Raw genomic sequence first — 144,179 nt, forward strand, 5'->3', positions numbered from 1 at the left:
TCGAGACAGGGTTTCTCTGTGACTTTGGAGGCTGTCCTGGAACTCGCTTGGTAGTCCAGGCTGGTCTTGAACTCACAGAGATTCGCATGCCTCTGCCTTCCGAGTGCTGGGATTAAAGGCGTGCGCCACCAACGCCCGGCTCCACCCTCTTCTTTCTTCTCAGTTTCCTTGTAAGGGCACACCACGATCATATGGCCACCAGCAGCAGTCTGGCCCCAGTTTCCATCCCATGACCACACAGCTAAGGCTCACGGGCTATGATCTTTATCATGTAGTCTTGGCCTTAGGCATTGTTACCCCTTTCCCCATACACTCTACCCCTTCTTGTTCACCTCCAGTTTCCGTAACTACTCTTTCTGGCATGAGCCCTTTCTTCACTTCTATTTCCAGGGATCAGTGTCACTAATGCCTTGCTTCAGCTACTCCATCTCTGCACTCCTGCATCCCAAATTGTGTTCAGATTTCCATTCCTATATTCCTACCACTGGCTTTCAGGGGCATGTGAGCAGCAGGGTGGTAGAGGACTCCACCCAACACAGGTCAATCCCTTGGGATCTAAAGCTATTTGGCTATCAGGTTAAGTTTCATAAAGACGTTATCTTTGAGTTTTGAATTGGTGTTCTGTCCATTGGTATACTGGACCTGAGCATAACAAAATACCACAGTCTGGATAACTTTAATAACAGAAATGTATCTCCTCACAGAGACTGGAAGTTTCCTCAGAGGGCCACAGACTTGTTCCAGATCTCTCCTTTTGACTTGCAGATGACTACTCTCTTCTTGTCAGAGGGTCACCCTTCTACACTCATAAGCACCCACTGTTTCTCTGTGTATTAATGTGTTCTTCCCATAAGAACACTGGTCGTACAGATCAAGACTTACCCAACATGACCTCATTTAACTTAATAGCATCTTTAGAGGCCCATTTACAAATACTTCAAAGTAACTAGGGATCAGGACATATGACTCGGGGCATACATAACCTAGCAGTTAGTGAAGTCAGATGGAGGCTCAGTGTCTCAGCAGACTGTGGTCCTACATCCCGCTCCCTTTCTATGACATGATTTTGGCCATCAGCTCCATAACTCTATACCTGCTGTGGTGATAGTTTGTTTATGATCTAATAAAGCTTGCCCAAAGATCAGAATGCAAAGCTAGCCACAGCCATAGAGGCCAGGCACTGGCGGTGCACGCCTTTAATCCCAGCACTAGAGAGGAATATAAGACAGGAGCTCAGGGTATTCGCTGGGTATTCAGACTTCAGTCACTCTGAGGACAGGATCCCCCAGCCTTGGTAGAAGTAAGAACTCTCTGGTGGTTGGCTGCTTTGCTTTTCTGATCTTCAGCTTGAACTCCAACATCTGTCTCTAGGTTTTTATTATTTGTGCTACAGCCTGCCAGCCTCCACCCTTGACTGATGAGGTATTGGAGGGTCCGACCATTCTTGTCCAGGAGTGGCAGGCAGTACAGCTTCATGTTTGGAGGCATCTGGCAGGGCTGAGTCTTGTGCTCTTCCAAAATCTAGGATTTCTGAATGAAAAAAAAAATAAAAAGGATAGTGAAAGACCTCGGCATCAAAGCGCCGGGCACTGAACCGAACCCTCTGCCCAAGAACTGGGGCCAGACCACTGGCTGCAAATGCAAGAGGTGATTTATTGAGTACACAGGCGCCTGCGGATGCTGCTGCAACTCGGGTGCAGAGCATACCGGGCTTGCAGGGAGCACAATATTTATACAGTTTTAATGGTTACATAAGTAACAGGCATTTCATTGGCTCATCTTGGGGGCAGGGGTAGTTCCCACGGACTAAGTTTCCTGGTATTACTTTATGAAAGACCCCGGCACGCTTCAGCAATTATTATCCGGGTCCCATGACTCCTATGGTGATCATAGACACAACTGGGGGCAGGGGTAGTTGCCAAGGACTATGTGTCCTGGTATTGCCACATAAAAGACCCTGGCACGCTTCAGCAATTATTATCTGGGTCCCATGACTGCTCTGGTGACCACAGATCCTGTTTGACATCCTGCCAGCTGGGCGAGGCACCTGGTCTGGGTTTTTTCATTAGGCAACGGCCTGGTCTTGCTTTTCTTTTCCTAGGGGGTCCTGGGTAGGGGTCTTTCAATAGGAAAGGTCATGACCGCTCCTAAGTATGGTAGAGGAGAAAGTTCATTGTAGATAAAAGGGAGAACATAGTCAGAGGCAGGGACCTCTGGGAGAGTCCAGAGTGGACATGACCAAACTGAGCTGAGCCATGTGGGGGTAGGAGAGAGGGGAAGGGGGAGAGCAGGAAGGAGAGAGGGGAGCCAGGTGCAGCAGCCAGGAGGCCAATGGTCCAAAAGAGGGTAGGTAACCAAAATGTCTGGGTTATATAGGGAAGAGCCTCTGGGGGAGGGGTGGCCCAGCCCCTGGGCTGGAGAGTTCAGGGTATGCCAGTCATACCCTATAACAGGTAGGGACTGAGGGATATATTAGGTAGGCACCTCAGTCACTTTTTCTTTTTTGGTTTTTTTTTTTTTTTTTTTTTTTTTGGTTTTTTACGAGACAGGGTTTCTCTGTATTGTTTTGGAGGCTATCGGTCCAGCCCAGCCTTGAACTCACAGAGATCCACTTGCCTCTGCCTCCTGAGTGCTGGGATTAAAGGTGTGTGCCACCACCGCCCGGCCTTCTCCTGGGTTTTAAACTTAGACAGTGTCCTGTATATTCTGACTGATGGTGCAGTTCTTTGGTCCACAGATCAGAGAGAGGAAGCTGATGTCCCTTTTTGAAAATTTGATTAAAACCATGAAACTTCTCCTCTGAGAAGATGAAATGCACACTGTGGTTGTCTGAATAAAAATGGCCACCATAGGTCCATAGGGAGTGACACTCTTAGAAGGTGTGGCCTTGTTACAGTAGGTGAGACTTTGTTGGAGGAAGTGTGTCACTGGGGGCAGGTTTTGAGGTCTCCGATGATCAAGTCAGGATCAGTGTGGCAATTCTTTTCCTGCTGGCTGCCAATCCAGATGTAGAGCTACGTCTCCAGAACCATGTCTGCCCGCACGCCACCATGCTTCCTGCCATGATGATAATGGACTGAACCTCTGGACTGTAAGCCAGTTCCAATGAAATGTTTTCCTCTGTAAGAGTTGCCATGGTCATGTGTCTCTACACAACAATAGAACACGGACTAGGAAAGAGTATAACAACTTTTCATACACGTTCAAGGATAACATAGTCCCTGAAAGTATTTCCTAGACCTTTGTGATCTGGTGCAGCTAGCCTGGCCAGGCTCATCTGCTATTTATCTCAAGAGCCCCACATCCCCTGCCCACTACCCCCGTCTCCCACCCCCACCCCATCCCCAGTAATCAAAGCCAAGCTCCCAGTTTATCTCACTCATCCAGCCTTTGTGGTTTTACGTTTGCTCCTCCTCTGACTTCTGTGTAATTTCCTTCAGTGTCACGGCAGTAGACTTCTATAATTCTTATGATTCTGTCTTCTTTACTGTCAGCTCCCCTTTCTAAGAACTGTGGGGGAAACAAAGTGTTCCTTTCGGCTGTCTCTCCATGAGCCTCTTTTGTGAAGTTCACAATACTGGGTTTTGATTACTTCCTTGCTCATCTTTCTCTTTTATTAGATTTTTGAGGGTAAGATCTATGCATTAATCATTGCAATTTTCCCAGCAGCTGTTACAGGACTGAGGCAAATAATTGTAAATATCTGTAGAAAGAACAAACGAATGAATGATTGAAGGAGAGGAAGTATGAGTTCCTGGTGAAGGTAATTTCTACATTTTGAGTGTGAATCCCAGCTGTGCTACTGACTAGAATCCTGAGCTTAGGAAAATGACTCTCAAGTCTTAGTTTTCTGATCTCGGAATGGGACAAACAGAATTTACCTCAGGACAAACTGATGTCAGTGCTTATTGATGGACAACATCTATAGATATATGTAACTATGTCTTGTCACTAGTCATTTTTGAAGTGAAATTACAAACTAAAAAGACAAGTGAATCTGCACCCTTTTATTACCTGTAACAAAAATACACCTCTTAAATGCCCACTGGATGCAAAATGTGATCTTGTAGAGAAATATGGAACAGGCCTCTGGGAGGGGTTAGGGTAAGCCTGCTGATCTCTAGAGTAGAAAGGGAGAAGTGCTATAAGAGAGGTCTCAACTTTTAGGTTAAGAGGCCATTGATCGTTCTGGGAAGATGGCTCTCGCTAAAGTTCTTGCTGTGCAGGCCTGAGGACCTGAGTTTGGATCCAGCAGCGTGTGTCTGTAATTCTGCCCCTACAGTAAGACAGTACACCATGCCAGCCCCTGGACCAGTGAACAGTGAAAGATCCTGTCTTCAACAACGTAGAAGGTAAGGACAGATGCCTGAGGCTGTCCCTTCACTTCCACATAGTCACTGTGCCATGCGTGAAACTGCAACCACACAGGCACCGGCACACACCTGTGCTTCTCCTGCATGGATGAGGCTCTCCAGGAGAAGAGGTGCTCGGGAGGGATCTATAGGGAAGGCAGAAAGATGTTAGTAACTCGGGAGGAAAGAAGGGGCCACCAGGGACAGGTGCGGATACCTGAGAGGACACGTGAGCTTCATTACCCTCCTGATACCGTTGCTCTCTGGGAGCCTACAGTTTTGGCTTCTGAAGCTGATGGTTGGCCATCTGCCTTTGTTCCCAAGCACAGTGTTCCTTGACTGTCCATCCTGTGAACCCCTAGGTAAAAGCCTACAGTTTTGGCTTCTGAAGCTGATGGTTGGCCATCTGCCTTTGTTCCCAAGCACAGTGTTCCTTGACTGTCCATCCTGTGAACCCCTAGGTAAAAGCCTACAGTTTTGGCTTCTGAAGCTGATGGTTGGCCATCTGCCTTTGTTCCCAAGCACAGTGTTCCTTGATTGTCCATCATGTGAACCCCTAGGTAAAAGAGCTTCTGCTGTCCACAGCTAAGGTGGATATTGGCCTGTTTGGTAGTTGGCACTCAACGGTGGCAGTTCTGCTGCTGCTCTTTGCAGTGTCACCAGGCCCTGACAGTGACAGAGGTACCACTGTATGGGTGATGGATCACATCCCCACAAACTGAACTCTACAAAAAGAATGAGTCGATCTACAGTCTTGGGAACCAGTGACAATTCTCACCATAGATATTAAATTGTATCGTTAGAATCAAGCTGCTTGCCAATGCTATAAAAATGGTTTTCAAAATATTTCATTTTACGTGTGATAATGAAACTATTTTTAAATCCATGAATCAGATGTCATTTCCAGGAATCATTTTCTGGAACCATCATGTTGACTTAGACCATTGCCAGAGAGCCAAGACGGCACAGACTGTCCAGGAACTTGCTCTGCAGACCAGGCTGGTTGGGATTAAAGGTGTGTGCTACCACCACCCAGTTTACTTTCTTATCTGTAAAACCGGCGTGGCCATGCAATCTTTCTCATGTGGCACTTGGGATTGGCAAAAAAAAGTATATGCTAAAGGACGTGTTAGAGCCTGGATCATAGTCAGTGTTCTTTCCCCAGATACAAGCCTGGCTGCTCTCTCATGTCCTTGTGTTACCCAATAAGGCCAGTTCTGACCCCATCCCCCACCCCACTCCCATTGTCTTTTTTTCTGCTTTGTATTTTTGTTCACAACACTTTATTCACATACCTTGAGTTGTATTTACTGGTAACATTTACTGCCCGTCTCTTTACTAGACAGATGCTCTACAAAGCTGGTGTTTGGCACCCAATACAGATTGGATTAACAAATACAAATGCATGCAGAAGAGAGTCACGACTGCTAACTTGAGCCTGCTCTCGGCCCACTGGTAGCTCTCCAGGATCAGTCTGGAGGATGTTTGATGCCCTTCGGCATCTCTACCCTTAGGTTGGGGGAAGACACTCAAACACCAAGATAGTAACTTAAGCAGTGCCTTATGGAGGGCTCTAGCCTCGCTGAACTTGAACCCAGGGCTGAGAATAACTGGCCGCTTGTTCAAGCAGGCCCATTTCCTCTTGTTCAGTTCAGGAGAGCCTGGTACCCAAACTTGATCTGAGATACTCACCACACAGCCAGAGAGGGCCAAGTATCCCTGGCTATCGCTTTTTCCCTCTTTCCTTTGCTCAATGCAGGTTTTTACCCACACTCACGAAATCCTCTGGTGCCCTGGGGCGCTGGGGAGGTGTCTCAAGAGCTCAGCCCCAGCCTCTGTGCCCAAAGCTGCCTTCACCACTAGGTCGCGAGCTTGTGTCTCCTCCACAAAGCGGCACAGGGAGCGACTCGCACAGCTGTGGCCAGCTAAGGTGGTGAGGCTTGGGCATTGAAGGAGTCGGACACTGCAGAGTCTGCGGTAACCCGGGGCAGGACAGGGTACGGGGCTAGCCTGGGATCTGGGTGCCTTTCAGTCTGCCCCCGGATTGGAGTGGGTAAAGATGGGGAACGGAGTGGGTGAAGATGGGGAGGACTGGGAAGAGCCATCCGGGTTTGGAGGGTTCCGAGAGCAGCTTGAGGGCATCTTGAAGGGCTCCCAAGTTCAAAGCCAGTCAGGCTGCTGAGGTCAGCATTTCCGGACCGAGGGGGTCAGGAAACTCTAGCTACAGCTCCTAGTGCTGTGAGCGCACTGGGCACCACGACCCGGCCACACCCTCTCCGGCAGGTGAGAAACTTTCCCTCCGCCAGAGCCTCAGCAGCGCGCCTCCAGACCAAGGGCGTGGTCCCCAGATGCGTACCCCTTGCAGTGTGAATCCGTTTTTCAGGACTAACCCTGCTGTTAACAGGTTTGGTCAGATTGGAGAACGGGTCTTGTGTCACCTTACTGGTGAAGTCGCAATCGCAACTCCCTCCTGTATTCTCCTCTGTCCTGTTCTGGGTAGCGAAGTGAGGAAGGCCTTCTGAGAGCAAGTGCGACAAGAGACTGTTCAGAAGCTTCGGTTTCCAGGGCACTTTAGATGACACGGAGCACCGGATATTGTACTCGGCTTAATCCGGCGACGATGAAGCAATCGGGAATGTTTTGAGAGCAAGCGGCTTGGAAGAAAGTGCTCCTGTAGCTCCAGGGAAGACGAAGGGACTGCCACACACAAATTAATCCTTACGAACTGCCTCCTCCCCCGGGTAAGTAGCAATATTTCCACCTCGCGGGCGAAAATGAAATGAGAGAGCAAAGTCGGTTTCCCAACATGACTCTACCGGTTAACAGTGGGCCAGAGGGAGCTCTGGAAACTAAAGCTGTGATTCCTGGCTAGGAGTACAGCAGCAAAAACAGGCACAAGAGAACCGCCTGGGCTGCAAGGATCCAGGGAAGGTCCACTGCTCTTGGTGCAGTGTTTATAGCAGGGAGGTGATATCGACCAGGTAGGGGTTGGGCCCCAAGCTGCTTGGGGAGATCTTGAAGTCGAAAGGGACTCATTGTTTGCAGCTTAGCTGCCTGGTGCCCCAGAGCCGTGAAAGCATTTTGGAGTCACCTTTGTACAGGTGCGAGGCAGGAGAGCTGGAGACTTTTCAGTAGACAGAAACATCGCCTCCCAAAGCAAGTTCTTGTAAAAGACAGCTCAAGACCACCCAGGAAAGCATTCCCAGAGGCAATTTATTGCAAACTGGGCTGTGGGTGGGGGTGTGCCTTCTCCGCGATTTTACAAATGTGAGTTGTGACTCATTAGGGTAATGATGCTAGCCTAGTAGGTAGCTACCAGCCTTTTGAAAACATTAAACTCCTCTGGAGATCCACCATGGAGGGCCTCACCCTCCCCGGGGATCAGAGTGGAGATTGGGTGGGGGGCTGGGAGGCCTGGTGGGGAGGGATGGGGAGGAGGGGAGGAAGAGGGAGCTGGGATTGACATGTGAAACAAGCTTGTTTCTAACTTAAATTAAAAAAGGAAGAAAAAAATAAAACAAATTTTTAAAAAAGGAAACATGAAACTCAATAGAAGGGAGGAGAAAACATCAGCACTTATTGTGAGAGTGAGCGTTGATGTGCATACATTTATATCCTGCTGTTGCTACCTCCTTAGCCAGGGCTGCTCCTAGCCTGCCCCTGGGCAGCTGCCTGTGCTTACTTGGGGTTGTCTTTTGCTTTGCAAATGACATCATCTTCACATTCTCCTGGTTTCTATTGGCTGGCAGATGCTGGGACATCTCACCACTCTGAATCCACTTTTGAATTCTCTGGTTTGTTTGTTTGTTTTTGGATTTGTAAGGTCTGCAGGTGACAATCTCTTGCTGAGGTGCTTGCTTCTTCATGTGGTTCCTTTAGTCCTTAGGCTATGGTGACTATCATCATCATTATTATTATTATTGGTTTTACGAGACAGGGTTTCTCTGTATTGTTTTGGAGGCTGTCGGTCCAGCCTGGCCTCGAACTCACAGAGATCCGCCTGGCTCTGCCTCCCAAGTGCTGGGATTAAAGGCGTGCGCCACCACCACCACCTGGCTATGGTGACTATTATTTCCGTTTTATATCAGAGAACCTACAGATACATTGGAGTCACTGACTCTTACATGTGCATGCACACACACACACACAACACACACACACATACACACAGACGATATAAAGTGTACCTGGCTTTGCAGAGGCAGGGAAGGCAATCTCCTGCTACATCAAAGGATGGGACATAGACAGTATTTAAAATGAGTAGAGCTTTATCTGTGTGCCTTCTCCTTGGTGTAACTTACTGGGACAGGGAGGTATGGTGGTGGGAGGCACTGACTAAAGTTGCAATAATTACAGATCTGAGGAGAAATGTGTCTGAAAAGGTACTAATCCTAGAATTTTGAGTTCACGGTCAGGTTGAAGCTGTAGCTCTGCACTGAAGGTCAGAGACAATTTTAAAATAGAGGAAAGGGAACTGGAGAGAAGGCTCCGTGTTGGGGGGGGGGCGCTGGCTGCTCTTCCAGAGGGCCTGGGTTCAATTCCTGATGATCACAATGTCTATAACGCCGGATCCAATGCATCTCCTGGCCTCCCTGGGCATTGCACACAGGTGGTTAGTAGACTACTTGGCAGATAAGGCATGGGAACTGAATTTGGATCCCCAGCACCCACATTTTAACAAAGGTCCTGTGTAGTCGTGATGTTACAGGGGTGGAGACAGGAGGGTCCCTGGGGCTTGTTGACCAGCTAGTCTTTCTGAATTAATGAGCTTCTTTCTGACTTGAGAAAGATCCCGTGTCAAAAAGCAAGCTGGAGAGAAATGGAGGGCAATGCTTGACACCAGTTTCTTGCTTTTCCACAAGCATGCACATACATACATGTATGGGTGCCCCCCTCCCTGTCCCATGGGCAGTCAGAGTAGTTTCACAAGACTGTAAACTCTGCTGCATGGGAAACTGAAGTAAGAGGATATGTTTGAGGTCAGCCAGTGAGACCTGTCTCAAAGAGGTGTGTGTGTGTGTGTGTGTGTGTGTGTGTGTGTGTGTGTGTGTGTGTGTGTGTGCGTGCAGGGGGAGGGGGCAGAAAGAGAGGACAAGAGATGAGATAGCAGGATTGTGCCTCTGTGCTGAGCTACATTCCTGTGAAAGACATCCCAGGGTTTCTGTCGTGTAGCTCAGCGAGGTCTAGAGAAGAGACTGAATTTCCTTGGTAAGGGCATGCTGTTCCTCACACCCATTTGTGTGGGGCACATTATATGTCAGGATAATAGGCCTGTTAATCTTTCACTGCACCATCTGTAACAAACCCAGGAGGTGGGAAGATAATTGTCCTTGTGCCCATTTAACAAGTGAGACAGAAGCACACAGGGGTGAGGTACTTGTCCATCGACCAATAGCTAATAGACAGGGGAGCTGAGATTAGAGGCAGGTACATAATCATCGTAACCTGTTCCCTCCAAGTGACACTAGGATCAGAGGAGCCCAGCGTCCATGGCATTCCATCTTCAATTCTGAATGACGCCTATTTAGAGAGTAGGGGCCATTTCAGAGAATCTGCTGAAAGGTGACTGGACACAAGGACCTGGAGACCAGGTCATGAGAGGAACAGACTACATTAAGCTGGCAGAGAAGAGGATGGCCAGCATTTGAGCAGCCCTGAGATAGTTGACCAGCAGCAGCATGTGACCTCAGAAGAGGGGTTTTCCACAGGATTAGAGGATGCTGCATTTTGTTGACCAAAGCTCACATTCAATTCTGTTAGAAAAGAAGAGGAAAAGGAATCAGAAGTTGGCACTCAATCACAAAAATGTGCATGTAGGTGAAGTAAGTGCACCAGGGTAAACTTTCTGAGAACTTCCAAGTAGAAAGTTCAAGGTCGCTATCTGAAGACATTTCAGTAAATTCCGTACCTACCAGCCACCCTAAGAATGTGAGGATTGCATTGGGGAGATGATTCAGTTGCCAAGGTGCCTGCCTGGCAAACATGAGAACCCAGAAACCAGGGAAAAGGCTAGACACAGTGGTGCATGCCTATACCCTAGTTCTCTGGGTCAGGGTAGAGGCAGAGTCAGGAGGGTCCCTGAAGTTCATTGATTAGCCAGGCCAGCTCAATCGGAGGGTTTGGGGTTCAACAGAAGACCCTCTCTCAAAAAGAATAAAGGGGGCCGGGCAGTGGTGGCACACACCTTTAATCTCAGTACTCTGGAGGCAGAGACAGACAGATCTCTGTGAGTATGAGGCCGTCATGATCTATGGATCAAGTTCCAGGACGGGCTCCAAAGCTACAGAGGAATCCTGTCTCAAAAAACCAATAAAATAAAATAAAGGTGGAGAGAAATAGACACACATGACATTACATTGACCTCTGGTCTCCACACATGTAGGCATGCATACATACATACATACATATGCAGAAACAGAAACACCTGCCGAATATGTGCACATGCAAAAGTGCACCCCCCACACAGACAGACAGACAGACAGACAGACAGACAGAGAGACAGAGACAGAGAGAGAGAGAGAGAGAGAGAGAGAGAGAGAGAGAGAGAGAGAGTCAATGGATGCAAATGCTGGATAGATGGTGCAGCTCAGGAGAACTTGCCTATCATAAGTGGGACGCTGTGTTACGTCCCAGCACCCCAGGTACAAAAGATTAATAATAATAACAATAACAATAGTAATATGAGGTCTGAGAGAAGAAGATCTTGAAGAGATGTCTTCAGAACTATCAGTCGTACTTCTATGCTAAGCCTAGGACTGGGCCTTCACATGAACACAAATTGAGGTGCTCATGCGCTTCCTGTATATGCAGTTTATGAGGTATCCTGGGGAACTGAATCAACTTACTTTGTTCAAATCTGGTGAGGAAAAGGGTGTTGGGATATTTCCTGGAACCGAGAGGGACCACCTGGGAGGGATAACCAGCTGGAGAGTGAGGGCACAGGGGTGAGGAGGAGATGAAGAAGCCCCTGGAAAGAAGACGAGACCACTGCGCATGAACAGAGAAAAGGACAGTGCAGTCCTATCTCCTTGCTTTGAACCTGGATGGGTGAGAAACTGGCCAGCAACTCGGCAGACAATGGAGAAAGAGAAAAGAACTTCCCCTGATCCAGTCAGGAGCGTGAAGAGAGGTCAGAGTTGCATTTGTGTCCAAGGGCTGGACATTCCAGTTCTTTTGGGTCTTTGAAGTGACTATGTGAGTAGAAGAGTCATGAACTCTACAGTGCTAAGGCAGGGAAGATGAATGCATTTCAAGGGGTGTTGGAAAGAGAAAAAAGAAAGAAAATACTTGGGCAGGTCCCACAAGTTGTGGCTGTTCAGAGTGTGGGCAATTTTATGCGTAGATTAAAATAGGAAAGGGTAGCAAGCTGTCTGCTTGATTCTACATTTGCTTCTGATGGAAAAAGAGTTAGATGTGGGAGCTCTTGGACAAGAAAATGCCTACTTAGCCAGCATTCCAGAGACTCCCACTTGGAAAGAGAGGCTCATCTGAATGAGAGAGAGAGCATCACAATAAACACTCGAAGAGAAGTACCCTGCAAAATTACTGGCTATAACAACTATGCATTTGTCTGTCTGTGGCTGAAAATGACTTTCGCATGCATTTCATTTTCCTAAATTTTTGACTTTTCCTCAGACATCAGCATAGCAAACGACTGGAGTTGGGCAGGTGGGGAAATGCATTTTCCTTAGGAGGTGGAACACAGTTAAGGTTTCATTGTTTGGGGAGAGACCAGGGTCCATCTAAGATGATGCTAATACAGTCCAGGCAAATTCTGCCAGGCAAATTCTGAAGCATAGCAGGTAGCAGCAAGAGAAAGCTCACATACCCAAGTGAGAATCCTCAGTTGAAGGAAGACATTTATTGGGGGTGAGGACACATACTTGCTACAAACACACCAAGAAAAACCCTCTGCAAAGTAGAGGCAGGGAAGCCAAAATTCCATTCTCTTCCCAGGGATGGGGGCTTTAAAGTCTCAAAAGGATCAGTCCCCTACTTTTGGGTTTGTCAGCCTGAAGACAGATAGGATAGTTGATAGTCACCAGTTGTTGTGTGACAGGTCCTGATCTGGCCTTAACTTATTGAGCCAGTCCATCAGTAGGGGGCCTGTTGGCTGGAGACAAAACCTTCCATGCTTTTGTCTCCAGTCAGGAGGTTGAGGGAATTCACCACCTAGCATGCTCCCTATCTATCTGCCTAAGGGAGGGGGGGAGTGTCAGGCTAACTCCTAGGCTCTGGGTGCTGTTGTTTTGAGCTTATGCCAAGGTACGGGAGTATGGAAAGTATTTATTCCTATTAGAAACATGCTGGTTCAGCCCATGGTAGTGTTGCTTAGATGAGGAGTAATAAAAGCAGAGGTTGAGAATCTCTTCAAGGGATGCTAAGACTGTAGAAGGTGAAATGTGGGTTTAATTGTTGCTTCTGCTACTAAGATCTATATAATTACTTGCCTGACTAGGGAACACCACTAAAATGCCACAGCCCTTCAAGTGAAAATGATTTGCAAGCTTCAAACAAGCATCCCCTCAAAAGATGCATTTCCTTTCCCCACACACATCCTTGCAGCAGCCAAGACAGCCCTCATGGGGAGGCAGGGCTGGCTGAGGTGCCACTTCCCACAGGTGGTCTCACAGCTGCCCAGGGATCAAGAAAGAGACATTAGGAGATAAGTGAGAAGATGGGAATGTACACCTCTCCCATCTTCCCTACCCCCATCCATGTTAACACAATTCCACAGAAGAAGCAGGCATTTAAGATGAGGCTCTGGCAGCATTATACAAGCCTGTGTCCCATTCATGGCAGTATTTGGAAATTTCTACACAACCTAATGACACAGGGAGAGTCAACCAGTATTTCTGGGAATCTGAGGCTAAGCTCAGAGTGCCAGAAGCAAGATTTTGGCTACCATGGACATCTACTTCGTGTTTAGAGTTACTTGTACTATCTGCAGTTGCTTATTTACCATAGAAGGCAGCCGGCCACCAAGGGAAGGTGAGCTAGATACGTTTGCAGACTTGAGGACCCCCAGGCAAGGGGCAGACTCTGCTTTCCACCCCTCCTTTTTCAAGGCCCCTCCTTGTTTTCTGTTCTCATCAGGCCCTTTCTGTAAGGTGAAGCTGTAGGCTGCTGGAAGCCATCATGCCCTTGCTCTCATCTGCAGTTCTGCTAAGGTGGCTGAGGGCTAGACAAATAGAGAAAGCAAACAATCCTGGCCCCTTAGGTCACAACTCCAGGCAAAAATATGATGCTTGTGTTTGAGCTTTCTGATGCACAGTCTCAACCTCCTACAGTTACAAGATCAGATTGACCCCTTCCCCTTGTACTTGCCTGTCAACAGAATGATTTACCTCAGGGCTGGAGGAGTGGTGTGTGCTGCTTGGGGATGGGTACCACTGGAGGGAAATAAGCTGTTTTGACAAATCACCTCCCAAGTGATTTAAGACACAGCCTATTCCACTAACTGCTGTCTGTGCCAAATGTTTCAAAAACTCTGATAATTAATACTGACAGAGTGGTTCCCCAGGGTCACGCAAATGCCCTAAGTTAAAGTTTTATTTCACCTGGCTCCAATGTTGTAGAACTACAGCTCTATAAATGAGCATGAGCACTTTGTGAGTGACAAGCTGATCTCTTAGGAGATGGACTCATGCTTTTTGTATTAGCTACTTTTATGTTGCTATAATAAAATACTATGACCAAAAGCAACTTAAGAAGGGAGTTTATTTAGGCTTACAGTTCCAGAGGGATGAGTCCATCGTGGCAGGCAGATGTGACAGCAAGTGGCAGGAGTTCCATCTTTCACAGCGGACACTAAGTAGAGAGAACAAGCTGGAAGGTGAGTGAGATAGCATAACCCAGTGACATACTCTGTCCAACAAGTTCACACTCCCCGATCGATTCTCCCCAACAGGACAATGAACTGAAGACCAAGTGTTCAAATACCTGACTCTAGGGTGGACATTCCTCATTCGAACCACAACACTCTCTTGTTAGTAAGAAATCATAATTCATGTCATGGAATTTGAGAGAAGAAAAGAGACCTCATGTACTAAAGTAGTTGGACAATGTCCATGGTGGAATAGAGGTAGAGCTGAATCCCTCATGTGTGTCAGAACTCATTCTGAGGATTTGCAACACATACTTCTACTCACCATTGTAGGAAATCCGCTTGGTGAGCCAACGAGTTTTATTAGGGTTACTTACAGGATGTGGATGTGGGTGAGGGGTTACTCACAGGAGCAGAAATGATTCAAAGACAGCTGCATCATCAAGGCCTACCACAACATGAGTGATAGTTTACAAAAGCTAGGAAATCTGGAATATACTGCACAGCCTGCAGGCAGCCCAAGAGGTTGGAAAGTATCCTTTCCATGTGACTGGTCTAAACTTTTTCCAGACAGCTCAGGGGTGTTTTCTGCTTCTTCTAGGCAGCTGGTCTGTTCTCAGAGTTTTTCTAGCTTGGCTCTCTGTGGTCCAAGGGTGACTCCCAGCTTTTATTGTTTACTCCGGCAGGGAGAGGACTAGTGAATCTGGTCAGTTTCAGGGACTTCCTGGAGCTATTTTGTGTTGTTTACCTTCCTGTTTAAGGAGCTTCTCTGCAGTATGGAATGTTTCAATCAGAGGAGGAAACTGTTTCATGACACCCCACCCTCAAGGGAAGGAAGGGTGGGAGTCTGGATAGAGGAAGATCCAAGTCAATCTTGGAAGGAAGAAGATGGGTAGAAGCTTTCAGGACTACTTTTGTTTGCACCAAGCCTGGGTTCCTGTACTAAACAGTTTTTTTTCTTTTGTTTTTTCCCCCCTTTGGTTTTTCCAATATAGGGTTTCTCTGTATTGTTTTGGAGGCTGTCCTGGAACTTGCTCTGTGGACTAGGCTGGCCTCGAACTCACAGAGATCCGCCTGCCTCTGCCTCCTGAGTGCTGGGATTAAAGGCATGCGCCACCAACGCCCGGATGAGATGTTTTTCTTAAAGATGCTTGTGTATCTGTTGTCTGTGTCATCATGCTGTAGTGATGCCCTTTACCCTGAGGGGGTGGGGGAGAGAGAGAGAGAGAGAGTGAGAGAGAGAGAGAGAGAGAGAGAGTTTGTTTGATTTGAACTTTCTCCTCCTAATTTATTTTAACTTGTTTATCGAAATCACTCCTTCTCCTTACAGAGCATTCTTGTAGGAACTTTCTGTACCTGTTGAAGGTGGCACAGAAGAGGGTGGATTAATCAGTTTGGAAATAGCTTTCTTTTCAAAGGTAAATTTATTGTTCTATTACTGTAAGAATGATTAGGATAAAATAAGCCAGATGTAATGGCCTTTCAAATTCAGATTAAAGTTAAATGACAGTTTCATTTCTAACAACAGTTTAATTCATCAAAGAGAACAGTGTTTTCCTCAAATTTATTCAGCACTTACGTAAGTTTGCTTGAACGACAAGATACTCCAGGCAGAGAAGCTTAAACCACAGACATGAGTGGCCTTCCGCTGAGGACCATGAGGAAAGGCTCTGTCACTGGCCCCCATCTTTGGCTCACTGATGGTTGCCCTTTGTGGCCTGTTCACATGTAGTCCCTCCATGTGTTCCCATCTCTCTCTGGATATCCATCAGATGCTGTTTCCAAATAAAGTTACATTCTGTAGTGTCAGGGGATAGGGTTTCCACATAAAAATTGTAAGGTGGTCAAAATTCTGTAAGTGTCATATCTGTTTATAGTGTGTCTTTCATCTGTCTATTGATCTTCAGCCATCTGTCAACCATCATAGTCTATTGATTTGCTATTTATCTCCTATTTATCACTATCATCTATCTGTTATGTATCTACTGTCTATTTAGATATATACAATCATGTGTACATGCTGACATACATACCCATAACTTATGATAATAGGTACACACATGGAGTTACTGACATAAGTAAAAAGAAAGTTAGTATTTCATTGCAGAATATTCCTAGAAGGAATTTCACCAAATAAATCCCTTTACATTTGGAGAGGAGTACCTAAGTCATAGGAGGCTTTCACACAAATGCAGTGGAAGCCTAAAAACCAGGACTTTAAGACTACATGTGTTTCTAGAACTGGTACGTCCCAGCTGTCTAAGACTCCCAGATGGAGAAAGAGGATCCCATAAGAGACTCTGGAACCCCACGCTCTGGAAAGAAGCAAGGCTGTGTGCTTGTGGCTGGGAGGATATGCAAGGTACCTGGTTGGCTCAGCCTTGTCCACCATTCCCTGGGCTTGGCTTGCTTTGGAGAGCTCTCAACCCCCCTCCCCCAGAGCATTGATTGAGAAGCACTTCATATTTACTGTTCAGGGTAGAAAGGAGCAAAGATTGCCTTTGTAATGCATTAACATCAAGAGCGTCCACAACACATAGAGCATATCTGCTATGATCTTTGCCTGTGCACTATCTTAGTCTGTTTTTTAAATAAAACTTTATTATTATTGTGTGAGCACATTGTGTGTGGGCTGTGTGTGTGTGAGAGAGAGAGAGAGACAGAGACAGAGACAGAGACAGAGACAGAGAGAGACAGAGAGAGAGGGGGAAAGAAAGAGATGTCAGAGGAAAACTTGGTAGAGTTGGTTCTCTCCTTTCACCTTCTCCTTAGATTCTGGGAATCGAACTTGGGTCATCAGCTTGTGCAACAAGTGCTTTACCCACTGAGCTGTCTCAGCTACATGCTCTTAGTCTCTTCTTGACGTTAGGACAAAATACCTTAGGTTTATAAACAATAGACGTTTATTGCTCACAGTTCTAGAGCATGGGAAGTCCAATGTGAAGGTACCAGCACACCAGGTGGCTGGCAGGGGCTCGGAGCCTTGTAGATGGTGCTTTGTTGCTGTGTGTTCATATGATGCAGACAGGCAGTACACTGGGGCTGCTTCTCTTAGGCCACTAATCCCATTCATGAGGATTGAGCCCATGTGACTAGGGGAATTAATATTCGAGCATGACTAGCAGGGGGCTGGCAGTCTAGCAGCAATTAAAGTATAAAAGACCCTTGTCTTATGGTTTACAGAAGGAGCCAGAGGGAGCCAGAAGGCCCCGGGCAAGACTGATCAGCTTAGTGACATGATAACCTTTCCTGTGGTATCTGGAACGGTCACCCACCATCTACAAAGGGCAAGGACAGTTGTCATGTCCCAGCACCTAGAGTTTAGTTGAGGACTCAACTAGGAACTACAGAGTCAGGAAACACTAACTCAAACCATTACTATCTGACCTGTTTACTACTATTAAGGTGCACCAAGCCTAATTGGTGGAGGGAATTCTCTTTGAGGCACCAGGTGTTAGAGAGAGGATGCCCATGTGTTAATTGATTAAGTCTACTTAATGTTGTGGCTTAGTACCTATCTGGGTACAATTTTAAGCTCTGTTATTTGCAAGTTATGGTATTGGCCCTAATGTTGATTTTTAAGGGGGACACCATCAGTCTTGGGGCATGCCTTTTATTCTGTGGTGTGCTCTGAAACAAGTCACAGCTGTACCCTGGGCAAATAGGGACAGAGTTGAAGATACATCCTCAAATTCTGTTAGCTGTCAATCACATCACAGAGTATTCCTGTGAAACAGCAAGAGATGGTGTAAAGCTTGATGGTGTAGGTAAATGTGTGTGTGTGGGGGGTCCTCTTGAGGAAGGAGAATGAATGCAGTGTGTACACAGGTATGTACAGATATGTAATATCACTAATGTGACTTTAAAAGTGAGAGACTTGCACATGTCAAAGCCAAAGACCTTGCAGTCTCTGAAGCATGACCGAGAATGGGAGAAAAACTCACACATTGAAAGAAATGGATTCACAGAAATGGATTTTGCCGCAGAAGGAGGAAGTGGCCAAATAAGGGAATACATCTTGGTTGGTAGCTTCAGGAATGTAATCTAAAGGTTTTTAACAAGGCAGAGGGAATGGGGGAGAAGGGCAAGGCCTGCCAGACCCACATGCTCGGTGGGCTGGTGTCCCTTCAAGGGGAGCTGGCTTAGAGGATGGACGAATCGTGTTGGAATGTGGGAAGGAGAAGCGATGGCCAGTTTTCATCACAGCAAAGATGTCTGGAGCCTGCTAATCACACTTTCCCACCATGGGTTCTTCTGAAACTACCTATGCACACCTGAAAAGGGTAACCCCCTGCCAGCATAGTTTTAAGGTGGAGTCCTAATGTTTGTTACTGCATTTGTAGGCAACAGCACTCGTAGTTGCTCAAAAGAATAATTTCTCTCTCTGTCACTCTGGGAAACTTGTTTAGCATGTGTTTCCTGTCAGTGAGGTTATTTTAAATGACTCTAATGGTATGGGACAATCTGACCTTCATTGGATACTTAGAGTAGCAGGGCCCTGTTGGGGAGCACCCCCTGTTCCCTGTCTATATATTCAGAGAGCCCCTGCCAGCTTTTAGCCCCCTGGTGTGAGTCCTGGTGGCAGGGTGTCACTTCCTACAAGCCAGCCAGCATCACAGACAGTCCCTAGGGTGGGCTTCCTAGACAGACAGGATGACAATTTCCAAACAGCCAGCAGGGCCAGCCTCCCTTTCAGCCAATATCAGAGACAGCACTGGGCGTCTGTAATATGGAGTAAAACATTGCTTTCCACGACCTTCTGCTTGTTTGTCCTTGTGCATCCAAGGGCCCAAGCATCTACCCAGGGACTTGGATGGAACAGCATTGCCTACTAGATCTTTCCGAGGGTAAAGGAAGGACCACAGGTTGTGTCCTCAAGCTTACCTTTGGGAGTCAAGAGCAAAGATGAGCTGGACAGTGAGAACAAGACCCTCATTTTTTTCCCTGAAGGCTACGGAAACTGCAGCTGGCTGGATGGGGGGAAGGGGGGTGTGGATGCATCTGGCTTTTTTGTTTTTTTGTTTTTTGTTTTTTGCCTCACTGCAGGACCTCGGGGCTAGCTCTAGTATCATTCACCTCCACGTTTGTCAGGTCTCTGCTCTGGATTCCCCTATCCTGGCTCTCCTATCATGAATTCTTTCTTTGGGGACCATGGCACTAATAGGGCAGAGCTAGAGAGCTAGGGTGTGGGAGAGAAGCAGCGTTCGTACACATGCGCTGTCTCCAGCGGGCTTCCTGACAGCAGACTAGCTGCAGCCTGGAGCCCTGTGAGCACGCCAGACAGCCGCTTCCAACCGTGGTGGTCCCTGCTGCGCACTGCCGTGGAGCTATGGAGAGAGCAGCTGTGTGCTTGTGCTGTGCAGCTTAGAGAGGAGAAACAACATTGCCCACTTTTGTTTTCTTTGTTTTCCTGTGCTTATTGTTATCTCCCTCTGCTCTTTGGCTGCTGGTGTCAATTTGCAATGATCAAAGGAGACCTCATCTTAGTTTCCTGAAAAAGAAACTATTATTGTTGTATTTCTAAGTGGCTAAGTCAGCCGAGTAGCAGGAACCTTGAGACATAAATGCTGATAATTACAGCTTTTAAACATCCAAATGGCTATTATTTGAGTTGTTTTTATTATGAATAATTTCTCTCTGTCTCTTTTTCTCTCTTTCCTTTTTTGTAGTTCCGGGAATTAAGTGCAGAGCTACCACACATGACAGACAAGCACTGAACAGCATCTGATATATGTTAATTTTAATTTTCTTCATTTGCCTAGACTACATAGATCCATTAACCACAGGGTTGGTTTGATAAGAACTAGCTGGCTAAGGAGTTGGAAGTGTATGAAGGATAAACACATGATTTTCTGTCCCAGAATAGTTCTTAGCTAATAGTAACAGTGTAGGCCGCTATTTCTTAATCTTGCCTTGATTCACTATTCATCTTTGTGTGTTTATGTATGTGTATGTTTGTGCCTGTGGAGACTAGGGGTTGACATCAGTGTCCTATTCAGTTGCTCTCCACCTTAACGTAAGACAAGATCTCAAAACCTGGCTCTCACCAGTTCAGCTAGACTACCTGTTCAGCAAGCGGTGATGACAGGAGCAGTGGGTATGAGAGAGAGAGAGAGCTGCTTCAACAGACACATTCTGAGCTGAATTTCTGAGAAAACAGAGGGTTTTCATTCACTTGTGACTCTAGGAAGGCACCCAGTCCCTACAGTGAGCCATCAGGAAGGTCCACACCTTTGGGAACAAAGAGGGTAACTCACTTTTGTAACATTTCGCAGGGGAATGCATGACTTAAAGGCATCAGGAACCTGACCTAACTCAAGGCCAAGGACTCCAGAGATGGGGAGAGATGATTGTTTACGCTGCCCTGTCATTGCTACAGTCTGTTAGGGACCAGGGCTTCAGGGGAGGTACGGCCTCCTCCTCAGGTTTGCTTTCTGCAGGTGACACCTGTCTGCGTCAGTGCTCCCATATTAGCCACTATGATTGAGCCCAAATCTTTTGATTTTGTCCTTTGTATTTAAAGTAACACTTTGGTGTGTGGCTTTGTGAAATTAAAATCATTAAAACATAGTGTGATTTAACCCCCAGAAACAGCTGACCAGACAAAGGTTAACTCTTGAATCCCAGGCATCAGCCTGGGAATCCAGCATGGGACTGATTAAGACCCCCTGAATCTGGGTGTCAGTGAGGAGGCCTAGGGAATCTATTGAGACTTGGGCAGCAGATCAGTACCCATCCCAAGTATACACACGGACTTTGGACTCCCATAGAACAATGTGAGGTGCACTCTCACCCTGAACTCTTGGGGAAGGGTCCAGGCCCTGCCCTATATGAAATGACAGACTATGGACACCCCCATGGAGGGCCTCACCCTCCCTGGGGGAATGAGGGGATAACGGGGGGGGGGAGGGGTTGGGGGGAGGGCACGGGAGGAGGGGAGGGAATGGGAGAGGGACCTGGAACTGACTTGTGAAGCAACCTCGTTTCTTATCTAAATTTAAACTGGAAAATAAAATATATATAAAAAAAACATAGTGTGATTTAAAGAAGCAAAGGTGGTGGATGGAGGAAAAGGGTGCTTGGAGTTTAAAGAGTGTGGTTGAGTCAGTGACTATCTAGCTCATGGTTCTACCCAATAGGAAGCCATAGAAAATATATGTTATAAATATTAGGATGAGAAGGCCAATATTTATAAAAATCAATTAACTATTTGACATTTAGAGATACAGCGTAGGCAGAAAGCCCAAACAGTTTTAAACAGTCTCTGAGTTTCCCAAGTAGTCATTTTGATTGAATACAACCCCTTAAGTCAGTGTTGGAAAATATTGTTACCATGAGCAAATCATAATTACAGCCCATCATTGAACACATATCTGCCCTGTTTCATCTTTCACATACCTCACGTGACTTGCTCAGATCTTCAGAGCAAATGGGAAGTTTGAAATGTCTGTTTGTAAGCATACATCATTGGCTTGGTGACTGGGAACTGTGGGTCTGGCTGGCTGGAGCCTGGGCCAGTCAAGGCTCTCTAGTTTTGTCTCAGGACATCTTAGCTTAGGAAAAATTCCTAATTCATAGAAGCCTTTTAAAGAACATCTTGTTGCATCCTTGGAACATTGTTTGTTACTATTTTTTTCAATTTATTTTGTTTGTTAATATCAAAAGACTTAGTAGCAGTAGCAACTTAATCGGTCAACCTATGAAAAAAGACCCTCCCGGCCAAATTAAGTTTGTAGCGAGAGCTGTAAGAGTGATGCTAACCAGCCCTGAGTCACAGATAGATACTTTGTTACGAAGAAAGACAGAAAAGCGGGTTGGCCATATTTCCTGAAAACTACTTTTTTTTAAATTAAAAAAAATGCTGCATTAAATCAAAACTCAGGATGCCAGTTGTGAGGCACAAAAATACATAAAGTATGTTATAAGAAATAGTTTGTTACGGGAGGCAATTTGGGATGTTAGAAGCATCTGTAAGCATACATGGTGACTGGGAACTATGGGGCTGGCTATCTGGAGTTGGATCAGTCAGGGCGGCACACAGTTCCTGATGCAGGAAACACTGGGAAAGGGTAATTTTCCATCAGAAAGACCTTTGGGGTCAGTCAGCTGAAAGGCAGCTGGTATCTGCCAAAGCCATAATGGGCAGACTGGGAGGTAGAAGCAACCAGAGAATGTAGTGAGGCAGGCTCCACCCTGCAGTACCAGCTTCTGGCATCAGTTACTTTTCTTGGTGTTGTGACAAAACAAGGTAAGGACAGAAAGGGGACAGACACAGTGGCAGGAACAAGGAGCAGTTGTTCACATTGTTCCCACCATCAGGGAGCAGAGGTAGATCAAAGCTGGGATTTGTCTCTGTCTCCTTTCTATTCAGTCTGGAACCTCCACCTATAGCCTGGCATGCCCTACATTGTGGATTTGTCTCCCCTTCTCAGTTAAGCCTGCCTGAAAGCATCGCCATAGATATACCCTGAGTTTCGTTTCCATGGTGATACTAAATCCAGTTAAGTTGGTAAGATTAACCAGCACATGTAATGGTTTTACATTATTTTGAACTGACATGCAATGGGTAAATGAACACTTATCTTAGGTAAAATTCAACTTTCCTTTTAGTACACGGAACCTTCTTCCCCATGTAAGAGCTGACAGCTCTGTTTCTGCCTGTCCACCCTGACGGGAGTGACTTAATTCCTAACACTGGCAGGCATCTCTGGGTCCCAGCACCTTATGCTTTGGACATTGTGACATTGGATACTCTGTGGGTCTCAGGTCTAGGCACAGGGAGGAAGACGTATGAAAGGAGAAATGCATGCCTTGGGGCAGAATGGTGGTGATGATTTTGCTTGGCTATTGCTGTGACTCTACCCTAAAGTTGGCTGTGGGTGGCTCTGAGCTCCTGGCAGGGAGAAAAAGGCAAGTTTGAGAAAGCCCTTTTATAGACAGAAATGCAATGGTAGAGATTGCTCAGGGAATCTTGATGTGGATTGGTATTTTATCCACCCCCCAATGGCTTCTGTTCATCCATTTGTTGCATTAGACACTTCATGTTAGACACTCACCATCCTCATAGACACTCACCATCCTCATAGATACACATTCTACCATCTCCCAAAGAAGATATTTAAAATAATCCCAACAGACAAACAAAAAAGGTGTTAGGGAAATCCTGGAATTATGACTTCCTTTAGGACTAAGCAAAGGTGATGTGTGAGCCTCTACTGAGGTTTCCCCCACTGTGTAGTTGCTGTTGTCCAATCCCCATCGTACATCTGCATCGATGTATGTCTGCACTGCTACACAGTCGATGCTGGAGACAGACATGCTGGCAGTTCAGTTCTGACACTGATGTTTACTTAGTCCACACAGGTCTAGGTGATGAAGCTGATGCAAATCTCAGAGGTGTTGCCACAGTCTCTTCTTCCCCTCTCAGCTTCCATCTCCCAGAAGTTCCCAATGATTGCACGCCAAGCATCCGGTACAGTTCATATGCCAAGCATCCGGTACAGTTTGCGTGCACACACACGAAGGCAGAGTGTCTGCTCTCACATATGCTCGAATAGTGAATGAAAGGAAATAATGGTTGTGTGGTGTGAGGTCTAGGCATCTGGGGACCCGGTGGTTAAGAACTAGGATTTTTGACCCTGAACTCTTGAATGCATCCACGATCATTGGAGAAACTGTTTATCTGTGAATGGACTGATGAGTTCTGTACTTCCTTTCTTCATGTGTGCAGGGTGGAGATGTCTGCCCAGAGGTTGACTTCTAACAGAACATCCCTGCAGTCAGCATCTAATTCTGATTACACCTGGGAATATGAGTACTATGAGATTGGACCAGTTTCCTTTGAAGGACTGAAGGCTCATAAATGTAAGTCTTGTGCTGCTCCTTGGGGTAACTGTCCTATGTCTGTATTAACCTGTGAAATCCCTGTGACTGCTTTTTCCTAATATCCTATCTTCTTATAGAATGGTCTTGTATCTCTAAATACCCAGTGCTCCTTCATGTAGGCTCATTGCTCCGGGGTGGTATGATACAGGGGCATTGGTAATTCTGACTTTCAAAGCACTTAAACAACAGCCCCCTCATGGAAGAGTGTGGATTAGTGTTTTAGCCTTACAAAGAGCTTTTTGTTAAAGGCACTAACTATTCTAGCTCCCTCAAAGCCTCAGTATTTGAGTAACAACAAAAATGTGTATAGAAACAGGGTCTAGGGCAATTGCATGAAGACTCTTCTTTTGTAATAGCCAGTAGTATAATTTCTAAACCCAGTGGAAGGATGAAGAGTTGGCTCAGCAGTGTAGAGCACTGGCTGCTCTTCCAGAGGACCCAGGTTTTATTCCCATCACCCACAGGACTGCTCACAACCATCTGTAACTCCAGTTCGAAGGGATACAATGCCCTCTTCTTACCTTCGTGGGCACTGTGCACAGATGGTACACATAAACATGCAGGCTATACATACAATACACATACAATAAAATAAATAAATATAAGAGCAGTATCCACAGACCCTGGTGAGAACAGCCTCCTATCATAAACCATTGGAGGTGTAGGCATCAGTTGCAGTTCAGGAAATTGGGCTGTCACAAAGCAATGCAGTTCTGTAAACAGTTATTGTTGCACTCTTCTCAGACTCAATGCTGTCTGACTTACAGGAAGCAACCTTAATTTGGAAGGCAAAATTGATATAGGCAAGCATTACCAACTACTCAGGATAATGTGCAACTGTCCCTGTGACGTCTAGTTGTTTAAAAATGTATACATAAATACTGCAAACATGTTAGACTCATTGTTAAGATTTATTGATTTTATTTATTTATGTATCTATTTATTTATTTATTTAGTGTGTGTGTGTGTGTGTGTGTGTGTGTGTTTATGTAGTTCCTTAAGAGATCAAAAGAGAAGGTCAGTTCTTGAGGCTGGAGTTACAGGTGGTTGTGAGCTACCGGATCTGGGTGCTGGGATATGAACTTGGGTCTGATGCTAGCACAGTGAGTGCTCTTAACTGCTGAGCCATTTCGCCAGCCTCCATTGTAGGCTCTTAACTGGTCCAGACCAAGTGGTACATTGGGAAATGTGAGAGATCAGAATTGCAGGCACAAATGTAACACAGGCATGCTTTCTCCTCCCCTCCCTCTCTCTTCCCTCCCTCCTCCCTCCACTTTTGGCCATAGAGATACTTGTCCCCACTAGGAGTGCCCATTCACCCCTTCACTGCCAGGAGGGAGCTCTGCTTCTCTTCCTTAAGCAAAGCCACCAACTAAAACATGTCCTTCACACTTAAAGTAATAACGAACCGCTTTTCTTGTTCCTTTGTTGACATCTGCTCAGTATTTGTGGGGGTGACAAGAAAGTGCAGGAATCTTTTAGGACGTGCTGCCATTACTTATCTGTATAAGGGTCTTGGGGTCTGAGTATGAAATCACCTACACCCACTAAGTTCTTTAATCCGTGGTTTGCAATGGGATAACCTCTAGGAAAGGACTCTTGTCTGCTATGAATTTTGGTGGAAAATGGAGAGACTGGCAGAGTGCCATGTTCCCTGTCACAGGAGCCTTTCCATCAGAGCTATGCCTGTCTGGTCCTGTCCCTTCTCCTTGGTCTAAGGGCTCCACAGACTGCCCCGCTGCTGTAATTTTCATTGGCACATTTCCAGAGACAACCAAGGCAGCTCTCTTTTGAGAATTTTTTTGTTATAGAAATAATTATTGTTTGAAAACGAATTTCCTTCAGAAACTGAGGCGGAGCTTTGGTACATTGCATGCAACTAATGAGAATGCTTTTGTTTCAACACTAATGTCATGAAAATACAAAAATGTCCAGGCACTTGCTGCTCAGTGTAAGAGATCTGACTGAAGTACAGGGGCTCTCGGCGTAGGAACCTGACAATATATGAGAGGAGACTGGAATGTAAACAGATATGACTGCTCTTGATATTTCCTGAGCGCTTATTATGAATGGAATCATGTGAAGCCCTGGAGAGACAGCAGTGAGCCGAAAATCCAAAAGTACTTCTCACAGCTTGGATTTGTAGCACACACTGTGGAAGGCCTTGCTGAAAGGGAGACATCTGAGGGAAAGATCTGAAGGAATTGTGAGATCGTGCCACGCTGGAGGGAAGAACATGCCAGAAAGTGCTCCATGACTGGAATGACCTGGAGCACCCGTGCCAGGGGCTCGAACACCACACAGAGCAGCGGAAGCCAAGTGTAGAGCTGACAAGGAGAGCAGGACAGGGGGAGGGGCATAGAGATCGGACTAAGACTTTTCTCTGAAATGTCAGCTAAGGGTTTGAAACAGAGGAACAGCCTCTGCTTTAGGTTCTACTGGTATTGCTGTACCTGCGATCGAAGTGAGTGAGATTTGAAGCAAAGACAAGTGAGGTACTCCTCGCCATAGCCATTGATGTGCCAAGATGCAAGATAAAGCAAATAGCATGCATTTCAGATGTTCATAAATGTGGGCTCCTCCAGATTGGTCAGTGGCTTGACATGGGCTCAAGAGAACAGGCAAGGTTGCTCTGATGTCTTGTGACTGGAGTGACTGGTGGAGTAGAGGACCAGAGTAACTGGGGGAATGGAATTGACATTAACCTTTGTTTAATGAGGAAAGGGATGAATGTTTTACTGGGGAAATTTCTCAGCCCCAGCTGAGAAATAAGCTGTGATTGAGGCTGGCTTCCAGTGGTGGTGCACACCTTTAATCTCAGCATTCAGGGGGCACAAGCAGGCAGATCTCTGTGAGTTTGAGGCCAGCGTGGTCTACAGAGGGAGTGCCAGGACAGCCTCCAAAGCTACAGAGAGAAACCCTGTCTTGAAGAACAAAACACAAAACAAACAAATCTTCTGGGAAGTGTTTCCTCAGGGTCAACCCAAAGATGCTGTGGTCCAGAGGGCCCAAGGGGGTTCCAAGTTGGCAGCTGAACTTGATAATGTGTGAGTCTCCCACATGGTACTGGTTTTAAAGGCATCAAAGGATCAAGGAAAAGGGCCGAGGTGTCATTGTGGGGCAGGGTTGGAGTTGTCCCAAAGAGAGCCCAGGAGAGGCCACTGGTGAAGGTGTGGCCTCAGAAGCAGTGGTGACCCTAGGGTTTTAGAGATTTGAGTACCCGAGGAGTGCCACAGAAGGCAGTGGCAATTTCCCTTCTTTCCCAGCATCCCTTCCTTCTCTTCTGTCCACTCCCTACTTAGAAAAGTGGAAGCGAGCTATGGACCAGTCCAGTGATCCCTATGGACGCTGCAGTTGTGGGTTCTGAACGAAGAAACTGGGTACCAAGGCTTCCCTGGGAAAGCAGCTTTTAATTACGATGGCAATCTTGGTCACACTCTTGTTCAAACAAAAGCCCAGAGCAACCAATACAGTAAAATGGGGCCTTTTATATGACTTTGGTTTTCTGTCTCTCACATTTGTAAACTGAGAATTTTATTGACCATTTTAAGTCCTTAAGGTGGGAGTCTAAAGATGGCCTGAATGTAGAAGAGAGGGCTGCTCCAAGACCAGTATCTCACATAAGCATTTTTAGTAGGGTAAAAACCTCAGGGCAGCTGCTCTGTTCTTCCTCTAAGGTCTTTAGGAAGACTTATTAAGGGGTTACAGGAGAGAGATAGTCAAGTTTTTGTATAGTTAAGGACATTGGTCAGCCCACAAGACTATTTTCTTTCCTTTTCTGGCTTTCAGGGACCCTTACCACACTGTCCTTAGGAGAGACCTTCTCAGTAAACAGATTTGGAAATGTCACTCATCACAGTGGGACTGCATTCTAATTCTGGGACTGAAACATGACACAGGCATATTGTTTTAGGGTTTGTTGTGGAATATTACTTTAATTAGGCAAAGATGTGTTCCATTTGTTTATGTTGTGGAATATTACTTTAACTATGTAGCATTTGTTTCATTATGTAGAGATGTGTTGCTGTTTCACCTTGCCTGCCTAAGTAACCTGATTGGTCTAGTGAAAAGCTGACTGGCCAATAGCTAGGCAGTTGAGGGATAGGTGGAACTGGCAGGCAGAGAGACTAAGTGGGAGGAGAAATCTAGGCTGGAGGAATGAGAGAGAAGAGAGAACAAGGGGGAAAGAGAGGGACACACATGGGCTAGAAGCCAGGCAGCTGCTAACCAGTCAGATGCTGAGGAAACAGGAAATTAACATATACAGAATGAAAGGTAGAAAGCCCTAAGGCAAAACATAGATGAAAAGAAACAGATTAAAACAAGAGCTAAGATAAGACCAAATATTCATAGCAACAAGTCTCTGTGATTTAGGAGCTGGTTGGTAGCTCAAAAGAAAGCCTTAACAGTTTTTTAGGGTTGTCTCTTTCTATGAAGCAGTTGCTAAAGTACAATGTGCAGAATTGAAGATAACCATACACCATTTTGTCACAGCACATGACCAGATAATTGAGATTTATAATTTCAAGTCAGCTGTGCTTGAATACAAATGTTTTTGGTGATTTGCTTTACATCTTTTCTTTATTACTGTATGTGTTTGTGTGTATGGTGTGTGGGTGGGTATATACACATGCCTTGGTATTCATGTAGAGGACAACTTTGTGGAGTTTCTTCTCTCCGTCCAGCTTTCATGGGTCCTGGAACAGGGCAGACTCTGACTAGTTCCAAAATGGTGAGAAATTCTGTTAAGTGTTGCTGTGAGCAAGATGTAGCCAGGAGCTAAAGCAAACACAGGACACAATGTTCCTTAGTCCAAATGGGATTTAAAGTAGGAGTGTAGGAGTAAATTAGGAGACTAGGATGGCAATTGTAATGATAAAAGCCAGCCCTGTGGGATACCTTCTCAGCTACTGGCACAGAGTAAAGCACTCTAAGAGGCACTTTTTTAAATGTAAATTTTATTTAAATTAGAAACAGTCTTATTTTACATATCAATCCCAGTTCCCTCTCCCTCCCACCCTCCCATGACCCCTACCGACACCCCCCCCATCCCATCTCCCATCCACTCTCCAGGGAGGGTGAGGCCTTCCATGGGGGGGGGGGATCATCAAAATCTGTTAAGTCATTTGGGGCAGGGCCTAGGCCCTCTCCCATGTATCTAGCCTGAGAGAGTATCCCTCAGTGGGCAATGGGCTCCCGAAGTCCATTTGTGCACTAGGGATACATACTGGGCCCCACTGCCAGAGGCCCCATAGACTGTCCAGTCCTCCTAACTGACACCTATGTTCAGGGGATCTGTTTTGGTCCTATGTTGGTTCTCCAGCTGTCAGACTGGAGTTCCCACTTGCTCAGGCCAGCTGTTTTTGTGTGTTTTCCAAGAATGGTCTTGATGTGTCACTCCTCCCTCTCTACAACTAGATTTCAGGAGTTTGGCTCATTGTTTAGTTGTGGGTATCTGTTTCTGCTTCCATCAGCTACTGGATGAAGGCTCTAGCATGGCATTTAAGGTAGTCATCATTCTAGTTATAAGAGACGGGCATGTAAGGCAGCCTCTCTACAATTGCTTAGATTCCTAATTGGGGTATTTGTTGATCTCTGAACTTATCCCCAGTGCCAGACTTCTCTTTAAACCTATACTGACTCCCTCTATTAAGGTATCTCTCTTCTTGCACTCCTCCATTCCTCCCCTGACTCAGTCTTCCTGATCCCTCTTGTTCTCCTCCCCTGCCTCCTCTTCCCTTCTCTTTCTCCTCCCTCCCTCCCACTCCCCCCATGCTCCCAATTTGTTCAGGGGCTCTTGTCCCTTTCCCTTTCACCAGGGGACCATGCATATCTCTCTGAGGGTTCTCCTTGTTTCCTAGCTTCTCTGGAGGTGTAGATTGCAAGCTGGTAAACCTTTGCTCTATGTCTAATATTAGTATATGAGTGAGTACATATCATGTTTGCCTTTCTGTGACTGGGTTATCTCACTTAGGATGGTTTCTTCTAGTTCCATCCATTTGCCTGCGAAATTCAAGATTCTATTGTTTTTTTTCCCCCATGAGTAGTATTCCATTGTGTAAATGTACCACATTTTCTGTATCCATTCTTTGGTTGAGGGGCATCTAGGTTGCTTCCAGGTTCTTGCTATTACAAATAATGCTACTGTGAACATAATTGAACAGTTGTCCTTGTTGTGTGAATGTGCATCCTTTGGGTATATACCTAAGAGTGGAATTGCTGGATCTTGAGGTAAACTGATTCCCATTTTCCTGAGAAACTGCCATACTGATTTCCAAAGTGGCTGTACAAGTTTGTACTCCCACCAGCAGTGGAGGAGCAGTCCCCTTTCTCCACATCCTCTCCAGCATAAACTCCCATTGGTGTTTTTGATTTTAGCCATTCTGAATGGTATAAAATGGTATCACAGAGTTGTTTTGATTTATATTTCCCTCATGGCTAAGGATGTTGAGCAGTTTCTTAAGTGTCTTTCAGCCATTTTGGATTCCTCTATTGAGAATTCTCTGTTTAGTTCTGTACCCCACTTTTTAATTGAATTATTTGGTGTTTTGGTGACTAGCTTCTTTCATTCTTTGTATATTTTTGAAATCAGGAGTTGGTGAAGATCTTTTCCCTTTCTGTGGGCTGCTGTTTTGTCTTGTTGACTGTGTCTTTTGCCTTACAGAAGCTTCTTAGTTTCAGGAGGTTCCATTTATTAATTGTTGATCTCAGTGTCTGTACTACTGGCGTTATGTTCAGGAAGTGGTCTCCTGTGCCAATTCATTCAAGGGTACCTCCCATTTTCTCTAAGAGGTTCAGTGTGGCTGGATTTATGTTGAGGTCTTTGATCCATTTGGGCTTAAGTTTTGTACATGGTAATAGATAATGAATCTATCTGCAAAGTCTTGCTAGATCAATAAGACAACAAAAGGAGATCAAAGGAATACAAATTGGAAAGGAAGAAGTAAAACTTTCACTATTTGCAGCTGATATGATAGTTTACATAAGTGACCCGAAGAACTCTACCAGGGAACTCCAAAGCTGATAAATACCTTCAGCAAAGTGTCAGGATACAAGATTAATAAAGGACCTGAGAAAGAAATCAGAGAAGCATTACCCTTTACAATAGCCACAAACAACATAAAATATCTTGGGTTAACTCTAACCAACAGGTGAGAGACCTGTATGATAAGAACTTTTGAGTTGTTAAAGAAAGAAATTAAAGAATATGCCAGAAAATGGAAAATCTCCCATGCTCTTGGATAGGTAGGATCAACATAGTAAAAATGACAGTCTTACCAAAAGCAATCTACAGATTCAATGCAATCCCCATCAAAATTCCAGCACAATTTTTCACAGACCTTGAAAGGACAGTACTTAACTTTATATGGAAAAACAAAAAAAACCCAGGACAGTCAAAACAACCCTGTACAATAAAGGAACTTCTGGAGGCATCACCATCCCTGACTTCAAGCTCTACTATAAAGCTATAGTAATGAATACAGCTTGGTATTGGCGCAAAAACAGACAGGTAGACCAATGAAATCGAATTGAAGACTCTGATATTAACCCACACATGTACGAACACCTGATTTTTGACAAAGAAGCTAAAGTCATACAATGGAAAAAAGAAAGCATCTTCAACAAATGGTGCTGGCATATCTGAGAGGCACTTTCAACCTGCCAGTGTAGGCCAGCCTCAGCCTCAGCCAGGATAAAGTTGCCCATGCATAAAAGGAGCCAGGCAGGGAATGCAGATGGTATTCATTCATTTGTGGTGCTCAGATGCCAGCTATATGTCCTTTCCAAAAGTGACCAAGACCTGAATTGCATCAACATGAACATGAATAAGATGGAGTAGAGTCAAGTCATTTTAAATATCTCTGAAAAAAACAATCTAACCCAGGGCAGAAGATTTGAAGGTTGAAGCTTGGGATTATTAGTATTTAGGCATTTGTACTGGCCTGCCTTTGGGGTTCTGACAGGATACACCCTCAGCTGCTGCCACTAAGAGCACCACCTGTGCCTGTTCACTATGTTCCCTTTTAAAGGAGCCCTGCCCACCTCCTGTCCCTCTTTCTTTCTTTCCCTCTGTCTGTTAGTCCCCTCTCTCTGCCTCTCTTTCCTTTCTCCTGCTGCTCCTGTCTCCAGAGGTGGTCTCCCTCCTCCCCTTTCCCTTTTTAATGGTCCTTTTCCCCTACTAAAATCCCCCTCCACTTGAAATCTGTTGTATGGTGCCTTTCTTTCTGGAGCTGCCTTTTAAAATTACAACAGGGATAACCTGTGACCTGTCTTCACACCCCTATTGTGATGGTTGACTGGCTTCTTGTTATATTCTGTGCACCCTGGAATCTCCAGAAAGCTCTGAGTCCTGAAATGTCTATATCCTAATTTAAATCCTGAAAATATTAATTTCACTTTGCCTGTCTTGCAGATTCCATTGTGATTGGATTCTGGGTTGGTCTTGCGGTCTTTGTGATTTTCATGTTTTTTGTGCTGACTTTGCTGACGAAGACAGGTGCCCCACACCAAGAGTAAGTCTGGACTTGCTGTGTGTTTCACATAGAACTAGACTGGGAACCAGGGATGGGGAGGTGGGAGGGGCACGGATTGCTACCCAGATCTAGGTGCTGTCTAGGTCAGATCATACTTTCTCCCTTCTGCCTCTTGCAGCCCTTAGAAAATCAGACTTCTTGGTCCTGCCCTTCCATCTTCAGCTCATCCCAGATTTGACTTTTATATTGAAGTTAAGATGTATTTTCTCCCTTTTCCGGAAAGGATATCTATGGAAGAAATTGGCTGCAAACGCTGGTGTGTTTACAGAAGTTAACCCAGCAGCAGCATTCCCCTGCCTGGGTCTCACTGTTTGGTCTCTCCTGCCTGTTGTGGGTTCTCACTTCTATACTTCAACTATAACAAAGATTCCCAGAGAAAGGGAACTGTGCGGCCCAGAACTCAGTTCGCTTGAGACTTCAGGAACTAGAGAAATCCTTTAAATACAAAAGGGCAAATGCTGTTATTTTAAAATATAAGCTGACATATGCAGGAAAATTCTTTTAAAAGCCACTAGAAATATTCTCATTTTCCTTCTCTTCCTCCTTACCCTCTCCATTTTCTTCATGCTCTTTCCTCTCAAAAACAAAACAAAACAAAACAAAAAAACGCACACACAATTGCTTTTCATAGCATTGTTCTAGGAAATCCAAACATATGGTGTGTTTGTAATAGGAAGAAAAGACACAGTTAAAACAAACAAACAAACCAAACAACAACAATGCAGAGATGGATGAGTAGTTATGATCTTTGACTGCTCTTCCAGAAGACTCTGGTTTTATTGCCAGCACCCACGTGGCAGCTCATAACTATCTGTAACTCTAGTTCCAGGGAATCTGATGCTTTCTTCTGGCTTCATTTGGCACCAGGCATGCAGGTGGTATTACATACAAGCAGGCAAGCCATTGTACATAAACCTACCTAGGCCACGATAGCTAACTATTTGGGCAAACACTACTCTAGGTGTTTCTGTCCACATATTTTTATAGATGAAGTTAATACTGGAATCATTCACTCAGCTGAGCGCCTCTCTAGAATAACACTGACATCCAAAACAAGAATTCTTCCCTGAGTCTACAGCCTTTGGAGCTTACAGAATATGACAGAGCCAATTCTGGAATGAAATTTCTCTACACACACACACACACACACACACACACACACACACACCACACACACGGAGTAGAAGACAAGGGGAGAGACTGGGAAGAAAGAAGGAAAGAGAAGAGGGTGAGACGGAGGAGGGAAGGGAGAGGGCCAGAGGGAGAAGGGGCAGGTTTCTCTGGCAAACCCTGTCTAGTCTACTTTCTAAAGAAGTCATTCTGAACTGTGCTCAGAGACCAGGCTTCACTGGGACCCTACACGCCTCTAACAAAGTGAAGGGGACTGTCCTTCACTCTCCGGAAATAGTGAAGCAACCCAGAGTTACCGTTTAAGCACTTCTTCACAAAGTCTGGGGCCATGTTAAGACGCGGCACTGGACGGACTCATTGGGCTAACCTGGGTTATGGGACGTCAGAGCCGCTGGGATGTCAGTCAAGGGAGGATGACTCTTCCTCAAGTGACATGACAGGTTGACAAAGGACAGACAGAGGCTTCTCCATTATAGCAGCGGGTCACAACCCCCTTTTACAGATAATTTCCCCCATGGAGTATTTATATCAGGAATCATAACAGTAGTAAAATGACAGTTATGAAGTAGTGCTAAAATAATTTTGTGGTTGAGAAGGTCGCTCCAACATGAGGAACTGTAGTTAAGGGTCTCAGCGTTAGGAAGGTTGAGAACCTCTGCTTGAGAGCATTGCAGTCCCCACCCCCTCCTCGTTGTTGTGACGACATACAGGGGACTCTGACCTTTCTGTCCTCTAGCTAGGAAGCAATGCCCATCCTTTCCTCCTGCCACTCATTGGTCAGAGCCAGCTGTGCCCACCTGCTGCCTTGGCAGGGAATGGTGCTGAGCTTCCTGTCTAGAAGAGGAGAGCCAGGTACCTGTGGGCATGAGGAAAGAAAGGCTTGGAGGGAGAGATCCCAGTATAAAGCTGATATCCTCTTTTGTAAAAGCTTTTAGGCCCTAGAAGTAGCTTTGATGGTGATAATTTCCCCCATGGGGTATTTTTCATGTTAGCAGGGAGGCTCTTACTTGGATGTTGTCGAGACAGTGAAAAGTCATTTTGTCCTACTTGTCAGCTGGGAGCCTGAGTGGTATCTTGGAGCATTATAGCCCATTATCACACGGCTGTCAGAGGGTTAGGGTTAGAGAGGTCTTAGATTCATTTTTATGTGGGATATTTTGGACTTCTTGAAAAAAAAAATCCAAGCCTCAGACATCCACCATAAACGGCCTCCTTTTGTAGCCGTTGCTAAATGGCCCATATCCTGGTAGAGGTAGCTTTTATTTAAGGGTGAATACAGGCTTGTTCATGATCTTATGAAACTGGCAATGACATTTTCTCTCAAACTGTAATTTAGCAGAATATGGCTAAATCACTACAGAATGGGGTGTGTAACAAGAACAGACAGCATGAAAATGTCAGCGCTGGGAGTCACTGGTGCTGACCGCAGTCCAGACTAGCTGGCCGTGTGCAGACACAGTGAGTGGTTGCTAAGGAACCCCAGGATCTCAAGATACCAATGACTGCTGTCAGCAGGTAGGAAACCTGTGTTGGGTCCAACCTAGACACCCTTACTGAGTTGCCTTTGTTTTACCATCAATTAGGAGGTTTTACTAAGTGGGTAGTTACTGCTTGCCCAGGGCCATGCTCAGAGGAATTCTAAAGGTAGACTTTCCCCTGCACACACAGCCTGACATCTCCCTGCTACTCAGCAAAAGGTGTTCATAGAAGGGCTTCCACAGGAGTGTGTGCTTGGCACCCCATCAGGCTGATTTACACCGTGTTTAAATTCTGGGTGCAGGCTGTGTCTGCATGAGTGGTGATGGTTATTTTCTCACAGCATTTCATTCTCAGGAGGATGTTTCTCAGCTTGTAACAGGCTTGTAAAAGCCCCAGGGAAGTGACTGCTGGAAATTGCAGGTGTCACCATTCCGTTCAGCCCACCTCCTCCTTCCCTGAGGAGATGAGGAGGGTAATTGATGTGTGGTGGGTCAGGTCAGTTGCAAGCATTTCATTTGTAAGAAATTGTTAGGGCTAACTCAGGGCATTACCTGTGTTGTTCTCTGCAGCTAGAGCGGTGTATGTGGGATCCATCTTCCTGACTTTATTTGGGTTTCTGTCACAAAAAGACAAATCTGGAGATGGCCGTGTGTCTCATAGCAGTCAGGGTTTCAGACAAGCCTGTAGATACAGTGTTGTGTTCAGTGTTTCATACAGCATCCATTGAGGCTATGTCTTGCAAAGTCCTCTGAAGGACACAAACATTTAGCAATGTGTAAAAACAAAAACAAAAACAAAAACAAAAAAAACAAAACCAGAGGCAAATGGCTCCACAGAAGACAGGAAAACAACCTGTGGGAGACCAAAAAAAAGATGGCAGGAGAGGGGCTTGTAGACAGATGACTTCCTGTTGAGTCTTGGCATAGAGGCAAAGACCACATCGGCACAGAGGCCTGCTGGACATTACAAACAGAGGCATAAAGAGGGTAATCAGGTCCACCGTAGCTATACTGTAGAGTGAGTGAGAGATTGGTGAGAGAGAGGACATGGGAAGGGATGAGGGAGTGAGAAGGGTTAGGAAGATCAGGCAGAGGGTGGTGAGGAGTTGAAAGTGTGTGAGCAGCATGGGGGGAGGCATGATGAGTAAGGGCAGTCGCCGCATGGGTTAGAGAACTGTACAGGACCTCCTGGGAGGAGCTGTCTATACCGGTGCTGATAATCCCATAGGCCTGGAGAATATAATGAGAAAAGCCAAGGCTCAGAACAGTAGGCTCTAGCCAGGGAAACGGGATGTTGGAGATGATTATTGAACTCCAAATTAAAAATAATGAATACACATTCCATCTGGGTGGGGGTGGTGAACACCTTTAATCCCAGCACTCAGGAGGTAGAGGCAGGCGGATTTCTGTGAGTTCGAGGCCAGTCTAGTCTACAGAGTGAGTGCCAGGACAGCCAAGGCTACACAGAGAAACCCTGTCTTGAAAAACCAAAAAGGAAAGGAAAGGAAGGAAGGGAGGGAGGGAGGGAGGGAGGGAGGGAGGGAGGGAGAAAAAGAAAGGAAAGAACGCAGACTCTCAAAACAGTGAGAAAATGGGTCCAGGTTTCTAGCAAAATAGTCTTTATTTCTCATACCTTAGGATGCTTTGGGAAGACTTTTAACACTCCAGCCAGATCTTGGTTTCAGAACAACAGTGCAGTCTGGGTATGAACTGCCACAAATGAGGAACTGGGATTCCTGGGGATAATATTTTCTGGAAGTGTTCTTTGAATGCTCTCTTTTCACAGTGGTACGGCTATCAGTCCACACTTTCAAGGTTCCATTTCTGAGCCTTGTAATTTTCTATTTTCACAGGTATAGCTAGAGCTGTGGAAGAGTTGGCTGGTTTTAAACTTCTTTTTAACTGCTACTATAGATGTTGTGAGCTTTAGTTTTCCCTAGGACCTCCCAAGTTTAAGAGGTTAAAGTTGCAGCTAGGTCATGAGAAAGTATAACCTATGGAGTGGTACCCAGGCCATCATAGGCACACATTTTATGACTCTAGTGTGTATTTTGTTCCTGAACACTGAAGGCAGGGTGCAGCTGCAAGCTCCCCATTGCCTATTAGAGGGAATCTTTTGATAGTCACTGCATTGATTATGTAAGAGTATTCACAGGTATGACTCAACAATGACCAAGCTACTTTTAAGATTAGTACCTTCTAGCATGCCAGTGTCAATTGTGACCTGTAGGTTGTATGTTGCTGAGGATAGCTATGTGTGTGGCCCACAAGATCATAAACTTACTTAAAACATGTTTTTTGTAACTTGAGGTTTGTAATTAAAATTTATTTGTATGTATGTGTGTATCTGTATGCCCTATATGTACAGGTGCCCACAGAGGCCAGAAGAGGGTGCCAGACCCTTGGATCTGGAGTAACAGGTAGTCCTAAGCACCCAGGCTCTCGGGAAGAACAGTCAGTGCTTGCTCTTGGCTGCTGAGCATGCCCTTATTTCCAGCCTGTAGGATCTGGGGAAGAGGCATCTTGCCAAGCCAAGATTTGCTTTAATTTCAGATCTCTTCCTAACTGATGTGTTCATTCATTCACTCAGCCAACAAAAACATGCTGAGCAACTAGTATACACCTACTGCTGTTTTTGGAACTGGGGGTGTGGTGGGCAAGAAGCATCCAATGCCTGCCCTGGAGAGCTTACAACCTAAAGGAGGTGACAGAGAGGTAGAAACAGGCATAACACAGAGGAAGATGAGTGAGGAGAAGCTCAGTGTCTCTGTAGAGCAACTACCCCAGGTCATAAGAATCGGAAAAGGTTTCCTGCAGAGATGGATCCTAGATGATTCAGGAGGGGCTGAGAGGAAGGAGGCAACTTGACAGTTACTGATAGGGCAGGAAGTGCTAGAGGCCTGTGATTTTGAACATCACTATAGTAATGATCGTTGGGGATTCTATGAAAATGCAGATTACGACTATCTCCAGAGATCCTAAAGGTTTGCAAGACAGGACTTTGTTTATCAGAAGCACCTAAACTGACTTTGATGTAAGGCTTGGAGACAGCCTAGTTGCTCAAGTGATAGCCACACAAGTTTGAGGACCTGATTTTTGATCCCTAGAACCCACATAAAAACTGTGTGTGACTGTAATCCCAGCACTGGGAAGGTGGAGGCAGGAGGATGCCTTGGTTCTTGATGGCTAGCCACTCTAAACTGACTCAGTCAGCTGCAGATTCAGTGAGAGCCCCTGCCTCATAAAAGTCTGAAACAAAACAGAGAACAAAACTAAGGTGTAGAGACAATCAAAGACACTGAATATCAACTTCAGTTCTCCACATGTACCTGTACACACATTCATACACAAACACACACATAACTACCACATATACATAAGCACAAAATAAAGATTAAAACTTGACTTAAGGAGAGCTAAGAATCCCTGGAGATCCCTGGAGTGCTTACAGCATGCTGGGGAGTCCTGCACCTTCTCTATCCTTGGGAAAATCCAGGGGTTTTCATCCCAAGGTTTCTGCCTTGGAGTCCTGTGTTTAGAAGCGATGCATCTCACTGCTGGTGCTGGTCTGCACATCCTTAAGGGACACCCAGTAGTTGCTTCATGGGACTCTCCTGGCCTGCCCTCCATGCAGGGCACCATGAACCTGTAGGCAGGCAGACTGAAGATCTGTATGTGTCCTCTGCTCTTGTCTTTACAGCAATGTGGAGTCATCGGAGAAGCGGTTCCGGATGAACAGCTTCGTGTCAGACTGTGGGAAACCACTGGAGTCAGATAAGGTGTTTTCTCGTCAGGGCCATGAGGAGGCTAGGTCCCTCTTCCACTGTTACATCAATGAAGTGGAACACTTGGACAGGGTCAAAGTCTGCCACCAAACAACAGCCATCGACAGTGATGTCCAGCTCCAGGAAGCCATCAGAAGCAGTGGGAGGTCTGAGGAGGAGCTGAGCAGGTTTATGAAGTTTGACATCCCCAACTTTGTGAACACAGACCAGAACTCCTTTGGGGAGGATGATCTTCTGATTTCGGAACCAGCCGTTCTTCTAGAAAATAAGCCGGTTTCCCAGACCTCACGTATAGACCTGGACTGAGAAACGCTTGTGGGCGCTTTCCTGAGGATATGTTCTGTCTCTGGATAGCTAGATACACGCGCCCCCCCAACCCCACACAGGCATGCTCGTGTGTGTGTGTGTGTGTGTGTGTGTGTGTGTGTGTGTGTGTGTGTGTGTGTGTGTGTGGAGGGGAGGGGAGGGAGAGAGGACAATGTTTAAAGTTGAAGACCTAGACTAGGGCTAGCACTTAGTGATAAAGGTATAAAGGTATAGAGTTTGGAGATGGAAGGCACCACTTTTTTTTCTTTTGCGGGGTGGGGTGGTAGTGATTTTTTTCTTTTTGGATTAAGAACCACACTTACAGTATTAAAGCTTCTTTATTGAAAAACAATTGGCTACATATGCAATTGAGCTCCCCTGGGGTGAGGCTTAGGTCACTGCATCCTGATCTAGCCCTTGCCACCATTCTCTGCCTGTGACAAGCTGCTTTACCTGTCTGGACTGCCATGGCTTTAAAGGTAAGGTGGCATGTCTGGAATGACTGACCCATCCCAGCTCTAGTATTCTGTGACTTTCAAACTTAGCATCCAAGACAAGCTAACGTGTACATGAACAGTAGAAGATAGAACATGGCGTCCTGGCTCTGATCGCAGGCTCTCCAGGCCTTGCTACCCTCCCCCCACTGAGTCCTTCACTAAGTCATATTTAGTTAGGGGGACCTTTACCAGGATAACCAGGAGACTCTCACACTGGAACAGTGTTTCTGCTGAGTCATGCTGAGGAGTTCCTCAGGGAACTCCATCCATCTGTGCTCTAACCCTGGGACAGCTCTGACCCCAGTGAGTACCAGGCTGAAGTATTTCACAAGCACTTGAGCTCTCAAAAAATGGTAGGGCAGATTGTCATCTGGCTGATGTGGTCCCTTCTGGGTTTCTCTGTTTGCATCCCCGTGGTCATGCTGCTGAACTATTGGGCTTCAGAATAAGATACTATTTGCCATGCTGTCAGTGTGCTTGGCCGGTGAGTAGGCGTTGACTGCCTGGCTTGGAGCTGAGATGGCCGGTGGGTTGTTTGTACCACACAACATGTTGAGAATGTTAATGTGAGCAACATGATGTTCATTTCGCAAAGGAGTCAACCTTACTCTGCTGATGTTGGAAACAACTCAGTTTTGCACACAGTGAGTTGTATGCATGGCCAGCTGCTAATCCCTGGGTAACCTCATCTTTATGAGTTTGTCCTCCATTTGTCTTGTTTAAGTTGCAAAATAAATGCATTTATTGCACGGGAACTTTCTCTGGTTTGATTTTTACACAGGCAAGTTTTCATTTCTCTAAAACGCTATCCCATGTTTTCAGTGTCTCTTGGTTTCTGAGAGTGTGTGCTGGCAATGTCGTCTTAGGGGTCCTAGACTCAGACATACAGAAGCTTGGTTTGGGAATGATTCCACCCAAGTAAATTCCTTTTCCAAAATGTCTTTGAAGGGAAGTTCAGTTCTTTAAGAGACCAACACCAAGTAGAACAAATCAAGGGCTGTTTAGTATAATATAATTAAAGTCACTTTAAAGAAACCTTACAGATACATGCTACCTTCATGTATATTTTTATGCAATACAATGAGATTGATCTTATTAACTTAACTTGCAAGAGTAGTAACAATTTATTCAATTAAATCTTCAATTTGTTCAATTAATTAAATCATGGGCTACTACTTTTTTTTCCAGACAGGGTTTCTCTGTAGCTTTGGAGGTTGTCCTGGAACTCATTCAGTAAAGCAGGCTGGCCTCAAACTCACAGAGATCTGCCGCCTGTCTCTGCCCTCCTGTGTGCTGAAACTAAAGGTGTGCACCACCACCACCTGACAGGCTACTTCTTAATAATGATTAAAAGGTATCTGAGATCATATTGTGAAGCTTTTTAGCCAGATGAGGACTTGGAGTACTAAACAGTTGAAGGAATGTAATTGATAGCATCACAATTTTAAGTACTAAATGTTAAGAACCATGAAAAGCCCAAGACTTTACAACTTCTTACAAGTTAGTTGCAACCTCATGGATGCTTCCTGAAGATACAAGATTTCTGAGCAAGACCAAGAACTTCATTTCAACCCAGCAAACTACAGGAGAATCACAAAGATGTTGATTTGTGAGTTAATTTTTCACTGCTGTTATAATAAATCAGGGTGGACATTGGCTTAAGGCAACACAAACTTATTTTCTTTCCATCATAGCATACAAATCTAAAATCAGCCCCAGACAGCTAAAAACAAAGTATTAACAGTGCCGTGTTTCACCTAGAAAAGTTGTGGTTTGGACTTGGAATGTCCTCCAAGGTCTTATGCACAGCACAGCAATGACCAGAGGTGGGATTCTTGGAGGTGACTGGATCATGAGAGCTATGAGCTCATTAATAGATTAATGGGTTCCTAGTTTAATGACCTGATGGAGGTGATGGAAACTTAGGAGGTAGAGAACCTAGTTGTTAGTAGACTTTGGAAACCTGGGTCTTGTTGCTGGCCTTTCTGTTCCATGGCCACCATGAGGTGAGTAGCCTCCTCTACCATACACTCTTGCTGTCATGATGTACCCAGAAAGGATGGAAGCGGACCTATGGATTGAGGCCTCTGAAACCATGAGTCAAAATATACTTTCAATTTCTTTCAGGTATTTTGCACAGCAAGGGAAAGTGGCTAACATAGGAGGCTTGGGGAAGAATCCATTATTTTGCCTTCATCAATTTCTACAGGTAGCTTAATCTTTGGCTCATGATCTCTTGTTACTATGACATCTTTCACCATCTCTGTCTCTGACTGCCCTGTTTTCCTCTGACAAGGGATCTGGTTTACTTCCATTGGATTACCAAGGATAACCAATTCCAAGTCTCCCCTTCTTGATCTAGCTTGCTGAAGTCGCTTTTGCTATGAAGAATAACACAGGACCAGTTTCCTGAGATGAGGATGTGGATGTGTTGAGAGCCAGTAGCATTTCCTGCCTTCTTTGACAGTTCACCTTCATGTAAAACATAGTTCTCACAATGGTAGAGTTTCAATCCCTAACAGTATCTACTCCAAGATGCATATTTTCATTATTTTAACCATCTCAGCCCCTGTCAGTCCTGGGTAAACCAGAAAATATTTTTTGGTCCCTTGGTGTGAAAATAAAATTTCTGTTCATGGATCACAGGTCCCAATAAATTTCAAAACTCAGGGGAGACAATTCCACTAAGATTCAATGTAGTTTGACTATATATTCTCTCATCTAAGAAGCTCAGCCTGATGTTAAACTTCCAAGATCAGACTAGATGGGGGCACACTCATCAATAGACTGTAACATATTCTGAGCCTAAAACTCTACGTTTGGAATGGTTCTTGTCCTTTGATCAGAGAATACGGCATTAGCAGAGTATTTACCAGCCTGTTTCTTTGTGAATAATTTTACCTTGTTCTCTCTTTTCCACTTTAGCTTATCCAGGCAGTCAATTTCCTGCATAATGTTAGGGCATTTAACATATTTGAAATTGTTTAGCTCATTGCTCAAGGACAGAGAAGGATCACAATGCTACTTCTTAAAATTTAAGATACCATATAGAAGGAAGGTGGAGGCAACGAGGGCTTTGCTGAGGCCCATTAGAAGGTTCTTCCCTCCTGGCAAAGCATCACTGGTCTGACACATTCATACCTATTTTTCTTGCTAACATTGCTTTTGGTCAGAAGAACGGGATCTGAATTGTTTCTCAGGCCCTGAATGGAGACATGATTTTATGAACCACCATGGAGATTATAAGAATACTATTGGACAAGAGGTTTTCTGGTAAAGAGCAAAGATGTTCATTGTCCCTTCCTTTGGATTCACTCCAAAAGAGGCCATCAGTCATCAGGATGGAAAAAAATGTCCCACAAGAAGCTGTCTGTTACAAAAACTTAAAAGAAATAGTAGACAGCCTACCTAAATATGAAGGCTGGCAGTGGTCTCCTGGACCCTTGCAGCGTATTAATCCTTAAGTGACAATGACATGGTAACATGCTATCCCTAAACCTCTTCAATTTGCTACCAGCCGTTTTTGATCCATGTTTCAGCCAAACTAACTATTAGGAGCCCTTTCTAATTCCTTGAAATATAGTAGCTCATCTAATCCAGTGCTGGGATTAGAACCCAGGTCTTTGTGCATACTAGATAAGCACTCTTGACACAGCTACACCCCCAGTCTGATGGGTTCTTTATTCAGATCTTTGCTTTTGTGGATGTGTATTAGTATTAGTATGCTTGGTCTGATTCAACTTAATGTTCCTTCATATGCGTTTTTACATCAATCCCATGGATTCTACTTGTATAAACGGGAAACCTATACCTCTTTGTGGGTTACAGTTCATATCTCACCTTTGGGAGCTTGTTGGAACTCAGGTACACATACAGATATAGAAGCAACCAGGGTTGGTGGCTCTCCGCCTCAAGGTAAACCAGCATTGTCTTGCTTCCCACCTGTCATAGGATAGGCCATTAATTTCAGTCGATGAGGGGTAACCCTCTCTGGTGGTGAAAAGCTGCTACTGCTGCTTCTGAACAGAGCTCACCAAGCTGGGCATGTATGTAGTTAGTTCAGTTAAGCGAGTGCTTGACAGCATGCTCACAGGGTTCAAATCCCAGCACTGGACTAGATGAGATCCTATCTCAAAACTAAACCACCACCAGCAGCAGCACAGTTGGAAACAAAAAGCACTCACTGGAAACCCACTTAGGGGATACACACTTGCCACCTAGCCGTGAGGAGACTGAGGCAGGAGGATCTCAAGTTTGAGTTAAACCTGGCCCACAAAACAAAAAGCAGCACTTAACTGGTATATATGGTGCTCTGGATTGGATTCCCTCACTGGAATTCAGCATCTCCACATCCCCAGCTCATCAGAGCCTTCGCCCATGCCATCCCAAATCATAGGGTCACATTCTTTCCCAAGCAGAGCCTCCATCCTGTTATTAAAAAATTGCGTTCTATGCTCTTCACTGCTCGCTCACTCTCTTAAGCCATCTTAGCCTCTAAACGCAGCTGTACCAATGAAGGCAGGAGGCCTCCACCTTTGTTTCCGAGACGAAGCTCAGCAAGAGAACTAGACTGTTAGGGCGCACACAGTAGTGAGTAGAGCAGGGCATCCGTGGACAGACAGAGATGATGCGTTTGAACTTGGCTTACTCGTCAACACTGACCTTTTCCGAACGTTTCCCTTGAGTTTTAAAACCAGCTTTGTACTTTGAATGGCTCATATGTAGAATCAGTCAAAAGGACAGGGGTTGGGGTGGGAAGCTATGTATTCAAAGGCATGATACCAATAAACACAAAACACCTTAATAATAAAATAAATTATCTGTATTATAATTCTGAAATATCATACAAGAAAAAAATTTTTAAAAATGCAGTTTTTACTCCCCTCTCAGAAAGAAAACACATTACAAAATATTGGCCTTAAGACAATAATTACACTTCCATATTTAACAGGTACTATATACACTTCACATCCTTAGATCACAAGATCACTGGGCTCGTTTGCCTACCTCTTACGAAACATTCTATTTTGTAAGTATTACCCCAGAATTGTATTTACTGGCATATCCAGCTGGAATGTAGGCCAAACCTAAATGTGCTATTGATGTAAATTGTGTTCTAATGACTTAGTTCACAGCTTTATTTTTTTTTTTTACATTTTAAAGTGACTAAAAATTAAAATTTACTGTGCAGCTCCTATGCTGTCCTTGATGGCTGGGAGCAACCAGCGCAGACACCAAGTGTGCTGTGTCTCCATGGACAGCATGCTCTCCAGCAAGGGGCTGTAAGGCAGATGGGTGGAGACACGAAGAAAACTGGCCACATCTTTGATTTACCGCTGGGTCACACGTTCCTGATCTGCTTTTAAAAAGAGATTGTTAAATAAGCTAGAGCTATTTTTATCATATTTTTATTTTTTCTAATGGACATAATATTTCTTTTTCAATAGAAAAGGTAAAACTTCTGTTATCGTTTATAACTTTAGAGCTGCCAAAAATTAGGACTGTCAGTTACTAGATCTGACCTACAGTAATGGATACACCAAACTGTACCATTAGTTGTCACTTTCCATCAGGTCCAAAAAGCCCGTGAGAACAGAGGTCACCACTGTCATCTAAGTTACTGAAGAGGCTCTGCAGCTCAGCTGACAGCTGGTGAGACTGTCCCCAGCACAGAGGCTCACGTTCCTTTCCCCTGTTCATGAGAAAGCTGATTTTCTGTCATAGGGAAAATGAAAAGCTCATCTATAAGACATGGCTTCCCCTCCACTGCAGGTCGGGAGCGAGCCCTACTGCAGAAAGCCTTGCTAGTCTTGTCTTCTGACATTACAGAGCCTGCTCACAAGTCATCTCCAATATGATTAGGTTAGGGTTTTCAGTAAAACACACCATGACGTATGTTCTTGTCCTTGTTGGTCCGGGGCAGTTTATTCTGATGTTACACTGGTGCTGCTCACCCATGTCTGTGTGGTAGAACTTTATCTTTCAGAGGCTGTCCCGACAGTGGCACATTTCCATCTGCTTTCCAATGAGGTTCCCACTAAAACTCTGCAGTATTCACTTCATCTGCAATAGCAACTGGCACAACCACCCCCTGCCGGTGCAGCTCCCGCAGAACATCCAGGATGGAGTCCAGTTCTGTGCGGAACTTGTCCAGCTCCCGGTTCTTCAACTGCGCGAGCCTCTTCCACTTCTCAACTTCCTTGTTTTGCTCACTTTCTACCACTTGGCGTGTTTGCTGTATTATCTGGAAATATGAAGAACATTTAACAGTTTTAAAGAGCAGGACAATACTGAGTAGGTATACCCAGGGCTTCTTGTGGGAAAGTCAGATCAACCAGAAAGCTCAATGCCTCTGTGTGTGTGTGTTCAAAAGTTTATGTAAATTTCTCACTATCTGTTATGAACTGAATGTCCCAATCACCCCCCAAAACCACATGCTGTAGCTCCAACCCTTGGTGTGGCTATATTTGGAGGAAATAGGGTTGTATTGATGGGGCCCTGAGCTGATAGATTAGTGTCCTCATAAGAAGAGACACACATCAGAAAGTTTTCTTGCCTCAAGAACGCAGCTTGCATGCTAGGAGGGCAGCCTCATTAGAAACCAGATCAGCCAGCATTCTGGCTTCACCATAGTATAATCTAGGAGACCCTTGTCGTGACAGTGAGCTGACTGCCTGCTCTAGAGGAAACAGTCCTAAAACATCACATCCTCTCCCTTCAAATGCAGTAAACCTGCTCCAGTGCTAGGTATGTAATACATCAGTGACCATCTTACTAATATACATTTTATAAATATGTGAAATGATTTGAATATGGAATATTGTTCCCAGGGGAATAAACATAAAACTTATTAGGCACCCTCAGTGCTTAAGGACATGATATAAGTTTTGTTTTAAAATATAAGGAAAATCAATATTAAAGTATTTGAGATTTTAAGTCTTTTCCTTCAAAACTAATTTTAAGGAATTAAAGTCAATGGTAGTGGGGGTAGTGGTTGCTGGAGAGCTGACTCCGGTTAAGAGCACAGGCTGCTCTTCCAGAGGTCCTGGGTTCAATTCCCAGCATCCACACGGCGGCTCACAATGGTCTAAAACTGTAGTCCCATGGGATCCGATGCCTTTTCTGGAGTGCAGACATACATGTAGACAACATATCCATACACATAAACTACAGAAAGAAAAGTGCATGGGAACATGGGTAGGAGGCTTGGTAGGTAAAAGTGACAGCAGCAGTAGGTGTTTAGAGGAAAGCGCTGCAGAGCAGCCGGGCATAGAGGAAAGCGCTGCAGAGCAGCTGGGCATAGAGGAAAGTGCTGCAGAGCAGCCGTGCATAGAGGAAAGCGCTGCAGAGCAGCCGGGCATAGAGGAAAGCGCTGCAGAGCAGCTGTGCTTAGAGTAAGCACTGCAGCAGCGCACACCCTACTCCTTATTTAATTATGCACCTGCTGGAGCTCCTGCTCTCTCTGCTTGTGTCTCATTTCCATCTGCTCGATCTTCCTTTCTAAGCCCATGAAATGTTTCATCTCTGGTGTGTGGTTTTCTTTGGCTTCTTTCAATTCTTCCAAGAGCTTTGTAATCTATAGTTGAAGTAGGAATGGAAAAACCACAATCACAAGGAAACAATTATTTGCAAATAGATAATCTTGAAAAATCAAGAATATTTGTATACATTTCTCAAGTGGTACCCTGGATTCATCTAGAAATTCATAGCTTCCACTCTCGTGTCCAAGAGGTGAAGAGTCACTCTAGCTGAGCTGACCTCACAGTCTGATTGGCTCCAGATGTCTGGACCACGTCCTTCCAGGACTGTATGGGTTCAAGTGAGGTGGGCTCTTTTCTCGGTTTCAAGGTATTAGTAACTGTGTTCAGGATTAAAAGTACAGCTCAGCCATGCAGTGTTCAATGCACGGGAAGAACGCAGACATTTATCTGTAATTCTCTCATGACCCTATTTGACTTTGTAATTTTAGTACTTTGCTCTCCAGATACGGAATGGAGCAGAGGCAGGTGGAGAGGCGTCTTTCTTGGTTGACTACTCTTTTGGGACCCCAGGGTGCACAGAGTGAATGGCACCCTCATGGGCTTAATCACTGCAGCCCCTCCGTTTTCTTACCACAATGAAAATGGAGCTATTGTTACAGCACTAGGAATAACATGGAGGAGCTTTGAGAGGCTTCTTTCTATATGAGGGCTAGTGAAGCAATTAACTGCATTTTTCCATCATATAGTAAATTCTATCAGAGATCTGAGTCCACTAATTGCTATATTAAAGGCAATAGTAAGAAAATGAAGATGGATACATTAACACATTCAATCATGTTTTGTATAAAATACCCACTATCTAATAATAACAATACTACTCTTCAACCTTACCTAAATTAGTATGAAAAAAGGCGAATACAAAAGTATATTAAACCAGAGGCAACCAAACTGTTTTAAATGAGAAATATTCTGATGATATCACAGCCACCACAGAAACATGTGGTCTTGAGCTGGGGTGGTTTGCGGAGAACTTAGGGAATGCCTAACTACTGGGTATGAAGGTAGTATACACTATACAATGATTACTAAAAGTTATTTGGAAAAAAACCCAGGCATGATGATTGAACAGAAAGCTGTTGGCGTTACAATCACATACAGAATAGTCGAACATTTCAATTTCTGTAGACTTATTTTTGGGAGTGAGTCCTGAGGAATGAAATCAGGTTTGCATGGATACTGGTATATGCTGTACCTCTGAGCTACATCAGCAGCTCTGCATAAACTTTTCATGGGTGGAAAATGATTCTGTCATTCTAAGTCATTGCTGACTTCTGCAACACCTGTAGAGCATTCCTGGTCTTTTGAAGCCAACAAGTATATGAGAATTCTAACATGGCCAAGTGTCTGTAGGGTGGGAAGAAAACTCCTAAGAGGTGGGTGGCGGGATTCCGAAGGCAGATGCCACTGGCTTGAGTCTTAAAGAAGTCTTAATGGACAAACCACTGTGAATTAGTGCTAAGAACTTTCTAGATACCAGCCTCAGCTTATTACATTTATATTTGTTTACTGTGATTCCACAAAATGTAAAGGGACACAAGAGCAGGACTTTCCCAACTACTTTGTTCTCAGTATTTCTAGAACCTAGGTTTTTTTTCTGCTACTGATGGGTCCAACGCTAGCATTTCTTTCTGTGTGCTGGCTGGGAACAATGGTAAAGTTATTTCATTTTCTTGATAAAAACTTTACTTTCATAATGGAAAAAGCAGTAACTACTCCTTGGTTATGATTAGAATCAAATAATTTAATCCATGTCCTTAGCATAGTCCATTCAGACTAAACAATACATACTTGTGTCTAGAATTGTCAATCTTGTTAAATGGTGTAAGAAACAGCTAATGGAACTATATATTGGCAGAAAAAAATCTATTTAAATATACTCTTAGGAAGCTACACACGACGAGGATGGGTGGAAGCAACCCCTTAACTAAAGAATGGATAGAGAAAATGCAGTACATTTACACAATGGAGTACTACTCAGCAGAAAAAAAGCAACAGAATCTTGGAATTCGCAGGCAAATGTATGCAACTAGAAAAACCATCCTGTGTGGGGTAATCCAGTCACAAAAAGACAAAAATGGTATGTACTCACTCATATATGGATTTTAGACACAGAGCAAAGGAGTACTAGCCTACAATCTACACTGCCAGAGAAGCTGGGAAACAAGGAGGACCCTAAAAGAGACAGATATACATGGTCCCCTGGAGAAGGGGAAAGGGACAAGAGCCCTTGAGCTAATTGGGGGCATAGGGGAAGGGGAGAGGGAATTAGAAGAAAGAGAAGGGGAAAAGAGGAGGGGAGAGGAGGACAGGAGAGAGAAGGAAGATCGAGTCGGGGAAGAATAGAGGAGAGCAAGAAAAGAGATACCTTAATAGAGGGAGTCATTAAAGGTTTAAAGAGAAATCTGGCACTAGGGAAATGTCCAGAGATCTACAAGGTTGACCCCCAACTAACAATCTAAGCAATAGTCAAGAGGCTACCTTAAATGCCCTTCTCCTATAATGAGATTGATGACTACCTTAGATGCCATCCTAGAGCCTTCATCCTATGGCTGATGGAAGCAGAAGCAGACACCCACATCTAAACACTGAGCTGAACTCCTGGAACCCAGTTGCAGAAAGAGAGAAGTGATGAGCAAAGGTGTCAAGACCAGGCTGGTGAAACCCACAGAAACAGTTGACCTGAACAAGGGGGAGCTCATGGACCCCAGACTGATAGCTGGGAAACCAGCACAGGACTGTTCCAGACCCCCTGAACGAGGATGTCAGTTTGGAGGTCTGTTTAATCTATGGGTCCTCTGGCAGAGGATCAGTATTTATTCCTATATATGAATGAACTTTGGGAGCCCAATCCATATAGAGGGATACTCTCTCAGCTTAGACACACGGGGGAGGGCCTAGGCCCTGCTCCAAATGATGTGACAGACTTGGAAGATCCCCCATGGAAGGCCTCACCCTCCCTGGGGAGCAGAAAGGGGATGAGATAGAGGGTTGGTGTGGGACAGGGGAGGAGGGGAGGGAGAGGGAGCTGGGACTGACATGTAAAAGAAGCTTGTTTCTAATTTAAATTAAAAAGGGAAAACACAAATATACTATTAGGTAAAAAAGACTTAAACTTTTAAAAATCATATGCACCCACACAAAAATGACTGTACCTCTATACTGTTTGCACCCCTGCCTGTGTGAATATGAGAAGCTGGAGCAAAATACATTGTGGGGCTACAGCTGATTTTATAGCTTCTAATTTCTACCATCTAATATTAGTACTAAATCCATGTTCAGTAGGTATTAAATAGTATCAACAGAGCCTTATTTATCTTAATAGTTATTTCAATACCACAAGAGGATGTTGCACCCAGATCCTGTCAGTGGGAGTGGAGTTACAATTAATTAATTATGAGCCACCATGTGGGTGCTGGGATTTGAACTCAGGTCTGCAGGAACAGCCAGTGCTCTTAACTGCAGATCCATCCTTCTAGTCCTTGTACACTGATCTTTTTTTCCTTTGGTTTTTCAAGACAGGGTTTCTCTGTGGCTTTGGCTTTGGAGCCTGTTCTGGAACTAGCTCTTGTAGACCAGGCTGGCCTCGAACTCACAGAGATCTGCCTGCTTCTGCCTCCCAAGTGCTGGGATTAAAAGCATGCGCCACCACCACCACCACCCGCTGTATGCTGATTTTTGTGTCCTGAAATTTTTCTAATTTCCTTTAAATCACTTAGTAGTTTCTTTTTTAAATGGAGACTAGGCTTTTCAACATATGTCACACTATTTGCAAATATAGATCACTGCCTTTTTCATCTGAATGCCTTTGGTTTCTTTTGCCAAGATTATATTACTAAATAAGACAGTGACAGTGGCTATCTTTTGTTGTTGCAGACTTTAAAGGACATACTTTCATTCTACATGGGGTGTTTTATCATGTTTACTGTTTTGTATCAATCCTAACCATTCTTGAGTCTCTGGTAGGAGTTTCAGTTGATCACAGGGAATGAGCACTGTGATGTGCTCTTGAATTCAGTTTGCTAGCATTTTTGTTGAAAATTTCTGAATTTACATTCAGTACAGATACAGGTCTGCAGTTTTCATGTTTTGTCTTTGGTTTCCTGTCATGGTAATGGTAGCCTCATAACAAGTTTATCAGAGTTCTTTTCATTTCAGTTTCTTGGATTATTTAAAAAAAATAACTGGGATAATTTTTGTAATAAACTTTCTGTAGAAATCTGGGTCACTGGGTTCTAGACTTTAGACAGCAGACTGAATTACTTCTCCAATTGTATTACTATTTGTTGTTCTGCTGTATTTCCTACTTCTTGATTGAATTTTGGTATACTTGCATGTGGGATGTTATCTATTTCTTCTGGGCTTACCAGTTTTCCATGTAATTGTGCATAGCCATTTCTTATGATCCCTTGTAACTGATTCAGATCAGTAAAAATGTCTCCCTTTTTGTCTTTGATATTACTTTTCTTGGCTAGCCTAGGTAAAAGTTTTGTCTTGGTTTTGCATGTTTTCCTTCGGATGTATACATTTGCTGTACAAGCTCTCAGTGCTCTCCTGTGGTTGCAGACTCTCATGTTGTGTGTTCACTTTCACATTCCAATGTGCCATTTGGGAGAAAGTTGTTCATTTTCCACATTTTGCATATTTTCCATTGTTCTTTTTGTTTTAAAGCGTATCTTTGCTTAGTATATTTGATTATTTTTGTTCTTTCAGCAATCATGCTGTTCTCTTTCTGCCTGTAAGAGTTCACCAGAAATATGGACTCTTATCTACTAGGCCTCCTTTTAAATGTAATTTGATGCTTTCCTCCTAGAGAATTCAGAATTTTAGAATTTCCTGCCTTGCACTTTTTTTGGCGGGGGAGGTTTGGAGACAGGGTTTCTCTGTGACTTTGGAGGCTGTCCTGGAACTAGCTCTTGTAGATCAGGCTGGTCTTGAACTCACAGAAATCCGCTTGCCTCTGCCTCCTGAGTGCTGGGACTAAAAGCGTGTGCCACCACCTCCCGGCTCCTGCCTTGCACTTTTAATACACCAACTGTAATGTGTCCCAGTGATGGTCTCTGTTATTGAATTTAATTGGGGTCCTTTGAACTTATATAGGAATGTTCATTCTCTTGGAAGATTTGGGACACAGTTGAATATTTTGTCAAATGGACTTTCAATGCCTCTGTCTTTTTCTTCTCTTACAATTCCCACCATGCAAACATTGGTTTACTTAATGGTGCCCCTGGCTTCATAGACTTCCTCCTCTTTCATTTGCGGTCTCTATTTCTTTGACAAATTTTCATTTACAATTGGAACTGTTCTCACTTTTGATCTGATTTCTTATATTCTCTTACATGAATTTCCTTACAATCATTAGTTTGAATTCTTTCTCAGACATTTCATAAATTTCCTTCAAAATGGGGTTTCTGGAGAATTAGTTTCTTTAGAGGTATACAATTTCATGTTTCTTTTGTGCTAGAATTGATGGTGCTGTACCTACTGTAGCTGTTTACCCCAATTTTGGAAGTAGTTTTTAATAGGGAAGTTTTTTCCTTTTTTTTCTCAGATATGACATAAAGTGTCAGTAGGGTAGATGCTTTGGTTTCTGTTGTAGATGAGCTTACAGTGCAGTCTCTGAGATGTCCTTGGCAGTGACAGTGTCAGCATTGTCCATGAACACCTCCACAGTCTAGAATACAGACTCATGAAAGGAGTTGTAATTATTGACAGATATGAACTTCCTGTGCTGTTTGGAGGCAGGCTTCCAAAGTTGTATGTTTTTATTTCCCACAGGTGAGTGGTAATGGCACTAGGGTCTTGTCTCTGTGGTTCAGGATGGGGGACAGAATCAGCCTCAGGTCTTCTGGTGAGAGCACATGACAAGGATTATAGGACAAGTAGCTGCAGCCACAGGATGTCAACAGGAGCTTCCCTCAGGTAAAGTGTGGGACCGTCCAGATCTATGGTTCTTGCAGCTCCTCCTCTGGCAGCAGGAGCGAGGCCCCCGACCACACTGTACCTGAGGCAGGAAGCAGAGAGAGATGCATATGCAGACTCATCTAGCCTCCTTCTTTTCCTCTTATTTCAGTCCAGACCTCAGCCTAGCAGATGGTGCTGCCCACATTTAAGGTGGGAGTTGCCTTCACAGTTAAGCCTCTCTGAAAACATCTCCCCAGACAGGTAGGCCTATAGCGTGCCTCCAAATCCAATGGGACTGACACTGAAGATTAGCCATCATATTCAGGCACGGAAGGATGAGCATGAGTGATGCTGAGGTGTGTGGCACTACTAACATAGAACTGTTCCTTAGGTCTCATGGGTAATGACACAGTTTTGAGGCTCTGCTCTAACACATGATCTCTCATGATGTGTGAACTTCATACTGTTATAATACATGATCTTCTATCACGTATGGACTTCATACTGCTTTAACACATGATCTCTCATGATGTGTGGACTTCAAACTTCTCTAAGCATCTGTGCCAACTGATCCTGGATGAGACTTCAATACTAATTTTTCTCCTTATTAGCTGGCTGTCTCAGGTGCTGCTACAGTGACAGAGATGGAGTAACACAGCTAAGGATATTCGTACAGATCTTACCATAAGCCCCACTCCCTTCCGCTGCTTGCTTGGGAAGTGACAACTAGCTCCAGAATATCTACAATAAGTTACAGCAAGTACAGCAAGATTCTGCAGTTTCTTTGTTTTTTAAGCAGTAGGCCTTAAGAGACCCCAGGCTCAGTCAGTTGCTTATTTCTTGCTTTTCCCTTTTTTGTCTTTATTCAGACAGAATCTCAAATGTTGTACAGGCCAGCTCGGACCTTGGACAGCCCAGATGGAGGATTACAAGTACTGGGGTTACACTCATGTATCATCATACCCAGTGTGGCTTCTAAGAGGGATCACGAACATGCATCACCACGCCCAGCTTGGTTTCTATGAGGTGATTATAGACTTTTCCACTGTGGTGACATTTGCAGTCAGCCCTGCATCTGTCTTTAGGAGTCTGGATAGATATTCAAGTCCTTCCTCTATAACTCAGGTGCAAGGAAATAAGTGAGCTGAAGACTTGAGTAGTCACTGAAGATCCATAATGGCTGCTCCCTCATGAATGATGAGCCTTCTTTTGTGAAGAGTACCATAAATCCCAAGAGAGGAGCCAGTTATGTGCCTGAGTTTGCAGAGATTGACAGACGATGTAGTAGAGGCTGAAAAAAACTGCACCCCTTTGCAGCAGGTATGACCTTAAAGACCCATGTGACTTGAAAGCATTTCAGATAAAAAGGCTCAGGACAAACATGCAGTCTCCTGTCCCTCTATCCTCTACCATGGGATGATGCAGTATAGAGGCCCCCATCCAATGCTGATGTGATGTTCTTGGATGTTTGAATTAAAAATGCTTTTTGATAAATTATCAAGTCTCAGGTATGCTTTTAACAAGATTATAACTTGGTTAACATTGACCTTGTTTTTTTGGCCTTGCAAACATGAACATACTATTTCCTGTCTCTGCTTGTTTTAAAAGCTTTATTTCAATTCTGTGAGAGCCTGTAAGCTTAGTGATTAAGGCTAACAAGGGTCTGTGTGCATCATGAGCACTGAAATGAAAAAAATATATAATTATTACCATTTTTAATCTTCCTAGAACCAGTGGGACCTTGGGTCAATGAGCAGTGGTAGTTTTCCATAGGAGCCTGTGTCTAATGATATTGCTGCTGGAGGCACAGCATGACTGTCAGTGTGCCCCCCTGGTAACTATGACACAGCAAATTGGACAAGCTTTCTGTGCCTCATTTTCTGTCTAAAGGCAATTAAGTTTGGCTCCTATCAGCCCAGAGAAGAAGACACCTGATGAATCTGAAATAAAATCTCACTCCAAAAGTTTTCTCCCATTTATTCCTTCCCATAGTTCTCTGCCTTTGAAACCCTGGCTTTACTGTGTCTTACTGGTCCACGTAGGTTTCCTGTTCTTTGCTGAAAGCAGAATTCTAAGCCACTGCACAGTCACTTTCTACTGAGTTTTCTCCTGCTTGGTGAGCACTGTGAATGTCAATCCACTCATTTGCTTTTCTCAAATCTAATTAATCTGTCGTTTGTTACAGGAGCCTGTCCCAACTAAGAACTCACAGAGCTGAGTACCATTATTGTCCTTGATAATTTCTAGGGATTCAGCGCTTTCTGGGCAACTCAACTCTTCCTGGAACCTATGGGTGGGGTCCTAGGGAAAGTGGCAGCAGCCAGGATAGCAGAGGTTCCACTAAAACCAGTTCTTTCACATCTACCTGTCTCTGTCTCTCTCTGGCCTTCACCTGGGCTGGCCTCAAACTCGTGCCTCAGTCTACAGAATGCTAGGATTACAGGCATGAGCCACAAGACTGGCTCCCAGACGAGAGAGGAAGGTGTAGTCTTTTCTTGCCCCCTCCTTTACAAATTCTAGTTATCAGGAGGAAACAAAATGTAAAACTTGGTTCTTAATAACTGTCTCTTACAGATTTAATTGCGCGGGTTCCTCAGCTGTAGATCCTGAGGCTCCCAGAGAGGTCACTGTTTTCATTGTCTTTTTGCTATCTGCTGGAAGAGACACACAGGTGGAGCACACACCAGGTCTTACAAGCCTTGCTGTTCAAGCCAGGGTAAGGACTGGGCAGTAAACAGTTTTTACAAATGGAGACATTTCCCCCTCTTTTCTCTGTTCTGACAGCTTGGCTTTTGTGGCTAATGAGAACACTAGTTTCTGTTAGCTAGAGAGATAAATGTTGCCTGTGTCAGACAGTTTACTAGAGGGTTGGGGACAGACCACCAAGCAGCATCCCCTCTCTCTGCTGGCTCTGAGTCCACTAGGGGCCTTTGGCTTCTCTGTCTTTGTTGCTTGGTTGGTGCTGCCAAAGTCCCACCCAGGAATAGCTGTGACTGCATCTATAGGTCTGACTGGAGTCCGCCTACATTACTCAGTAACTTGAAACAATGTCCCATAAATACCATTCTCACCAACTGGGTATACAACAGGTCTTTGATGTCTCAGCCATTTTGAGAAGGATATTTGGATTTTGAAGGGGCCACACTGTTAGCATATATGCTCAGAAATCCTGTACTATATACAAGCTACAAGACTTACCAGTTAAAGACATGAAGGTTGATTGAATAAGTCACATTAAAACAGATTTCTAGACTGATTACTTTTTAGGATGCAGACTTTACATTAAGTTACTAACGATTTTTCTATATGGATAGAAAAATTAACATAATTGAAATCCCTGAGAAAAACTTATTTAGTCCAGTATTTCTGTTATTTCTTACTTGTTTCTGTAGGATTTCTTCTCGAACTTGAGAAACTGCAAGGGATTCTTGTTTACCCTGCAGCTCATTAACTTGACCTTGGAAATGTTTTATAAGTACCTAGGGAAAGATGACAAGTAGGGTTAGTGTACAGCCACATATCCATGAATGTGCCTGATCTTGTCTGAGCTAGGACGCTGAGCAGGGTCAGTGCTTACGTGGGAGAAGGATTTGGTTAATAAGGCTCTCCCTTGAGTACTATGTAAATAATATAAGCCAACTCAAGACTGAAAAAAGCCTTTAGAAGTAAACCTCTGTAAATCAAAGTTTGGAAGAAGACAGTATTATCTTCATACTTTGTGATTAAGAAGGCTACTTGGTTATTAAATAAAGATATTACTCATAATCTCTGAACTAAAAATGTCACATCATAATTTTAGACAAAGGAATTTGGAGTCCACGAACAGATTTCCATCAGGCATTCTAAGAACGTGTGGAAAGCCTGGCTCTCTTCTCTGTGACATGCTACCATCACTGTTCTAATGAGCAGGTGCCACTGACTTCCATGCAACTCTATCACATTTATCATCTCAGGAAGACTGAGTTACTGAGATGATATCTGCGTTACTATGGTATTAGAACAACACTGTTCGAAACCTGTCCCAGACTATCCCTGGAAATCACTCGGTGCAATGCCAGCTGCCTTCTGACACCTGGCTAGGATCTACAGGGCTACATTGGGTGGTACTCTGAAGAATACTTTAGAAAAGCATTTAAAACACTACTTACTACATTATGAGGATTGTCCAGAATTCCTTACACTAGAATCCCCACATGCTTCAACATTTACCTCTTTGTAATAGGGCACTTCTCAAAAGGTACCATAACATTCTCACATTTGATAATTCACAACGATTTAAAAAATATTTAACCTGTCTCTATTTAAATTTTCCTGCTTCTTTCTGTGCCTTTATTGCTCCCACCAACATGGTGAATGTTCCTAAGACCCATCAGATGTTCTGCAAGAAATGTGGCAGGCACCAACCCCACAAAATGGCACAGTACAAGGGCAAGGATTCTTTGTATGCCCTGGGAAAGCGGTGCTATGACAGGAAACAGTGGCGATGGTGGGTGGACTAAGCGTATTTTCCACAAAAGGCTAAAACTACAAAGAAAATTGTGCTGAGATGTGAGTGTGTTGAGCCCGACCGCAGATCTAAGAGGATGCTGGCTAGAAAGAGAGGCAAGCATTTTGAACTGGGAGGTGACAATAAAAACATGAGCTTTTACTAAAAAAAGAAAAAAATTCCCCAACAAAGGATTCATTTGTAATTATAATGGTGGAAAGTGGTTACGGATGGGAGAGATGGTAGTGATTTCTTAAGGCCTCCCCTTAAGCTTGTCTTATGAAAATAAAAACCTCCAGGAAGGATGAGGAGCAAAATAAACACTCAGTATCACTCACCACTGCTTTCTTTCCCGTTTTTAACAAATGTTCTATTTTCATCCTAATAGTAGAGAAAACAGCCACAGGGTAGCTATTTTCAGATAGTCTGAGTAGATGTACCTGTTACCCAAGAAGGAAGCTGCTGATTGGTTGTGAGCATTCCCGTCACAGCTGTTGGAAGGCTGTGCTTCCCATTGGCTGAGCTGTGTGTCTCTGCCCCTTACTTTATCCCTAGTGCCTCAGTGATTGGAACCATTATTCATTCCATGATGAAAGGTAACAAACAGCAAGAATGCATGAGGGTAACCACTTGCCATTGGGACTTGGGGTGGACAGAGGTGGGTCAACATGCAAGTTCAGCTAGACATATACCTCAGCTATCTGTGACAGCCTATGTAGAGGAAGATCTGAGAAACGTAGGGACAATTCTGTATAAACACTTTTTATAGGGCATAATTTTAAGGTAAAATGTTAAAAAATATAACAATTGTATCCCTTCTATATGTATGAAAATTAAATCAATAATTATTTTCCATTTGTATCATCAACCTGAGAAACTGAAGTTAAAACATTCCTAAATGAAATCATGTTCTATCAATAGCCTTAAAAATACACTATTAGCAACTAAGAAGGACCAGCTACCTCTTGAGTTGTGATTTTGCGATTCAGTTCAGCTACTTTGGAAGAGGAATTTTCTAGTGCATTCTGGCAAAGGAGTTTCTCCATTTCCCTCTGATGAGACGCTTTGAGTGATGCAATGTGTGCTGCAGCGTCGTCCTTGACCCTGTGGAACAGACACGAGGGAACATGTAAAGTGGCTTCTCCAGGCAGCCCGGCCAGTATTCAAGGCCTGGGAAAGAGACAGCAAAGGGGAGCTACTACTGCCTGCACATCCGGTATGTTCAACAGCATGCTGTGAGCTCCTGTAGTCACCCACGCACAACCGGTATGTTCAACAGCATGCTGTGAGCTCCTGTAGTCACCCACTGCTAGCATTCCAGGTTTTGTACGAGTAGTGAGTTTAAGAAAAGTGACACACAGAGGTCACACCAAGGACGCAGATCTGGAAACTGTCCAGTCTGAGATCAAGTCAAGCACAAATGGAGTTTAAACTTTGGGCTTTCCCCTCTCCTCCGTCTGAAGCTATATTCTCCAAGGGACTCCAAAGTTTCAATGCACCTGCCTGAATTTCAAGCAAATGTTTAGTCATTCTGTCTTTTAAGGGACACTCAAATTTCACACTTGGGTTCTTATTTGGATAGCCACAGTCTTTAAAATTCTTAATAGTTTTTATTGGGAGCTCACCAATATTTGGGCATGTAAATGATTATAGGGACAGCTGTGATAGATTGTGAGAATAAAATACTTTTATTGTAATTATCTGCTTCATTTGTGTAAAGAGAAGCCTTTTCCTTTGAGCGAAGCCTTCCCGCCAGCCTGGTTCTAGAACCGCATGAGTCCCAAATAAACACACAGGAGGCTATATTAATTATGAAGCTGTTGGCCTTGCTTGTTTCTTACTGGCTAGCTCTGACTTAAGTAATTACTCCATAATTGTTAATCTAAGTATGTCTCTTACCGGAGAAGTTTCCGGGCTTCCTACCCCATGGCGTTAGATCTCGACTCCTGTGTTTCTCCTTCCCAGAGTCCTCCTGGACTCCTAGTCCCACCTATCAAGATTCCTATTGGCCAGCAGTGCTTTATTGACATATACATAGGACTTCCCACCAACATATTTGGATGGTACATGTGATGGTTTGTTTGTCTTGGTGACAAAGTACATGCATTCCAGGCAGTTAAGTAAGTGGTGTGACTCCAAATCGCTGCTGCTAAGAACTAACATGGCAATCTACAAGTGACAGACAGGCATCAGTTGCTTATTTGCTATTTCTCCAAGGAAGCAGTATAGTTAGCATTCTAGGAAAAGGATTAAAACCAAAATCACTCATAATATAACTCAGTTAAAGTAAAGAACAGCCTCAATCGGGACTGATACTAGCAAAAACTTTAAAAATTTCCTACAAGAAACCAGAAACAATAAGCCTGAATTTTAAAGTATTTTTAGGAAAGAATAACAACTAGATCCAGTACTGGAGAAACCAGTTTCAATATGGTGCTGCCATGCTGACTTAGTTGCCAACTGCTGTCAATGGATCAGTGAATAAGCACTGTGGGTGCTACTCCCATGGCCATCCTGCTGAGTGAAGGCAGGTAGCAGCAGGCATGGGCAGGCAAAGCAGTGCAATCTTCCGTTCTTTGGGAGCTACAAGGCGGGTGATGATTAGTGCTTATGTAGGAGTTGTGGGTGGGAGTTAGCAATTTTCTGAGATGTGCCAAGAAATGTTTTGTGGAAGAAGCAGAACTTCAAACACAACTGAGCAAGAGGCACAAAGAAACACAGCAAGTTAGGCACAGAGAATAGAATGAGAGTGGCCATGCGATATGAAATGCTAGGCAGAGAAATTTCGTATTGATATTTAAGGAAGTTGGGAGTTAGTGAAGGAAACAATGACCAGATGACTATGAGAGCATTTAAAGAATATATATTACACACACATATACATACATACATACATATACATATATATGTACTGTTAGGAAACATTTATAGGCACTATCCTCTAGACAATGAACTCAAGCAATAAAGATAAAACTGACTGGCAGTTGGAATTAGCTCTTAGCAATCACGAACAGGGATGGGAGCCTGGGGGAGAGAACTGGCTTCTGAGTAAAGACAGGAAACTTGCCAGTCACCCCAAAGACATGGCTTGGACTGGCACGGAGGTTTCAGTTCATCGGCATCTGGTGCTTTAGCAGGTAGAGGAGCCTCACTGAAAGCCCCGTCTTCACATACCCCACTACACACACAACATAGTGTTTTTAAAGACCACTCGCCTGTATCTCAAGCGGGCCTCGAACTTGCCACGCAGCTGAGAATGACTTTGGACTTAGGATCCTCCAGCTTCTACCAAGGGTTTGAGTGCTAGGAGGACATGGATGGACCACCCACCACGTTTCTGTGGTGTTAGGATCAAACTCAGGGTTCCACATACTCTAGCAAGCATTCTAGCAATTGATCAACTACAGTTTCTTATATTGTTACAGATGTGTTTCAAGGTCAAGTTAAAGAGAAAATACACCTTATAATTAAAAAAAACTGTTTGTGTTCCCATGTTTATGAACAATTTAACCTTTTACCTTTTCATGGAGTTTTCAAACTGGTACATTGCTGTTTCAGAATCCGTCTTCAGCTTATTCCTCTCTAAAATCAACCCCTCTAGTTCTTTTCTCAATCTGCAGTTTTCTTGTAAAACCTCTGAAACATGGGAATCAGTGAAGGTGTGTGGGTGGTACAGTTTGGCATGTAGGGTTCCAGAGAAGGAGTTTGCATTCCCTCTGCTGGGGTGCAGAACTTCCTTCTTCACCCGTTTGGCGGATGTTTCCTCTCTGCTCCTGGGGCCCTGTCTAGACAGCATCATTCTTCGCTCCTTCTGGAGCCTCTCCACAGTTCTCGAAAGGTCCTGGATCTCCCTCCCCTTTGCGGCCAGCTCTTCGTTGAGTCTTGCCAGCTTTGCTTTAGTGTGTGCCTGCTCTACCTGGAATTCTAGGGACTGGAGTTCCTGATCCTCTTTGTCATTCTTCTTGTGTTGTAACTCAGCATTCTGATGCTTGAGAGCATCGATTTCAGCTTCTAGCTTTCTTACAGTGACCTCATGGGCTTCCTTTACTTCCCCAAGTTCAGTCTCAAGTGCCTTAAGCCTGGCTGAGCTGTTGCGCTGGTTCTGTGGAGCTTCCTTCAGTCTGCGGGCGAGCAGTTGCTCCTGCTCCTCCAGCCGCTGTTCATACTGGATCTGAGGAAAGAATTCAGGTCCTGTGAGAGCCCATTAAACATGCCATGAATTTCAGAAACCCTGCATTTTACTATGTACATATGAGTCCTCTATCCAAACACTCACATATTTCTTTGCAAATCAGATGTATTGAGGTCTTATTCTCTGAAGGGTATAACTATATCATTTAAAAAGTGATTCATATATATTAGATAATGCATGTGCTGATGCAGCACTCAGGTATTTAAAATTTTAAACTTTTTTTCTTTTGGTTTTTTGAGACAGGGTTTCTCTGTAGAGTGCTGGGATTAAAGGTGTGTGCCACCAACACCCGGCTAAAATTTTAAACTTTTAAGAGCTGTGCATAGTGGCACAGGCCTGCAACCCCAGAACTTGAACAGGTGGACACAGGAGGATCAGGAGTATAAGATCTGTCTGGACTACACAGTGAGTTCAAGGCCAGCCTGAGCTAAATGAGGCACTATCTCAAAAAGTAAAAAACAGTTGAGGTTTACTAAAGTAATAGTATTGATACTTTATACTGTTAAGCTAATTAAATTTATGTCAGCCTATGATGCTGCTTCTCCATGCAAGCTTATCATACCCTGAGGATAAACATATAAAGTAACTGGAGGTATTGAAGTGTTTGAGAAATACCTGATTCTCTTAGTATTTACAATTAGTGGCTAATTGATTAAAATAGTTACTAAATATCTAGTCTCGATATTTAATGATCACACAGAAATTGTTCAAGGGGTATCAACAAATGTGGATGTGCATGGTGCTGGGCTGTAGCTCAGTGGTAGAGTGCCTGACTAGCGCACACAAAGCCCTGAGTCTAACCCCAGAACTACCACTTAAAAGATGGATGGTGGTGGTATGGGCACAAGCATATAGAAGACAGAGATGTGAGTTGGGACAAGGGGAACCTGATGGAGCTGGAGTGAACACTTCGATACATTTCTGTGCCACAGAAGAATGGAAAATTCAGGAATTAAGAAATTCCTGGGTTAGGATGTTCTTCAGTATCCATCCCACCTCCAAGGTGGGTGCCTCTGCCTCATCTCCACATCCACGACTAGATGAATGTCAGTGGAAATATTTCAACAGCAGCAGTGGCTTTTCTCCTTTGCTTCTGAAATACAGCAGAGGTGTTTTAATCTATTTTCCTCTGACCCTAACACTGACAGGGGTGCATAAAGATACCTTGTACAGAACTTCAAATCTTTGAAGAACAGAATTGAAGGTTTCACAAGATAGAAAGATCTCCCATGCTCATGGATCAGTAGAATTAATGTAGTAAAAATGGCCATCTTACCAAAAGCAATCTACAGATTCAGTGCAATCCCCATTAAGATCCAACACAATTCTTTGCAGAACTTGAAAGAACAATACTCAATTTCATATGGAAAAACAAAAAACCCAGAGTAGCTAAAATACTGTACAATAAAAGAACTTTGGGAGGTATTACCATCCCTGACTTCAAGCTCTACCACAGAGCTGTAGTAATGAAAACTGCTTGGTATTGGCATAAAAACAGACATTGGGTAAATGGAATTGAATTGAAGACCTAGATGTAAACCCACACGCCTATGGACATCTGATCTTCAAAAGAAGCCAAAATTATACAATGGAAAAAAGAAAACATCTTCAACAAATGGTACTGGCATAAGTGGATGTCAGCATGTAGAAGAATGAAATAGATCCATGTCTATCATCCTGCACAACTTAAGTTCAAGAAGATCAAAGACCTTGTCATACATCCAGATACCCTGAACCTGATAGAAGAGAAAGTGTAAAATAATCTTGAATGCATTGGCAGAGGAGACAACTTCCTGAAAAGAACACCAATAACACAGGCACTAAAATCAACAATTAATAAATGGAACCTCATGAAACTGAAAAGTTTCTATAATGCAAAGGATACTATCAATAAGACAAAATGGCAGCCTACAGAATGGGAAAAGACCTTCACCAACAAACATCTGACAGAGGGCTGATTTCAAAAATTATAAAGGACTCAAGAAACTAGATATCAACAAACCAAATAATCTAATTTAAAAACGGGGTACAGATCTAAGCAGAGAATTCTCAGCAGAAGAATCTCAAATGGCTGAGAAACACTTAAGCAGATGTTCAATATCCTTAGCCATCAGGGAAATGCAAATCAAAATGATCCTTAGATTCCATCTTACGCCTGCCAGAATGGCTAAGATCAAAAACACAGTGACATCCCAGGCTGGAGAGGATGTGGAGCAAGGGGAACACTCCTCCATTGGTAGTGGGAGCACAAACTTACACAGCCACTTTGGCAATTAGTATGGCGGTTTCTCAGGAAACTGGCAATCAATCTACCAAAGACCCAGCTATAGCACTCTTGGTATATACCCAAAGGATGTTCAATCATACTAGAATGACACTTGTTCAACTATGTTCATAGCAACTTTACTTACAATAGCCAGAACCTGAAAACAACCTAGATGCCCCTCAACCAATGAATGGATAAAGAAAATGTGGTACATTTATACAATGGAGTATTACTCAGCTGGTAAAAACAAGGCAAATGGTGGAACCAGAAAAAATCATCCTGAGTGAGGTAACCCATAACAAGAAAAACTAACAGGGTATCTAGTCATTTATAAGTGGATATTAGCTGTAAAATAAGGAATAACTATGCTACAATCCACAGATCCAGAGAGACTAGGTAACAAGGAGGGCTCTTGGGGGATGCCTGGATCTCTCTGGGAGGGAACTAGAGGAGATTTTGTGAGTGGGCTGAGGGTGGGTAGAGATGGGAGCATGAGCAATCAGGTTGGGGGAAGGGGATGAAGAGAGAACTTGAAAGATACTAGAAGGAAGGGGTGCATTCTGGGGCCAGGTAAAACCCTGGAGCAAGGGAATCTCCCAGGAATCTGTAAGGATGAACCCAGCTAAGACTCCTAGCAATAGAGGACACCTAGCCTCAACTGGCCATCTCCTGTGACCAATAGTCATGAGAGAGGCTTTATCCAGCAACTGATGGAAACAGATGCAGACCCACAGCAAAACATTAGGTGGAGTTTGGGAAATCCTGCAGATGTGAAGAAAGGATTATAGGAGCCAGAGGGGGTCAATGACACCACAAGAAAAATCACAGACTCAACTAACCTGGGCTCAAAGGGACTCACAGAGACTAAACTGACAGCCAGGAAGCCTGCATGGGACTGGTCTAGGCACTCTGCATATATCTGACAGTTACATAGCTTGGCCCTCTTCTGGGACTCCCAACAGTGGGAAGGGGCTGTCTCTGACGCTTTTGCTGGCTTTGGGACCCTACTCCTCATACTGGGTTGCCTTGCTCAGTCTTAATACATGGGGAGGTGCTTAGTCTGACTGCAACTTGATATGCCAGGTTTTGTTGATGCTCATGGGAGACCTGCCCTTTCCTAAACAGAAATGGAGGAGTGGATTGGGGTGGGAGCAGGGGGAGGAGGGAGTTGCTGACAGTTCAAGAGGACACGACGGAATCATGGGGTGGCAAGGGTGCTCAGCGCTGTTAAGGTGAGGCTGCTGCCCTGCACTCGCCTTCATTTTCTGAAACTGCTGCTCCATGGTGCGCAGGCTTTTCTTTGCTTCTTCATCTTTGCCCTCTAGATCAGCTTCTAGCTTTTTTATCCTTCTCTCCATAAACTCCACTGTGTTTCTGTCTTCGGAATCACCAGCTGCCGAGGCAGCCAGTATCAAAGCAGGTAAGGAGTTGGGGTATCTTCTCTTCAGAATCCCTTCCATTTCTTTGACCTACGAAAATGTGGTAAACATTAGTAATATGTAAGTTGACAAATCTTCATGAAGACGCAGTTTACTATCTAAGCTTAGATGATCATGTCAAGGACATTTACATCCTGCCTCCTCGCTGGATCAAAGGCACAGGAGTACCGTTATTTCAAAAGATTACCTTCTACCATCTAATTAACCTGCTCCACTTACAGACATCTCTCACAGCCACTCAAAGCACACCTCCAGCCTGTCCATTCTATGGGCAATAGCCTGTCTGGAGTACAGCAGACCCATCGTGTGACAGCACCCCGAGTATCCACTGCACAGAGAAGGCAATGCACTACCGCAGAGCAGACACAGACCGTCCTAAGTACCTCCCCGTCTAGCTCTCCCTTCCAAGGACACAAGACATCGTGCTTTAAAGGAAAAGCAAATTACATGTATGGGTGTTTTCTCCGAGCACCCTGTGCATGCAGCCTACAGGGGTCAGAAGAAGGCATTGTATTCTCTGGGACTGGAGACAGACAGTTGTGAGCTGCCACATGGGCGCTGCGAATCGAATCTGGGTCCTGAGCAAGAGTGGTGAGTGCTCTGAACTGCAAAGCCATCTCTCTCTCTCTCCTAAAATGACCTTCTGAAAGTGTTCAGAAAAGGCAGCTTTCACTCAGTCTACAAACCAATGGCATGCTTGCAGACTTTTCTATAAGAGAGTGCTGCTCCAGTGCACAGAAACTGCAGCTATCCCTCAGGAGGACTCTCAGGAGACAGGATGTTTCACTGGTGACTGGGGCTTGTGGACTGGGCTTGTTGGCTAGATACCCAGTAAACACCAGACTCTGTTCTGTTTCCACTCCCTCCAGAGCTGGAATGACAAGCCCTAAGGCTTGAACTCAGCTCTACATGTTTGCATAGCAAGCACTTCAATGACTGAGCCATCTCCATAGCCCCACTACCTGAAGTCCTTAAGCATACCATTTCTTTATTCCCACACATCCAGTGTGACATGGTCTCTCTTTAGGAGATCATCTAATGGACGGATTCCTTTGTTTCTGTCCCCTCCCAGTTCTGGACAGCTGTTTCTATACTGGGCAACATAGACCCTAAGCCCTGAAGACAATCCAAACACAATCCCACACTATACTCACTTTAAAATATTTCTCACACTTCAAGTCACTTTTGTCCTGATCTTTTCTTGACTCTTTAACTAAATTCCTAAGTCATATCTCTTAATACCAGAAAAGGTCCTGTGAAAGTAACAAAGTTGAATTTTTACTTCCTCATAAAACCATTCAGCTCTGTGATGACATCACAGTCTTGGCCTTGTGATGAAATAATAGCTGTCTGTTTAAATACCAGGAAGCTACTCAAAATTCCTGTAATCCAAAGGATGGAAAAATCATACTTTAATATTTATCTATGAACATAAATGCTACATAGAATGTTTTAAAAATAAAAGGAAATTGTCTGTATTATTGCACAACTACTTCAATAAAAAATTCTCCATCTCGAGAAGCTCCACAGAGAGTTTCATACACCTCCTTGCTATGGTGACACTGAAATGAACACTTGTGGTGTCAGTGGTGAGCAAGATCAGGCTGATGGCCAGGAGACCGGGAGACTGAATGCTCTTTGTGCACAGTGGAGTTTTGTAACATTTCCCAAGTGTTAGCAGCCTATTCCAGATTCTAGGATCTTTCTTCCTGTACTCCATTCCCACCTATCTAATCTAAAAAAAGAGAAAAGGCTTTGCTGTATTTCTGAGATTGCCCTGAATTCCTAGGTTTGGGAGATCCTACTGCCTCAGCCTCCCAAGAAGCAGGAATTAAAACTCACTACCCAATATTTCAAATTTTTGCTTCCATCTTCCTAGAAGTTTCCTGGAGTGGGGAGGTAAAAGGTCTCTCATCAATAGGTCTCCATCTTCCGACTGAGAGCCTCAGCCTATCGTTCTGCAGATGTGAGCCTGGGTCATGCCATCTTACACACTTTACTGCCGCACTTTAAGGGTATTGGGAATAATTCAGTCTGTATACATTTGTATACATTAAAAGTGCTTCAATCAAAATTTCTCTGGGACGCTTACCTGCCGCTCCAGATCCTGAATTCTTTTGGCATCCAGAGCTCTTTCCTTCGAGCGTAACCTCTGCTGAGTGGCTGGGCTCCCAGACTCAGTTTTCAGTTTTTCAATCTGTCCACAAGGGAGACAAGAAGTGTACTCTCAACAACAGGAAAGTTCAAAGGTGGGGATACATAATGTTAATTCATTAATCAACTCTGCAACAGACACTGACTGAGCTACTCCTTTGTTCCAAGTGTGTCCAGGGGCAGCACTGGAGGCTGAAGATTCGGGAAAACAAGAGAATCTGGGTCCTCGTACTTATAGAGACAGATGGTTGATAATCTAAGTAAACCAACAAATAAAGAAAATCCCTTTACAGAGAGACAGGCGCTAGCACCCTCACAGAATGGAGTGAAAGTAAGAAAGCAGGGCCGGGGGAGTTCTAAGAGTAGAAACTTGAGCTGAGTTTTGATAAGGAAGAAAGGGAGTGAGGCAAGAGCAGAAGCAAGGACAAGGCAGCCAGAGGAGTCTGGAGACGGTGTGGCTGGGGGAGAACTCACTGGGTGGAGCAGAGCAGGTGCTGAGTCAGGGCTCTGTGGGTCACGCCATACGGTCCCTACAGGTTATGATGAGTAGCTGGCGTTGATCTACAGTCTATCTAAAAAGGCTAATCATCTGAACTCAAGCCAAAACCCAAACTAGCTATGAATTCAGACTTTAAGAGTAAGGGGTTTGGAGCGGGGGTGTAGTTTCACGGCAGAGCAAGTGCAAGGCCCTGGGCTCATCTCCAGCACAGGAGACAAATACCAACAGCAAGGAGCAGTGACAGAGTGACAGAGGGTGACAGCACAGCAAGAGGCTCAGGTACAGGGTACCTCTAGTTTCAGCTTCTCAGCTTCTTCAGTGGCCTCTCGGAGACGGGCCGCATCCTTGTCTAGAAGCTCCTGATTCTCGGCGTACCACTGTAGCCGCTTCTGCAGACGACTGACTTCTTGTTTATGTGTTTCTTCTAAAATTTTTATTTCATATAATTTTTCACCTACACAATAAAATAACTCAGTAACCTCATAGTAGTTTATAACATATGGAAATAACAAAATCCCAATATTTTAAATGAAAAACAATGTCTACTTAATGAAAGCATTATAAAGAAACAAGAGGCATGAACAAATGATCTATATATCAGTGTCTAGTTGAATCTTTTAGTAATGGAGACAAGAGATTATGTTCATAATCCAAATCTTCTATTTCATAGCAAGGATGGCTATCTAGAAATGTGTGATTTTTTTCCCACTAGTACATTATGAAAATCAAGTTGTTTCTAGGGGAAAAAATAAATAGATTCAAGGAATAATAAAAATAAGGAATGTTTACAGTTAAATAAAAAAATGGCACACATTTACAAGTGGCCTAGTTAACAACAAATTTACATGAAAACTTTTTTGAACTTGTTTTAGAAAAAAAAACCATTTACCCTCCTCCTTTAGAGATAAGGGAAGGGAACATTGTTTTCTTCTATGCAGTTAAGAAAGGCTTCTTTGCACAGCTTTCACACAGAAGCTGAGGCGCTGTAAATAGAAGATTAACGTTGGCAGAGAGCACTCCTCTGCTGCCCGGACCACCTACCCAGCAATGTGCTGAAGGCCCTACCCGAGCCTCCCTCTACCCAGCAATGTGCTGAAGGCCCTACCCGAGCCTCCCTCTACCCAGCAATGTGCTGAAGGCCCTACCCGAGCCTCCCTCTACCCAGCAATGTGCTGAAGGCCCTACCCGAGCCTCCCTCTACCCAGCAATGTGCTGAAGGCCCTACCCGAGCTTCCCTCTACCCAGCAATGTGCTGAAAGCCCTACCCGAGCCTCCCTTTATTTCTGAATCTCACTGTCTGGGCCTGGCTCCAATAATGCCTTTCTTCTCCAAAACTCTTGGTGTTTGTACTTCCCCCCAAATAAATTCTGTTCATTCTTATCTGTCTCCACGAATTTTTCCTCGTGGGCACCATGCCATGTTTCTTTTCATCCCTATAAATAATGCAGTGTTACGTGTTCATGTGACAAATCCTTAAGAGCATGTTTCGGCCCTGACTTCAGGAAGCTCTCAGCCAGGCTAACACCACAGGACTCAATATGAAGCTATGATTTCAATTGATGCCTGAATCTCCCTTGATGCTGCAACTGTTCTAATTAAAATAAGAAGTATATACCACTTTATCACTAGTTTAAAAATGTTTCACAGGTTACAGGCTCTATTACTTGGTTTCATGATTGGGACCATCAGAGAACAGAGAATGGTCTCAGCCGCACTAACCTGTGGCATAAGCAATCTGATCTTTGGCTTGGTCCCTCTCTTTCTTCGCTTTTTCCAAGTCCACTTCAAGAGCCTGTTTGTCTTGCTTCAGTCTTTTGATGTCTTCCATTAGATGGTTTTTCTCTTTCTTGATATTTGAAGGAATATAAAAGTGGGTTACTTCCAAACACAATAAATACATCACGGGATAGTCTCTCCTCTCAATCCATCAAAACACAGCTGTGATGTTTCCCCAACTTCAGGTCCCATTCTATCTAAAAGGAACAGAGGGAGCTCTACCCCTGAACCATTAACTTCCCACAGTCTCTAGTACTGGTTCCAGTCTTTGCAGCATCACACTGGAGATCCCTACTCTATAATCCTAATGTGTTCTTTTCGAAGTCCCTTGCCTGGACTGCTGCGATAACCTCACATCTAAGCATTCTCCCTCTCAGCCCCTAAGCCTGTTCTCACAGTAGTCAGCAGGATTAGCCACACTCCTCCAGCAGAAGCTTCTGGTGGTTCTTAGAGTGAACCCTAAGTTAACCATGACTTTGGGTGCCGCATAACCAGCCATGACTGAGCACACGACTATAAATCTCCTGTTCACACTAGCTACAGAGGTCTCTTTGTAGCTAGAACACCCTCTACCCCTAGAGCACTCCTACCCAAAGGGTCTGTCAGGTATCCCCCTGCTGGGTAGGTAGCTTGCTCCTTCCTGTCATGACTGCTCAAAAGGAGCCCCAAAGACCTTGCCTGGGTCTTTCCCAGGTAAGCTTTCCCCTGACTGACTAGCACTCATCAATACCTGACCTATTAGCTATTTATCTAAAAGCAGTTTGTTTTTAAAGGCAGATTCCCACTATGTTGTAACCCCAGCTGACCTAGAGCTCGCCAGGTAGATCAGGCTGGTCTCCAACTCACAGAGGTATACTTGCCTCTGCTTCCCAGGTACTGGGATTAAAGGTGTGTGCCACCAGTGCCTGGCCTAAAATATGTTTTATTTATATATTACTAACATATTTTTTTTACACATACTGGAGTGTCTATGATAACTTTACCAACCTCAAGTAGTTTAAATCCTTATCCAGCTTACCTGCACCACTCGTAATTCTGCTAGCAGATCTGTAAAACTCTGGTTTCTGATGGGTTCTGCATTTTCAACTGCTTGACACAGGAAGTGATTTTTGTGCATCTGTTCTCTGATTTTGAAAATAAACAAGGTACTCCTTTTAATATGAAATACTCTAATGAACTCACACTATGTGTATTCCCACAGAGAAAAAGCATTACTCTGAAGAAGAAAGTAGGGACATGTTAAAGAAAAGTAGATTTGAGGGAAACACTTATACTTTCCACTTTGGAAGAGCAGAAATATTAAGATTTTTGTTTTAATTAAAATTTTAAAACATTTGCTTCTAATTCTCAGAGAATATGAAGTACTGTTTTTGTACAGCTTTTTGTGTACTTCTGGTCTCACTGTTGCTGACTCTTTTTCTGACATACACAAAGCCTAATTTTATACACAGAAACAAAACCACAAACATATCTGGCCCTAAGACTCAAATTTTAGGTATTTTTCAAGAAATTTCTATAAGATATATAGATATATAAGATAAATTATTTAAAAAATTATCTAAGTGAATTATTTTACCATGGAAGTTCACTTAGTTTAGGATTTTGGAGTAGTTCTTTCTAGAAGACAGGTGGTAAAAATGTGAAGTTATATTTATTTATCTAATATCTGACACACAGTCCAAGCCAGTTTCTAAGTTGCTAAATGACTGAAGATGTTCTTGAACTTCCAAACCTCCTGCCTCCCTCCAGAGTGCTGTGACTACAGGCAGGTACACTAGGCCTAGTGTATGTGGTACTGGGGACTGACCCCAGATGTCATCAACTGAGCCACATCTCCAGTTCAGCCAGTCTTTGCTAGAAATCCCTATGAGAAGCATCTTGAAAGAAGATCTAAGTGTTCTCAAGCAGCAGATCAGCACAGCCGGCTTTGAGGATATACTGACCCCCCCCTCTTTCCCTCCCTCCCTCCCTCCCACTGCTCACCAATCTGTATAGCTGTCACTTCTGTTTACTACAGGGTCTATATTTTTCTGTTTTACATGAAAGGTCAGTATATGCTAAAGGCTATACTTATCATGTTATAAGCTATCTAAAAAAAGAGAGCATGTTAATAAATATGGTTAGCATTCACGACATTCCTAGTCAACAAAATTCTGGTAACATTCTGCGTGATTAGACATTTATGTGGAACAATGCATTAAATAGTCATTTCCTAGTGGAAGACAGTGCTCTCCCTCGTGTGTGCACTTTGTAGGCTTGGTGTTTGCTCTTCCAACAGTAAGGTAATGGCCAGGGTGTAGCGTATGAGTAAGCAGTCTGGTGTCCAGTGTTCTGTGCAGAGTACTGGATAGTAACAACTCATAGGTGACCTGTCCCCCACCCCCGAACAAGTGGCTTTAGCCAAACCACAGCCTCTGTCTCACCTAGAAGATGTTTGGTCTACTCTCTAGAGCTCCCTGGCAGCATCAGGGTAAAGCTACAAGACTGGAAATCAGTGTACAAATGAAAACAAACACATTAAAATATTTAGCATTTCTAGAAAAAATAATATGGTAACAATATATTTAGAAATTGTTAAGTATATTTAAGTGTCAGAAATTTAAAAGAACTTACTTTAAAGAGGCTAACTCACTAAATAAATTCTGATTTTCCTTAAACATTCGCTCTTCATTTCTCTTATTTTGTTCCTGGAGATCTTTTACTTGATTATACAACCTTTCATTTTCCTTTTTAAAAACAGAAAAATGATTGAGTTAAAAGTTAGCAGCACTTAAAACATAAGATGGAATGTTAACAGATAAATCACTTAAGTGGTCTTTAAAATTTCCTTAGATTTTAATTTTATAAAGTTCTTTTTACATATCTTTTATTATCTTAGAAGGCAACTTCTCTAGATACAACTCTTTCTAAAATGCTACAAATGCTTACTTGGAAAAAAGTTCTAAAATTCCCCCAAAGTGGGGTCTACTGTCAGTGTAATACCCTGAATGTTACCAGAGTAAATACAAAAGGGAGCGTGCAGAAGTCTTTCACCTACATGGTGAGCTAGGAGTGAGAAAGCCCAGCAGGACTACATATCCAATATATAGTTTCTGGTTTTGGCCAGAAGGGAAAAAAATCAGGAGTAGGGGAAACCTCCAGGAGCCTGGCTTCTAACAGTGAGGTAATTATATATGGAACAAATGAATCTGTGATTAGATATCTGCTCCGACATACTAACCTCACTTTATATTGAGAATTTGCTGAAAACTAAGAGCTTTGGAGGTGGTGAGAAAAGCTATGGATTACCTTGGCACGCGTGGACTAGTGCCTGGAAGATGGCATGTCTACACACACACAGAACTTGTGCATTGTCTTATGAGGGGACAGCTGACATACTTAGGGCCTGGGAAATCTTTAAGTCCCTCTCTGTGTGGCAAGATGGGACGGTGGATGAAGGATCTGAACAGATCTCACTAACCTGAGGGCAGTGTGTAAGGCCAAACATTCAGAGCAACTGGTGTAAACATGCTTTCCCGATTTTCTCTGGGTGACAAAGAATGGCACAGAGCTCAGATTACAGTTGGGAAAGAGATGTTTATTGAGGTAGAGGACGAAAGAGGAAGAACAGACAAAAAGCGAGACAGAGAAGGAAGCTACACCTTAAACCTTCCAGGCGTATACACACCAGAGTACATGCTGCTACAGAGCACTCACTAAAAAAAGTTCATCGTTGAGGCATCAGCACTTGAGTGTAGACTGATATGGTGAAAATAATAGCAAGACTAGTCAAAAACCTATTATGAACTTTGTAGAAAGCTAAGGAAAATATACTCATTTCTAAGAAACATGGCTATTAAAACAGCATGCAACAATTTCTGATTGGCTACCACGTGCCAGGTTAGGAGGCTGGTTTGTACTGCCATATTTTGAATTTCACTACTCTCTGTCTTATCTCTACTCATAAAGACAGGGGTGAGAGGGTTGCATATGGCTCCACAGCAGGTGTTAGGTTAAAACTTAAAATCAGGTTTTCATCTGAATTCAGATTGATGCTCTTAGCTACTTTAATTTGGTAAATAAGAAAGGTGTAGGCCAACTGGGCAAGACAGTGCATGTCTGTACCCAGCACTTGGGAGGTGGATCACAACCTTGAGGACTATCTGGACTTTACAGTGAGTTCTAGGGCACAGGAAAAAGGAGGGGAGGAGGAAGAAGGGGGAAAGGTGGGGGAAGATCACTAGTCACATTACCTTACTTATGTCTGCATGTTAAATGACCACAGCAGTATATTAATATATCTTACTTTTATAATTAAAGGATCAAAACCAAAGTCATCAGAAGCTGAAGAACTGCCACACCTGCTGGTATCCTTGAAGAAGTGTCTCTTGTTCTTGTATTTCCTTTTGGATTTGCTTCAGCTTTTCTCCAGTGACGGGATCTGATGTTTCTCCAAGCTGTAGCCATCTCTGTTTTCTGCTTGTTTCTTCAAAGCTACTTAACTTTAAAAAATGGAGAAATCCTTTTACTTGAACAGGAAAATGAAGAGAAAACAACCGCCATTACTGACCGTCCTGGGAAGTGCTGTGACCATGGTCACATCAACACAGCGACTTTCTGTGAGAGAAAAACTCACAAACATTGCGGTGACTCTCTCTGGTTCTACACCTTCTACTGCATTTCCTGCTAAAACCATCATTTCTCTGACGGTCATAATGAACTCACTGATTTGTTTTTAAAAGAACAGCTGACACAGGCAAATCATCAAAAGAGCCTTGTTTGATTTTCCCATGGTTCAGCTCACTCTGGAGAGAATCAAGAACCAAGTCTGCAGTGTATGTGGGAAATTGAAATGCTCCAGGTACCAAGAAAACAAGGAATTTAGTAAGAAGCATATCTGGGGGGCTGGAGAGATGGCTCAGAGGTTAAGAGCACAGACTGCTCTTCCAGAGGTCCTGAGTTCAACTCCCAGTAACCACATGGTGGCTCACAACCATCCCTAATGAGATCTGATGCCCTCTTTTGGCGTGTAGACATAAATGGAGGCAGAATGTTATATTTATAATAAGTAAATAAATCTTTAAAAAAAAGAAGCATATCTGTTTGGGTTTTTTGTTTTTGTTTTTGTTTTAATAAATTAGAAGGAAAAACAGAACCGTGTATTTGGTACCTTGGTCTGAAGAATGTAATTTTCTTGGTTCAGTTTGAAGAGCTCTCCTTCCTGCTGTCTCTTGAGGTTTTCCAGTGTGTTCTCTAGCTCCTTCTCCTTTTCTGAGAATGTGACTTTAATTTGCTCAATTAGGGCTTGTGCACCCCTCCACTTTTCTTCCGCATCCTGAGCTCTTTTCAACATCAATGATTCTTTTTCTCCATTCCCAACAGAGGGTCCTAGAGGCTCCTTAACAAAAGAAGCATGACTTCATTACATGAGAACACAGACCAGAAAACAGACTGGCCATGACATGGGAATAACGATCTTTTATCTTTACCAGTAAATGATGTGACTAAGGAAAGAAATTTCATATTTTATTTGTACATATTAATCATCTTCACTTGTGATAGTTTCTTACCGTGTGTAATTAACATACTCTTTATAATCTAGTTTTAAAATGATTTTAATATATAAAAATTATAAATATTAATATGAACTGCAACAATACCTACAGTCGGAAACTGGACAGAGGAGTCAGCTGTGGGATCTTCAGGCTGCTTAGGTGTAGCTAGGCTACCTTCACTTTGGGGGGATGGTCTACTCAAAGCTGCAGGCTTGATGAGTTTTGTTCCAGATAGTATTTCTAGATATTATAGACAACAGGAGAAAGCATCATAAAAGGAAGGTGGAATGAGCATTCAGCAATGACGGAAAATAAATACGAGGGCAGCAGCAATGTGGAGGTAAAATGTAGATCGCTACCCACGGCACGGTGCTTTCACTATGGCACTGCCCCCCAGCAGCCACCCACAATCAGCATCTACAGATGGAGCAAAATGAGTGTGAGCAGACTGTGAAGCAGGGTAACTTCAGGACTTTACCCCCTTTAAACAAGCTGTTCTCTAAGAGGGGCACAGTAAGGATGTCCACATGATGAGTCAGAAAGAGCAGCTAGGAAGTAGGAAGAATGTCAGTTCAGAGTCACTGTCTTGAGCACACTTTGGATACTCAGTGTGTGACAGGTGTGACAGCTTCCATGGAGCCCTGTACATCGTAACAGTCAACCCAAGTCTGATTTCAAAGATGATTCAATAACATCATCTAGCAAATTAGAAAAGAATGTGACTAATACATCTTTGGTCTCATTTTCTGCTTTTACAGTAACTTCTAAACTCCAAAGACAGAGTAATGCTGGGGCGTGTACTATTCAGTTAGCAACAGGCAGTGTTGGGAGACACTTCTGTGGGATCTTAAAGCCCACATTCAAATGTGACAGGCTCTGAGCATCCCATAAACATTACCCAGCAGCCTTAAAGGTATATAAGTAACTTGAAATTTTGTGTGTGTGTGTGTATGTGTGTGTGTGTTTGTGTGTATGTTTACAATGATTTCCTCAAGATTTGTTTAAATGTATTTTTTTAAATAAAAAATATCATCACATATTTGGAAAATACGGAAAAGCTAAGAGAATAATTCAATACTTCCTCACAGAATGGTTCACTTCTTCTATCCTTTTTACAGGCCCATGTGAAGGCTCCCCTTATGGTCACCATCATACTTAGTGTGTTTCATGTATGCTTCTAAAGAAATTTCTTACAGGATTCATAACAAGACTGAATCATTGCAGATACAACATGTGATCTCTTTCAATCACTGGCAGGTTACACCATGACCAAGGGCTAGGTGTGTCCTGCCAGCACATGACTGTTAGGACCAGACAGCTAAAAACAGGTGGTTTTGTATATGTAAGTTTAGCCTGCCAGCCCTTTTACAACAGAACTTCCATTCCTCAATCTTTTTTTCTATATGTATGAGTGTTTATGGAATGTCTATCTGTGCACATGCTTGTGTCTGGTGCCCAAAGTGGCGAGAAGGGAACCCTGAATCCGCTGGTACTGGAGGTACAGACAGTTGTGAGCCAACAAGTGGGTGCTAGCAACTGAACCAAGTGCTCTGCAAGACATCTAAGAAATAAAAATTTCTTAATATGAAATTCAAACAGAAAAACACTGCAGAATTAAAACCCTAAAGTCCTCTTTGAAGAAACAATGCATTAGTAACATTCAATCAAAAAGAAATGAACCAAAAGAATTGTACATTGGAGCCACTGTCAGTAACAGACACTCAGCTTCCTTAATAACCAGAGCAAGAACTAAATCTCCAAACCGAGAGACATGGTTGCAAGAGAAAATATACCTTAAAAAGGCAAAACCACTGGTTGGGTGGCATGGGGAAGGATTATATATTACTTCATATTTCCTAGAAGGGAAAGAAGTGATTGGCAATACATAAAATTGAAAATGAAGCCAGGAAACAACAATATGGCTTTAGCAATCTCTCAGAGGTTATCAAAATCTATTTTCTTAGAACATGTAATTTTTAAGGATGAGGTTTATCTCCTTGTAGATGTAACCCTACATCTCATATATTTATGAGGGGCAGGGGAGATGGGGAAAACGCTGGCTGTTCTTCTGGAGGCCCCAGGTTTGATGCTTAGTACCCACTTGGTGGCACACAAATGTCTGTGATTCCAGTTCTGGGAGGTCCAACGCCCTCTTCTGGACCCTCATTTGCCAGGCATGCAAATGGTATACAACACATACACGCAGGCAAAGCAACCATATGTATAAAACAAGTTAAAAAGTTTATAAAAAATAAAAAGAACTTATGAAGTGTGATCTCATTTTTTTTAAGAACTGATTTTTAGGTGAGTATACAAACCAATGGATTTTATCTGGCATTTTCAGATATTACTCTTAGAAAACATTTAAGCCATGTATCTACTTCTACTCTCCATCCACCCACCCCCCCTTATTTCTCTCATTAAGACACACACAGGGAAAAGTCTGACAGCGCTCAGCATGGCACCAGGATTCCTTGTTAACTTTCCTTTTTCTTCTTTTCCCCTATATTTGAATTTGAACTCACCAGCAAGTTTTCTTCTCATAACAATATTGTGTTACAAATGAAAACATAAACACGAAACTCTAAATAAAAGGTAACTAGAAGAAAAAGGCAGCCCCCACATGGCAGGTCTGCTAGCCACTAACCTCCACTAACAGACACCTAACTCTGTAATTGATAGCAACGTGCTTAGCTCAACATAACTGCCCCCCAAACAGCATGTTTTACAAGAGTAATGTGTTTTGATTGGTAGTCAAAATACTGTAAGATTTTGAAATATTGAAAAACAAGTCTAGGATATTAGTTAACTTTACTCATAAAAATGTTGCCTTCATTTATCAACCCACCATTTACATTGATCCTTTCTCAATCCCTGTGACACTTCTGGCCTCATTTGCAATGATTTCAACAAACCCAGGCCCTGGTAACCCCTTAAGTTCCTTTCCCTTAGCTGCTCACTTACACTGCATGATCTAGGTTCCCACCACCAATCATGCAATGGCCTTCTAACCTCTAACTTAGTAATCTCTTGGGTGCTTACTTCATATCTTCTCTTCTTTCCCTCTTTACTACTATCTAATGGCACGGTGTTGATTTCTGAGAACATCCACAACCCTCCCACATCTATCCAGCTCCCAGCTTGTGCTCTCTTCCTGTCCTCCACATTTCCCAGGACTCAGAGCTGCCCCCATTCCTAGCTAATGCAGTCTACTGTGCACCACCACAGTTCTTCTAAGCCAAGTACTCTGCCCAGGCAACTATCCCCTCTGCCCACTACACTGCACATTCTTTTTCTTCCCAGTCAATCCTTCTTAAGGACGTACAAGCATATAGTCACTACAGCTACCGAGAGCACTGTCTACATGTACATCTGCACACCAGAAGAGGGCACTGGATTTCATTATAGAAGTTGTGAGCTGCCTTGTGAATGCTGGGAATTGAACTCAGGACCTCCAGAAGAACAGCCAAGGCTCTTAACTGCTAAGCCATCTCTCCTGCCCCCCTTTTAATTTAAAATAGTAATTTATTACTGTGTGTGTATGATATGTGTGTGATATGTGTGCAGGTGTAGAGGCCAGAGGACAGCCTTTAGGAGTTGGTTCTATTCTTCACCTTCATGTGGGTTCAAAGATTAACTCAGGCTGCTAGGCTGCAGTGGCAAATGTCTTAACCCACAGTGCTATTGTGGTGGCCCCAAAGTGTCTCTTAACTTCTTCTCTCCTCAAGTCAGCTACTGTACCAACTATCTTTCACAGAACTCCCCCCAGAAGGTCCTAGACTAAAGGTTCTGTCAGAGTTCTCCTGCCTGACTCTGCCTGCTTTGTTTGCAGTTTGTTCTGTCTGAGCCCATTTGTTTACCCTCTAGTTATCCTGTCATAGCTTCAAGTGTCAAATGACATAAACGTAAGGGTCATGTGGGAAGAAGGAACCTCAACTGAGGAATTGACACCAACAGATTGGCCTGTGGATGGCATGTCTGTGGGCATTTTCTTAACTGCTAATTCAAGTAGAAGGGTCCACTGTGGGTGGTGCAACCCCTAGGCAGCAAGACCTGAGATGTATAAGAAAGGTAGCTGGGAAATCCAGGACAACCGAGTCAGTAAGCGGCATTCCTCTGTGGTTTCTGCTTCAAGCCCCTGCCTTCGCTTTCCACAACGACAGACTGTAGCCTGTAAGAACAAATTCTTTCTTCCCCAAGTTGCTTTTGGGCATGGTGTTGTATCATAACAACAATAGAACATCCTCGTGCTCAGTAAGTGCTACTGCTTTGAAAAATGTGCCTTCTGCTCATTAATAAGTTCTCAAATGGGATCTTGAGTCTATACTTCCTCTTGAATGCCAAGACTTCTCTTCATCACTACTTGTCAATCAAAATAGTCATCTCAAAACCATAATCTCTCTTCCTTCTAACCCAAAATTTACCTCGATTTTTCTCACCTCGGGGAATGGCAGTTCCAGTCCTTCAGTTGCTCGGAACAAAAACTAGTGACCCAAGCCAGATTTTATAATATCAGTTCTACCTTTAAACACAGTTTCATCAGTCCCCTTTCACTGTCTTCATTGCCACTACCCTGGGTCAAAAGCTATAAACTACACTTCCCCTATGAGGAATATACAGTTCTTTAACATTCTCCTCCACAAAAACAAAGAAAATGAAATAATGTGTTATATGCATCAAACTTTATCTTGAAGAGAATGTATTCTTACCCTTTTTCCTAAACTGATTTGAGGTGGGAATGGATCTCACATTTTTACTTTTTGTATTGTCCTTTGAAGTTTTCTTTTCAAAAGTAGAAAATAACTGGAGTGGCGAAGTGGGCTTGCCATAGCCTGAGCTCCGAGCTGATGTGTACAGACCACTCTGCGGCTTTCTCTTAAGCAAAGGAGGTGCACTTCTGGCCTTCTTGTATGGAACCTGCTTACCAGTTACAGGTCCCTCTTCCCCAGCACTGAGCTGAGTCCTGGAAGTCTGTATACAACAAGAACAAACTCTTTAGTATCGGAATGAACAATAACTATTGTTAATGAAAATTTAATACACAGCAAGACTGTGACTGGCAAATAATAAGGTTCATGAGGGGCGAACTACTACAGCGGGTTCTCTAATCTATTAGAATCTCAGTGTTTTGAAGTCTATCTTCAAAGTTAGCATTAGGACAAAGTACTAGAAAGCAAAATAAGCTTGCAAGAAAGTAAGGTGTGTAGGTAGCTACTAGAATAATGAAAACATCAAGGAAGAAGATATCTTGAAATTACAACCAAAATAGTACTGTCTTTCCTCTGGATTTATGGTACATTAAAAATATCAATACTTATGATGGCTAGTGACCTGTCAACCCGAAAGAGTCTGGGTGGGAGATGGGCCGGGGAGCCTGTGGTGAGAGGTTGTCCTGACGGTGGTGAGAAGTCTCTCCATTCCCTGACTGGGATCATGGACTGTACGGAAGGGAAAAGGAACCGTGCTACATCTGGGATTCATTGCTCTCATGCCTCTCATGTCTACTGCCTTGACTTTCCCACCATGATGGCTGTACCTTGAACTGTGAGCCAACAAACCCTTCCTTCCCAAAGCCACTTTCTTCCAGAGCCTTTTATCACAGCAACAATAAAGTAATACAGCACATTGCCTCACTCCACAAAAATGAGATGCTTTATAGCAAATACAAAACTAGAAAGTAAAAATAGAATACTGGAACCATGGGAACTATAAAACACAAAGCCAAAAGCAAAGAAAGAAGGAACAATGAAATGCACATCTTGTCACAGTTGCTAATCACAATCCTATAAAATCCAACTCCCCTATGGTGCAGACTATGAGGAAGATGAGCCATGAGTAACAAAGAGAAGAGACTATTTTCTGAAACTATCCAAGTCTGATATGAGGGACTAAAACGGAAGAGAAAGGAAAGGAAAGAAAAGGCAAGAGGAAAGGCTATTCTGGTAAACTCATAGATCAGTGCCTAGCCCAACTGTCACCAGAGAGGTGTCCTCCAGCAACCTATGGGAGCAGATGCAGAGACCCACAGCCAAACATTAGACTGAGCCATGGGAATCCTGCAGAGGGCAGAGGGAGGTTGTAGGGGCCACAGTGGTCAAGGATACCACAAGGAAATGGCTCATGCAACCAACTAACCAAGGCTCAGAGACTGAAGAGACATCCAGGGAGCCTGCATGGGTCTGACCTTGGTCCTCTGCAGATATGTTATAGCTGGGTGTTCTTGTGGGGCTCCTAACAGTGAGATTAGGGGTGTCTTTGACTCTTTCATCTGCTGTGGAATCCTTTTACTCTTACTGGACTACCTTGTCCAGCCTTGATATGAGAATTTGTGCCTAGTTTTATTGTAACTTGTTATGCTGTGTCTGCTTGATATCTCTGGGAGGCCTCCTTGTTTTCTGAAGAGAAATGGAGAAGGAGTGGATTTAGGAGAGAGAGAAAGTAGGGGAGGGCTTGGATGAGTGGAGGGAGGGAAAACTATGGCTGGGATGGAATGTATGAGAGAAGAATGAAAGAAAATAAAGAGAAAGGGAATGCTACGGTGGTACTTTGAACTTGGAGATTGGAAGTTTTGGCAATAAGTGCCACCCACAGATGATGTCATCGGCCCCACTAGCTTAAGCACATACTTCTTACCCGATTAGTTTTGTCATCCTGAGGTAATAGTGAAGAGTTGACAGTTGTTTTTTTCTTCAAAATCTCAAGGTACATTTTGTCCAAACGCTCTTCCATAGCAGTTGCTGCTGGACAGCCACCACCCACGCTCTCACCCGCTGTCTTGTGCAAAGCCACACTCTCATCGTGTTTGTAGGGAAACTGGCTCACGGGAGTGGGATCTTGAGACAGAGTGCTTACGTTCACTTTAAGGAATAAGGAGCTCACAGGTTCCTCTTCCTTACTGTCAGCTGCTTTCTTAAGGCTGCAGAACAAAGTAGAGCACAGGATGTAGCATAATTCCTCAAGTTCCTCAGTTATCCACCCACATTTGCACAGACATATGAGCTGTAACTATTCAAATGATGTTACAGTGCTAACCAGGTCATACACTACACTACACTACACTACACCACACTACACTACACTACACCACACTAGCAGTTAGCCTGGGACACTCACACCTTATCATGTAACTGTTTATACTTTTGTTCTTTTGAGGCAAGGTCTTATGTAGCCCAGGCTGGCTTCTAAGCCACGTTTTAGTAGAGGATGACCCTGAACTCCAGATCCTCCTGCCGCCACCTCTGAGTGTTGAGATTATAAGCATGCATCATTATGCTTGACTAATTTCAGATAATTTTAATGAAGCAAGTAATTTTTACCCACAATTTCTTATTAAATCAACATGCTTTAGTTTTTGTTCTGTTTTTTTCAACACAGGGTTTCTCTGTGTAACAGTCCTGGTTGTTCGGGAACTTATTCTGTAGACCAGGCTGGCCTTGAACTCAGAGATCCACTTGCCTCTGCCTCCCAAGTGCTGGGATTACAGGCGTGCATCAACATGTCTGATACATCATTTTTTTTTAAAATTAGGGAACTATCTCCAGGGAATGTCTTTTTAAAAAATTCTTTAAATTTTTTTTAAAATTTATATTAGCAACAAGCTTGCTTCACATGTCAATCCCAGCTCCCTCTCCCTCCCCTCCCCCACCCCTCCAGGCTCCCCAGCCCCTCATCCAATCCCTACTCCATTCCCCAGGGTGAATGTCCTCCATGGGGGATATCCAGAGTCTGTCATTTCATTCAGGGCAGGGCCTAGGCCCTCCCCCAAGAGTCCAGACTGAGAGAGCATCCCTTATTGTGGAAGGGGCACCCAAAGTCCATTTGTATGCCAGGGATAAACAAGGCCCCATAGATTGTCCAGGCCTCCTCGCTGACACCCACATTCAGGGGGTCGGGATCAGTCCCATGCTGACCTCTCAGCCATCAGTCGGGAGTCCAAGAGCTCCCCCCTTGTTCAGGTTGGCAGTTTCTGTGGGTTTCACCAGCCCAGTCTTGACCCCTTTGTTCATCAATAGAGGAATCTAAAATGGCTGAGAGACACTTGAGAAAGTGCTCAACATCCTTAGCCATTAGGGAAATGCAAATCAAAATAACTCTGAGATACCATCTTACTCCTGTCAGAATCAAATTTTGACTAAAATCAAAAACACCAATGACAATTTATGCTAGATAGGATGTAGAGAGAGGGGGACACTCCTCCACTGCTGATGGGAGTGCCAACTCGTACACCCACTTTGGAAATCAGTATGGAGATTCCTCAGGAAAATGGGAATCAGTCTACCACAAGACCCAGCAATTACACTCTTAGGTATATCCCCAAAAGATGCATTCATATAACAGGGAATGTCTTGTATTTGGTTAAATACCAGTAAACCATAAGGGCTCTAAAAATATGAATATCTTATGACTTGTGATTAAAGAACAGTTTAAGAGGCCACCATTTTTATACTATGTAGACAAGCTACTCAGTAAATGCTGGAAACTTCTAACCCAGTGGAAAGTACCTCAGTTTCTTCCCTGTTCACAGCAGCAGATGCTGTCTAGATGCTAATCCAAGTGTTTCCTGCTCTTGCTGGGTACCAACTAAGCCACATTTCCCTGACATTAGTTCTTGCCACCAGAATGTAAGCACTAGCATGGATGGACTCTAGATGCCAGGAAACTGATGGCAGAGGCTACCGAAAGGTGTTTTATTGCAAAACATTTGCTAATCTGCCACTTCCAATTTCATATGAGGCCGACCACATGCCACACTTGGAACAGTAAGAGGAATAAGTGACTGGAGAGGACATAATGACACTAAGTGCTGGCTGCTTTCAGCAAGATATTACAAGAAACAGATGAACTCGGGACAGAATGGCTCTTCTAGAGAACTGACAAGGGATACTTAGAAATTGAAGTCCTATTGGGATTAGACGTCTAGACATCAGCAATAGGGCTCACTTTGGAAAGATGGTATGAGAAATAGAACTTCATTACATTTCTCAATTGAAAGAGCGCTGAATGTTTCTCACAAGGGCTACAGATCATGTGTGTTCATCACATGGGGTTACTGTTCTTGGAGTGTCAAGAACCAAACACCTCAAGTAGGTTTAAAATTTTATCTAGCAAAGAACTTTGAATTTAGTTGCTGGCACATGGATCTGACTGGAGCCCAACAGACCAGAAGTCCACTAGTCAGCAATCTTGTTCAAACACAAAGTAAATAAAAGCAGAACAGCTAGCTCCCCAGAGCCAGAAAATGGGGGTCTTAAAACTACCTTCAGGTAGGCAGGAAGTAGACTGAGAAAAAAGCTTGTCACCCAACACAGCATGCCCAACTCACAAAACCCACTGTGGCTTGGCCATGGTGATAACCTTAGATAAATCCTTCAAGGAACAGAGCAGCAGCAATCCAGGGCAGTATATTCACAAGAAGTTCTAGAAAAGTAGAACAGCCTAAGCTGGGCAATCCCATTATTTAAGGTTTTTACAAGGTCCTTCTGTTTTTTTTAAAGTGGCAACCTGACTGCTCTATTTCCCTAAGACTTTCCATTTATGAACACAGCCAGTTCCATTATTGTATGTTGGCTGGGGGTAAGACAATGACTCTTTTCATTTATTTACTGGTAGAGAATCACACCCAAGCTGGAAAGGGCCATGCTTCTCTTGGATATTATGGCCTTTCAGATGGTGAGAGTGCTGAGTAGGACTTTGTGTAAAGAAAAATGATAGCCATCGGCAATCTGGTTATTAGGAGGCTACTAATTAGACACTACCAAACTAACTCTTTTCTTTCTAGGCATGCAAGCAAATCACACTTTCCACCTTCCTTCAGTTGGTTTCCTAAGAGTGTTAACTCTGACTGACAGAATGCAAGCTAAGGGGATAGACCACTTCTTTACTGGCTGGATAACACTACAGCCTCAAAGCTACAGCTGATGACTGAGGCACTGGGCACTGAATGACTGCACAGAGCAGAGCCCACACCAGCCTCACTGACTCATGAATGAGTGAGAAATAATTGTCTGACTGTCTACTACTAGGACTTCAAGGACTGTGTTACATCAGTTTAAGTTGCTAAAGGTTTAAATGTGCTAACAATGGTATTATTGACACTTCTGAAACTATTGTTCCTTGTATTATGTAAGTATATTTGTCTTCAGGGTTTTTTTTGTGTGTGTGTGTGTTTATTCTATAATTTTTTCTTGTGGTGTATGTATTTCACATAAAATTTACAATTTTAACCATTGTAAGTATACATTTCAGTGACAAAATCTGTTCATAATGTTGAACAAACTTTCCTGCCATCTCTCCTCATACTCTGATTTTGTGAAGCTGAAACTCTATAAGCATTAAGGACACTCTCCCCGACAACCTCCACCAAGCAAGCCACTGACAATTATTGCTGCATCTCCTGCCTTTCTTCCTTTTGTTCTACGATATTCTACTATTGCATGTAGTTCAAACATGCAGGAGAATTTGGTGTTTGTCTATGACTTACTTCCCTTAGCACAGCATCTGTGTGCTGGATAGTTTCATGTCAACCTGACACAAGCTCCCTCATCTGAGAGGAGAGAGTCTCAAATGAGAAAATGCCTCCATAAGATGGGGCTGCAGGTAAGTCTGTAGGGTATTTTCTTAATTAATGATACATAGGGAGGGCCCAACCCATTGTGGGTGGGGCCAAGTCTGGGCTGGTGGTTCTACAAAAAAGCAAGCTGAGCAAGCCACATAAGTAGCACCCCTCCATGGCCTCTGTGTTAGCTCATGCCTCTAAGTTCCTGTCCTGCTTGAGTTCCTGTCCTGACTTCCTTCCATAATGAACAATGATGTGCAAGGGTAAGACAAGCTCTTTCCTCCCCAAGTTGCTTTTGGTCATGCTTTATCACAGTAAGAGTAACCCTAAGACAATCCTCAATGTGCCATTACAATGGCTACCAGAAAACAATGGTGGTGGTGAGGGTGGAGGGACTAGAACCCTTGTGTAATACTGCTGGGAATGTCAAACAGTACTGCTGCTGTTAAAAATAGTTTCAGTATGATCCAGCAATTCTCTTTATGAGTGAGTATACACCTTGAATAACCTGAAACATGTTTACTCTACAAGAGCTGTTTGTACTCAGCTTTTAAACAAATATGTATTTGAAAACACAAATGAGATAGTGACTGGACAGTTTCATGAAAATATTGCATGGAATCACGGGCTGGACAATGCATGTGGCTAGGCACATGGGCTGGCTTTGTTCTCTGATTATAGATATAACCTTAGACCCCAGTTTTCCTGTCTGTGAACTAAGGAAAACAATGAACTATATCCAGAGCTGCTGAATTAATTAATTAATCACGACTGAATTCACGCACATAAAGAATGCACAATTCTTGTCTGCTATTGTCATGTAAAATATGGGAAGCATCAGTGTCATCTGGCTCTAGTTAGATCCTGTTAATTCACCTTTGAGGGAGGAGTCTGAAGATGCTGCCTACATGTTACATGGATGTGAGAGAGAGGATATGATCCTGTAAATGCTACATGCATGCAAAGTTGTCTGCAACAGGTTACTATGATTGTTATCCATGCTGATGAGTGATGGAACCCTGCATACATTGCCACTAAATACTGGAGCTTCAGGATTTGCACAAAGACAATTTCTCTCATGACCTCAGAGCTTATCCTGGGAGATGATGGCCAGCTGGTGACTAGGTTAGAACTAACCGATTCATAAAATAGAAAACCTATGATTCATAAAAAAATTTTCCTCTGCTGGTGAATCAACTAGCCACGTGTCACTGAAAGACGAGAAAATCATATTTTCAATGAAAACATTAGGACTAATTAATGGCACCAACTTTCTTAGCAGGTCTTTTTCTTTTAGTACTACAAAAATTTTGATGGACAGGGGGTAAATATAAAATAAGAGCAGAAGCTCACAGGTAGACACATGCTAGCCTGTATTTTTCATTAATTATTTACTAGGAATGGTTCCACAGAACAGATGGTTATAATTTCCATGACAAAACAAGAAGTGAAACAGTAAACACTACTTAACTAGGCAGCCATCCTGCACAGGGCATTGCCCAAACCTCATACCTGATGGGTGGCAAGTCAAAGCCACCGGCCCCGTAGGAGTCTATCCTGATGGGTTTCATCAGCTCCTCTACTGTGGGCAGATCTAAACGGAGAAAAAAGTTAGATTAGAAATGAAAACATTGCCTAAACTGCTTAAATTACACATGGAGTACCACAAAAATAAAAAATTTCTCTACTGCATACAGTTAACAAAATGGCATGCACAAAAAATGAAGTTTGTATCACAAAATTGTACAAGGAACCCTTTCTTTGAATTTATAAAATACAACTCCATTATCTATACCCAGAACTCACACACACACTTGCTATGTGATTTTGTTTTTAAATTTCAAAATTCTAGTTTCTATTAAAAACCATTAATACACATATACATGTACACCAAGCTTGTGGCTCAATTTGGTTAAGGAACATTAGGAGGTAGGCTGTATTCTGAGTTTAGCTCTAACTCTGGAGTTAATCCAGGTGGGGTTTCATTTGATCATGCCCTTTACAGTCAAACACTGAGAAGTCATCACCACAGCAAACTGTATGCAAAGTATACTTCAATGACCACTATTTAAGGAGGGTAAATAGTAGAGACATTCTGTCCATTTATTATCCACCCATCATTTTTCTGCTAAAGCTGTCGGCCTTTACCGGATTCTGTGGTAGAGATGTTCTTTGAAGACTCTTCATTTTCTTGAAGATGATCTTTTCCTGAGCTCTTGACATTTTCCACAGAGCTAGGCTCAATTCTTGGTTCGCCTGTGTCTCCCAGAGAATGAGCTATGTGACAGTAAGCCCGATGCAGGGCTTCTGTGTCACCACTGCTCTGTCCGTAAGAAACACCTGTTGAAATAAATGTAATTCCTAGGTATCACAACGTGATAGGCACAGGAGGAAGATGAAACATTGAAGTCATCCCTTAGTCTCTTAGGAATGGTGAACAAAGCTGCAGGACAATGGCAATATTATAAAAGCAGAGCCTGGCAGGAATGTGGGTAGGCTATCAGTATGAAGTCATAGCAAAGTCAAGGCAGTCCTGATGTGGTGATTGTCAGCTCTGACTTACCAGTCACTGTCTCGTCACAGTCTTTGACTAGCCTCTCTGTGCTGGGTAAAACTGTTCTCACACTTCCTCAACATAAGGACACTGTCTCTGCCGCACCACGGCCATTCTCACTCTGCAATGTGGCAGTGCCAGTCTGTAACGGTTCTCCCACAAGCATGCTCCTCCAGCTTTGCAAAGCACCAAGTGTCCCATCATCTTGTTGAAGCTGCTTCCTGATGGCCAAGCCCAGTCATGTGTCGTTTCTGAGCTTGTGAGACATCTGACACTATCCACTACACTTGTGAGACATCTGACACTTGTGAGACATCTGACACTATCCTCTCCACTACACTTGTGAGACATCTGACTACACTTGTGAGACATCTGACACTATCCTCTCCACTACACTTGTGAGACATCTGACACTTGTGAGACATCTGACACTTGTGAGACATCTGACACTTGTGAGACATCTGACACTTGTGAGACATCTGACACTTGTGAGACATCTGACACTATCCTCTCCACTACACTTGTGAGACATCTGATACTTGTGAGACATCTGACACTTGTGAGACATCTGACACTATCCTCTCCACTACACTTGTGAGACATCTGACTACACTTGTGAGACATCTGACACTAACCTCTCCACTACACTTGTGAGACATCTGACACTTGTGAGACATCTGACACTTGTGAGACATCTGACACTTGTGAGACATCTGACACTATCCTCTCCACTACACTTGTGAGACATCTGACACTACCCTCTCCCTGGCCACTGTCTCTTTTACGCTTTTCGTCTACTTGTAATCCCCACCGCTCCAGCCAGGGCTTTTCCGTTGTTTGTTATCAATGGCCCACCCAGTGGTCTACCTCCTGTCTTCTTTTAAAACCCTCTGAATACTTTTGTGGCGGTGCACGCCTTTATTTCCAGCACTTGAGAGGCAGAGGCAGGCAGATCTCTATGAGTGCAAGGCCAAACTGATCTACTGAGTGAGTTCTAGGACAGGCTCCAAAGCTACAGAGAAACGCTGTCTCAAAAAAACAAAACAAAAAAAAATAAAGAATGAAAAAACAAAAACCAAGATGATGATGATGCTAATAAATCCAATTCTTCTCTCTCTCCTCCTCTCCATCTTTCCTTGGTTTTAAAACATTATTTCTGTAATTATTATTGGATGTATTTGGTGTGCACACACAAATACAAATTACACAGAGGAAGTTAAAGGACGACACTGGAGTTGGTGCTGTCTACCTATGTTGGTTCTAGAGACTGAGTCACCAGGCTTGTGCATAGCAAGTACCTTTGTCCACTGAGCCATCTCTCTGGCTCTTCCCTTTCGTTTTGGAGAAAGGGTCTCATGCAGTCCAGGCTGGCTTTGAGCTTGTTAGACAGCTGAAGATGACTCTGAACTTCTGATCAAGTGTTAGAATTAAAAGCATGCACCATCACACTTGTCTCACAAAGACTGGATACTGAACCCAGGGCCTTGTGAATACCAAACAAGCATTCTAACAAACTAAACTGTATACGTACCCCCAGCTATTTTATCTAGCCCCTTAACCTTATCTATATGCCTGCTTCAGTATTTTCAAATCTACATTTCTATCATCACTTTTCTGAACATCAAACTCTCTAGAAGACATCTACATTGTCTTGTAAAGTCAGACAATTCACTTCCAACTAAATTCATTATATTCCTCACCAAAATGTGTTTTTCTCCCAGTATTTCCTATTCTTAGCTAACAGTACCATTACTTATTTACTCAGTCACTTAAAACAGAAAGCTTGATGTCACCTCTTTCTCTTCCTGCAGCTGACAAATTTTGGGAAAAACTGAGAATAACGACCAAATACTTTTATGAACATTTTCTTAATATTTTACAATTTTAACTATGGACTTTCAAAACTAAAGAATAAGTCACAGAATGGGAAAAATACAGTGATGAGTCTCCTCTTTTGACATCTATGATTAATGCTTAAAAATCAAATGGTTCACAAACACACACACACAAAAAGGTTAGCCAGGTGTTGCTGGCACACGTCTTTAATTCCAACACTTGGGAGGCAGGGGCAGGTGAATCTCCGTGAGTTCTAGGCCAGTCTGGACTACAGAGTGAGTTCCAGGATATCCAGAGCAACACACAGAGAAACCCTGTCTTGAAACAAAACAAAACAAAAAACCCCAAACCAAACATCCCCCCTCAAATGGTTTATATAACCTCATGTTCTATACACAACAGAAACTAAACAGAGGACAGCTTGTATGGGATTTTTCCCACACTAAGTGTTGTTGTGGGATATTTTGATTGCACTCTCACACTCCTGAGACTGCCAATAAAGTTTACCTTGAATCAAAGGGCGGAGCTACCTACTGTCTCATCAAAATTAGCCATAGAGGTTTTGGAGGAGCCAGGACATACAGAGAGACACAGGAAGTAGTAGAGAGGGGCTTAGAAAGAGTCTCTTGCTATTGGATTTAGGAAAGAAAGAAAGAGAGAGAGAGGGAGGGAGGAAGGGAGGAAGGGAGGGAGGGAGGGAGGGAGGGAGGGAGGGGGTCACTGGTTGCTTCTCCACAGCTTTTCTGATCAATCAGGTTTTTACCCTGATATCTGACTCCCAGGCTTTTATTGATTAAAAAAATAATTAGATAAATGCTTCAAAATGCAGGAGGAGATGAGTGTCATGGAGGTATCTGTAGTAATGCCCTACAGTGAAGCTTCTTTCTAACGCTCTGGGTCACCAAGACTATTTGCAACACATACAGAAAAGAAAAAAGCCTACAAGTGGAGGACACTACTAGAGCAGTTTCCTATAGTTAAAGAGCATCAGTGTTCCAGAGAAATCATAAATCCCGCTTTGAAACTTAAAATTGTAAAAAAGGCCACTTGGCAGCATCAAGTGTGCCACTTCATAACTCTGCAGTGCTCTGCAGTTCACGTAATAACTTCTGCCTTCCTCACTTGTCCCATGAACACCTTAATACTCTTCTGATGATTCCCCCCAACACAAACCTAGAGTGACTGGACCAGAAAAGCTATGGTCCTACCTTCATCCTTTAAAAGTGCTCAGGACTGCTTACCAGAAACTGCGAGGAGACAGACAGACAGACTGTGCTAGCACGGAGTTAACATGGTTGCACAAGGCAATAGTAGTAAGACCAAGAAATGTGCTCTGCAAACATATATATCATCATGGTAGATACTCGGTGTGTGTATCAAAACTATGTCTTGATGAAATGTCTATCTTTTAAGTATTTTTTGTTTTTTCTATTGTTTTAAGAGCTGGTCTTTTTTTTTTTTTTCAGTTTTTCGAGACAGGGTTTCTCTGTATTGTTTTGGAGGCTATCGGTCCAGCCCAGCCTGGAACACACAGAGATCCGCCTGCCTCTGCCTCCCGAGTGCTGGGATTAAAGGCGTGCGCCATCACCGCCCGGCTACCTGACCAATATTAATGAGTACTCTGAACTCCCAAAGAAAGATGGTTAGAGTTCCCATTTGCAACTACCCATGTGGGAAATCAAGAATATATTATATTCTACATCAAAACAAAATATGCTGCCTGGCACAATCCTAATTTCATGGAAGATCCAATTGGCAGTGATGGTTCTATTGCTTTACAGTTTGAAAGGACATTATCACAAAATTGTTACAAGCTCTAAGGAAAATAGTTCAGAATTAAGAGCATGACCTAGCCTTTATCTAAGGAGGAAGCTACATAAAACACAACAGAGACCCATGTCCATTTCTCCTACACATGGTGAATTGAACAGAAAACCATGGATGGGCACAATTAATTAATCCTCACCTATAGTCAAAACCCCTTGTATTGACAGCATATTCAACCTATGAGACTGAACGTCTTTAATGGTTATCCATGGATTTTTTTCCTATAAAGGAAGCGAGTTAGTCACAGAGCATTCTACAGTTAGAGAGAAGTCAAGTTTTCACACACATTACCTGTGCCTGCTAGTTCACCACCAGTCACTTCTGGGAGGGCCTTTGCTTCAGGGGTTGCTTTACTGTGATCAGCAAGGTCGGCATCCTCAACAGAGTCTAAAGAATCGAGCAGCACAACTGCAGGAACATAAACAGAACATAAGGAGTGTAGGAAAACTGTGTGACTTTTGGGTCAATAAAATTAGGCATGTGCAATACTAAAAAGTAAACATTTACATATAAGTGTTGTTAGTGTATAATCGTATGTGTGTTTTCACATGCATGATATTAATGGTATGTACAAGATAATAGGCAAACATAAATGCATGTGTATCTATACATTTATTTAGGAGGTAAAACGCCTCAGAAAAATAGAAAAGGAAATATGTCAAATGTAACAGGATGGGGTCAAGATAGGCATAAAGGACAAATGACTGGGAAAGGTTATGAATTTTAATTTCTTAGAGAGACATTCAAAATAAGGATATTTTATTCAAAATTATTTAGATAAGATTTTGAACAGTCTAAATTACTTGCCAGTTAATATTTACCATTAGCCAGCATGCCAGTTTTCTCTTCCTCCTAAGTTAAAAGAAGAAAATTACATGTTTTGAGAGCTAAATTATATGAAATAACCACAGTTCTGAGAAGCAGGAGCTACGAGAAGGTCAGGAACCATGTTTTCTAGGTTCCTCTACCAACACTTGTCTGAGCCCCAGCTGTGTAGAACTTGTACACAGCTGTCTCTTCTAAACCTGGACAATTACCAAAACCATTTTAGGCCTTAAGAAACTTTGCCTAAAGTACCTAGGGGACACCAACTCATCTACTGTGCTGTCTTTTTTTTTAAACTGTGTCTTCTTTTTTTAATATCAAAGTAACAGGGCTATGTGACAGAATTACAGTACAGCCTACAACTATAACATTATCAATTAATTGTTCAAAAAAATTACCAAATATACATCCAGTTCCACATTTCCTCTACCATTTGAAGGACATAACTTCAGATAGGCATGCTACCAAATGGCAGAAGAGATGCAGTTCTTCAATACCAAGGTTTTTAAGGAGCATCGTCCTTGATTCCCTTCTTAGTTAGGCAGAGTGCAGAGTCTCCTACAGTAACAACTTTAGTTTTTATTATTTTGATTCTTACTCAGCTCTTCTGGGAGAGTTCCACATTTTTATACAGAGCACACCTTCTTGATGAATGATAATATCATGCTCTTTATTAATTTTCATAAAATATTGGGATCACCAAATTTCAAACATAAATACCATGAATTTCTAAAGATGTCATGAGGTCACTCTAATTTTTCCATCAATTTAAAAATCATCTTGCTTCTTGCAGTCCGAGTGACATACTTTCTCTCTCTCTCTCTCCTCAAGTTAATGTATTATATAAATTAAAAAAAACAATGCATTTATGTATAACCTCAAATTGTTTCTATTTAGAGAAACTATGGTTTTATATAAGCTTAAAACGTCTTGCCCTAACAGTCCCCCCCTCAAAACTGTCCAGATCCAGATGAAAATAATAAATAGTAATGATCCCATTAACTACTATTACAAATCTTGTATGACAAATTACAGTACACAGGTACTGGCATTATTTAATGGAGTCCTAAGCACACACTGGGAAGAACTGAGGGATGACAGATCAGAGAGCAGCAGACTGGATGTGAATGCAGCAGTGTGATTCCTTATCGTAAGCACGTGAGTTCCAGATACTAACACTGCCACTCTTAGCAACCCTGAGATCGGCTATTTACTGCTTCTACAAAGTCAAGTCTTACAACAATGTCAGTTCATAGCCCAACTGAAAAGTAGCAACAACATTTAATTGTATTCAATTGCTAAAGCTTACCTTAAGGAAATTATACAGCAAAGGCCATCCTTCATAGAAGCATCCACTATTATGATTGTTTAATTTACACTGACACCCTGAGACTTTAAGGTAACAATGAGCAAGGCCATGAAGACCTCTGTACCTCAAGTCTTCACATGGATAGCCAGCCAAGTGGACAGAAGCAGTCACAGAACTGTTGAGACCTCTGTCCCTCGTCTTCACATGGAGTGCCAGCCAAGCGGAGAGAAGCAGTCACAGAACTGTTGAGACCTCTGTACCTCAAGTCTTCACATGGACAGCCAGCCAAGTGGAGAGAAGCAGTCACAGAACTGTTGAAGGACAACTGATACATACCTGTGCGGGTCCAAGTGCTTTTCCTGACTCAGATTTTTCTGTGGGATGGGTCTCTTCATCTTCAGTTATCAACAGTGCATCAACATCCTCTGCATCTTCAAAATCATCACTGTATGTTTCTGAAGGAGATTATTGTTAGAAACAGAAGGATCACACTGTCAAAGTTAAATATCAAGAAAGGATTATTGGCTTAGAAAGAAGGTATCTCCAAACAACCCCCTTAGGTATTAGCATGGCGGTACCTCCCAGGATCTTTCCCTTTCCTTTTCCTCCCCTCCCCTCCCCTCCCCTCCTATCCCTTTCCTTTACCCTTCTGCCCTCTCTCTCCTTCCCTTCCCTTTGCTGCTACTGCTTCTTTCTTCTCCCTCTTCTCCTCTTCCTCCTCCTATTTTATTTTATTTTCTGTACTTTGACATGTCCCTTAAAACACTGGCTCTATATGACTTCTGCTGTTCTTCATTTGTGGACAATTCATGATGTGAAGCTCCTACACTATATATATCTTAGTGTTTTTGCAGTGGGAGAAAAAGGCATCTTCAAGTTAACTGATTTCATTAGTCTACTCATGGGGCAGGTGGGGCAGGAGTTATATGGCCAACACTCTTTCATCAATTTTTAAGTTGCTTATTATTTTTCAGTCAAGAGACTGATTGAGATCAGTGGGTGAAAGGACAGGAACCGTTTTTCAGAATGCAAAGGGTTGCAGTGTGGGTATACAGAAATAGTATGTAGAAGTAGTGCTTAACTCTATAACCTGGAAAAGGCCTAGGTCTTTACCCCACTACTTCTAGCTTCAGAATGATGGTCCATCACAAAACCCCTGGTCTTACTTTTCTTACCTGTAGAAATGACCACAGCACTTACCTCAAGGAACACTGAGATCTGAGAACTAAACAGTAGTTAAGGGGTACTTCATATATAGTATCGACAATCAAAGGGCCAAATATGATGTGTAATAGTACTGATTGGCAATTTTATAGCTAGTTTTGCTTAATCTACATTAGAAGTTAATGAAGCCACACATCACTTTTTTTTTCTTTTTTCTCTTTGCAGTACATAAATGAACTTGGACATGCCAAGCAAGTATTCACTCAGGCCCTCCTTCTAAAATGGGAAAATTGCTAATGTACATTATTCCAAACTACACTTTAGTGCTTTCATTTAGTAACTGAACAAATTATAGGAAAATATTACCATATAACATAGGAATGACCAGGCTCTTTCCTAGGGATCTGTCACGAATAGAGCTGGTGTGGAATAAGAAGGAAACATCACTAGTAAGTGACACAGAAATGAAAGGAAACAGGGAAGGGAAACAGCATGGCAGAGATTTCAGAAATATCTAAGTGAATTAATCTGACATAAAATGAACCATCTGGGCCAGTACCCAGTCTCGCCAACCACAGTGACACTGAGAGCACTGACCTGTAGTATATTACGCATTCAAAATATTCTCCATGTTTAACTACAAAATTATAATTTTCAAAACAAGAATATGTTCATTAAAATTCAGATAAAGCAGACCATAGACAATTAAAGTCTAAATGCTCATTTGCCATCCTTTATTGACAAATTTATCTGTAAACTCTTGAGTATAATGCAATCTGAAAACCTCCTCTGTCATGCTAAAATTGAAGGAACTGAATTTAAATTCCATTGTGAACAATTAGACAAAATTGGCAGTGCAATGTCAGAGGAGCTGCCGTCAACAATGGCATTTATGGACTACAGCTCCCTGATTAGCACAGCTAGATGCGGACACCAGCCCACCCACAAGAGGCCAAGACCTGGGGAGTTGTTTCCAGAATGCCTTGCTTCTGCTGTGCCCTCTCCTGCTTGCTGCTAACGTGTTCTTACTGAATTTGGTGTGATTATTACATGAAAGAATCCCACTGTATCTAGTCTAGTGTGATTGCTTCATGGGAAAATTCCCACTCTTCGATGGGCAATTTACATGCAAATCATAATGAACATGCTTTTTATAGAGCAATAATGCTTAGAGATGTGAGATGTGCTAAGGATGGAAAATGAAAACAAGGAAGTTTCATGCATTATAGACACATGAATTCTGCCCATGGAAAAACAGGCTGATAACCAAAGAAGACAATTATGTCCCTGCACCCAAAGTTATGTCTGAGTTCCATGGTCATGTATCTTACAGAATTAATCACAGATTTTGATGTGCACCTTGCAAAAACAAAGTTGTGAAAGGAAATGAAATAACCTCAGTGTGTGTAAGGAAAAAAGAAGATGGTTAGCTAGACCACTTGAGTAAAGTTTTGTATTGTAGAAATCGGCTAGGAATCGGCTAACCTGAAACCACACACAAAGGTACAAAGGAACGGGTCGAAATATACTTGCCTTGTTAATCAACAATAATAAAATAATCATTATTTTGGAGTAAAGGTATTACAGTGGGAAAATTAATACAAAAAAATGTTTAACTACATGTGGGCTTCTAAGAAAAATATGTAACTTGTGATCATAATGTGCTATGTAAAGATTTTAATTTGTTTTTCAAAAATATGTAACTTGCAGTTGTGAGGTGATTTTATCCTTACATAGAGATTTTTGTCTTAGATAATATACAAGAGTTAAGAGAAAGTGAAGATGAGAAAAGAATTAAATTTCCCTCCCCAGATAGGTCTCCTCTGAGTTTATACAGCCGCTGACTCCACCTCTCCTCTCCAGTTTCTCTGACCTGTTGGAGCTGGACTCCCGCACAAAATATGGAAAGTGACCGTTTTTAGACACCAAATAACTGGCAGGGAAAAATGTAATTCCAAAGAAATATAAACAAATGAGATATGAGCTCCATAATCACTGAAGGTGAATGCATTTTTGGAGGATGGGGGAAGGTGGGTCATTTTCAACGAGTTGAGAAAATGAAGAGTTCTGAGAGGTCAAGACATGCAGAGGTTGTGGGGCAGTAATGAGGCATGGGCATAGATAGGCAGAAAGACTTCCAGAAGAAATCTGCGTGGGTCCCTGAGGATGAGGGTGCTTCTTAGTTATTATTAAATACTAAATGCTTAATGTGAAGGTTGTGTACACTGCTATTGCTTGGACAGCCCCCTCAGGTGACAAAAGGCAGGGAGAATTTTCAACCCCAACTTATGTGAATGGAAGACCCTCAGTGATCACTGTGGAATATTACAAAAAAAAAAAAAACTTAGTTCAAGAGAGTAGTGTCCCTTCTCTTCCTGTTATTTCTGTTTTTTAACAGGGTTTTAAATTCTCAGTCCTCCTGCCTCAGCTTCCTAAACTTCGATGTGACCCACCACACCTCATTTAAAATGTTTTGTTTTTTTAATAATGAAGGTAAAGCATATTTTTCAACAACGAAAGCTAAGAGACTTTGTTCTTAACAGTATTTAAACTAGATGGTTTGAAGAGAGTTCTTCATGCTGAAGAAAACAGTGTACGTACAAATTGAAATCCATACACAAGAGTAGGGCACAGGAACTGACAGCAAGGGTGGACCAATGCAAGTCTTCACAAGAATAGACTTTACCCCAGCAACACCACTTTTGGGCATATACTCAAAGGATGTACACTCATGCCACAAGGACATTTGCCCAACTATGTTCACAGCAGCATTATCTGTAAGAGCCAGAACCTGAAAGTAACCTAGATGCCCCTCAACCGAAGAATGGATAAAGAAAATGTACATTTACACAATAGAGTACTATTAATCGGTAAAAAAAAAAAATGACATCTTGAAATTGGGCAAATGGATAGAACCAGAAAAACTATCCTGAGTGAGATAACCTAGACCCAGAAAGACAAATATAATATGTATTCGTTCATAAGTGGATATTAGACATAAAACAAAGGATAACCAGCCTACAGACCACAACCCTGGAGAACCTAGTTAACAAAGAGGACCCTAAGAGAGACATACATGGATTCGCCTAGGAAAGGGAAAAAGACAAGATCTCCTGAGTAAATTGGGAGCATGGGGGGCAGGGGAGAGGTAGAAGGGGAGAGGGGAGGAGGAAAGGGTAGTAGAGAAAAATGTATAGCTTGATAAAAAAATAATAAAAAATTTAAAAAATACACTTTACATTTCTTAAAAAAATTCTCAACAACAGTAACAACATATTCCACTATTGTAAGACAAGTAGAACAAAAAAAAATTACCTAAAAATAGGCATATAAAGTAGAATTTTATTTGAATATTCTCTAATAATGTAAAATATGTATGGTTTGTAGCAACTAAGACAAAAGTACAATAAAAAGGTTTAACTAGAAAGTCAAAAGAGGGAATGGAATAGAATTCTATGAGTAAACCAGGAGAACGCAAAACAAAAACAATAAACGACAGATAGGCAACAAGCTGGATGTGAAATCCCAGGACTCAGGAAGCTGAGGCAGGAGGACTGATCTGAGTTCAGGGCAGCTTTGAGCTCTGTAGCAATACTGTCATCTCAAAAAACTAAAACAGCAAACAGTTCACAACCACACCCATAAACACCGTTAGTAAAGGGGAGATGCTCATCACACCAGAGGAAGCCTTCCTGTTAGTCACAAAAGCAAAACCCAGCCCAGTAAAGCAAACCCTTTCAATATAAAAACAGATACACACCTTTAATATCAGCACTTGGAAGACAAAGACAGGAGGATCTCCAAGATTAAGGACAGCCTGGTTTACATAGTGAGTTTAAGGCTAGTCTGCTTTACAGAGTAACTTCAAGGCCACCCAGCAATGTAAAGAAAGATTTATCTTAAAAAACAAAAGGAATCAAAGAAGGGAAAAAGTACTGCTTCCTGGACCACACACTGGAGGTCTTTGTTTTGCCTTTGGATTCCCCAACGTTTTCACACAAACTTTACCATTAGCTTCAATATATGAGGCAGCAGTTCCCTCTTAGTAAGTTCTTAGCCACCGAGGTAATGTCACAGTTACTATACACTCTGCTGCTCACAGAACTTTCTAAGACAATGTGGTTTTACCTTTTCAGGACTGTTTTTATCAATGTCTGTACTACACGCTGAATTATCTTTTCAGTGAAGTTACCTGGCAGTCTCTCATGCTCTGGCTCATTCTCATGTCCATCTTCAGTGGGTTCTGTGTTAGCCTGATAGCTGGGAAAACATTTAACATGCAACACCACAGGTTAATGTGCATCCATGCAACACTGCTGCATTATTTGCTTCGAATTTCCTAAAATTACATTCTCTCAAGTACCATTGTTCCACCAAATTTTTACCAAATCTAAAAATTAGGGTAATAGAAGGAAAATGTTTTGAAAACAAAAGATTCTTAAAGTCCAAAACTAACTTGAGGCTGTGCAAATAATCAAAATAAAATGCCATTTTTCTTAGCTACAAACACAATTTCCTATGTGCATACTTTAATATGAACACACATCATCCCATTAGCCAGGCAAACTTTACAGGAAAGCCAGAACAATAACAAAACCCCACACAATGAGATTAGCATTTATATGCCAATAAGCAATTTAACTCTGAATGGAGGCTGAACAGGGGCCTGCAGTGGTTTGGATGATAATGGCCCCTCGAGGTTCATATATATGAACACCTGTTCCTCAGTTGGTTGAACTGTTTGGGAAGGACTAGAAAAGGCGTGGCTTGTTGGAAAAGATGTGTCAGTAGGGTGGTCTTTAAGTTTTCAAAAACCCAGCATCTGCAGTTAGCTCTCCTTGCCTGGTACTTGTAGATCTAGATGTGAGCTTTTAGGTGTCCTGCTGCCTGTTGCCAGGCCTTTGCAACCTCTGAACTATTAAGCCCACATAAACTCCTGCTTTTATTAAGTTGCCTTGGTCATGGTTTTTCATCTTAGCAATAGAAAAGTAACTAGGACAAGGCCTTAAACCAGGTGCTGGTATAGTTGTGAGAAATAAAGTCCACTGTTCCTGACTGCAGACTCTTGCTAACTGTCACTATCTAAAATGCTGGAAGCTTGTTAGGTACTCTATAGTCTCAACCCCACAGCCCGTGGCAGTCCAGGTACTACTTCATCTGCTGAGACTCGGCTCTAGTTACCTATGGCACGAGTCTCCCAACTCTCTCATCCTACTTTTGTGTTCTTAAGATCCTAGATAAAAACACAACCTATTTTCATTTATGAGAAGAAAAACAGCTACATGATAGCTAAATTAAGGAAATTTAAGACCTTAACAAAGACTGGAGAATGGCAATGGTCTACTATGCTCTAGAGAGAGTGGCCAGCTCAGTCAACTGGAATTTCTAGATAAATGAGGTCTCTGATAACCAACAATCACCATACAGAGGTAAGGCACAAACCAAACTTCTCTTTGCTTCTTTTTTTTTTTTTAAAATGGATGGAATTTGTTACATGTTTGTCTACTAGGATTGATGCACATACAGAAGTATTGAAAAGTTAAAAACATTAATGTTTTTCATTGTATTTACCTATGTAAAGCTCTGAATTGTGTGGAGTCATCAGAATCCAGTTCTTGGTTTAATTTGGAATAATCAATAGAAGATGTCAAGCCTTGTTCAAGTCTGGCAAAGAACTGCTCTTTCTCTTCTTGTTCTTCTAGTGTGTCCAACCCCAACCCCAGGGTGCTATGCTGGAGCTCAGAAGCGACTAGTTCTACACAGAAATGAATGAGAAACATATTCTGTTAACATGTACAACTTGGAGAAAATTAAGCGATGCTTCTGTTGATGGTGTAAAGGAACCCCCACCCACCAAGCAGATCTACAAAGGGCTGGAAGGTGGATGCTGTCTCGGGGTTGTGATTCTGACTCTCTGGGGAGACATACCATCTGTCTGTACCACCTGGGATGGAAGCTGCAGGCTAGCTGGGTTCACTGTTACAAAAGTCTCAAGAATAGCAACCGTGACTTCCTGACTCACACCCCCTTCTCACCATTGGCTTCTAAGCTGTCCACACTTAAGATGGAGGTTCCACTGCTCTTAAGAAACTGAGCTTTTTCAGCAGACTCCTCTTCTGTGTCCATAATGGGCTGGCAAGTCTTCTTTGTCTTCAGATAGCTCACATTTGTCCTGAGCAGCCCTAGGAACAAGTCTTTATGAGATGGTATTCACATTTATATTCATGTAGCCATATTCAGGGAGCTGTTCTGATCATTATGCTGACACAAAGAATCTGTCTTATTTATTTTTGGATATAATGGCTACAAATCTGTCATATTAAATAAAAAATAAAACAACTAGAACTAAAATTTACAAAAGAAAAACTGTAATTCTGTTTGATTAGAGTACCCTTTGTTTTAAAAAGAACGTTTAAAAAGTTTACATAAGATTCCTTTACACAAGTTTGCTGTTTGAAACAGACTATGAAGAATATGAACTAGCACACAAAACTCAAAAGACAGGGAGAGTAGGTTCAAGGACAAATATAAGGGCTAGACAAATTTCTTGTAAATATCATTAAAAAAAACCACCAGAACATCTCTGAAGTCATCATTCCTCAAACACTGGGAAGTTTCACACCAGGGTATATGTAATATTTTTTGGAGAGGCAAGGCTATTGTAGTCTCTAACAACATTTTTGAGTGTCCCATTTTCTCTGAAACTAAATTATAATGGAGACATTAAACGTATTTCATGATTGATTTGTGTCATAGCCTCAGCTATGAACTTGACAAAAAGCCTTGGGCTCCAGAAGCAAGTTCTTTTCTGGCTTTATGTGGATAATGGTCTTTCCAGATCACTCAGCAATTTCCATACAGTTGTACAAAGTCAAGATCAATCCCAGACCCCTTGGGTGACTGAGTGCAAACCACAGCTGGGGTGCTGCTGTGGCAATTCCTCACTCTGCTCTGAAGCTGAACTCAATAGATGGGACGCGGACCAACAACAGAAACTCACAGATAACTCAGTTACTGACCAGCAAGAGAATTCCAGTTTCACTAACTAGGCAGAACCCTTTAGCTTTATGACAACTGAAACAAACAAACCCATAATCCATGAGAATTTGCTCAGTTTTAATGTTTAGTGGTAGCTACTCAAGACTGGCATCCCTCTCCTTAGGATGGGGATACAGGTCTCAGAAGCTCCTTTGATCTGTGGCAGGACTCCCATCCTGTAAGTACCGTACTGCCTGATACGCAGCATGTACTGTGAACTCACTAAATGCTTGTGACTGGGAATGGGGCAGGCTACCCTCTGGTGGAGTGGAGCGGAACTCTCGTGTGCTAGTGGAGTTTGAAGGCTTGTGTTTCACATAGCTTTAACTGCTTCTTTTATTACCTGCAACTGACACTTTCTTAAAAACAACTGTTAATTTTAGTTGTTACAGGCAAGTGTTTCTGTTCCTGGAACTATTCTTTCCTTTTGGAATATTTTCACATTTCTGTTCTGATTGGCTTCGATGCTAATTCAGTTCCAAATCTTTGGCGACAATCTCCAAAGTACTTTTATCTTATGATATCTTTTTTGAACACTAATGGGAAAAATGAGTATAGAAAAGAATTCTTTACAGGTATACTTAATTGTTGCATGGTTTGAGGAGTTCATGAAAAAAATCACCTTAAGTTTTCACTGAGAAATTCCTTTAATGTATTGCAGTTAAAAACAAACAAACATCATCATCATCATCATCATCATCATCATCAACAAAAACTAAGGAGTGCTGTGAAATCTATGCTAACACAGGAAAAGAAGCGCTTCCCATCCACACAAAGCTCCCAAATCCAGGAGTGTCAGGCAGTGTGGAGGCGCCCCGTGGTGTTCAAACTCACAAGAGAAGACACCTGGTGACAGGGAGCTGGCAGGGTTACTGCAGGACTGTGTAAAGTGGTGACACGAGCCTTGCTGGACAAGGGAGTTGAGAGGAAGGCCAGTGAGAGCAGGGGAGCAAGGCACAGAGGCTTGGATGCAAGTGTGTTCCTAGCAGGCAGAGTACCACACGAGAGGATACCCGGGTGCGGCTGGACCACACGAGAGGATACCCGGGTGCGGCTGGACCACACGAGAGGAGGGCCACCATCAGAATACCCGGGTGCGGCTGGACCACATGAGAGGATACCCGGGTGCGGCTGGACCACACAAGAGGATACCCGGGTGCGGCTGGACCACACGAGAGGATACCCGGGTGCGGCTGGACCACACGAGAGGATACCCGGGTGCGGCTGGACCACACGAGAGGATACCCGGGTGCGGCTGGACCACATGAGAGGAGGGCCACCATCAGAGCCTCAACCATTACTTGGGAGAATTCAGGCTCAACGTTGTGGGGCAAAAATGAAAAGAATGTAACAATAACGACAACAGTAAAAGTCACAGGTAAAATCTTCCCCTAGGCAGGAGAAGCAGAAATGCTATTAGTCAGCAGAACGGTGAGTAACCCTGGCCTACAAGGACTGAGAACACAGTCGTAGTCACAGTTCTTTACCACTGTGGCAGCAGCATAAGCAGACGGCTACGTCATATACAGTGTGACTTGCTTCAAGTCGTAGACAGCCCTACAAATGACACACACCAGTTACAGTAAACACTGAGAGTCACACTGCATTTGTAAAACGTGACTAGGAACATCCTGGGGAAAGTATAAGCACGTGTAAGAGAAGACAAATGCATGTGTTATTTGACACCTAAAATTTACTTTCATCATATATAAGACATGTAAATATGCAAATATACTTAAGTTTAAATGATCTCAATGCAAATTAATGTAAAACAATATTCTCAATATAAAATGTATAACAAAGTAGAATAATATGAAAATCAACTCAAATTTCAGTTTTCTTTACAGTTTAGTAATGCAGTAACTCTTGACTGACCTCTTGTGGTCAAATGACTTAAAACAACAAAAAAAAATCAGCAGACTTTACCATCATCAAAATCATCTTCAGTTATCCACCAAGGCATTGTGTCTTTCTTCTTCATTTCTTTCTTAGGTTGTTTAGACGTTTTGTTTGAACTTTCAAAAGAATCATCTGAAAGCTGAATTAGATATAAATTGATAAATTTTAAAATATATTTCAAATTATAAAATCCCAGATATAACTACATGTTTTTCCTTTAGTTCTCTCACAGTTCAATTGTCACATGAACAATAGTCACAATAGTCTAAGAATATAATGTATAAATTCCATCTCCAGACACGTGTGGCCAAGCTTCAAAATCAAGCACATGTCTTTGAATACTGCTTCCATCTCTAGAATTAGACAAGTAAGGTACCGCAGTGGTTTGAGTGAAATGGCCCCCACAGGCCTACAGGGAGTGGTATTACTAGGAGGTGTGGTCTTGTTGGAAGAAAGTGTCACTGGGGTGGGCTCTGAGATTTCAAATGCTCAAGCCAGGGTCTGTATCACTCGCTCTTCCTGCCTCAGCTACCTCTCCAGCACCACATCTGCCTGAATGGCACCGTACTTCCTGCCACAATGACAACAAACTAAAACTCTGAAAACCACAAGCCAGCCCCGATTAAATGTTTTCCTTAATAAGAGTTGCAGTGGTCATGGTGTCTCTTCACAGCAATAGAAACCCTAAAATAGGCATGACAACAAAATAGGAAAATATGATCAACATCCTTGCTTAGAAAACAACGAATAAAATCCTATATTCTGGATACTTTCTAGGGTCTAAGAACAAGGAACAATTTAGCAAACTTACTATAATGACTCTAGAACCCAGAATCTAGAGACTGAATAGGTGGAGATGGAAGTGCCCACAGAAGTTAATATTTTGCCCCAGATATTAACCAACATGTACGTATCTGTCCCTTTCTACTCATTAGTTATTATTTATATGAAAATTATGAATCTCTTTTTCTAACCCCCGTCCCACTCGCGCACATCTAGCCAATAAGGTAGCCTCCCTCTTCTGAGAACATAGAACTAAACATGACCCTTCTCCTTATCTGGCCTCTAAGCTCTCATTCTGTGAGGGAGGCCCTTCTCCCCACTTCAGAGACACCATTCTTTTCGTCTGCTTTCGAGAACCTGCAGCAGGGTCCTCCTTCGCAACCCACTTCAACTCTATCACCCGCCTTAGCTGCCTCTCCTCCCACTTTCCTGATAGCACCGTATCTCCAGTACCTAGCAAACAGGACCTGGAGCAACTGTGGGATTAAGGGAGGAATACTAGAGTCTACTTTATATTGGGTTAGGGGATGCAGGATGAATTCCTCATCTCCACTCTCTTGTACTCTACCTAGCTTTTTTTCCTTTACATAGTAGCAATTCTTGAATTAACTGCTCAGTCCCATAAAATGTGGTTTCATCCCAAACGGTTTCCCTCCGGGGCTAGAAGGCTTTTAAAATGCCTGCCAAAAAGAAAATGTAATCAGTCCACCGCTGACCACATTATGGAAACTGATGCCTCCTGGACCGCTCTTCCTATGAATTGAGGAGCATCCTTCTACTCGGCTCCTCTTTACTTTTGTGGTCTCACACACAGCCAGTTGACAGGTAGCGACTCCTGAGCCCACTCCTTCAACGAGAGATTTCTCCTACACTAAGTTCTTCATCTGTTTTCATTCTTATTCTGCTACCCATCTCCCCCAACTCCACAGGAAGAAATCATGTTTATTCCATGCCTTCCCAGTGTCAGGGTCTGTACCTGGTTTATCGCATTTAATCTTTAAACAACCTTGCAGAGATTACTGATGAGGAACTGAAACCCAGAGGGAAACACTGCCCCCATTACAACTGATAAGAGTGACACCAAGTGGTACCAAATTAACTGAGGACTCCACCTAGATCCTTCTACTTCTCACTATTTCATACAGCCATCCAATTAGGATGATATCACAGTGACTATCTAAACCTCCAAGATGACATATTTTCACCTGCCAAACAGAAATGGTATCTCAGCAACTTGATGGAGTTTCCATTTTTAAAATGCTTAAAAAGAATTCACTGTCTTCCAGGTAGAAAAGGGGCAAGATAAAAGAAAAAAATCTGCTTTATTTCAATCTGAATTTCTGGTATCTCTATCCCCTTTCAGTTTGTCTTTAAACATTGCCACCACATTGAAACATTCCATTTCTTGCCCTCTGTCCCCTGTTTCTCTGTCTACAAACAGGAATAGAACCATTGCCCATTCAGAGCTGTGGCAAAGATCAGAAAGGCAAATGATGAGGACCCACCCTTCCAATACACTGGAGGGGCCCTGCCTCTTAAAATCTTCTACACTTTGTCCCAGGTTATTATCACCAAAAACAAAACAAAACAAAAAAACAAAAACCAAAAACAAAACAAAAGGCCTGGCCCTGAGATAGTATTGGTATTTAGGAAAGACAAGGAAAACTGGACCCTTCATAAATGAATATGCAGTTAGTGGGAATGACAGCTTGTGACACAGCAATTTCACTTCTAGGCAAATATTCAGAAGAAATTAACACACATCCACACTCAAAGCTGCATGATCATTCATGGCGGCATCATCGCAACTATCCAAGCCGGAAGGATCTCAAATGTCTGTCAACTGAAAACTTAATAAGCAAGATTCAGTATATTCACAGAAAGGTAACCTACTCACTAAAATGATATGATGCCAAGACATGCTGTAACATAGATAAACCTTGAAAACACTACACCAAGTAAAAGAAGCCAGATGGTTCCATTTCTATAATATCTGTAACTGCCAACTTGGGGACAAAAAGCAATTAGTGGCTGCCTAAGCCTGGGGAAGGACAAGGAGTTGAGAGTAACAGTTAAAGGATAAAGGGTTTCTTTTCAGAAGTGATGAATGCATTCTATAACTGACTATGGTAATGGTTATGTAATCCTAAAACAGTTGTCATACACATTCTAAATGGGCGACTTGTATGGTTTGTGAATTATAACTGAAGAACTTTAAAACACTGGGTTTAACTACTCTCCTAAAATCAGATATTGAAGCATCACATCTTTATGCAACATGTTTGTTCAACAATTTATCATGATGATCAAGGGAGTTAGCATGCTGAAAAACCATGATTTTCTGTGTGTGTGTGTGTGTGTGTGTGTGTGTGTGTGTGTGTGTGTATGTGCCTGCACATGCATGCCACATGTACCACGAAAGGATGGAATGTTGTCTTCGTTGGGAACTGCTGGGGCAGACTAGCTGCGATGATGGTACTGAGCTCACAGGTGCCAGCATTTGAAATGACACGGAACCAAGGGCTGCTGGGTATCTTCTGTAGGTGGGAGTCGAAGGAATGTGCTTGCTGGTGGGGTGGTTGCGTTTCAGATGAAAGCACTTAAGGATGGGACTTAAAAGACAACTTTACAATAAAGCTTTGGAAGGCTTAAACTTACCTCCTTCATAAATTGTTCAAATTCTTCATCGAGCTCTTCTTTGGAACAGTGAGCCATAGTTAGTAATTTTCACTTCACAAAGAAGGCATCCTAAAAGTCTTTAAGGCACTGGAAACACTAAATGATGAAAACAGAAGAAAAAAATAAAATCACCTCTTGAGGAAATCATCATTAAGACAACACTACCTAAACGTCTCTCATCAAGACAGTATAAAATCGCAATTAAAATATGCTAATGGAGTTCTAATTCATTGAAGCAAACTGACTCGAGAAAGTAGCTTGTTTGGCCCATAATTATATTTCATCCAATTGTCAAGAGGTGGGCGCCAAGATGTTTTTCACTGTCTATGTATTTGTCTCTGCGAATAGCTCTGAGAAACCAGGTCCTCAGAGAATGTTGACAAAAACAAAACAAACAAACAAAAAGCAGGAAGTGGAGAGAGCACTTTTTTCTTGTAAAGCTTGATTAAGTCAGTTATTTTCAGATTAATGGTTTTGCAAAATAGATTTACTGCAAGCAGGGATGTTTCCAGACATTAACAAAGTGGATTTATAACCCTCAGAAGGCAATAGAGAATTCAGTGGTGCATACCTGAAATCCCTACAATAAGGAAACAGAAGGCTCTCTAGTTGGAGGCCAGCCTGGGTTACAGCCGGAGTTCCAGGTTAGTCTGAGCTACACGGTGCTACCCTGTCTTAAAACATCCCAAATAAGCACAAACTCCCGTGAAAGTTACTGATATGTGCTACTCATGAATTGTTTCTTTTGAAGCAAAGGCAGGCCAACACAATGACCTGAACATATTGAGTGTGATATACCCAAGTTGCAGCTCCAAGCTCAACTCTGTCCCTTCGGTGAGCCCATCTTCATTCAGATCTGTCCTAACTTTCAGATTTAACTCCCTGGAGCAGCACAAACCCTGGTTGGTTTTTCTAAGGGACAGGAGCGGAGGACTCGAGTCTCTAATATCCCCTCCAACCTGCAGGGCAACATCTAATGCCGTTATTTGTATTTTTGACCAAAAGGGCCCAGGGTCAGGATAAGGTGTTGCACGAGAAGCTTGGTCTGAGGCGGACCCCACGAAAGGGCCCTCAGTCCGGTGGTGTCCAGGTTGCAAGGAGCGCAGATTTGGGGGGCTGGCGCGAAGCAAACACGATCCGACTTGGAGTCCGGACAGAGCAGCGGAGTAATGCGCAAATACAAGTCTGGGGACCCGGCCTGGGATACAACCTGGAAACACCGACAGAGTAGCAGGCAGCAACAGCACCTCACCTACCTGCAACCGGGAGCCCGCGCTTTCCCGGAAAGTCCCGGCAGGCCAGCTGTTGTCAAGGCAACATAGGGAGTCACGTGACACTGCCGGCCACGTGACACACGGCAGCAGCCAGACAAGCTGTCAGTCTCCCGGTGACTTTGCAGGTTAAAAATGGAATACCCAGGTTTCGTAGGGTGCCACGGCCGGAAAGGGACGTGAGCACTGCAGCAGCGTGCTCGTCCCGCTTTCCCTTCGCTCCATAAAAACCCCGGGCGCAGTGAGCCTAACGCGGACGACAGAACGCAAGCGCACAATCGGGAGCCAGCGCACAGCTTCCTGGGAGTTGTAGTTTCAACCCCCAGTGCTGCTCCTACGACTGAGGGCTGCTCCTCTTTTTCCAGTCGTTGTCACACTTCGCATTTGAACGCTCTTTTCTAGATTGAACGTTTAAAAAACGATTTACGAGGTTGTATTTCCTTCACGTAACAAGCCACGTGTGGGTGTTCTAAGAGACTCACGAACCCGGTAGAAATAATTCTAGTGTTAGGAGATGACAGGTCCGCCACCTCGTGGACAAGCATTTGAAAATACACAACATCGAGCTTCCCAGGGAGAGCTGCACTTGCCCAGCAGCTCTGGTTCCGCTGGCATCCAGCTTTTCAAAGCTCTCTTGTACAGTGGCTTGCTTGAGTTTTTGCACTCTCTTTCTCCTAATCCCTCTCCTCAACCCATTCTTTCGCTCTCTCGACACTTATACACGAAGACACGTTCTGCATCTCAGAGGACACCATTTAGGAATCAAAATAAAATCTTCAAACAGTAGAGGGGCTTGCCTCTGGTAGGCATAATTCTGAAAGAGTAGAGGAAACTTGCCTTTAGCAGAGATAATTCTGCACCTCCTTTCTATTTCTAAAAATGTCTAAAAATTCTGAACTTTTCACGCACCAATACGTATTGCCATCTGAGTGTGTACAAGTCAGAATCTTTCCTACAAAAGTGTAGTAGAAACCTGTGTTAAGTTACTGTTTATCCAGCACTTGGTGGGGGCTTCCCGTGCATTATTAAATTCTTACAACTTACAGGCCAATTTAATTCAGTTTATGGTTTTCTTTAGTGCATATTGCATGAACGGAGAGTCCTACCCTAGGTACATTGGTACTGTAAAACAGACAGGTAGCCGAGACAACTGCTAAAGAGTACAGTGAAAAAAATCGTGGTGACACTTCATGTAGGCAAACTGAGAAAGCCTGGGGACTTCTCCACCTGTGATCTATTTTCAGTCTCAATCAACATACAGTTGTTTTTACCACTAACTGAGCATTCAACTAGCAATTGTATTATTTGTACTAGTAGATTCTGACCCTCCTACTGTATATGATGACCATCTTCTACCACCTTCATCTTGTTCTGATTCTGAAATTAGCAGCCTTCACCATTTCGCTGAGACTTTCCTGGAGGTTTGAATCACTGAAACTCCTAATGTGGTAGTTGGGATGTATTTGGCCCCCATAATCTCATAAGGAGTGGCACTGTTAGTCAGTGTGGCTTTGCTGGAGTGGTTATGGTCTTGTTGGAGGAAGCATGTCACTGTGGGGGCAGACTTTGAGGTTCTCTATGCTCAGGATACCACCATGTGTCTCAGTTGACCCTTGTTGCCTGCAAGATGGAGGACCCTCAGCTACTCCTTCGTACCATGTCTGCCTTCAAAGAGGCCATGATCCCTGCCATGATGATACAGACTGAACCCCTGAAAGTGTAAGCAAGTCACCCCAATTAAATGATTTCTTTGTAAGAGTTGCGGTGGTCATGGCGTCTCCCCAAGTCCCGTGAACAACTCTAGTCCATTGCAAACCCATACTTGTCTCACCAACGCCATTCCTTTCGGCCTTTATTGATCCATCCTCTGATAGCACACCGCCATGAGAAGACATCCTTGTCTGTCGTCCAGATTGGATTTCATGAGACTGTAATTTCTTTGTTGCTTTCTCACTAAATCTGCAAGCATGTCTGTGTCTGCACCATCCTGACCCGCGTTATCTATTTCAGTGACTCTCCTATCCATCTTCCAACATGTGACTTGGAGCTTCACCATTCCTTACTGACCTTAAGCCTTACTGGTGATTGTCGTGTCTCACTCTAGCTGTCAGTGGGAGTTAAAACATGCTGTGGGATCACGTGTCTGAAATGCCACTTTCAAAATACCCACCTTGTTCTGTAGCCACTTGTTGTTGAGTGTACGCTTTCCCTCATCCTTATTCCTCTTTTGTTAGATCTTCCAGTTTGACTTCCACCCATACCAGGCTACTAAAACAATTCTCGGTGGTACCACTAATTCGATCAGAGTGTAGCTAGATTGAAGTAAAAAGGCTTCTACTACACAACTTTAGTTGACATCAAAATCTTGTTTGTTCTTTTGTTCTTGTTCCAAATTTCCTTTTGAGCTCTAGGGTTCTATATGCGATTACCCAGTTCTCTCTCTCTCTCTCTCTCTCTCTCTCTCTCTCTCTCTCTCTCTCTCTCTCTCTCTCTCTCTCTCAGTGGAAGCTTTGCTTTTTGCATGTGTGTATGCCTGTTCACGCCTGCGTGGGAAAACTCATGTGCAGGTGCATTTGGAGGCCAGAGGTTGATTGTCGAATGCCTTCCTCAACTACTCTATTTTTATTTTTAAATTTAAATTAGAAACAAGGTTGCTTCACATGTCAATCCCAGGTCCCTCTCCCTTTCCCTATTCTCCTCCCACTCCCTCCCACCAACCCCCCCAATACCCTCTCATTTCCCCAGGGAGGGTGAGGCCCTCCATGGGGGTGTCCATAGTCTGTCATTTCATCCAGGGCAGAGCCTAGACCCTCCCCCAAGAGTCCAGGGTGAGAGTGTATCTCTCATTGTGGGATGGGCAACTAAAGTCCATTTGTATGCCAGGGATAAATATTGATCTACTACCCAAGGCCCAATAGATTGCCTAGGCCTCCTCACTGACACCCACATTCAGGGGGTCTTGATCAGTCCCATGCTGGATTCCCAGGTATCAATCTGGGATTCAAGAGTTAACCCTTGTCAGGCCAGCTGTTTCCGGGGGTTAAACCAGCCCAGTCTTAACCCCTTTGCTCATCAGTCCTCCCTCTCTGTCACTGGGTTCCTTGAGTTCAGCCCAGTGTTTAGCTGTGGGAGTCTGCCTCTGCTTCCATCAGCCATTGGATGAAGGTTATGTTCTCCAAACTCTCTGGCCGTGGGATTGTAGGCTGTCACTCCCCAAATCTATGTCTAAAATCCATATATGAGTGAGTACATACATGTTTGTCTTTTTGTGACTGGGTTACCCCACTCAGAATGGTTTCTTCTACTGCCATCCATTTGCCTGCAAATTCCAGGATTCCATTTTTTTCTCCTGCTGAATAGGAATAGTACTCTGTTGTGTAAATGTACATTTTCTCTATCCACTCCTCAGACTAAACTACTCTTTACCTTACACATCAAGGCAGGGTCTCTCACTGGAATCCAGAGCTTACTGATTTGACTAGTCTAGCTATCCAGCTTGCTCTGAGGATTCCTGTCTCTGTCTTCTTAAGTGTCAGGTTGCCACTCCCACCTAACCTTAACATGCTGCTGGGGATCTGAACTCTGGTCCTCACGCTTGCACCACAAGAACTTTCCCTACTGAGCCATCCCCTCAGCCCCAGGCTTCATTCTCTTTCTATACCTCTTTCTGTACTTATGTCTCTTTCTACCTATACTTCCCATTGCACTATGTTGTACAGCATGTAATTACTTGACAGAAATCTTGCAGTTTTCTCTTCCCTATACATAATTGCTAATATCAGTACCACCTGCAAACACGTCTCCCTTCTATTTGCTTTTGTAAATCTTAACTGCTGATGTCTTGACCCGCAACATTACTTACTGAACTACTTTCCTAGCCTCCTACTTTGTCAGCTGTCCTCTAGATCATTGTTTATTGCAGTGTGATGTTTTACTCTTTTGGCTCTTTAGTCTTTTGGACTCTTTTGGGGGGCCCACCACCCAGCTCCCCACAAAACAATCACATACGGAGTATTATTATTACCCATGCCCAGCCTTGGCTTGCTTCTTGCCAGTTTTTCTTAAATTATCCAGACTACCTTTTGCCTCTGGGCCTTTTCCATTGCTTACTTCAGTATACTTTCACTCTTTCTCCATGGCTGGCTGGGTGACTGGCACCTCATGTCCTCTTCTTGCTCTCTCTCATCCCCTAATCCTCAGATCCTCTTCTCCCACACTTTTACTCATATTTATTCTCTCTATCCAGCTGATATGCCTATTTCTCTCTCCTGCCTTGCTATTGGCTGTTCAGCTCTTTATTAGACCATTAGGTGTTTTAGATAGACACAGTAACACAGCTTTGCAGAGTTAAACAAATGCAACATAAACGAAAATAACACACCTTAACATAATATTCCCCAACAGTCTATATAATTTAAGAGGTCATTATTTGACAACATAAATTAGGTTAGTTCTTTATTCAGAATCCTTCAGTGATTTCTTATTGAACTTACACTAAACTTCTATGAACTTCTATAAGGTCCTGTATGATGCATTTGGTGTGACCTACCCATGTAGCCTCATCTCACCTGCTCTCACTAAAGCTGACACAATTATCTGAAGCTCAGTTGTTGCATTTAGTCCCTTTGTTAGATTAATATTCTACTAATAGTCTTGTAGAGGTAATAATTACAGCTTTGATGTGGAGGATGTACAATGAATGCCACTGTGTCTACAGAAAGAATGCCACTGTTTTTAACCGAGGTCTGACCCTAAAACATTTTTTATAAGACTCAAATGTTTGTCACACTGAATTATATGGTATACCAATCAGTAAGATTTTGATATATTGTTTAATTGTTAGACTTTATTATTTTTTAGCTATGCTTTGAGAGCTTTGTGCAAGACATGGCTGCATACATTTTTATGCTACTCTATTTTCCCGACTACATTTTAAAGTAAGTAGTACTAACTACACCTTAGAGAAGTTAATATTTAAATAACAAATTTCTGAAGTACACATAACTAAAAAGAAGCATATACAAGATTCCAGCTCTGACATACTTCCTAAAAGATGCCTGATTTTAAATACTGAATAATTCCAAATCTCATGGTTAACAGACATCTAGTTAAAATGTCTATGAAATGGAAAAGTAAGAAGGCAATACCAGTACCATTTAGGATAGAGCAAATATTCCTACATTTGTAGTTATTCATAGGTGTTACATATTGCATATGTGCTTTTTGCGTGAGTGATTCCGTGACTGCTGTGAACTTTGATACACATTGTGTTTGTTTAGCTCCAAGCTGAGGCTCTCAGGGATGAGAACTATGCCTCACACATAGGCCTCATTTCATTTTCTAACAGCAACTGTACAGCGTGGGAATGTGGTCAGCATGCAGAGCATAGCTGCAGCAGCGACCTGAAGCGTCAGAGGGATGCAGACCAAGGGCATCCCGGAATTGAATTTAGTTGTACAATAGTTAAATTTAGTTATACAATAGTTAAGTTGAACAAAATCCTGTTTCTTTACCTCTTCTTCAGATGTGGGTTCCCTCTACTTGGGTAGGTAATAGGAAAGACACTGAAAGCTTTGTGTTATCCTGGTCACAAGAAAATTAAGTTTAAAGGCCATATAGTGCTGTTTTTATTTGCTTGTTGTTACTGTTTACTTTTCTCCATTTGTCCATATCCTGATTGCTTTTGTTTTAATTAAAATTTTCTTAATTCTTTTACATATGAAGTCTACTGTTCAAAGTTTAGCTGATGCTATAATTTTCCTTAAGAAAAATAAAAATAATTATCCATAATAGAATTTTGAGAAATTGTGTAGTCATATTTGTAATGATTTAAATGTTTTTGAAACACAGGCAGATGCTCTTTCCCTAGGGCATGCAGGGCTGCCAGTTTACAATTACATTGTGACAACATGGATGATGATTCGGGTATGAAACTTTAAAAAATAATTCTCCAATAATCCTGTAAATGGCCACTGGAGGTATCAGTAACCATAACAATTTGACTACATTTTAAAATAGGATAACTAGCATGGCTTTATGTTCACTATATAAATGGGAAATTACAAAGTTTATAAATTGGACTTCATCAAGCTAAAAAGGTGTCATTTTATGAAATCCTTATAAGAGGATGAAAAGAAAGGCTAAAGACTAAGAGAAAGTATTTGAATATTAAAATATATAGAAAACCCTCCAGGATCAATGGTAAAAACAAAATATGAAAATATAGCAAAAGCAGGAACAGGCATTTCATGTAAGAGGAAATGAGATTGGCTAATAAGTACAATTTCTAGTTTGATTTCTGTGATAAACACCATGACCTAAAGCAAGCTGGGGAAACAAAGGGTTTGTATAGTTTACAATCCATGTCACTGGAGGAAGTTAAGGCAGGAGATCAAGCATGAGCCTGGGAGCAGGAACCAAAGCAGATGCCTTGGAGCAATGTTGTGTATTGGCTTGCGTCCTCTGGCTTGCTCAGCTACCTTTCCGATGCACAGACTTCAAGCATATCATATTCACAGTCTTGCTGGCCTCATATTTTTCTCTCATCACTGCTGCTGGGATCAGCCTTTGACCAACTTCACACGTAGTAACTCCACAGCATGACTGCCTTGAGCTCTCACATGGACCTTCTTTTCTGTTCCCTGGGGCTCCTCTCATCCCATACAGCTCTTAGAAATGCATAGGTCTAAGCCTCTGTGGGCCGACGCTTGGTCATTGTGGTTGGGGCTAATGCATGAATGCTTACCCATTCAACCTGGGGGTTGGCAGTACTGATGAAAAGTCATAAGACTTCTCAGGATATCCAGTGTGATTCACAACCAGTTGTTCCTAGCACCTCCTTAAGAACACACTTTTGTATTGGCTTGTCTCCCTCCAATGCCCTGTGCTACCTGACAACTCATTCCCAAGTGATTACTATTATTCATGTCTATGTCTTATGTTCTACTTGAGGAATCCTGGGAAAATAAATAGTATTATTAATATATTCAGCCAAGAGACAGCTTTTTATGATGGTATTTGGGAACTGGGTAGCTCACCATTCACAGGGCAATGAAGAATCTACTGTGTTGGATAATGGGATGATAACAACCAGCAGTATGCAGTTATGAAGATTCTCACTTGAGATTAGTAGAGCAGAGAAACATGGGTAGAAAGATGGACTGACTCATACACTCATTGTTTTACTTGAATTGGTATGGTGCTGATGGTAACCATAAGAGTTATATCATGGCTAGATTAGGTGCCTTTAAATGAAAATGACCAGCCTGTGTGAGTTAAAATCAACGTAAGGAACATTATAAAAACCAAGGCCTTAGCTGACATTTTGGGCTGTAATTTTCTGCAGCTGCAATACAGTGTGTCTAATTATAAGAGGGACACAATTGCAAAGTATACTGAAGATATGATCTCATTTGATTTCCTAAGTCACACCCTGGATGGACAATGGTAGACCCTTGCTTATGCAACACTTGGAAATACTGAACTTGCAGATTTCCCTGAATTACTCAGGGTTACCCATTCTTCTCACTAAGGACACCATCCTCTGCCTGCCTGGAGACCTTGAACAGACCTATGGTGTCATGGGGGAAAGCTCACAAGGTGATGTTTGTCATTCTCCAGGTCTGTCATGCCACCATTCATTGCCTTTGACCAGGAACTACATCCAGGTCTCAAAATACCAGGTAAAGGAAATTCTTCCCCCAGGAGGAAATGGTTTCTTGGGATTTCAGATACTAGATTACATACCAGAGGAACATGTGCAGGAATGATTGTTAAAAGTGTTGGCCAGTAGGAGAAATATGATAGTCTGGGAGAAATATGATAGGGTGGGTAAAGAATTATTTATTGACATTCATAGTCTCATGACTTAGATTTCAATATCCTATCAAAGACACTTAGAAATAGACATAATATTCTGCCAGAAGGTTTCTTGAGACCTATGTGGCAATGACCAATAGAAAAACAAGAGAGAAAGAGATGCTGAAATTACTTTAATCCAGTATTAAGGGTGACCTGAGAAGGCGCAGAGAGACAATGAACAGAGGCATGACAGACTTGGAATAGAACAATAATTAAGTGGCTTTGTTGTGGGATTTCTAGGACATCTCACCTGTGTTCCCTGGGTGAACCCAAGGGGAGTTCTTTGCAGTGAGGAGAATGTCAACATTTAAGTGTTTTTGTGATATCTGTCTTCCATAGGTCAAAGTTTTGATGGAAAATGATCCTATGGAACTAGTCTCCTTAGTACCAATTGAGTTTTAGGATTCCTGAATGTCAATTTAGGCAAATTGCACTGGTTCTAACTATAAAACAGGCAAAAGTCTGTCAGAGAAATCAGGCTCCTTTGACCTTCAGAAACCTGTAGTGATGACTTCAGATCATGTTATTCTGAAGGATGAGCTAGATAGTGATCATTACGGGAGTGTTTGTGTGTGTGTGTGTGTGTGTGTGTGTGTGTGTGTGTGTGTGTGTGAGAGAGAGAGAGAGAGAGAGAGAGAGAGAGAGAGGAAGAGACAGAGTCAGAGACAGGGAGACAGAGACAGGGAGACAGAGACACAGAGACACACAGACTAACATTAACTATCACAATGGAAAATCCAGGCTGGTGCATCGTTTATAGATCTGTATAATTTTACAGACCCAGACCACATCAGTTTAAGGGAAGATGAGTGGTTATGAGTGAGGACTAGTATCAGAAGATCTCTCTTTCTTTCCATAAGGAGACTGCACTATGACCATTTGCCAAGCTGACATCGCACTGAGGATAAGGTGTTAAATCTTTTCAGAACTCTTTGATAAGGAGTCTGAACAGACACTGAAGATAAGGACAAGAAAAGGCATCATGGCTTTTGATGTGAGTGAGACCATACGGATGTTATGTAAAATTAAAGTTCAAGCCCAAGTTCAGTTATGTCTTACAAAGGCCATAAATGGGCCTTTGGTCCCCCCTGTGACCTTAAGTGAATAATTTGGATGTATACAATTTACAAGTGCACTGTTTAACTGGAAAATCCCTTTAGATCCTATATCCGTAAAACCATTGTCTCAGGAAAGGATGAATGCAGGTCCCCAAAATGCCCCATCACCATGCAAATGAAGTGGTTTCATGGCAGGTAATGACTGTGAATGGGCAGTTGCAGCAACCATAACCTGATTAGAAGGATTGTTTGGGTCACCTATCAGGCAATGGAAGACCAGCTGGCCAAAGGTGAGAGGTATTAATAGGTAATGAAAGAAAGAGATGATGGTACTAGCAATACCTTAGAACCATCAAGAGCAGCAGAGCTGATGGCTAATATCACAAAACCTTTTGCAGAGAACGTGGCTGACCAACCCCTTGCAGGAGTCTCTATGATAGATTGGACTTAATGAACAGAAAAGGTGGATCAGAAAAGTGCAAAGGGTTTACTATCAGATGCCACTCTGTCCATCACAAGTCTCCCCATCTGCATGCAACAATCATTTTCACAATTGGTCACACAAACTTTGACCAGCTGCCCTTAAGTGTAATTGGAAAATGCTTCACCTCTGGCCAGGGTGGAGGCTTTGCTCCCTGAAAGTTTTGATATTCACTATAGAATGTCCATTGAACTAATATACACATGCAACTGATGAACAGTTAAGCATTAGTCAAAGTCCCAGGGCCACTTTCACCCATGGTGGGTGGCAGTCTATGAAGAAATGATACTCTCCGCGGCCCCAGGAATTTCATTAAGCCTTTACAGAAGACATGCAATAATGGCATAGTTTTGCCACAGCAAGTATCATTTGACAATGCATTCTTATCTCAGCATTTTCTTCTTCCTGATTTAACTCCTGTCTTTTCATTAATCTTAGGATTATAGTCTCTGGGATTATAGTCCCAGATAAATTGAATAAGGGGGAGCTTTTGGGAGGGGGAGAAACCCAGGCTTTAGTAGTAATCTTACTAAGTTGAGATAATACATAAGGTCAAATAATTCAATTCTTAATATGTAGTCATACTTTATTATTGTTATTTATACACACATAGCAATAGGCAGTGATTATTCTACATATCTTTATTTTAATTTATACATTATAACTTGTAGTCATAATGGGTTATAAGCTACTATATTATTAAAATGTCCATTCTGTTACCTATAGATACATACCTTGAGAAGGGGATATCCCTAATTATTCAGTGACATGGAAGTAATATTGGGCAGTTTCAAACTACTTTAAAGTATGGAAGAAACCCTCCTACTTGAAGCCTGTAGGTAACAGAAAAAAAGTCTTTATTTACAAATGGTTCTACTCCATTGAGTGTTATGATAAAAGCTTCGCCCCAGTTTCTGGCATCCATATACCCAAAGAGTCTGGGATGTTATGGTGAAGGTTCCACCCAAGGCCCCTCCCCCATCTCCTTCCAGACCCTACTGAGTCTCAGAGAGATGGACAAATGATGGCCCCTCCCCCAGAGATACCCAAGACCACTCCCACAGGGCATTTAAACTGTCCCCCAGAGAACAGACTTGTGATTTTTCCAGTTTACCTTTCCCATCTCCTCTCTGGGCGGCTGGAAGGCCACCGGGGAGCTTTGTATCCATGAGAAGCTACTACAATCCAATCCAAATCAGACCAAATCAAACCGAGTTAGAAAAAGCCCATGTTTAATGTATACAACGCTCTTGGGTGGCCTTCCAGCCCCCTTCCCCCCCCCAGAGGAGAGGAATGAGAGACCAGGAAAACCACCAGTCTTTGGGTATGTATGGATGCCAGGGGCTAGGGTGAAGCTTCCACCTTAACACTGAGGTGAATGGGATTTGAGGAACTTTTGTTGGTAGTGTTTATGCTACTTTCCCATTTTTACCATCAGAGGTCATGAAAGGACAATGCAGAGTAGAAAGTTGGAGTTTTTGTGAGAAATAAACTGAAGCTAAAACTGTAGTTTTTAAAAGAAAACATCACAACACAATGCCATTTACAAACAAAGAATGTTTTTTGAGGAACGGGGTTATCTTTTTTGCTATGAGAACATCAGCTGTTTTGGACAATGTGTAGTCACTTTTATTTTTAAGAACAACATTTAAAATAAAACTATCAGTAACTACTGGAAACATAAACATTTGGATTGGAAACAACTTTATAACTCAATTTCAGTTGGTATTGTAATTATATAACGGGCAAAAATATTCTTGAAAATAAGAAGCAAGCAAGTAAAGTTAATGCTTAGTGTAGGCATTTCAGATGGATCTGGATGGGACAGGTATTCTGGCACTCGAGAGTCACAGAATACTGAATGTTTCACAGCTCAGATGGAAAGGTATCCTGGAGCTCGGAGCCAAGGACCACCACAGGCTGCAGTAAGCATAGCAGTTTGTAGCCCTGCCTCAGGGAAAGGCTTCCCCAGTGTATCGGCTCTGCTCCAGCAGGAGAGCGTCTTCCAGCTGGTGATGTTTGCCCAGTGTAGCAGTTTTGCTCAGGCAGAAGGTTTCCTGGGCGAAGTTGCTACAGTTCAGCTCCGATATCCCGGAGTGGAGAGTGGAGAGCGGAGTGTAACACCTCTACTCTGCCAAGGAAAAGTGTTACAGCCCTGGCCGGGTGTTGGTGGCACACGCCTTTAATCCCAGCACTCGGGAGGCAGAGGCAGGAGGATCTCTGTGAGTTCAAGGCCAGCCTGGTCTACAGATCGAGTTCCAGAACAGCCTCCAAAACAATACAGAGAAACCCTGTCTCAAAAAACTAAAAAAAAAAGTGTTACAGCCCTGCTTGCTCTGCTCTGCCCAGGGTCATCTCTGCTCAGCGGCAAAAGAAGATCTTCACCCAAAGCTCATCCAAGGGGTTTATTGGGAAGGAAGAATACAGGAGAGTGGCTGCCCTCTGGCAGAGTGGTAGAGGACAGCTGGGTAGCGTGAAAAGACACAAGCTGAACAGATAGGGTTTGTATAGGGCTTCCAGGGTGGAGATTGGTCAGATTTTAATGCTGAGCTCAGATTAGCTAGAGCTCCTGCTCAGGGATTGGCTAGTTTTCTGCACAGGTTAGGGACAAATTTGACTCTAGTTTTTAGGGCCAAAGTGTGTTTCTTTCTCTGGTCCTTTTTAGCCTTTTGGCTTCAATTTTAGGGCCTGGGTGTATTTCTTTCACTTACTCTGATTCCAGGGCCAAAGTGTGTTTCTTTGGCACTGGTTTCAGGGTCATGGTACATTTCTTTGGTTCTGGTTGCAGGGTTCTGATTGTGTTTCTTTGGCTCTGCTCAGGGTGTGTTTCTTTGACTGGACTTTTTCCCCTACACTTAGGAGTATTTTATAATACATTTCTTAGTGTACTTCATGAGGAGTGGTAAAACATGTCTCAAACTTTTCATTGGATAAACTGATGTTTTAAAATGTATTATCTTATTTACAATAAATTATAAAGACCCTTTTTATTAATTTATTTTTATTTTGTGTGCATTGATGTTTTGCTTGCATGTATGTCTGTGTGAGGGTATTGGGTCCCCTAGAACTGGAGTTACAGACAGTTGTGAGCTGCCATGTGGGTGCTAGGAATTGAACCCAGGACAGTCTGTACTCTTAACCACTGAACCATCTCACCAGCTCCCACAATTCTTTATTGATAAGTATTTTGGTTAAGGTATTGGCAACATATACCTCATGAGATCTGGGTATGAATCAAATATTTATGATAAGGTTTTGTGAAGTAATGATGTCCTCTCTAATTGTAACAGATGCAAGAGTTTGAAGTTGTAGCAAAAAGGGTGTTAAGGTGCCTTGTGAAGGATTTTTTACCTGGGATGGCATGCCTAAATGAGAAAGTGGTAGATATGTTGAGTTGAATAACATTGTCAAGAGAAAAAAAAAGTTACAAGCAACATATATTGGTTTAAGACTTTTTCTTTTGCTTTATATAAATAATTAGAACTATGAAAGCCCAAGCAAATTAAAATAATTTGCACTAATATTTTTTTAAATCATAAGGTCATTCATTGGTGCTGCTTTTTGTTATACAATAATTTAAAGCATTATGTGATGATTATTAGAATAGTCTGTTGTGTCTCCAAAGATAATGTATTCAAAGATACTGTGGTCCATGGAATAAGCCGCAAACAGCTTACTATGTGATTCCAGTCTTCTGAGGTACATGTAGTAGACACAGAACTGTTAAGAGAAGCTTTTCCTTTGAGAAAAGCTTTCCCGCCAGCCTGGTTCTAGAGCCGCATCAGTTCCAAATAAACACACAGGAGGCTATATTAGTTATGAAGCTGTTGGCCTTGCTTGTTTCTTACTGGCTAGCTCTGACTTAAGTAATTACCCCATAATTGTTAATCTAAGTATTTCTCTTACCGGAGAATAGTTCCGGGCTTCCTACCCCATAGCGTCACATCTCAAACTCTTGTGTTTCTCCTACCCAGAGTCCTTCTGGACTCCTAGTCCCTCCTATCTAGATTCCCTATAGGCCAGACAGTGCTTTATTGACAAATGCACAGGGCTTCCCCAACACAGAACAGAGTTGTGGGAACACCAGACCTTGAGCAGAGACCCACTTCCCCTTCTGCCTGGGAGTAGGCAGCTGTAAGACAATGTTTAGTAAAAACATGTTTACTAAAAACGATACAATAAGTTCCTGGCCACTTTCCCTTCTGCCTGGGAGTAGGCAGCTGTAAGACAATGTTTAGTAAAAACATGTTTACTAAAAATGATACAATAAGTTCCTGGGAAAGGCCTTCCCACGGAAACCGCCCTGACCTCGACCTTGTCCAGAGACTAACCGCACCTTCAAAAACCCACACACATCCACCTCTGGTGTCAGAGCAGAACCAGCCAGGGTAGAGGAGAGAGCAGAAGCTTCTCTGGTGGGAGCTTTTCTTAGGAGGTTTTCTTGAACCTTTTTGGAGCCTGTTTAAAGTTCTCTTTATATCATTGAACGAGTCTCTGTGTTTTCAATACCCGACACCCTCCGCACGTTCTCGGACACAGGCCGCGCAGCAGACGTGACAATTGGAGGTCCCACTGAGATCGTGAAAGCGAGGTAAGTGGACGGGGTTAAGAAACTATGGGGAATAGTTCCGGGAAGCTAGAATCATTGCAGTATCAACTAAAAAAGTTACTTAAAGAACATGGGACTGCAGTCAAGTCTAAAACCCTAGAAGGCTTTCTAAAATCGATCGAACGAGCCAGTCCATGGTTCATTACTGGGGGAAGCTTAAATATTCCAGATTGGGAGGAGGTTCGCCGTGATCTTCATAGACTTTTACGAAAAGAGGGATCTGAGTCCTTGCCCCCTACGACATTCTCCTTATGGAGATTAGTGAGGGGAGCACTTTTGACAGATAAGGTTCGTCACCGCCAGGTAGTTCAGGACACAAAAGAGGCTTTTTTAGAGTTACAAGAGACTGAGACTCAAGCCTCCTTGAGTTCAGGGGCAGAGAGTGATGATGAAGAGACCGTGATTGAAACTAGAGGCTCCATTGTTAGTGAGGATGAGGAGGAGTCTCTTAGTAACAACAAAAAAACGGGTAGACATCTCCGGGCGCGACCCAAAAAGAAGGACTCCGGTCAGAATCGGTTATATCCTTCTCTATCAGACCTAGAAAATGGAAGTAGCTCAGACTCAGACTCGTCACAGTCTGAAAAGGAACGGTTACTTGCTGAGATCGCGGCCCTTAAAAAAGAACTAAAAAAGATTCTAATTAAGGAAAGACAGGACAGGGAGAGAAACCCTTCCCCATACTCTGAAAAAAGGGACTCCTCCTATGAGATAACCCAGTCCTTCTTGGAACTGGAGGGAAGACCCAGAGGAGGGGTCCAATGCTGCCCGGTGGTGGCCCCGGTAATGGAAGTTCCAGACCCGAACAATTCTCGACAGGTCATTCGGCGCCATGACCCTTTAAGTTTCAAAGATATAAAACAACTGAAAGAGGCAACTTTAAATTATGGAGCACAGGCTCCCTTTACACTTTCCCTAATGGAATCTTTTGCGTCTCTTAATTTGACACCTGGCGATTGGCAGCAGCTTTGCAGAGCAGCTCTGTCGGGGGGAGATTATTTGATTTGGAGAGGTGAGTTTCAGGAAAGATGCAGCCAGACAGCCCAAAGGAATGCACAGGCCGGACAGCCCCAGAGAAATGTGGAGATGCTTACCGGAAGTGGTCAATACGCCACCATTCAGCAGCAAATGCAATATGACATCGCAGTCTATGCCCAAGTGGCAGCAGCGGCCCAAGGGGCTTGGAAAGCATTGCCTTCCAAGGAAGGAGGAGATCATCTGTCCAAAGTCCTTCAAGGACCTTCCGAACCTTTTCAAGACTTCGTAGACCATCTCAGTCAGGTAGCAGAAAGAATATTTGGGGGCATTGGGCCTGCGATGCCAGTCATAAAGCAGATGGCATTTGAAAATGCAAATAAATATTGTAAGGAAGCCCTTCGCCCCTATCGCAATAAAAGTCTAAATGACTATATCCGGATCTGTAGGGACATTGATGGGAACTTCATCCAGGGCCAAGTGTTAGCTGCTGCTATTCGGCCCCAAGTGGGGAAAGAAAGACCTACTCTGGGAAGGAGAAAAACATGTTTTAGCTGCGGTAGGGAGGGACACTTCCGTAGAGAGTGCCCTCAAAATAGTACTACGGGTCTCAAGAGACCTGGTTTATGCCCCGTTGTCGAAGGGGATATCATTGGGCCAATAACTGCAACTCTAAAACTGACAGGGAGGGAAATTTCCTTTCTGCTAATAATAATCAGGGAAACGGGAGGAGGGCCCCGCCCCAGGGCCCCAAAACCAATGTGTACGGGGCAATGACCCCTGCTCTGGGCAGTGGCAGGACTCATTTTCTCCCCCAGAGCAACCCCTTCATATCTCAGACCTCCTTAGAGCCACCTCGGGGAGTGCAGGACTGGACCTCGCTCCCTCCGCCCGGGCAATCCTAACACCAGAAATGGGGATCCAGGCCCTCCCTACTGGGGTGCATGGGCCATTGCCCCCAGGCACGGTCGGACTACTCTTGGGACGGTCCAGTACTATTCTTCGAGGCCAGGCTGGACTGACAGCCTCAAACAATACAGAGAAACCCTGACTCAAAAAAAATTTTTTTGGTAACAGTAAAGAGGTACTGGTATTAAGTAAAGAAAAAAAAAAGGACAAAGGTACATGGAATAAAAAAATTTTGTTTACATTTAAATTCTATTTTGTGAGTCATCTCTAAAAACTTTTGGCCAAAAGCCTGGCCTCCCCACCTTGCATCTACAGAGTTACAAGGAGTAGGTACGGCTGTACCCCATGACTGTAGCTCAAATGGAGGAATGATAAAGAACATACAGGACTTTTAACCCTTTTAGTTCAAGGATTGGCTGGAGTTGTTCTTTTACATAGATTTCAATTAAGGAAGCTTCATTACAACAGACTAATCATGACCTAGGGAAAAAGGATGACTAAAAGATGCATGTATGTTCTGAATGTATGGTGTGGCCACACCGGTATGTATGAAATGTGATTGTGAATGCGTGAGTGTGAACTGCTTATATGATTAAAAGGATACTTAAATCCCTTCAAAAATAGTTAAGAAGCTACCTAGATTGCTTTATATATAGCCAAAAGGAACATCCAGCCAGTCTGTTAATGTTTTAACAGAAAAATTTAAGATGCAAATGAGGCCTTGTCAGCTAGTGAGAGCTCTACAGGTTAGATTGGGAAAGACTGCTCACAGACTTCAAATAATTTTCAAAAGTTATTTGGACACAGTATAGTTTACAATCTTTGAGTGATTTTCAGAAGTTTTTGGGAAATATTTAATGGATATGTCCTTTTTAATGGGAATCTACAAATAATCTAAGTAATAATATCAATTTACCTAGATAGTTAACCAAGGAGGGTAGACAAATCCTTCTACTGTTATGGTCCAGCTTCAACAGTTCAAAAAAATTTTTTTTTAAAAAAGGGGAAATAATGCCCCCAGTCCCCACATGACTCATCCAATAATACACTCCTCATTTAAAAATTTTATAATGTGAATGCCAGTGAGCTTCATTCAGACAGATTCTGGCATGATGGAACTTGAGCAACTATTGCTCAGGTCAAAATGGAGACATCCATGCACTAGACAGTGGAGAAGACCCTAATTTGGGGTCGAGGGCATGTTTGTGTTTTCTTGCAGGAAAAGAATAAAGCTTCAGCAGCTGTCAGACCATTTAGTGAGATGCATGGAGCAGAGAAAAACTGGACCTGAGACCATGGGAGCCCACCTAAGCCAGTTTGAGTGAGATCTCCTAAATCAGTGTTCCTGACCCTTGATGTCATCGAATCTAGAGCCCAAGAAAGAAAGAAAACAGTCGGTTCGAGATTTCCAGTTTCTCAACAGACCTGCTGCATCAACCTTCCAGACCCATGAGTTTTCATCGTGAAGCCAACAGAGAAAAAAGGACCCATTTAAAGCATTTGGACATTGGTATGGACTATGATGAATGGCAAAAGCCTCTTTTCAGTATTTGAACAGGACATGGTCACTTGAAATATCAGACTTGATGGTTCCTGTTTCTGGAATCACGACTAGGCCAGTGTATTTTTCTGGAGAGATGCAACTTGTCCTAATGCGACAACTACTGTTCATATTTTTCATAATGCTACATGTGTAACATCAATGATTGTGCCCAATGTATCTGTGCAAGTGCACTTTCTAAATGCTTTCCTGAGAAGATCTTGAAACGATTGTAAACTTTATCAAATTGTAAATGTGAATCACATGCGGGTTACCCTTGTAACAGAATGAAAATCACATGCATGTTACTCTTGTAACAGATGAAGGCTGGTAGAATGTTATGGCCCAGATCTGGTGATGGGTATGGTGATGGAGAGGCGCTATGTCAATGGGGGTCCTGGAAATGGTGGCAGTGGCGGTAGGCATTCTGGCTTTATGCCGAGCTCAAACGTGCCTTGTTCCAGAGACAAGAGATCCGTAACCAAGTATTGCTTAGCTTAGCCCATGGCAATCCCGATAGCTATGAAGGTTGGTTACAGATGATTTAAGGTTGGGGTATCTCCGATGACGGGCAACCTGTGGGGAAGACCCCTCCCACCTAAAACAGGGGTTCAAGGTCCCCCAAAGACGGGAAAGGGAGGGTGACCCTACTTGACCTAAGCCAGGAGTGCCTCATTTGAAAATAAAAAGGGGTGAATTGTGGGAACACCAGACCTTGAGCAGAGACCCACTTCCCCTTCTGCCTGGGAGTAGGCAGCTGTAAGACAATGTTTAGTAAAAACATGTTTACTAAAAACGATACAATAAGTTCCTGGCCACTTCCCCTTCTGCCTGGGAGTAGGCAGCTGTAAGACAATGTTTAGTAAAAACATGTTTACTAAAAATGATACAATAAGTTCCTGGGAAAGGCCTTCCCACGGAAACCGCCCTGACCTCGACCTTGTCCAGAGACTAACCGCACCTTCAAAAACCCACACACATCCACCTCTGGTGTCAGAGCAGAACCAGCCAGGGTAGAGGAGAGAGCAGAAGCTTCTCTGGTGGGAGCTTTTCTTAGGAGGTTTTCTTGAACCTTTTTGGAGCCTGTTTAAAGTTCTCTTTATATCATTGAACGAGTCTCTGTGTTTTCAATACCCGACACCCTCTGCACGTTCTCGGACACAGGCCGCGCAGCAGACGTGACACAGAGTGGTGATTCCTGGGAACTGGAATGGGAAGAGTATAAAGTTGTTAAAGAATGTAGACTTTCAGCTTTGCAAAAGCAAATGATTTCCAAGGATCAATTGCATAGCCATATAAGTGTGTTTGCTATGAAATTGCAAACTTAAAATGTCAACATGGCAACAATTAGCTGAAATGTATGTTAATCCATTAAAAAAAAAACTGCCGCACAGGGCCTGGAGAGATGGCTCAGTGTTTAGGAGCACTTGCCGTTCTTCCCAAGTATCTGGTCCAGTTCCAAGCACCCACATGGTGGTTTACAGCTACTTATCTGTAGCTCTACTACTAGGATATAAGATGCCCTCTTCTGGTCTCCTCAGGTATCACACACACACACACACACACACACACACACACACACACACACACACGGCACACATACATGCATTCAGACAAAACACTCATATACATAAAACTAAATAAATCTAAAACAAAAACAACCAAACTCTAATGAGCGCTTTGGCATATGAGTGGATATTGAGCAGCCAGAACCCTTTGTTTGAAGTTGTAAGATTGTTTTTTCTCTCTGTGATCTGCTTGTATTTCTTAGCAACATTGGTTTTACTTAGCTCAGCTCTGCCCATCCTAAGGAGCCACCAGCAGACATAGGAGCTCCTGGAGGACTGAGGGCTGGTTGAAAGAAATTATATTTGATCTAGAAAAGATATTTAGAATGAAATTTGAAACCATTCTAAACTCATGAATTCAGCAGGCAGAATACCATCTATACCACCCTGTTGTGAGCTCTAAATATCCAAAAACACAAAGAAATTTTGAACAAAACCATGTACCTACTAACACGTTGTACACAAAGGTACTTTTGTGAAGTACACCTCACAATGTATGTGGAATCAATGATTTGACAACTACCACTATTACTATTTTATAACCTTTCCAATAAGGGTTATAAAAGATGTTTTAACGTTTGTGTCTTGATATCTCAGGAAGCCTCAAGGGTATCAAGAAGCCTTAATAATAACTTAGTGATAAACTTATTGACTAAACAGATAAAATTCATTTTTATGGACTATTTTCTTTTCCCCATCCTAAGTTCTGTCCTCTTCCCCCAGTCAGTTCTGTCTTACTGGGCTTGCTATCCAAGATCACAATTTTCAGATGTGGGCAGCCTTCATCTTGCTCCTAGGGACAGCCTTCTTATATCAGGAGTTCTTCTTTTTGCCTCAGATAGGTATGGTAGGAGAGCCAATAAACCCCTGTCAAGATCTAGAATTGAAAAATCCCAGCTTGAGGCTTCATCATTTTAACTCATAGCCTTTTCTTGATAGTAACAACTGTTCTTAATTCTTTAGGTATTTACAAAATAATTTTAGAACTGTTTTTGCTCATACCTGCTTGATTTTTCAGTTTGTATAGAGTCCTTCAATTTTGACATTAAAAGTATGGTATTTAGACATGAAAGAAGATTCTCCCTATACAAATGTTTATGTATTCAGTCGACTGAAAATGCTTTGCTCAGTTATTTGTTTGTAGTTATGCAGTCAATTTTAACAGAAAAAGTATAAATAAATATTTCATATGGATTGGGAGAAAATTTAAATTTTTTTCCATGAAGTCTTTGAAGAACTACTTTAAGCAGAAAGGCAAAGCACACACATGTTCTCTAGTCACCATATAAATCTCACTGATGAAAAACAAGGTTTCTTTAAAAGAATAAGGAAATATAAAGAGACTTTGTTTCCACAATTCCAGCAAACCTTTCATCAGTGCTTCTAACAAGTTCCAAAATGAATTTCATCTCTATCCTTCCCTTGCCCTGAGCAGGAGGTTTTAATGAGCAATGGAATGATTCTCAGGGTGACAGGCAAAGGAAGGAAAGCCCTGGATAAAATCCACCACTCACATTATTCTATGTCCAACAGTCATGAATGATGAGAGTAGCAGTGGTTGTGAGACATCACAGACTGTTAGAGGAATCCAAACACCGGGAAAACGTCAGAAGGAGCTGGAGAGCAGCTCGAGACCCACGGAGATAACTCAGTCCATAAGGTACTTGATGTATAGGCACAAGGATCTGAGTTCAATCCCCAGAACTCATGTAAAAACCCAGGTGCAGTAGTAGGTGCTTATAATCCCAGTTCTAGGGAGGCAGAGACAAAAGGATCTCCAAGGCTCAATGGCCAGTCAACCTAACTAAACTGCTGAGCCTCAGGTCCCAGTAAGAGACTCTATGTCAAAAAATAAGGTCACGAGGAATGACACCCAAAGTTTACTCATACAAATATGAACATATAGATAGGTTAACAATTAAAAGAACCATTCAATTTGGGGTCATTCGGTGCCCACACCAATCTTCAGTAACCTGACTTTTGAAGTTGGAGATAACACTTTATTGCTTCTATCTCAGGTAGAAAAAACATTTCTTTTTTTTCAAAATTTTATTTATGTATCTATTAACTACTGTTTTTCTTCATTTTTCTTATCTATCACAAACTCTTTTAGGGTGTTATTGTGTTATGAATTTTTGTATCTCACCAGTGTTTTGTATAAGAAGAATTTTGTTAGAACTGTTGACTTCATTGTCTATTGGTCTAATTTTTATTATTTGATAGATTAAGTTATAAATGAATGCTTTAAAATATTCTTACATCTTTTTTAAAAAACTATTTATTTACTTATTATGTATACAGTGTTCTGTCTGCATGTATCCCTGCAGGTAAGAAGAGGGACCAGATCTCATTATAGATGGTTGTGAGCCACCATGTGGTTGCTGGGAATTGAACTCAGGACCTCTGGAAGAACAGCCAGTGCTCTCAACCACTGAGCCACCTCTCCAGCCCCCTAAAATATTTTTACATCTTGACCAAATGTCTTATTTATGGATGCATCCTTCCATTTATCCCTCTGTCCTTTACTGCTTTCCAACTGTTTTTGTAGTTAGGTGGAGGGAGACCTTAATCTTTGAGAGTCTGAGATGCATTATTGCTAGGTAGGTTCAATCAATGACACTTTGATTCACTATCACTCTCTCTAGTTTCAATGTTAGCAGTGACTGTCTGAGGCAGAAAAATGAGAGATGAAAGAATCATAGAATCTGTTTTACCTGCCCAGTAGTTGCTCATGAGGTCTCTGAACCCATGAGGTCTCTTAATTTCCAGGATCTAATAAATGTATGAATAAAGGTGATTCTTTTACTTTAAGCAATACTACAGAAATTGTAAGATTCTTTCATTTGGAACCTCAATCCTGAAGAAGGTGATTAATTTTTTTGTTTGTTTTTTATTTTACTAATTTTCTCCTACTCTTGTAAAGAGTTCCTGGGAGCCAATAGGATAACTGTGGTGCTGGCCTTCAAGCTAATGTCCTTGTGTCTTTGAAGAAGATTCCTTGTGTCATGATTTCCTTATAAGTCAATGTAACTTGAATGAAAGAAAATTTTTTGTCAGATTCATTTCTTTCCTTCCATTACAGGAAGTGTGATTTGGCAAAGCACCTGTTCTGAAAAGCTATTTTGTGCATGAAAGATTAAGTGGGAAGGCCTGAGAGGCCCCCATTCCTGCCTGCTGTAGAGCTTCAACCTGGTGGCTTACACAGATCAGGGGTGGGGTGGCAGGGTGAGGGCAGGTTGACAGAGTAGGGGGCAACTGGCAAGAGCTCACAGGAAATGGAATAGAAACAGGATGAGGTTACCAGGAACGCTAGAATGTCAGAAAAATGTTTTATAATTCTGGCTCAGATCAGCATCATTTTAAGTCCTGAATAGTACAACCAGTATACAGTGAATCTGATTTATGGAAACTTTCAGTAAAGATGCAAGGTTTACGCTTCATCCCCCCTCTCATCCCCACAAGAAAGAGAGATGTCAATACTTCATTTTTCTTTAAAAATATAATTAAAAACACTGAGATTTTGATATTTAGAAGTTGTTTCAGAATCTTGGCATTTTATTTTATTTATCCTTAAACAGAGTTTCCATTTTGAAAAAAATCTGTAACAAAACTATTGCAAGAAGAGAAAAAAGAAATGCAGTCATTAATTAACATTGCAAACTTGAACCCTGGTTTTGAAACTCACTCCTTTGTGTAACTCTGTGAGGAAGCCTATGGTGGATTCCAAGGGAAAGCCTCTTAAGGAAGGAGGTCAGCTGTGGTTTAACTATAGACACAGACCTCATTCTATAGAGCTTGGACGTGTCACCATCCTGAATCTGCTTTGTTTGAACCTAAATATCTAGTGGATTTTTTTTGGTACCAGTAGTGACAGACAAGCCACCAGTGATGTGGGCTGTCATAGAAGATTAAGTAGAAAGAGCTGAGAGCTCCCAGCACTGCCTATTGCAGAGGCCACAGCCTAGTAGATGATGCCGGTAGGGGGCAAGTTGGCAGGAACTCTCAGGAAATGGAATGCAAGCCAGTCAGGAGCAGGCTACCAGGAACAGTAGCTTCTTGAACTTCAGAGGACTAAATAGTGTTGGCTCAAATCAGAATCCTCTTAAAGTGTGTATAATACCACCGACATATAGTATTCTGTGTTCATCTTACATCATTTAGTGATGGCAACTTTTCAAGAGAAGAAAGGCTATTTTTCTCTTTCAAAAAGTTCCCCAGGCTTTATGAAATGAAATCTTAGAGTGAGCAGAATTTCAAATATTAAATTTAGAATTATAATTTAAATTTTGTTAAGTATGTATGTAGAATGTCATGGAAAAATGCAAGAGTCTCTGAGCTTGGAAACCGTATTTAATTTATTTGCATTTTATTGTGTTTTTTAGTTATCTCTACTGAACAAGGAACCTTTTATGAAGCTTGGACAACAAAAATACTTAGACTAGAATAAAAATCACCAGTGTATAGATAAACCTTTAGTTAACAATGTATTGTTTTTGGAAGCATAAATTATTAGAGACAAAATTGATAAAAATAGTTGAAAATTAAACTTTCTAATTTATTTCTACTTAAATACACATATTTAAAACATATTTGTTTCATTTTAAAATTATGTATGCGTGTGTGTGATTATGTGAGTATGTGAGCAGGTGTCCACACAGTGCAGAAGAGGATACGGGATCCCCCTGAGGTACTTGACAATGGATCCTAGGAACAGAACTCAGGTCCTCTGCAGGAGCAGTATGTGGTTTTAACTACTGAGCCATTTATCCAGCCGCTTAACTTCTCTCATAAGCATTAAAAGAATGATAACATTTTCTGAGATGTTACCAATGGGGCTGCACTAGTGTTTATGCCTACTGCTTGGAAATATCATAAATGTGAGAGTTTTGCGTTTTTAAACTTCAGAATAAGGAACTAAAGGTACTTTATAAGGTTGTTTTAGGACACATGAAGATAGGGTAAGTCATTTATGTTAGTAATGAAGATTACATGAGGTGGGAAGAATCTAAAGCAATAACAGCCTATAATGAAATAAATACAAAAACTAGAATGGTAAAGATATCAACTGGGGATTGCAGCAAAATTCTTCCCAGTGTTTCTTTATCTAGGTCATAAAGTGGAAACCTGAGTATTTTAATTTTGGTGTGTTGGGTCTAATTCGAGGTCCCCATGCACTAAAGTAAACAATATACTTTATTAGTTTCATAGAAATGCTATCTGCACCTCCATCAGCAGGACACAGTTGGACAGACTGAGCCAGAAAGTATGACCATATAAAGGTGCTCAGAAAACCACCTTCAGAAACACTAATAAATGTCTAGGTCTTGATGTCAATGCTTTCCGGGCACATGGATGAAAGCTGTAATTCGTACAAGAAAGCAGTAGTGTATGTGTGTAAAAGAGAGAAAACATGGACTGCACGGGAGAACAATTATTGTTCACACAGTCTTCTAATTTCAATGGTTGTATTAAATTCCTGTTCCAATGTCAGATATTTCAGTCCAATTTTATTTTAGCAGGTTTGGAAGCAATAGGGAGAGTAAGTACTGAGCTCACCATATATTTGGTGCTTCTAAGAGATCCTGACCATTCACAATCTTGAGAGCTTAAGAATAATACTGCTTAAAAGTCTTCCTCCTAAGAACAATGAATGATCTGAGCATGGTGGTACATACCTGTCAGCACTTGGGATCATGGGTTTGAGATCAATCTGAGCTACACAGTTAAAGCGATTACTTATATTGTTCTACTGTTAAATAAGACTGGGAGTCAGATATCAAGGTGAAAACGGTGATGTGGTAGAGAAGTGACTCTCTCTCTCTTCCTCAATCCAAAAAGGGCCCATGGATCTTTCTAGACTCCCTACTACTTCCTGTGTCTCTTTATATGTCCTGGATCCTCCAAAACCACTGTGGCTAATTCTGGTCAGTTAGGAGCTAGCTCCACCTTTGATTCATGATAAACTTCACTGGCAATCTCAGGAGTGTCAAGAGTGTGGTCAAAATATCCCACAATGCACAGCAAGTTCCAAGCCAGCCTGGGATACACAGAAGAACTATGTCTCCCAAGTACAAAACCCAAGTACTGAAAAGGCAAAAAAACCAAACAACAAACCAAACCAAACAAACAAAAAAAGTAGCCTCTAAGACCAATGAACATAATTCACAAATGCTGTTTGGTATCTCTTGGTTGATATTAGTAACAAAAAATATATTTAGCATTTCATCCACTGTTGATAAAGCTTATTTTTTTCTTTTATTGATAACTGATTTTTTCTCATACAATATATCCTTTTTTAAAAATTTAAATTAAAAACAAGTTTGTTTTGCATGTTAATCCCAGTTTCCTCTCTCTCCCCTCCTTCCCTGTCCCCCACTAAGACCTTATCTCACCCCCTTTCTGCTCCCTAGGGAGGGTGAGGCCTTCCATGGGGATCTTCAAAGTTTGTCATATCATTTGAAGCAGGGCCTAGGCCCTCCCCTGTGTGTCTAGGCTGAGAGAGTATCACTCTATGTGGAATGGGCTCCCAAAGTCCATTTGTATGCTAGGGATAAATACTGTTCTAGTACCCGAGGCCTCAAAGATTGCTGAGGCCTCCTCACTGATCCCCACATTCAGGGGGTCTGGGTCAGTCCTCTACTGGTTTCCCAGTTATCAGTCTGGGGTTCATGAGCTCTCCCTTGTTCAGGTCAGTTGTTTCTGTGGGTTTCTCCAGCCTGGTCTTGACCCCTTTGCTCATCACTCCTCCCTCTCTGCAACTGGATTCCAGGAGTTCAGTTCAGGGTTTAGCTGTCGATGTCTGCTTCTGCTTCCATCAGCTACTGGATGAAGGCTCTAGGATGGCATATACAGCAGTCATAAATCTCATTATAGGGGAAGGGCATTTAAGGTATCCTCTTCAATATTGCTTAGATTGTTAGTTGGGGTCAACCTTGTAGATCTCTGGACAATTCTCTAGAGCCAGATTTCTCTTTAAACCTATAATGGCTCCCTTTATTATGCTATCATCTTGCTCTCCTCTATTCTTCCCCCAACTCACTCTTCCTGCTCCCTCCTGTCCTCCTATCCCCTCCTCTTCTCCCCTTCTCTTTCTCCTAACTCCCTCTCCCCTCCCCCCATGCTCCCAATTTGTTCAGGAGATCTTGTCCCTTTCCCCTTCTCCAGGGGACCATGTATATCCTTCTTAGGGTACTCCTTGTTTCCTAGCTTCTCTGGTGGTGTGGATTGTAGGCTAGTAATACTTTGCTCTATGTCTAAAATCCATATATGAGTGAGTACACATACCATGTTTGTCTTTTAGTGATTGGGTTACCTCACTTGGGATGGTTTCTTCTAGTGCCATCCATTTGCCTGCAAATTTCAAGATTCCTTTGTTTATTTCTGCTGAGTAGTACTCCATTGTGTAAATGTACCACATTTTCTCTACCCACTTTTCAGTTGAGGAGTATCTAGGTTGCTTCCAGGATCTGACTATTACAAATAATGCTGCTATGAACATAGTGGAGCAGTTGTCCTTGTTGTGTGAATGGGCATCTTTGGGTATATACCTAAGAGTGGAAATGCTGGGTCTTGTGGTAGACTCAGACCCATTTTCCTGAGGAATCTCCATACTGACTTACAAAGTGGCTGTACAGTTGACATTCCCACCAGCAGTGGACAAGTGTTCCCCTTTCTCCACATCCTCTCCAGCACAAACTGTCCTTTGTGGTTTTGATTTTAGCCATTCTGACAGAAGTAAGATGGTATCTCAGAGTTGTTTTGATTTGCATTTCCCTGATGGCTAATGATGTTGAGCACTTTCTTAAGTGTCTCTCAGCCATTTTAGACTCCTCTATTAAGAATTCTCTATTAATTCTGTACCCCACTTTTTAATTGGATCCTTTGGTGTTTTGGAGACTAGCTTCTTGAGTTCTTTGTATATTTTAGAGATCAGCTGTTTGTCAGATGTGGGGTTGGTGAATATCTTTTCCCATTCTGTGGGCTGCCTTTTTGTCTTGCTGACTGTGTCCTTGGCCTTACAAAAGCTTCTCGGTTGCAGGAGGTCCGATTTATTAATTGTTGATCTTAGTGTCTGTGCTACTGGTCATGCAATATATCCTGATTATAGTTTCCCATCTCTCTATTTTTCCCAGTACCCCATCTCCTCTTCCCTCCAGATCCACTCCCTTTCTGTCTCTCATTAGAAAAGAACAGGCTTCTAAGAGATAACAACCAAATGTGACAAAAATTATAATAATATGAAACAAAAACTATCATAACAATGTTGGACATGGCAATTCAGAAGGAGAAAAAAAGAGTCCTAAAATCAGGCAAAAGAGTCAGATACCCACTGGTTCACACATGCAGGAATCCCATAAAAATACTAAGCTAACAGCTATAATGTATACATAGAGGACCTGCTATAGACCCATGTGGGCCCTGTAATGGCTGTGTTGCCTGTTTTTCTGGCCTCTTCAGCTAGTGTGTTCATAGGGAAGGCCTGCTGGTGTTGGAGGCTGGGTGAGTGGGATGAGTTGGTGGAGGGAAGATTAGAGAAGGACGGTGTGATACACTGAGGATGGTGTCAAAGAGAAAAGGGAGACCGAGATAGGTTTCCAGCTTCAGAGCTGGTGATGACGCTTGGGGAGTTGGACTTCACTAGGAGAGGTGTGGCTCTGCTTTCAGCCTACTTGTTGCCCTGGGAAGAGCTGCCCTTGGGTAATCCAGGGGTGTCTGCTGGAGTTGGGAGCTGGGAGGGATGAGGAGGAGGATGGTCTGTGGGATCCACAATAGGTGTGGGGAGGAGTGATGGAAGGCTGCAGTGGTATTCTGTTACAGAAATAGGGATGAGACTGGGGAAATGGGTCTTTATTATTGATAAAATTTCAGTGTTTGCCATATAGTTTATTATCTTGAGAAGCTTGAAAGCCATATACATCCTGAAAATAATTACATGCTCATGTTGTTAGACCAGATGACTGTTATATATATATATATATGTATATATATATATGTTTATAGCAGCACTATTTGTAATAGCCAGAACCTGGAAGCAACCTAAATGCTCCTCAACTGAAGAGTGGATAGAGAAAATGTGGTACTTTTACACAATGGAATACTATTCAGCAGAAAAAAACAACAATGGAATCTTGAAATTTGCAGGCAAATGGATGGCACTAAAAGAAACCATCCTGGGTGAGGTAACCCAGTCACAAAAAGACAAACATGGTATGTACTCACTCATATATAGATTTTAGACATGAATCAGGGGAGTGCAAGCTGCAATCCCACTGCCAGAGAGACAGGAAAATAGGAAGGACTCTAAGAGAGAGATACATGGTACCCCAGAGAAGGTGGAATGAGGCAAGATCTCCTGAGCAGATTGGGAGCACAGGGTGGGGGAGGGGAAAGGGAGCCAGGAAAAAGAGAGGGAGAGAAGAGGAAAGGAGAGGAAGACATGGGGGAGCAGGAAGGTTGAGTTGGGTGAAGAATAGAGGAGAGCAGGATGAGAGATACCATAATAGAGGAAGTCATTCTAGGTTTGAGGGGAGATCTGGCACTAGTGATATCTCTAAAGATCTACAAGGATGACACCAACTGGCAAGCTAAGCAGTAGTGGAGAGACTACTTTAAATGCCCCTCCCTAATAATGATTTTGACGACTATCTTACATACCATCCTAGAACCTCCATCCAGTGACAGACGGAAACAGAGGCAGACACCCACAGCTAAACACTGAACTGAACTCCTGGAACCCAGTGACAAAGAGTAAAGGGGTCAAGACCGGGTAGGTGAAACCCAGAGAAACAGCTGACCTGAACAAGGGGGAGCTCTTGGACTCCAGACTGATGGCTGAGAGGCCAGCATGGGACTGATCCAGACCCCCTGAATGTGGGTGTCAGTGAGGAGACTCAGGCAATCTATGGGATTTTTTTTGGGTAGTAGATCAGCATTTATCCCTGGCACACAAATGGACTTTGGGGACCCATCCCACAATGATGGATGCCTTCTCAATCTGGACACTTTGGGGAGGGCCTGGGCCCTCCTGAACGAAATGACAGACTATAGAGATCCCCCATGGAGGACCTTACCCTCCCTGGGGAATGGGGTGGGGTTGGGTGGGGGCTGGGGGACTGGTGGGGGGAGTGGGCGTGGAGGGGAAGGAGAGGGAGCTGGGACTGATGTGGGAAACAAGTCTGTTTCTAATTTAAATATATAATAAAAAAAAGAAAAGAAAAGAAACCTTTCCTTCCTCCTTGAAAATGCTACTGCAGCCGAAGATACTGACTTTAAGGGAAAAAAAATAAAGAAGAAACTGTATTGGTCTGGTGACCTGTGGGCTGGGGTATAGAGAGAAGGTGACGAAAACTTGAAGATTTATAGTTTACATAAATGTGTAGATAGATGGGTGGAAGGATGATTTAGCTACCGACAACATAATCCAGCAGGTCTTATGTCTGCTGAGTTGCTGGATGTAAAGAGAAGTTGGAGAAGTTCAGTGTGTAGGTGTTTATGGATAATTGAATTTGAGCATCTTTGAGAGTAGCAGAGAGCCAGCTTCAGAAACCCCTCAGCACTGTCAGTTAGCAACTACTCTCAAAGCTACTCTGAAATTTTTATCATCCATTCTAAAGTATTTTGCATAACCTGAGAATTTCCATTTTAACTCAAGAAAGAGGTACTATAGTTCAGTTTTATTAAGCAGCTGATTAGTTTTTCAAATGACTCATTTCATGGATCCCTGAGTTATCAAACACTGGAAAATGAGTGTGCTTTTGTTGAAACAGGCAGACTCCTTCATACATGCACAGAAAAGTCACTCTGCACCCATCAACATGTAGAACTAATGCATGCAAATAAAGAAACTTAAAAAAACAGGAATAGAAACCCAGACTATGCCTGCTGATCTCACCCCTGGCTCCCATTTAGCCCATAAGCACCTCCTAAAATGTTTAAGATTACAAGTATAAAATATCCTCTGCCTACCCAAAAAATCCACACAGCTCCATTCAGTATGACCCATCAATCCCTTTCCTGTGTTCATCAGTGGAACTTTCCTGTTCCTCCTCTGATTCCCTAGTTCACACTTGTCTCTGATAGACTTCTGTATAGGTGAGTACATGTTTTATACAAGAGATGCATACAAATATGCAAAAGAAAGAGGTTTTGAATGTGTGCAGTTGTTTAATATGTCTGGGGAATTTTTTCTTCTGTTTATTATGGTGATTAAGTATTCAAAGTATTCTACTTATGTAAGAATGCACTTCAAAGTGACTTGAGCTACATAAAATAAAATATTAACTGTTGTAGAATACTGTTTTAAGATGTGTTGCATTTGTTTATACTGTGGAATATTTGCTTAGTGAATCAGCAAAGATGTGTTGCATTTTCTCATGCTGCATTTGCTTAACTCTGTAAAGCTGTGCTGCTTTGCCTGTCTAAAACACTTGATTGGTCTAATAAAGAGCTGAACAGCCAGTAGTTAGTTAGGCATAAGACAGGATAGGCAGAGATGGCAGACAGAGAGAATAAATAGAGGAGAAATCTGGGAAGAGAAGATAGAGGAGTGAGAAAAGGAAAAGGAGAGGAGGATATCAGGGGCCAGCCACCAGCTACACAGCAAGCCATGGAGTAAGAAAGAAGGAAAGGTTTATAAAATAGAGAAAGGTAAAAGCCCAGAGACAAAATATGTATGGCATAATTTAGTTAAGAAAAGTTGGCTCTAAACAAGCCAAGCTAAGTCTGGGCATTTATAAGTAAGAATAAGTCTCCGTGTATTTATTTGAGAACTGGGTGGTGGGCCCCCAAAGACCAAAGATTAAAAACAAACAACTACAATTAGTTATATATGTATCATCAATGAATATATTACTAGCAATAATATGTAATTCATCTTATATAAATCAAACATATTATTATAAATAACAAGATATTAATAATACACATATTAGCATATATATACACTATTCTGTGATAAAATCTAGACCTATGAAAATACTTTTACAAAAGCAATCATGTTTTTTTAAATGCCCCAAACATCCAACATGATTGAGAAAAATTTGTATGCTTTAAAATATTATTTTTTCTTTCAGCAAAAGAAGCTTTTGGAATGAAAAGAAACACTAAAGCTACTGGAGCAGGAAGGAGAATGGAGATATTGATCATTTTTATTTTTTTAGTAAATGCCAATGCTTGTGGCTTGTGGCCTTTTTGTACCTCAGGCTCTTCTTCTTCAAAGGATTTCCTGCTCCTCCCTAATCTATTCAGCCTTTCTTCATTTCAAACAAAATCCTGCCTGGAATAGCTATAGAGTAACAGAGGGATTCAGTTTTGCAGGAGAAGAGCTCCAGATTTCTGTTTCAACCCTTGCAAAGTTTTACATTGGAAAGCCATGTTGTTAGCAAGGAGTGAAGTGAAATGTGGCCAGTGCTCACAGAAAACATTGGTGTATCTCACATTTCTCACCAAAACTATCACAGGAGTGAGGCCATGTCCACTGTATCTATTCACCTATTCATTCTTTCATCATCTGAGTATTTTGCAAGTACCTACTGTGTGCTGATGGGTCTTGGAGGACAGCTAGGACTGTTTCAGAGATCATCCTTGCCCTTGGGCAGCTTAAAGATGGCCAGAACTGGAAAAACGTCTACAAAACCATGCAGAGAGCACAGATTCTCTACCAAAGCTTTTGTGAATCAGTGTGGGAAATTTCATTTCTGTTCCTGTGCCCTGACAGTCTTACTCATCGTTCTCCCATTAAAGTCACTTCTATTATCCCAATGCACTGACTGGAACTTAGTGTAGATATGGGGAAACAGTGGATGTTTATGCCTTATGGGTGTGGCTGTGTGTGTGTGTGTGTGTGTGTGTGTGTGTGTGTGTGTCAAGCTCAGTGTGTTTATTATAGACAGTTGAACAGGGAGGTAGGGTTATTGCATACAGATAAAAAAGGAGGTAGGGTTATACACAGCTGAACATAGAGGCAGGTTTAGCTGATCTCAGTAGTAGCTAACTCTGTAGGGAAGCAATCTTTAGGCCATAGATGTCTGGGCATGATGGACATTTTCTGCATACACTGCCAATATTCCTTCTAGGATGAGGGGGATACTTTGCTACTCCTCTGAGCCTTCCCAACTCTGGGTTTTGCCACTCCCATGGGTCTGAAGAATCGGAGTCCTTTACATGCCTATGCTCACGTCAAACAATACACACTCACCAAGGACTCCATTCACTCTTTACAGGGGGTTATTACTGTCATATTTACAATGCCTTTCAATTATTGTTAAAATGATGCTATGTAATATTATCTTGGAATGTCTCTCCTCTTTTTTTATTGCTTAGTTTTGTTAGATAGGATTACCATAGTCAGTGTGGCAGTTCCAGTCTGGAACTCTTAACCTTTACAAAAGTATAACTAGGAATATGGCTAAATATTTATTTTCATAACCTCTAGTTTCATATACTAGTTTAGAACTGGAATTTTACCATCTTTTCTGATGTCCTAGTGGAGTTAATGGTACAAATTCCACTCCCTTCCTTCCCCCCTTTTAACTTTTCCTCCTGACTCAGTCTCTTTCATTTTTATGGCTCTAAAAAATAAAACACAAAAAAGCAAAGACAGATATATGTTTTCATCTTCCATGTGTGACAGCTGTTCCCTCACCATGTTTCATGGTCATAATCCATCTCTGTAGCACACAGGGATGGAAGTCACAGCCAGCAGAGGTTCCCGCCATGAATCCTGCTTGTGTTGATTAGCAAATCCTTCATAATGAGTCTTAGGGGCACACACCGTTCAAGTTTGTCTGGTGGATTCTACATTAAATAGGAAAATAACTAACAAGAGACTAAAACGCAGGAAGTGGTTCTAGATGGCAATAAATGATCCTTCAGACAGAGGCTGTTCATTCCATTGGTGTCATTTAAGCCTAGTTGGTTTTTTTTGGGGGGGGGGAGCAGGGGAACTTAGCTCATATATGGAGAACACCTTGTCTTCCAAGTCTAATGACTCAACTAGCATGGTCCATGAGAAATTTTATTTTTAAGATTGACATTGAAGCATAAGTGCTAATTTGGATACTTTGAAAAAAGACTTATTTGTATTTATGTGCACATGTATATGTTTGCGTAAAGCTATACCACCATGGGTGCTGGTACTCAAGAGAGCCAGATAGATGAGGGCGTCAGATCTCCTGGAGTTGAAGTTGCAGATGGTTGTGAGGTCCTCTGGAAAAGCAAGAAGCACTTTTAACTGTTAGATGTCTCCCCAGCCCCTAATATGGATAACTTTAATGGATGAAAGTAAGAAAATAGATCCCAAATGAGCGTGAAGCATGATGGGGCTGCTCTAGCCACACAGACTGATAGGAGCTACAAGTTTTCACAGAGCAGAGAGAGCCTCTTGTTGATTAACTCAGTTCCCTCTCCTGATGATACTGGCAGATAGAACAGCTTTGCCTTTCAGATCCCCACTCAGTTATTTTTAGTTCTTCTGAAGCCTGGGAAATCAGAAATATAACCTCCTTGCAAAGTCCAAGTGGGCCAACACTAGCAGGGCCTCTGAATCCGATTAGATAAAACAACAAAGAAATTCTGTTGGGGCAGAGGCAGGAAGAGCCAAGGTGGGTGGCAATCCACTGAACTCGGGGGAATGGAGCCTCAAAGAATTCAAAAGTGGGTGAAAAAAATAACATAAGCAATAGACAACTTTCCCACATCTCAGATCACTCTCTAAATACAGCTAGAAAAAATTTCCCCACACAAAACTTTTTTTAAATTCCCGAAGCATAATAAACAGTATGTGAACGTGTTTACTCTCAGCACCACACTGAGAGAGATTCTCTCTCTAGTAGCATTTATCCTCTATACTAAGCAGTTTTCATTTCTCTTATGGGATCAGGGGGTGAAGTGGGACACACTTTATGGTATAAAGTGGCTATTTGTTTAAAAATTCCCAATGTAATATTGAAGTAACAAATTACAAGTTTTTCCCTTAGTTAAGATGGAAGAGAATCATGGGATAAACCCACGGGCTGACACACACAATCCCCTCCCCCAAGTCAAGAAAGAAAAATCATTTCTATTTGGCTGCTTGATTTTTGAGAACGGCACACCAGATTTCTGCTTGGCTGGTACTGGGCACAGTTTAACTAAGAAAGAGACAGTGGGCAGTGTACTGACAATTTTTGTTTGTGGCTTTCAACAGCACTTATACAACAGAATGCATCTCCAGCATCATCACATTGTAAAAGATAACAAATAAAAAGGACCCCAGGTACTGAAATACAAGACAGTGGACATCTGGCATCTTTGTTGCTTTTGAAGTCGCTGGATTATACTGTGTTCCAGTCATACTGTTTAGGACTTGGGGATGGTCTTGCATGTCATATTCATTTGCTAACTTGGAAATCACCCCAAGTTCTTGCCCATTTCCTCCAACATTGAAAACGTTCATGTTTAAATTGGTTGTGAAACTGCAAAGTGTTAAAAATCTAAGCAGGTTTTTAATTTGTTTCTTAGATCTGAGTGAAGTCAACCCCGATAAATGTCTTTTCTATCTTCTTTCAGAACCTTTTAGCTTCCCTCCTTCCCCAACAACATGCAAGATCTTTAATCTGCTAGGAGAAGCTGAGAAGCATGGTAGCAGATGTGAGAGAAGGTTCCAGTAGAGGCACTGGGTGGTGCTTGGGCCAGGCAACCCTGCAGTCTGCAGAGGACTGCAGGCATCCTGGGGATACAGGAGTGATGGAGAGGTAGGCTCAGCCAACATCTCAGCACACCTGTGATGCTCTCAGGTTTCACTCGAGGGTACCTGGGCCTCTTGGGGCTGTTCCTTGGGGCATGGCTGGCTTTGTGCACAGTCCCAATTCTGTAGCAGC

General features: G+C 42.7%; 2 protein-coding genes and 1 long non-coding RNA gene across 12 annotated transcripts; 1 reads left to right on the plus strand and 2 right to left on the minus strand.

The window, feature by feature from the left end:
• Positions 1-3,352: 3,352 nt before the first annotated feature.
• On the minus strand, positions 3,353-6,210 carry LOC121137559. Its single transcript, XR_005874841.1, has 3 exons — positions 6,045-6,210; positions 4,443-4,498; positions 3,353-3,703 (listed from the first exon to the last, which is right to left on the minus strand). It is a non-coding gene; the product is annotated as an uncharacterized LOC121137559 (long non-coding RNA).
• On the plus strand, positions 6,198-40,549 carry Mrap2 (melanocortin 2 receptor accessory protein 2). Of its 9 annotated transcripts, none has more exons than XM_013116051.3 (6): positions 6,198-6,329; positions 6,853-7,093; positions 15,509-15,596; positions 23,909-24,042; positions 32,477-32,576; positions 38,907-40,549. In XM_013116051.3, exons 4-6 carry the CDS (start codon positions 23,916-23,918, stop codon positions 39,295-39,297), a joined length of 618 nt encoding a protein of 205 aa, XP_012971505.1. In that variant the 5' UTR covers positions 6,198-6,329; positions 6,853-7,093; positions 15,509-15,596; positions 23,909-23,915; the 3' UTR covers positions 39,298-40,549. The 9 variants fall into 9 exon arrangements, with proteins under 9 accessions (XP_012971505.1, XP_040595979.1, XP_040595980.1 ...); XM_040740046.1 differs by having other exon boundaries at positions 6,218-6,349; positions 6,757-7,093; XM_040740047.1 differs by having other exon boundaries at positions 6,233-6,329; positions 6,757-7,093.
• A 4,049-nt stretch (positions 40,550-44,598) lies between these two features.
• On the minus strand, positions 44,599-109,513 carry Cep162 (centrosomal protein 162). Of its 2 annotated transcripts, XR_005874802.1 has the most exons (28): positions 109,308-109,513; positions 108,031-108,147; positions 104,617-104,728; positions 101,688-101,834; positions 101,224-101,407; positions 99,845-99,912; positions 94,825-94,943; positions 93,176-93,206; positions 92,646-92,762; positions 88,286-88,477; positions 87,650-87,731; positions 82,216-82,498; positions 80,292-80,553; positions 75,692-75,822; positions 75,198-75,425; positions 74,389-74,529; positions 72,662-72,774; positions 71,067-71,172; positions 69,992-70,118; positions 68,563-68,726; positions 67,712-67,816; positions 65,437-65,649; positions 61,241-61,893; positions 58,685-58,826; positions 56,617-56,715; positions 47,236-47,370; positions 45,681-46,038; positions 44,599-45,150 (listed from the first exon to the last, which is right to left on the minus strand). XR_005874802.1 is itself a non-coding variant. In XM_005073664.4 (27 exons), the coding sequence occupies exons 2-27, from the start codon at positions 108,085-108,087 to the stop codon at positions 45,832-45,834; spliced, it is 4,218 nt and encodes a 1,405-aa protein (XP_005073721.1). In that variant the 5' UTR covers positions 108,088-108,147; positions 109,308-109,513; the 3' UTR covers positions 44,599-45,831. The 2 variants fall into 2 exon arrangements, 1 of the variants encoding a protein (XP_005073721.1); XM_005073664.4 differs by having other exon boundaries at positions 44,599-46,038.
• Positions 109,514-144,179: the final 34,666 nt, after the last annotated feature.

This window comes from Mesocricetus auratus, unplaced genomic scaffold (genome assembly GCF_017639785.1).
Source record: "Mesocricetus auratus isolate SY011 unplaced genomic scaffold, BCM_Maur_2.0 Super-Scaffold_100691, whole genome shotgun sequence".
NCBI lineage: Eukaryota > Metazoa > Chordata > Mammalia > Rodentia > Cricetidae > Mesocricetus > Mesocricetus auratus.

What these genes read in the sequence shown, in the direction of transcription:
- Mrap2 (XM_013116051.3), top strand. Translation starts at nt 23,916, where the DNA reads ATGTCTGCCCAGAGGTTGACTTCTAACAGAACATCCCTGCAGTCAGCA. An exon ending in AGGACTGAAGGCTCATAAAT is followed by an intron (nt 24,043 to 32,476) that starts GTAAGTCTTGTG and finishes CCTGTCTTGCAG; the next exon opens with ATTCCATTGTGATTGGATTC. An exon ending in ACAGGTGCCCCACACCAAGA is followed by an intron (nt 32,577 to 38,906) that starts GTAAGTCTGGAC and finishes TTGTCTTTACAG; the next exon opens with CAATGTGGAGTCATCGGAGA.
- Cep162 (XM_005073664.4), bottom strand. Translation starts at nt 108,087, where the DNA reads ATGGCTCACTGTTCCAAAGAAGAGCTCGATGAAGAATTTGAACAATTT. An exon ending in CAATTCAGAGCTTTACATAG is followed by an intron (nt 99,913 to 101,223) that starts GTAAATACAATG and finishes ATGTTTTCCCAG; the next exon opens with CTATCAGGCTAACACAGAAC. An exon ending in ATTACATTCTTCAGACCAAG is followed by an intron (nt 74,530 to 75,197) that starts GTACCAAATACA and finishes CATTTTTTAAAG; the next exon opens with TTAAGTAGCTTTGAAGAAAC.